Source organism: Lonchura striata, chromosome 1A, assembly GCF_050655825.1.
Source record: "Lonchura striata isolate lonStrDom1 chromosome 1A, ASM5065582v1, whole genome shotgun sequence".
Lineage (NCBI taxonomy): Eukaryota > Metazoa > Chordata > Aves > Passeriformes > Estrildidae > Lonchura > Lonchura striata.
Genome location: NC_140741.1, coordinates 29,948,965 through 30,093,143, shown reverse-complemented (window position 1 = coordinate 30,093,143; position 144,179 = coordinate 29,948,965).

The following is a 144,179-nucleotide window of genomic DNA, read 5'->3' as shown; positions in this document are numbered from 1 at the left end:
GAAGCACTCAGCTTTTGAGCCAGATCCATATTATCTTTAGGACAATACCCACTTTTAACACATTGGTACTCCACTTTTCTCCCTATTTACTAGAAAACCTTTCTCACTTGTTATAATTGTCTTTGCAAGGTTTATTTCTGCTTGACTTTCAACAATTCTGAAGTTATGAATAAGAATTAAGTGAGGTTCACCCTTTCAATAGTCTTTTCCACCTACTGAGATATAGACCTGCCACTTATTTATCACCAGTAACTTTTCTGTCATAAATCTAGTTGACAATGATTCTTTTTATTCAGCACCCTTAATTTTCCACTGCATCTTATTTATTAGCCTCTCAATACCACATACTCCTGATTATATCACAAAGAACAGAAACTTACAGATCATATTTAACAGAGGCCAACTAGAAAATAGCACAGGAGTCACACATACCTGGCTGTTGTGAACTGTGAACTTCTCTGTAGAATCAACATTATTTTCTACATGCACATGTTCTTATTTTCTGTGTGCACATGTTCTGCTGCAGCCTTTCTCCATTATCTCATTTTGGTTATGTCTTGGATGTGCCCAATCACAGCTTAGTTTTGTTTTGTAGAATAAAATTTAAGTAGAATCATAGAATCATTAAGTTTGGAAAAGTTTAACTTAGAAGTTAAGAGTCCAACTTTAAACTAGCACGACTATGATCAGTGCTAAATCATGTCCTCAACTGCTGATGCACATATTTTTAAACACTCTGGGGACTGGCTCTCTACCACTTCCCTGGGCAATATGTTCCAATCTAATCTAAATGTCCCCTGGAAAAACTTGGGGCCATTTCCTCTTGTCCTGCCATATGTACATAAAATATAAATATAAATGTATGAAATAGACTGCACCATACTGGAAACAATTCGTACAGAATTTCTAACACTGATGCATCGAAGAAGTCGACAGGATGTACCTCTTGCTCCTAGATACTACAGGCTGCAGAAAAGAGCAGTCACTGGAGTTATACCTTACATAGATTTAGAAAAAGAAGGCAGGCAAAGAGGATTCTAATTCTTAGCAGAGCTTGGGCCTGAGAGTGATGGGGACAACCTGTGGTCTAAGTGCTTTCATTCCCAGATCAGATCAAGAACAGCGCCCAGTGGCTGAGGTCTAAAAGTATCTCTTATGCTGTTGTACAGCAGGAACAACTTCAATGCTGTCAGATCAGGCAGAGAAGCACAAAGCTTTGCAAAAGCTTCTGGCTGGCTGAAATCAAGGATGCAATAGTGAGGGGCAGACACGTGGTGCACCCTCCTTGAGGGAGGCTCTGAGCTGAAAATGGGAGCATGAAACTGGAGCTCTCTGAAGCATAGTTCTTCCTTTGGACTGCTCTCTTCAGAAGTGTAAAACTCTAAGGCGATACCCCATAGCTGGACATACTTGATACTTAAAAACTTCCCAGTCCCAGCCAATGGGTAGAGCATACTCTTACACAGAGGCACACTTATTTTTTGTACAAAAACATAAATGCACATCTCAATGCTGTTAATATTCTTTTATTCCATATACATGGTAGGTTCTTTATAATAAAGTTATCATAAGTAGATCTCTTTTTTCCCATGCCCTATACATTGAAGGAAAGGTATAAAGTCTTTGATGTTTTGCAGCTAAAAGGAACAAAAATGTCCCAATATAACTGCTATTTCCCTAGTATAAATGTCAGACAAATCTCCCTCTGTTTTTTTCTCCTTGATTTTCTAATAATAAACTGAGGAACTTTTTAAAAGAGCTGCATATTCATCATCACAAATGAAACTTCACTTTTTTCTGTCTGTGGAAGCAGTAATTATAGGTTTGCACTTCTAATTGAAACATTGATGAACATGCCTCACACTGCAGAAAATATAAAATAATTGTTAGGCAGGCTATATGGTTTTCTAGGGGGAAAAACCCAACAAAAAAATGAAAGCATCAGTATGAATCCTGATAATGACTACTCCAATGGCTTATTTCCTTGTATCACTGTCAGGAGAAATTAAACTTGTGGGGGCAGGATATTTTCTTAGAAAATGCAAGACTTCTGTTCTTCCTTAATAACTATCACCTGATGCCCAGAGGTCAGATCTAACCACTCTATTTGTAGGGCAGTACAGCCACTCCTCAAGGAAAATCAAAGATGGCAGAAGCAAATGTTTTCCTTTCTGGACAAATGATCTCCAAAGAACCAACCAACCAACCAAAAAATGTTAAAAAGACTGGAAAGCCATAGAGAGCAGATTAATAACTTCCTACATCTGTTAGAAGGACAAATGCAAGTCTGTCACTCATGGTACAGAATGGAAAGGATGTACTTTTATTCATGGTTGGTTGCCCCTTATTTCCTCTTCTTGTTCACTAATATATAATTTCTTTGTACTTGTGCCTCAGTCTGAGACACTTGTTAGCAGCAAACTCAAAGGTGACAACAACAGAGAGATGGCAAAACAAATCAACTCTCCTGTGGTTCTTTTGAAAGCAGCAGTAGATGCACAATTCAATCAAACAACTGCTTTGTACAGCTTGAATATGGCAATAGAGTCTACTGGTCTCTGAAGTTATTAATACTGGGGGTCTGTCCACCCATACAACATTATGAGATCATTCATATCTGATGAAACTATGCCAGATTACATCACAGGAAATAAAACCTGTAGATTTGAATTTTGTTTAATATAAATAAAAAGGTAGAAAATTAGGAACAGTATATTGCTTGTTAGGTTTTTGTTTGCATTTCATCCAAATAGTTTGGGTTATGAATTTCCATCTGTGTTGTCACAATGACATTTCAGCCACTTAAAAATTGATTAAATTCAGGTGAGGAATAGAAAATCTTTATTATTCTGACTGTTGCTCAGTTTCAAACTTTGCTGAAAAGAAATGCAATACTGAAAGACTAACAGCCAGAGGGAGTTCTGCTGTAAACTAATAAGACTTAGATCAGAGAAAGTTCCTATTTGAGATATTCAGCTTATGATTATTGTTAGGGAAAAACAAGAAAGAAATAGTTTAAAGCTAATTACAGAGGGAGAAAACTGAACAAACCACAACAAAATTTTTATGGTAAGCCAAATTGAACGCATATGGAATTATAAGGGGAAAAGGTAGGTACTCTCTTCCTAATTTCTCCTTTGTTCAAAAAGAGAATCTTATTTTAAAATATTCTTAATATAAAATTAAAAACAAAAAGAGCATGGTTGTCACACTTCACGAATTTGACAGTCAATTCAGTGAAAAACAAACCAGCCAACCAAAATAACATGGAGCAGGAAAATCCTCTCTTAATGAAGATACGGGACTGAGAGATCTAACATTAAGTAGGTTTAGAGTGTTCCTATTAAAGCCTCCTGTCTTAATGAAGGAAAAACATTATAAAACTCCAGGTAGCACTTTACACTACTGAGACTGAACCTCCTGTGCTCAGCTTCTTGGCATTTTGGAATTAGTAAATTAGTGCAAATATTTAGCACAGGAACAGGTGGGAAAACTGACAGCTAATTTCTTCTCTCTTCCAACTCAACTATCACCACTGTGTTTTAAAAATACAATTCTTATCACTGCCTGCTGTTTCCATTTCTTGTCAATCTCATTGCTCTGACATGGGGCTGCAATAAACAAACAGCTGGACCCATTATTCTACTGTGAGTGCTACAACTTCATTCCTGCAGCAAGAGCCTTGTCTTAATGTGCTCACCTTGCCTCTCCTTGGAAGGGTCAAAAAATCTGAACTTTTCTAAAGGGGATCAGCAGTATGTGTGCTGCAAGTGGCACTGTTTCAGTATGTCTGCCAAACTAAATAAGCTTTTTTAAATTTTTTTTCCACTATTTTTCAGGCATGTGTGATAAAAACAAAGGGAGATGGGACAGATCCAAAAATTTCTATTCAGCAACTCAGAAATAAGGGTATTCATTCAAGTTTTTGGTGAGTGGATACGAATGTCTGCTCTGAATCAGCTGAAACAGGAGTTGATTTAACTATGCCTGCATCAAAAAAAAACATTTTCAACTTTTCTCACCTCAGCTACTTCAATCTGTCTCTATTAAGTACATTGATAGCACTTGCACTTTTTCCTGGATGAATGACCTTGTCAGTGACCAGAGAAGTCTTTTGCCAGGCAGATCTAGGCCTATACCAACTTTTTTGTCTTTAGTTCTGACAAACCCCAAGGTTTTCATAAGCAGTTGAGCTAAGAAAAATTATTAACATTCTTAGAGGAAACATATGATGCTACATCTTCTTCCAATGGTGCATGTAAGAAACACTGATGAATGTGCTGGCTAAGAGAAGGAGTAAGGAGACTTGCTTTCACCATAGTTTAGGGGAGCACAGTTCATGGTGGGCAATTGTCTAGGGACTACTCTGCTTCAGCCTTTGGCTGAATGACTGGGAATGGCTGGGAACCATTCATTTCTCTGAATGACTGGGAATGACTGGGACAAGTTCCCAATGACTGGGAACTTTTACTGCAATGTTTTTTGCTCTTGGGATAAAAATACCTATTTTTTGAAAATTATTTTTAGACATAAAGGAAGCCATTGGAAAAAGAATTCAAAAATATTTTAACTGCAGCATAAAAATTTCATCAAAATTCTCACACATGTGCAAACATTTTTACCTCCTACAAAACAGTCTCTCTGGTAACCTAACACCATCACAGTAAACCCTGTGTATTAAGCATTTGAACTGCATACATGACAAAGTTTGATAGAATATAAATGTGCACTTAAGTGCTAGCTAAAGTTACAGTGAATAGAAATGCTGAAATGATAAGTGAAATATAACAAAAAGTAACAGTTGATTGATAATGAAAAGGTTTTTTGCATCCGTACATGAGTTCAGCTGTGTGTTCAGTTTATACTATCTTTGAAAGGGGTGAAGTTTTCACTTTCTTAGGTCCTGTTGGAATGCTGAGCTTTTTAACTTCACAGCAACAAGCAGTAAGAATCCAGAGGGAACTAATAAGCAATAATTAGAAAAAAGTTACAAAGATTTCACTTCAGATATGAAAAATTTGTGTATATTCCATTACTTTTACTTTTAAATATCATGGAAATCAGATGAATTTTAAATGTTGGTTGAGCTGAGGAATTGACTGGGAGGGGGAAATAAATTGAAGAGATGGGTCTGAAATAAGCATTTGTTTAAAAGTACCAGTTTAAGAAAAGGAATCTCTTTAAAAGAGAAAAAAATAAGCATGAATTTGAAGGAGCACAACTTTCTGAGGAACATTTAGGCAAGAGAATTTAAATCTGCACAAGACAATGTAAAATTCATTCTCTCCCTTCAGTGACCACTGTGTCCACATGCATAGATAATTTTCAGGTATAAAAGGTAGGTGTGTATGAATTGGTGAATTGTTCTAACATACATTAGTGAAGTGACAGAATTCTTCACTAAAATCAAGTGGAGTTTTGGTCTTTTGAAGCTTAATACAAGGCACAATATTGCTAATGCATAAGGTCCTAGTCCTGAAAGCTTATTATTTATTGCCATTATATTTTGTCAAAAACCATTGAAAAATGTCAAGGTACAATGGATTCCTCAGTTGACATTAACCAATGAAATGAGATGTCTCACAGAGCAGAAAGATAACTTTGGCTTGCATACTTAGGATAGAAAAGATTTTGGATTTTTTTACCAGTTGTTTAAAAATAAGATTTTTGGGGAAAAAGAAAACAACTCTGCAGGATTCTATGTATATGAAACCTATCCATTAAATTATATATCTCCATAATACAGAATAAGAAGGGAAATATTGAGCCCATTAAGAGTAAGTATGCTGGACTTTTCCATTGTCTGTCAAAATAGTATCAGCTTTTCTCTGACTGTAAAGCTATCTTTCTAGAGATAGATAACTCAGTCCATTGCATTATAATTTAGTGTGAGTTATAATACTCCAGTATCAAAACCTGAAATTATCCACTGAAAATGGATAATTGATTTTAATTCTTTAGCTACTGAACTTTCAAATTATGACTCACTCAAACCCTTCTAATTAATTTGTGCCTGTAGGTAAATATTGAACATATTGTTATGTGAGTCCCTTTACAGAATTTTTGTCATATTATTTTTGATTTTTTTTAGTATAACTTCTGTTTCTTGCTCTGTTCTGCTCCACTGTCATAATTAAATAATTTTAAAAGGAACAGCAACTTTTTAGTAGAAAAGTTTATGTATATTAAAAAAAAAAAAAAAAGGAAAAAATGAAGGCTAAGCCACTAAAAATTCACAGTGCTATCTAATGATTTGGTCTCAGTAGGATTTTTAAACACACAGCCATGAATGACAGCTTCCAGAATTCTCTTTTGCAGGTAGCTCAAGTTAGTCACCCAAGAATAGTTAAAACAATTTAAGAGAACAATCACAAACTACTTCAAAAATATAATGGTGATGTAAATTATGACACCTTATATATATAATGATTTTAGTAACTGTTCAAGATGTGAACATAATAAATGATTACAAGGAAGGAGAATGATGATTCCTTCCTTTCTCTTTCTTAGATACACTGGCATTAATCCACAATAAAGGACAGCCTCATGTAGAAAATGGGAATGTGAATCTGGGCTTCAGCATGCAAGCAAAAGACAGAAATACTTATGATGGAATTGACTCTTCAGGCAGAGTCTTTAAATTAGATTAATCAGAACATAAACAAAAACATTTAGAATTTTAAAATAACAGGAAATTCAAGGAGATCAAATAGAAATAAACCATTTATAAATCAGTACATCTCTATCTCTGACATATCCTTTCAGAACAATTTTCTCCAGTGTTGCACTCAGGTGATGAACAACTCCCCTGTTTCCTCTAAGACTTCCAGAGGGTGTTTCTTTGCAACACTTTGAAAGTCTGAAGCCTTATTCCTTTCAAGATTCAACTCCAAGAAAATGTTTATGATGCATTTACCCTGAGCACTAATACTATATCTCATTTGTTTATTTAACATTTATCCCATTTTTCAGTATATGAAATACATGTTTTCCTGTTTCTATATTATATCTTGTTTATTTTATAAATAAGATTCAATTGGGACATTAAACCCAAGCAATTAAATACTACAGTTGAATGGATTATAACTGTAATACTTTGTCAACTTGTTTAAGCCTTCTCACATTCAGTCGAATGCAGTGAGAAACTGTGTTAAGTTCCAACATGTCACTGTACCTATCAGCCAAGAGAGTCATAAAAGATGTTGCCAAATACAAAGCTAAACATGTTTATACTTTTATCAATATGCTTAGCTGTAAAAGATAGCATTTATTTTTCTGGTTAAGTCACATTCTCTATAATAAGCATATGTATAATTTTATATTATGAATGTTTTGTAAATTCTGTACTGTCACGTCTCAGGAGACTGATACACAGTTAAGGGTTTAAACATGGCTTATTATTGGGAAATATCTGCGGATAAAGATATTGGTTCCTAAATAATTCTGTAATTATTACTGCCAACCTATCCATCCTCTGCACATAATTTAAACGCAATATGACAGATTAGAGCTTTGCAGAAGCTGCCAGTTCTGTCTTGTAGTAACATTCAAGACTGACATTTTTTTAAATTACAGACTGGAATAAAAGCAAGATTTAAAAAACTTTTAAGTGAAAATTAAAACTCAGCACATAGATTTTCCCATGAGATTTTCCACTCAGTAAAAAACAAACAAAATCTCCAAACAACTTATACTTAGAGCACGGGATTCAGAGTCATGACAGATGCAATATTCCACATTTGAATTTATGCTGACAAGAGTGGTAATGTAAGTCAAAATCTCCCATGTTACACATACAAACCTTCCCATGAAGATGCAGAGCACTTAAGAATTTTTTATTCTTTTGGCAAAGTCATAATTTCCAGCAAGTGAAAAATCACTGAAACTAGATCCCTTAGACACTGATGTCACTGTATATTTAGATGACATCTTAACCAGAAGTGTCTATCAGTTCTCTCATACTGTTTTAGAGGGAAGGAGAAGCTCTCACTAGTCACTAAAAAATTAGCTCAAACCCTTGCAATTTCACTAAAACTTTATAAATAATATAAACTCTTTCTGTTTTTTCTTTTTAACTATTTTAGGAAGAATAACAGCATTGCTCTTCAGTTGATGACACCTGGTGTATATAGCATTGTTTCAGAGGCATTGATTAGAGCACCATTCCATTCATTCAGCTTGCAGTGGAAATTTGAGATGATGGCAAATGAACCCCACAATTCTTCAAGTAACGTTACAGCTAATTTCTTGTAAAGGTCAAGTAATAAGTCAAAAGCATTGTGAATGAAGATGACTACATGCTGAGCTGTAAACATAGCTTAAATTTACCTTTATCAGTAATTTTTCCACATTTTCTTTTATAAAACTTACAGTAGCTAAAGCAACTATTAGGAAGGAATGAGGTTAGAGGTTATAGAGCAACGATACACACTTTCATAGCGGTTATGGAGCAACAATACACACTTTCATAAAACCATTTTTTAAGAGACAGCTTCTTTTATATTAATCAAATGCTTCAATAAGACAGCCCCTAGCTGGAAGAGAAAGAAAGATAAAACGTTTCATCATTCAACCACAGTAGAGAGAAAAGCTTTGATTATGATAATAGTAAAAGCAAATTCTGGAGCAAGATCTAACAATAGTAGCTCCTAAAAGCTTTGAAAATTAAAAGAAAGTACAAGATTTTATGGTGAATATTCTATTGCCAGTAATTCTTTTAAAATTCCTAAATAATTTGTCTTTTTTTTTTTATAAGCCACAAATAAATCATAGATTTATGAAGTTAGCAGGAAAATTTCTTTTTGTTAGGTTACTTCAGAACTGAGTATTATGAAGTTCCTTGGAATTTCTCCTACTGTAAAACAGCCACTGACACAACAACCAACAACTGACCCTACAACTATATATCTTATAAAAATTACTGTATTTTTGACTTTTAATATGATTTTCTTGGAAGGTGAAGAATGTAAAAGGTAGTATTTGCTGTCTCATATGAGATAGCAGAGATGTTAAAGCAGTTATTTTGCCTCTCAATTTACATGATTTAATAAGCTTTACAGGAAAACCCCTTAATATGCACAGAGAGAATTATGTGCTAGTATTTATATTGGTAAGTGAAGAAGTTCTGACCCATGCAATAATCAGATGAGAATTTAGAGCAGAGATAATTCTGTCATTGGATAGTCTTGCTATTGATTAAAAGATCATCTGTTCTAAAAAGTACAAGAAAGAGGTAAAACCATTGTAAATATACATCAGTGTGAAATGCATTCCAAGAATTTTCTAGATGTGTTGTTTATTAGCTCTCCAGGCATTCTTTCTTTATTGTTCACAGTATTCTATCAGACTTAACACATGATTTACAAACTGAAATTGTCTTTAAATGCAAGAAAATAATGTTTCCAAGACTATTTGTGCTTAAAGGTTTTGCAGTGCTGAGCCAGACTGAAATCTGCAGTGCCAGTGTTGCGAACTACCTCAAAAACTCTTAAGTAGAATGCAAGCTGACTGCTGCCCTGGAGCATTGGATGGACTCAGCATGGGATGATTTTACAGTGTGAATTATAAGAAAATAGACACAAAAGGACAAAAATATTTACTTTGAATATGATTTTTCTTTAGTCTGAGGGTCCTTCTGCTATATGGTGACAGTCTAAAACATGTGACAAATTCTCAGTTCAAGGAACTTCTCAGCATAAGTATGTATAGATATATATATATGCACTCATATACACAAACATGCATATATATATATATATATTTGTTTACATGTGGCCAGATAAGGCCTGCAAGAGACCCCTTTTTCTTGAAGTCTCACTTCAATAGTAATTGGGCTGACCAGAATTTCCTTTACCTACTACATTTCCCATTAACCTAAAATTACAACTAAAGAAATGTTATGGTTGCTACTAAAATACTGCTTTACAGTTGTGCAAATTCTACTTGACACAAATAAGAGCTAGGGAGAAGGAAGTGTGACTGGGATACAGGACAAGAGAAGTACTAATGAAAATGCAGGCTTCCATCCTGTTTGCCATAAACAAATGTTTTAAAGTAACTGTGCTGTATTTTTCAGCATGTGGAGTTTTCATAAGAGTAGAAGATACTCATTTCACATCCCAGTGACCTAGTTTTCCACGAGGAAGGGCCTCATATCATTATGCATAACCCAGCAGTTTTGAAACCAGCTGTAGAAGAGAAACACAGAGTAATGAGGGGAAGAAGGACTACAGGGATTCAAGAGTCAGTACACTGGTGAAAATGAAGCTAAATATGCCTGCAGGCAGCAGCAGATCTAATGCTTCTGCAAGAGTGAATTAAAACTCAGAGGCAAAGGATATAAATTTCTGGTGGGGGCTAAGCCCATTACTCCTGAATAAAATCTAACCCTGCATGCAATACATGAGGAGATAGAAAGAAGACAAAGCATTGTGAAAAGTACATTTTCACCTCTTAGGTAATTTAATAACAGAAGGAAGACAGCAAGCTAACTAAACAGCAGTATCAAAGGGCACAAGAGCCAGGCCTCAGATTCATCAATATTATTTCCCAAATACCTTTTGACTTCTGAATGCTCCAGCTTCCCTTAAAATGTTTACACTTATGTCTCTTTAACAAAACAATCTATAATAGTGTCCCGGCTGTTTTGAAGGAAATTTTATTTACCATTCCCTTGTAATTATAAGATGCAAGTCTTTTCCCTGATTTGTTTTCTTTCTGCTGTCTCACTTTGATCCCCATATAATGTTCCTGAGCAAGGATTAGGCATATGACTGGGCAATACAAAGTGGTTTTTCTTGGTAGGAACCTACTTTTCCAAAAAGAGCTAAGTCACCAAAGAAAATGCAAGGCAAGAATGTTTTTAAACTTGAGTGAAGTTAATAACTGCTGGAAAAAAGCCTTAGGCAAAGCTGAGGTTTCTGTAATATGGTAATTAGCTAATGTTTTGAATCTAAATTCTTGTTTTGAAATGATCAGTTTTGTACTTTAAGAGAAAGGAGGAAGGGAAAGTGGCGATCCAGGGTGAATCCAGGGAGTATTCTTAAAACAGTCAGGAGATGTTTTAAATTGGATTAATACTCTGTTCCATATTTCTACTCAAAAAAAAAAAAAAAAAAAAAAAAAAAAAAAATTGCCTTAGCTTCTACTTCCAACCAGGCAGCTTACTGCAAAAAAAGCAATTGATAAACTCTGCCCAATGGCTGAGCACAAATGAACTCCAGTCTTGACTTTTTATGTCCTTACCCAGCTCGTGCCGTTACCCAGCTCGACTTTTTATTACCTCATTTTATCACTGATAACAGGTCAGAGAGAGAAAGGCTAAATGCAGTAGTTTCAGGTCATTTCTTCTTAATAGTTGCAAGGCCTGTATACTTAACCAGGAGAAATTTAAATTATTTTTGTGTTAGTTGTACTCTGGGAAGTTGCAGTGTCAAAATTATTCAATGGTTTTGGATTAGCCACACCCTATTCTCTCTGAGCCTTACTGCTTATCTCTAATGTCAAGGGCTGTGTGTGAAAACTATGAGAGGACCAATAGTAGACCCATTTTCATATGATAAATACTGGCTTTGCAGCCTTTTGCTATGAGATTGCTAAGAGTGGGACAAGAACAAGCCTTACATATTCAGTAAACTGCATTCGGATTCTGTCCTAGGTTTGCTCAGCAGGGGCAGAGCTTAGAGCCATGTGGGCATGGCCAGATTGCTGTCCTATACTACTTACCTCATAGCTGGGGCAATGATTTTGGAGGGAAGAACTAAGGAACCTATCCCCAGAGGTGCAGCAACTTATTCACCCTCTTGATCAGGAAAGATAACTGTGGAAGCATTGTGGACTCTCAGGACCAGCACTGCAGACTCTGTCCCTCCAGTGCTGCCACCCAGCCCTCCCCCATTCCTCTGAAACTCTGAGGTTCAGAAACTCTATCCAAGATGCAGCTCCAGTACACATCTCTAGAAAAAGCACAGTGGCAAACCAAGGTGAGAAGAGCCAAGCCTGAGCTGAGCCTAAGCCCAGGCAAGCAAAGCACTCCAAAGCAGTGGTGCTGTGCAGCATGGATGATCCTGCTCTATGGGACTTCATCCATCATTGTTTGTCATTGTCTGGAGCTTGGGGACAGGAAACACTACCCATAGGAGCACCTGTGATCCTGTGTTTGTCTCAGCAGACATGCAGAACTGAAAGTGGTGAACACCATTTGTGTGAAAAGCACCTTCTCTTTTCTGTTCTTTTGTTGTTAATTTTTTTGCTGTTGCTGTGAGTTTCTTATTCCATTGCGGTTGGCTTTCAGAAAATTGTTGTCTCAGCCCATAGTCTCTTCCTTTGCACTCTCTCGCCAGAGTGGGGTGGGGGAAATGAAAGTAGCTTATTTGGAGTTTAAATCCTAGGTGGTGGTAAACCACTACAGATGCTGTAAACACGTACTATAAATTTAAATATATTATAGTGTTGTAAGCTCTCTCAGCAGCCTTAAAATTCCAATTTTTCACTCATTTTCTTTTTTCAATTTGGTTCAATATCCAGGGGAACTCTTACCTTCTGAGCAGATTGCCATGGCTTGCCAGGTTTGTATGTAACATCTCAGACAATTCCAGAAAAATAAGCACAGGTGGGGTTATAAAATGTCTTTACCTGCCTCTTCCCAAAACAGAAGTATGTTCTATTGTCCCAGGTTGTAAGTACGCACCTTAGGACCAAGCGATGGGTTCAGTGCAAAAATAGACAGAAAAGCAAAAGATCAAGAGAAGATCAATTCAAATGAGTAGTACCTGTTCTTCTGTTAAGATCACTGTTACTGATATGAAAATCAAAAACCACCAACACATTGTCAGTGATAGACAAGAGATGGAAAAAATTCATGCAATCTGTTACTTGTGGCATAATGTCCACTTTTTCTCCCACTTGATCTTAAATAAATATCAGCAGACATAAAATCTAGATATAATTAAAGATAGTTTTAAGGTCCTGAGGAGATTTGTAGAAAACTTCAATTTTAAGGAAGTGTTTATGTTTTTTCCTTAAAAAGTTTAATTATCCATCAGAACAGTCACAGTTCCTATTTTATATTCAGTTTTGCTTCTGGAGGTATCTATGATTATGGTTGTACAGTACTCATTATTTGGTGCTCAGATGTATGAACCATCTTTGTGACATGTATCAGTGAAAGATGTTAGAGGAGAGATAGCAAATTAACTCCCTACTAGGGATGAGAGGGGGACAGGGATACGTTGTCAAATATTTGGATTGTGGCAATATGGAATCTATTAGTACGGAAGTTTTGCTTATGATTCTTATTCTTTCTGTTTTCTCAGTAATTATGGGTGTTCTGACCATCTGTAGAAACATTGTTTATGAATTATTTTAAGGGGTTTTTTTTGACATTTATGTGAAATTGTGTTTTTCTACCTAATTCTGAGCTGAATGAAAACAGATGTCCTATTATAAGTTTCTGTAAGATCGCTTTTATCAGCCATTCCCTGCTTGTCATGCTTTGCACACAGATCAAAGGAAGTGCTCCAGGCCAGGTTAGCTAAATTTGCGTATCACTTATCCAAGGGAATGTGTTCATGGCTAGTTTTGACTGCTAACACAGCTCCTCTACCCACAAAGTCTTTATTGAACCTTAGTTATCAATCTGCTTTGTGGGTGCAATAAGTAATTTCTGATTCCCTCTTGGAGGTGCTGGGATGACTTTCCTGCAGAGGCTTGGATGTAGCCTGCTGCAAGGTCAGGTGGGAAGTAGAGGCAGACTCAGATGAAGGCTGAATTGACTCTGTGAAATCTGAATGTGGGTGTCATGTGCTGAGCAGATGTTGGCAGCCTGGGCTCTAGAAGAGCCCTGAAGCCAACCAAGCCAAGCTAAACCACCTCCTCTCCCCTGTCTACATCCTGCAGTAGATCAATGGAGGGGACATTGTTATCAATTTCCATCTTCTTCAGATTGCACATTGCCAGTCTAAAAAAAAAAAAAATGGTAATGGTAACCTCTTCCTTTTTTGTGTGTTCATAGAGAAAAAAAAAATGAAATTTTGTCATTTTCTGTACCAATAGTATTAGTTATTTTCATAAAATCTTTATCTCATTACTCCATTAGTCCACATCAAAAGTTGCTGAGATTTATGGTCAGGGAGAATATTAAAAAATAGTTTTTGGAACAATCACTTATACACTTATACAAGTTCAAGCTTTGAAAAATGAAGATTTTTAAATTGTAATCTCTACTTTCTTTGAAACCAATATGAATATCTCCTTTTTAATAATAAAACATATAAAATATTTTTTCACAAGTTGTGCTAGGAAAAGAGCCATGCTAGAAAAGTATAGTTAGTCATGACAGAAAAAAGACTTTAAAAAGCTCATTCAATCCAAACACTATTTTCTGCTTTTCAAAGCTAGTTATTTATTTTCAAGTTTACTGAGCCAGAAATAAAAAGAACAAAATATTATGACTCCATTTGGACAGAAAGTCTCATTATAGTGCTTGCTGAAACTGGACTTGGATTCTACACAGGGTGTGCTACATATGCTAAAAAATTAAATTAAGTAGGAAAGGGTGATTTTTTTTCCTTTTCCATTTCCTTCCAAGTTTAAATAATTTTAATTTAAAGCTGACTCAGAACTTAAATTACAGCAATAACAATACACAAAAAATTTTATAGATATGCCAAATACCCTAGAACGATGCCAGCCAACAGGAACAAGCACAAGGTGCTTGCACTGGCTTATAAACTGTAAGGGAGGGGTATCCAACGACCAATGGGGATAGGGATAGGGGGTGGCTCCGGGATGGGGGGATATGGTGGGGTCCAATGGGGGAAGGATATGGGGGGAGCTCCAGGTCCTCGCCCAATCACCCGGTGCCCTGAGTAGAAGCTTCTGGATGGATGGGAAGGGGCACCGAGTGATAGACAAAGCACCCGGGGGGGGTAAAATGCCTCTTTCAGGGTGATGGATAGATACTGGGAAGGCGGGAAGGGAGGACAAGGCGGGAAAACTGGGGATAAACCAAGTTGCACACGGGGGTACAAAGGAATAAACCAATACATAATACAGGGATAATAAAACATACAAATAACGCAACTCCACAACCCTGCTTCATTTAAATGATTGATGGCAGCACATCATGATACAATATCTAATTTCCAGACTGGTAAAAACAAATCAGTGAATAAGTTTTAGATACTATTCTTCAGCAGAAGGAAATATTTAAGGTTTGATCTTAGTCAGGAAGTTCAGGCAAGATTCCTACTGATTTTACATATAGTTTCTGTGAAAGTCTTATAGCATTAGCCCTAACAAGAAAGAAGTTATTGGAGAAATTCATATCAAAAGGAATGCCACCCTCAGTGCTCATGTTTTTCTAGATAATTGATAGAGTTTCTGTAAATTACAAAGTATATGCTTAATTCAAGGACTCCCCAGGAACTTGAGTGATATTTAAGAAAGAAATGATGCTTTTCCTCTTTTTGAAAATAGAAAATTTCTGCAAGAACTTATCTGTCCTTGAGTGCATTTGCCTGTAAGGGCAAAATAAATGTGCTTTGCTTCTGGTATTAACTCTTCTTCAGATGGTGTATGTTTGAATTCCTTCTCAAATACCTAAGAAATTGCCAGTTTTGCAGACTGATCTTACCTCCTCAGTCATGAAATTCATTTATGGAGCAAGAGGCTGGGTGGTACAATTTACTTGGGATGGGTAAGGCAAGGTTGGCACAGGAATGGGATTAGAACTGACTTCAGGATTGTGGTTTAATGCCTTAGTACATGCTGAAGTCTCTAAGTCTTGGCTAGAAGACCAATCTGAAAAGACTAATTTTTTGTTGTCCTTTTATACATGGCTTCATTGGAGTATTTTTAAGATTTATGGACTTATTTTTTAATATTAATGATTTAGGGTAATTAATAACATGCCTCTAGACAAAAGAAACACTTGATTCCAGACTCTGAGAGAATTAAGACCATTTTATTTCTCTGCTAGACCAAGCTACTAGTAAGTCATTCTTTCAGCTGAGTAAGTGGAATTTAGCCTCACTTTCCATCAGAAGGTATCTTTGATGTAGAGCTGTTTGTGTTTCAGCCTTGAGAAATGAATCATAAAACATCTTAATTAGGTTGTGGGATAAATCTCCAAGAAAATTGCTACTAGAAAAATTTTGAAGCAAACAACTTGAATTAACTAAAATTGAAAGTACTGTCTGTGGCTTAAAAACTAATACCAAATGACTGTCTGATTAACTGGCAAAGCAGGTGTCTCAGGTGAGTAATGGAATAAACCATCAACCAGCTGACAAACAAAATGACTGTACTGTGTGGATAAATTGACATAGAAACAGAGTTCTAATCCATGTCTCCTGGTTTAATTGACTAATGATAAAGTGTAACTCTAAATGTAAACTGAGCACAGTTAAATCTAATCTGAGATACCACACTCAGGACACCAGTGCTTCAGCTGCTCTAAAAGTTTGTGCCAGGAAGAATACAACTCATGCAGTGAATATGCAGATTAGGAAAGGCTTGAAAGGCAATCAGATCACTGGTGGTAACAAGTTAAATATCATCACCCCTACTAAATTTCAGCACAGATTGCCTCTGGCAAAAGGAAGGGAGAAATGTGGCCAAGAGTAAAAAGCAACAGGATCTTTAACTAGGCTTCAATAGAGTGCTATTTCCATAGCTTAGTGTTTACCTTGACAATGCAGTCACACTTCTTCAAAATAAATATTTTTGCAGGTATATAAGACATCTTTACGAGTAACAATTGGAAATTTCATATACAACTTCAGTACAGAATCTTTGTTTTAATGGGAAGTCAGTCTTTCCATTCATTTATAAATATCTGCCTGTCATTTACATAAACAGGTGGAGTTGATGAATATGCAATGAGAGACTGAAGCTGCCCATTTCTCCTCAATATGGCTTCCTGCTGCCCCATCCACCTGCTTTGTATTTATTTCCAGAATGCAGCATTTTTCACCATTTGCTCAAGTGCTTTCTAAGGAGAGACTCCATCCTGTCCACAATTTGTTTACCAGAGAATGCATAATATGGATCCCCAAGCACACTGTACCATTCTGTATTATTATAATTGTTATTAGCATAAAGTATTCACCAACTGCACAGAGTAGCATAAAGTAGAAGCCCATTAATAAATGCCATCAGTTAAAGTGTAACAAAAAAATTATTTTTTCATTACAGAAAAATCTAAACTGAAACAGCTTTGCCAAAAGGACTGAAGAGTGTAACCCTTTTGCTGCCAGATTCCTTATTAGTTGAGTACATCCTTTCAAACCAAGGAAGTTTCATGGATGAGTAAAATGAGACTATGCTGCTGAATTACTGTTGAATCAACCTGATTGAAGGATGTACAATGTAACTCAAAAATTGCATGACAGAAAAAGAGTTAAATAAGATATCTCCATAATGCTTGGCTAATTTTAATTTATGTCATCAAACAAAATAGTATTTCGATTCCTGCAGTTATCTATTTCCTAAAAATAGTACAATTTATTTATAGTCTTGCAAATCATCAGGATTTAGTATGGTGAATGCTATATTTGATCTTTGAAAATCTCCAGCAGTAGGCATCCTTGAACATCCGAAGGATGAATGTCCTAAAACAACCTTAACATTTTAAGAGCAATCCAGACTACAACAGAAAGGTTGGACTGAGGAAGCAGAAATTAATATATGAGGAAAAAAAGATATCAAATAAAATTTTTCTACATAAGAGAGTGAGTGGGATTGAGTTCACCCATAAGTTTGTGTATGACATCAAGCTGGGTGGTGCAGTTGATCCTGTATATGGAAAAAAAAAATATGCACAATGCAATTGCTCATTGATGCTGGACCCTCCTTCTTGAACCAGGTCAGCCCCCTCTTCTGGGTGACTGCCCCCAGTTTATATACTGGGCATGACATTCTATGGTGAAGAATATTCCTTTGATCACTTTAGGTTCTGTCCCAGCTCTGCTCCCACCCAGTTTCTTTTTGTAAACCTCCTGACTGTGGCAGAGCATGAGACAAGGAAAATAAGTCTTTGACTTAGGATAAACACGATTTAGCAAAAACCCAAAATATCACTGTGTTATCTCATTCTGAATCCAAACCACAGCACTGTTACAGCTACTGAGAAGAAAGTTACTCTACCCTAGCTGAAACCAGGACTTGCTGGAACAGGCTGCCCAGAGAAGTTGTAGCTGCCCTACCCTGGAACTGTTCAAGGCCAAGATGTATAGGGCTTTGAGCAACATGCTCCAGTGGAAATGTCCCTACCCCCATGGCAGGAGTTTGTAACTATATGATCTTTAAGGTCCCTTCCAACCCAAACCATGGTTCTGTGGTAAACAGTGGCAAATTTTCAGGGTATTTCAGTCTTTAGTTGAGTACTCCATAACAGCTCGCTACAGCTGACACTATATTATCACTGCAATACATGACTGCATTGACATCACTTGATCTTGGTGTGCTTTCTACAGACTGTAAGAGGATAGAAATGCTACATATATACAAGTAATATGTTGTAAAAGAATCAAAATTGCAAAAGCTGCTTAGGCTTATGTAGTTAAAATTTGTTCCTAGTTGTACAAACATACTTGATATTGGATTAAAATCTTGGAACAACAATTGAGAAGCATGGAGTCCCACAACCAAATTCTGTAATATTCTGATCACTATTACTTCTCTTACCTTCTCCTGTCTCTGTGGCTTTTGAAGTCCTGGCTGCTGAACATCCTAACTTTACCAGCACAAAGGACCACGTTTTCAGCTAAAAAATCTGTGTGGTGGTTTAGGAACTATAATTATGTCTACTGGCTCCAAGAGGTTATAAGTTGTTTAAAACTAATTTCCTACCTTACAATAATAAACAAAGCTTGGAATGCTAGCCAGTGACTGTTGAAGTCAGTACTTTGATAGCTAATGGATAATTATATTTTGAAGTATTCTTTGTATTTTGTAGTTTGATGTTTAGGTCCTGAATAGAGCTAGATTTGTTTCCATTAAATTAAGGAAGAAAATTCTGGGGGAAAGAATTCACTTTTGCAAAATGTAGACAAGAAGTCAAATCTGAAGATCAATAATCTACAAATACAACTATATTCTATTTCTATTTAGTGTTCCAAAAATGTTAGCATACTGATGTGCTGCACATTGATGTCAGAAATTTTCCTTGTTTAGTTGTTTGAAGTTGGTGCAGAAAGAGATAGTTTTCCTTGTTGGAGAGGACAGGAAGATCAGGAGTGGCAATGATGTATGGAAATGAGAATGAGAAAGAATGGAAAGAATGCAAAACTTGAGGAAAAGGGGAAAAAAAGGGAAAACCACAGCTTGTTGGTCTGTGTTGACAGACAGAAGTGTTAGTTTATAAAATGGAACAAGAAACTTGTTGGACTTGAAAGTAAGAAAAGCAGGTTTGTGGTATTATCATTACTGAAATAATTGTAGTGAACCATGGGAAATGAGATTAATCACTCTATGAGATAAATTTTTGTAACTCTGGAAACATGGGAGGATGTCCAACTTGTAGTGGTTTGCTAAATTAATTCAAAAAATATAAACAACATACTCCAAAGTTTATTAATTTTCCTGAGTACACCATTCCCTTAGAGGAGTCAGTATCTTTAGTATTTATCTCAAGTAAGGATGATACTGAATTTGAAAAGTAAGATACTTCCACAGGTAGTGGAAGTACTTCAAATCCAGATCTTTAGTTATGGCCCTTATTATAGATATGGAAAAGTTAGAAGGCTGATTATAAGCAAATGAGAATAATGTATAGAGGACTTATTAATCACCTTTATGGCACATGTTACTGGTAAGGGGAAAGTAGAAGGTTACTTTGAATTCATAATTAGTTGCAAAGGTTCAGTAGCATGAAAACAAATCTTACTTAGCTACTGAAAATAGCAATAAAGTATAGCTGGATTTTGGGCGATATGTGAGCACACTGTGTCTAGGAACTGGAAGAGGGATTTCATATCTGCACAAGTATGGGGAGTGTTTAGGTTTATGCTCAAACTTTGCCACTGCTACCAGTCTCTATTTAGAGCTGATGTAGTTTTGGCACCCATAGCTATGACATTCCAACTTGCATTGTAATCTTCAGAGCTAAAACTCCACAAGGGAATAAAAAATATCTGATGGAGTCATGTGATTTACACTGAACACTGCAGGAAAGGCAGCCAGGTCACAGCACATTGGGGTAAAAAATCCATTTTTGTTACTAAGTAGAAGAAAAAATAAATCAAAATAGAAAGGGATTAATTTCTAAGGGACCAGCTATTAAACGTAGCATGGAAATTGGGCTCTCAGAAGTTTGCAGAATTTAACTTCACAAAATATATGCAATGGTGAATTATTACTTTAAACTCATAACCCAAGGCTGCAATGCAGGGATATAGAAGGTAGAAATTAATTAATCGGCAATCTAAGTTGAGAGCAATATTCACTTTTAGATGCCTGGTGAATAGAAGGAAGGACACCAAAAGGACTTACATAAATTATAGGTCACTGGAGATAACAGCACTCAAATCTGTGAAGGTCTCAATGTTAAATGCAGAAGTGGTGTTACAAGATAAATAACAAGTGTTTAATGATGGCAGGAAAACAATAATAACCTACAATCAGATGGATAATAAATTATGGACAGATGGTAGTTGGAATCTTCAAATATTTCACTGTCCCATCTGCCTTCATCCATTGTTATAAATTTAAATTGGAATAAAAAAAATTAAGCTTTTATTACTCTTTTTTTGGATTTTTTTTCCACAAATACATTATTAGAATCATGTTGTGTAAATCTGTTTTGTGGTTGGCTGTAATACATCACCAACAGCTCTTCATATTGTGAATTTTCAGTACTGGAAGGAAGACAGGGTAATTTTGGTTTTGTACATTTTTGTCATATAACATTTCATAAAACAAAACTTTCTCTCTAAATAGCATTTTTATTTCAGAAAACGTATTTGAAATTTCTCCTCAGTCAAGCAGTAGCATGACTTTGAAAGTAAAACAGATTTTTCTGTCCAAATAAGCATATTGTACAAACACAGTCAGTACCTTGACAGACAAATAGCATTCAAGGACAAACTTTATATACATACACATTCATTTGGAGATGCTGGAGATGCTGTGAAAATTACTGAAAAATATTTAACTTCATACGTCCAGAATATAGAATATTAATTTTTCTTACTTGTCATTAAAGTAAAATTTCTCGCTGAAATACACAATGTGAATTTTGTTTTTTGACATAATATCTTCTATGTTTTCATATGTATCATTCTCAGTTTGAGGATGCTGATGCTTTGACTTAATCTGATCCTACATAAAAATGAAAGGAAAAAAATAAAAATGGCTACTTTCTAGGAGTTTGTACAAGGGGAAAAAATAATAGGAGAGGGCACTGCATAACACCATTCTCCCTAGCAGGCAGGAGGGTGAGGGAAGAAAGAGAGAACTTCAACTCATTTGAAGCAGGCTGTCTATCAAAGGCACTTGCAGTTCCTCAGAACAACCATTTATCACTACTATCCTACTAGAGGAGAAAAGGGTTTTTACAAGCAACTTAATGAGCTTGATTCTGAAATCTGACAGAGCTTAGCCCCAGGTAGCTGAGCTCTGAATGGTCTTAAATTTAACTGCTTTACAAAATTCTATCTTTTTGTAAAGTGTATGTGGGAATTGGGAAAGGGAATTGCAAGGGCATTTGTTTTGTTTCTGTAGCACTCGAGGATAATAGACAAAGTTAAGGGTCAGTTTGATTTATATATTTATGCCAAACTAATATGCTAATATCTTATTTAAATCAAGGCATATGGATTTGCATACTGTAGTGTTCTATATCCCATTGAGACCTTCACTACCTCAGTGTTCTGTGTTCTCCTTGTGCTTCAGTTTCAAGGGTTTTTTAACCTCTGGAAGAATTTATTATGTGCTTTCCAGATGGAAAGGGAAAAAAAAAGCCAGTTTATTATAAAACATCTAAAAGAATTATTAACCTTTCACATGTAGAACACAAGACAAAATCTATGGTATTGATATGCCAAAGAAACTTGGGAGAGTGAATTAAATTTTGGAATTGAAAGTTTTAATTATATGTTAATGATTTTCTTATAAATTTTCAGAAAGCCGTTAAACAGTACAAAATAATCAGGAAGCAAGGTACATCTGTGGTGGCTTTTTCCCCAACTGTCTTGCTTTTTTGGGGAAAGAAAATGTGTTTCAGACTTCAAAAAATGAATGATAGGTAGGATCGAATGGTAGTGAATAATATTCTGAAGTGGTTCCATTTGTAAGGTTTTTGCAGAAATGTGCCTGTCTGGTAAAATTTGGGTTGTCTCTGTGTCCCAGATCATACAGATCAATGACATTTTTATTTGTGAGCTATGAGAATCAATAACCTTACAAAATAAGAAAACAAATGATTAAGGAAAGTAATTGAGAGTCTAAAAAAAACCACCCAAACTAAAACAAAAACAAAAACAAAAAACAAAAAACAACAAACCAAACAAATGAACAAACAAACAAAAAAACCCCAAAAAATACCCCACAAAAAACACCTATGTATTCATTTAGGAGCAGTCTGAAAGAAATACAGTTATCTTTCAATTTATTTTTATCCATAGTTCAAAAGATGTAACTCTAAAAAATCAAAACCTCTGGAAAAAAATTGTGCTTGCAAGGAAAGGGTTGCCAGGGACCTAAAAGGAACTCGATTCCAGAAGCTAAGAAGACATGGGGAGAATTACAGACCATTCAAAACTCAAAGCACTAAGGATGTTGAAACTGGTAAATTAAAAAGGTTTATAATACCTGGTAAAGAAGTGGTAGGGAGACTTGATTTGGAGGACTTCCAATGAGCCTGACAATGATACAGGTGAGCTTATTTTGAAGGCAATAGCTGAATTTGTATGCTGTTCTGAACAATGAAAGATAGAAAATTAGTTTGGGATTGAATCAGAAATGGAGTAAAAGAGGCTATTAGAATAAGTTTGGTATAAGATGGAGAATAAGCATTTTACCTGAAATGAATTAAATTAAACAATTTCCAAATTATTCCACAGGTATTTGGAAAATCTGAAAAAAAGATTCTCTCCATATTTATCCTTACAACTTAAAAATAATCACAAAATAACTAAATACTCAACAAAATTAAATCAGTTAAACAGATTCTGCAATTTGTGATCTGCAGAAGAAATTCCTTTAAAACTATAATACATGCTTCTTCCCCTTACAAATATGCATACACAAAATTGTTTTCTAAATACTTCAGTTATCCTTTGTGTATTACTTATACAGAATTAGATATAACAGTGAAAAGAGGTGGCAATTATATGCTGCAGTTTCTATTCTGTCCTCATGCCAGCACTTTATTCAATCAAAACTACAATGACATTCTAAGATCCAGCCCATATTTTCTCAGAGCTCATCCTCCTAGGAACAAATATGGTAATATCCTGAAAACTGTGCAGCAGGTCACAGAGTTTGACACATGCCATAGATAAGATTGTGCAGCTTGAGTAACTTTCAGCCTTGAGTGTTTGAAATGTAAGGGCTGACTTCATGCTCTGGGTATTTTGATTCACATCTCCACACTTTAATCTTGTTTTCCTGTTTCCTTACTGTATATGGAAGCTGACTTGTGTGCATGTTAAGTTAATCATATTCACTTAATAACCCTAATTCAGTTTATTTCATCATAAGCTTTGTAATTTGGTATAGTGCTCCTTTTCACACCCTTCTTTCTCAGTGATACAAGTCAGCTCTCTGTCTCATCTTTCAGAATATGAATTAGGATTTAATAGGAGTCAGTCTCTCTCTTTGTTTCTTTATTTAATGTACTGCTCCTAAATTTTAATAATGCAATTCTTATTTATATGAAGCACATTTCATTGAATTATTTTCCCATTTTTACCATAGTTTGAATTTTTTTAATTATGTCAAAAATCTGTTTGTTACTTCATCAACAACATTTCTATTTTGTCACTTACTCTTCTGCCCTTTATGGAAGACCATTGTCAATCATTTTCAACTCAAAGAAATATTATAAATTATATTTTGAAATATATTCTTATTTAACTTGTAAACTAGACTCCTGTGTATGGATGGACTTCAAGTAAGTCCTGTTGAAAGTCAATGTTTTATGTCAGGAAGGCAAAATGAAAACTTCTTTGACATTTATTTCTCTGGTTTTTATTTTTTTAAAGCAAAATTTACATAGAGCAGCCTTTGTCTTATTTTGGGATTGGGATTATTTTTAATATACTGACCCCAATTTTTTTAGGTTAACCTCTATTCTTTTGATATAAGGCTGTCAGACAGTAATAACAATTGCACATCATATATTCTGATATTTTTGTAGCATTCCTCCTCATATAAACTGATGAACCAGTTGCTTGAAGTCTGTGGAATGTTATGCTGTAACTACAATTCATCTTTTCTCATTTCACTTCCTGCAATATTTCAACAAATAGATTTGATCCTTTTGAGGCTGTGGGAACAGGCAGACATAATGGTATTCTTACTGCATTTATTCACTTTTTTCTCCCATTATTCCAGAAGCTGAACATGTGTGAGAAATCAGTTTATTGACTAAAACCATGTATTTTAAGTCCCTTTTATGTTAAAAAAAAAGAGTCTGATGCATAACATTTTTGTTCTAGTCTTAAAATTTTTTTTTTTTTTCAAATTAGTCTTCTGGGCTTTAAATTATGTCTAAAATAGTAATTGATCCTCATTCTTGATGAAAGAGTAGATAGATTTAATTTCCTCTTTTAACATACTAAACAGTTTTAAATTATATTTTACTGATTTTTTAAAGAGCAGTTTCCTTATTCTTTACAGATTTTGATGGATAATAATTGGGCTAGATTTTTAGGAGCCAAATGTTGGCTTCAGTTCATTGCTCCATGCACAACACATCTAAACTAACCTATAACATATCTTTCAAATACAATAAAAATGTGAATAAGAGTAAATATGTCCATATAATGTGATCCCCATAATTTAAAGTAAATTTTCCCTTCTAATTTATTAAAGAACAGATAAGATAATCAAGTTGTGCAAGTCAAGATGGTTTTTCTGCAATGCACAGCTAAGCATCCAGATTCTTGGTCATACAATATGATGGGCAGTTAATACACAAATGGGGTTATTAACAGCTGAAATGCAGATAATCTTCAGGTAAGGTGTAGTATATATATATTATATAAGGTAAGGTATAATTAGGTAAGGTAAGGTATAATATATATATATGCATATATATATATATGCAGATAATCTTCAGGTAAGGTATAAATGGAGAAGTAGGCCTACTGTAGGAAGTAGCACTTTTTCCTGACTTATTCTTAAACTTTCTCTTTATTTGATGTCAGTGGTCACAGTCAGATAGGAGACTGCTAAATGCATACCTGGGCAGATGACTGTTCTCACCATTAATTTTTTCTTTGTAATGCAGACAAGATAATAGTCTAAGCACGGAGTAGTCACGGATGCCATGAGACAATGCCACGGAATGGGAATCAGCATGATGGTAGCTGGATGTTCCAATGTCTCTCACAAAGCTTTTTCTCTAGTCAGGGAAACCCTTCACTCTACTCTCAACCCCATCCTGTGGATAGCAGGAACATTTTTTACTATTGTTATGTGTACAGAACAAGAGGTTTGGTTTCTTGTCTTGCTCCAAGTGCGGTGATCAAGCTCAAGGTGTAATGCCTGCTCAGCTTGGTGTGTTTAGGGGAAGGGAGTTGGATTTATTCTGGACTACCACAGGAGAAGCAACAAAAGTCTCAGGGGGTTCAACTAGAACTTCATTTGCAAACTTTAGAACATTCTGATAGAATAATGCACTTGGCAAAACTTAACTTGCGCTTATATTTTACACAGAGACAGAATGTTTCTGGCAGGTCCACAAGGTCTATCCCCAGCTACAGTGCAGACCAGTGTCTGACTTCTCAAATGTGCAAGAGCTACACAGCACAGTATGAGAGGGTTCAAGGGGGAAAGGAGGGGGCCCAGCACCATCCAACCTATGCAGAGCTCACCCTGTTCCCCTACCACTTCCTACGTGGTTGTTCAGAGCCAGCAAACCATTCCTCCAGTCTCGTACACAAAGCTGCTCCACAGGTACTCTCAGAAAGAACCAGTCATGTGGATACATACTTTGTTGTCCTTTTCTCACATCTCTTGTCCTGCTTTTCACTGTTGTTTTTACTCTCTTTCTATGCTTTTGTGTCCTCCCAGTTAAAATCTAGCCATGCTTACTTTTTTTGTTATTTTTACAGCTGTGCTACAACAGTGCCTACATTTGTTATTTCTGACATCACCTAGGCAATCCCTCTTTTATATGGCCTTGTTGGTACACTTACTTAGCCAGTTGGTCTTGCAACACTTCCTCCCCAACAGGTCCACAATTCTTCTGTTCAAGTACCTGTGCAGTATGACTGTCTCTCCCTTTGACCTATGAAATCCAGCCAACCCTTGTAGTACTAACTATATCTCATGTCAGCACATCCCTGGGTTATTTGTTATGGCAAACAGCTTCATATCCAGTAGTTTTCCATGCCCAAGCCACTTAGTTCGGCTTCCAGCCAGGGACAAGGATGTGCCATAATCATTTGCCTGCAATCCTAACACAGCCCATTGCCATTTTTTACCTAAATAAGTTTATCAAAATGCTTTTCAAGTATTTTCAAAAAGTTTATGAGATTAAGTAGTTGATATTGTCCTAAGTATAATTTAATTTAATTGATCCCCTACCTTTCCAATTTGATAATTATTAAAGTGGTAAGCACAGTAAACGGAGCATTTTATTCTATGAATGGTGTCTTATTGAAAGCCAGACTTCTCTCATGGAAGGACCATGTTAAATTCCAGCCAGTGAAATTATATACTCACCCATGAAAGAGCTCAATATCTAATACAAATACTTGCTTTCTGTATTAGTTTATGGTGATGACTTATCAGATGGCAGTGGAGAAAAACTTAATGGCAAACAAAAGTGAAAATCACACAAATTATTATTCATGTAAGCTTTATTTTATATTTTTGTATGTGAATCTTCATTCTGTAAACATTTTGTCATAGTTTGCCCCTCAAACTAAGATGAACTGATATATAAAAATGGGATAGGAGATAAATTATTAAAATATTCTACTATATACTTCATTCCAGCTCTTTTGTCAGAAACTCTCAAGTATGCTAAAGGATTAAACAGATTCAAATGGGAGCAGTAAAAGGAGGTTACTAATTCTGTAGGAAAAAAGTTCTGGCTCAAGAGCAGCAAAGGATTGAAGACCAGAACATCTAAGAGTGAAGGTAATTTTCACATACATCTGCTCTGTTCCCGTCTCCCAAGGATCTCCTGCTACTCATGGTTAAAAGCTGGGTATTACTGGCCCAGGCTGATCTTTGGACTAAAAGAGTAGACTAATAGTAATATTCTTATGGTTTAGAGAACATTCCTCCATCAATACAAGCTTCTTTTGCCATTGTTTAAACAGTCTTTGAAATTCCCATTATAGGATGGTGTCCAGAGAAAGGATGTTCAGCCAGATAAGCTTTCAAGTGGTTGGATTTATATCAAATATTTTTATTCATCAGTGTAACTTCTCTTTCTCAGGTTTCTAGTATTTTTTTACTAATACTGTATTTGAAACACAAAAGCTACTGCAGTTTATCTTATTTCTGATCAAGAGTACAACTTATATCAAAATTTAGTTCTACCATATTCCCATTTCCTTTCAAAATAATGTCATTAATATTCTCAATGTGCTTTTGCTCACAGAATAAACTCTTACTTTGTCCAGGCCTTCTGCCAATGCAATTCAATGGGTCAACTTCAGAAGAACTTTGGCATCAAAATAAGCACACTGAGATCTGTCCATGTAAGTAACTCTGCAGATGGCATCTGCATGATAAGGATAATTTTGTGAGCGAATGCATAGTTAGCCCTATTTAAACCTTGCTCTCATGGCAGTGTTTCAAGACTAGCTTTGTAATGTTCAGCTATGTCCTCAGAGAATAAGCTACTAAGTGAGAGCTGAATTCCATGTAGAAGGTCTGCTGAATTGGCTTATCATTTTTTCAGGAAGCATTCAGCTCTTGGAACCTTTTGTCTATATTGGATGATTTTAGATGCTCCATTTTAATTAAAGTGTGGGATAAACACTATGTGTGTAGACCTGTTTGGCAATAATTAAGGTTACATTCTTTCAGTACTCTATCAATGTCTTAAAACCTAATATGGATCTTCCATCCCTGTTAACATTTCACATCCTCTATCACATCCTCTATGGGACATAGAGCAAACCAAGACAGAGTCATTTAGACTTCCAGTAAATAAATATTTTTGCTCTCACAGACAGCAGTCAAAATTAATGTCTAGAAAGACATGGATCTTTTTTAATAATGAGGGTGTTTATACGCTGGAACAGGTAGCCCATAAGGAGGTAAGTGCACTACCCCTGAAAACATTGAAAGCCAAAGTGGACAGGGACCTGAGAATGAATGAAAAATTGAAAATGGCTCTGCTTATTGCAGGGTGGTTGGACTAGATGATCGTTAAAGGTCCCTTTCAACCTAAACCATTTTATCATTCTATGAATACAGTAATATAAGTATTTATGAATGTTTTCATAAATATAAATTTTTGTGATTCAAAGTTACACGTATTGAATATAACATCTTTGGGTTAAATAATTTTGAATTATCATTCTTCTAAAAACGTTTATGAAGCCATGTGGCCTTTTGGTAATCAAGCATCATGTGAAAAAAAATTCCATTACTTAATCATCATCATAATGTGAAGAAGTGAGTGACTCCTCTTGCTTATTTTTTTGAAACTACCACTTAGTTTAGTTTGTTTGCTTTATCAGGTAGGAATTTTGTACTCTGTTCATCTATTGAGTGCTGCTGTTTATGACTGTCTAGATTTCTATCACACCTGTTTTTCATGCTAAGGAGTTTAACTAGCTTTATCCCATTTTATCTAGCTTTTCCTTCTGTGAAGGCTATGTCTGGAATTATTCGTACCAGATCAGTGAAATGCTAATTCCCAGATGGTAGCTTCTGGAAAAGACATTTTCAGGCAGTTCTAGTCCTTCTTGTGAATCATGTCTTTTCTTCCCTCTCCCTATACAATGACATTTTTATGTACTTGTCCTGGACTACTGCTTCTGCCTTGTATGCACACTCTTGAATTCTCAGCTTTGACAACTATGTAGACTGATTTTTCTTTCTGGCTGTCTACAGTCAACAGATTATGACTCCCACTGGCAGTCTCAGAACTAATAAATGTCTTAGATTTGTGTGTCAAACAGCTGTTTTAAGGATCCTTAAACAGTTTCAACCTCTCTATTTAAAGAAAGCAGTCATTGGAAGGAACAAGTCCAAAGGAACAATATGATGATACTTGGAGTATACAATTCTTAATCCTTTCAGACATATTTTCAATGTGCAGAAAAAAACAGTCTCTCACTCTATTTTGTAGCACAGATCACTTGAAAAAATTCCATTGATTATTCTGTCATGGCTTGACTTACAAAGTTGCCTCTGTACTTGATTATCTGGAAACTGGCTCTCTGCTTCATCCTGAAAGAAGACTCACCTCTCACCATCTCAGACTTCTTTTAAAACTGTGTGGGTCTGTGAAACAGGAGAGAAAAAAGAAGACTAAGTACCTGCTGGGGAGTCCATCTGTTAGGTGGTGATACTAAGTTAACTTTCTATGTAAAAGTACAGCTCTTTTTCAGTAATGAATGAGTTCTTCTAGATTTTCAGATAAAATATCAAATTTATTTTCCTTCCTGTGTAATGTTGGGACTCTTGTTTTTTGTTTTCATTTTTTTATTTAGTTTAGATTCAGGTTGCTTTACCATTTTCAAGGTGCCCCTGTGGTTTTCAAAACTTGTGGGATGATGATTCATAAATCAGGCACTCACTTCTGGGAGAGCAATTCCTAGCATGCTAAACTAGGCATCAATGCTCTAGATACACGTATGCAGGACAGGAAAGCTCTGACATGCAGATTGTGTGAGTTGGCAAGGAGCAGCTAATACTCTCTTCCAGCAGTGCTTAGATGACCCCCTGGAACAGAGGTTACCTTGCACTAGGGTCAAGGTCCAGTCCAGAGCAGGCCTGGCCTCACTTCCAACCCTGACCTACCCAGCAAATCCCTGGGAATAGTTTTCTGGCAATCCTTACTCTTGCTCTCATAGTTATTTGCTCTTTAAATCCAATTTAAAATTGATGGATGGTCATGAGAGTTGATATTGACAAATAACTACCTCAAATATTAAACATTTCAGAATAGTAAGGATGTGAACCTCATTTTTCTTGGTTTTTTTTTTTTTTTTTTTTCCTAGAGCTTGTTTCCTAAACCTAGATTTCTGAGATTCATTTGTATACCACTAGTTGTCCAAAGGTTTTTCTACATGCCTCGCCAGCTGTTCTGATATTCATCTGAAACATGAATGGTAGGCAATCTTTACCTATACTTTAGGTATTCACATAATTATAAAATTACTTTCAGCATCTCACTGATGTATAATAGGCAATCTATTTCAAAGTATTTCTTCTCCTCGCTTTTACAGCCATTGGTCTTTTTATTATGAGAATTGTTATGCTATAGAGGTATTAAAATTTTTGCTACATCTGAAGAAAAACAGAAAAAAATGACATATGAGTTGTATTTATTCCCATTGACATAGCTGCTTTCTTTTTCTAGAGGGAAAAATTGAACTTCCAGAGATCTTGCTAGTCATAAAACTGCTGAAGCAAGGTCAGGCATTTCAATGTGGATATAAAATGTTAATATATGGCGGCCATTGTCCCACACTCAAAAAATTTATGCACTACATCAATATGGGATCATTCTTTTCTTGGTTAAATTCACCTAGTAATTTCTGATTGTATTCATGGCCCAAGGATATATTTCTTTACAGTTAAATATCACTAGCTTAGTATTTTGATAGAAGAAATGCAGAATACCATTTATAACCTACACAATAATAAGTGAATAGAAAGTTGCCTCTTGGAAGAAATGCTACAGAGTATATAAAAATACAATATTCACTTTCAATTACTTATGCTGAAAAGCATTGGAAGATATCCCAGTTGGAATTCTAATGCCATTTCAGAGCATCTTGATTTTTGCTTCTCTGAGAATGTAAAAGCAAAGATGTATTGACAGTCAAGGCAATGTAAGATAAATGCAGTCTTAGAAAAACCTTGAGATGATCAAAGTAAATTTTAAGAGTGCACACTTCTCTATATTTTGTACAGTTCCAGGCATATTGTTGTAATAAATATCTTTCCCATGGCATCAGTAATTACAGGAGCATGCAAGTAAAATTATCATTGCCCTCTCCCCCCCCAGTTTTACTCTTTAAATAGATCTTTTAGAGATCAATGTACTTATTGAAAAGAGGATTGAGGGGCTATTTGATCAAATTTTCTAGCTTCCTTCACAGGGTAGAAGTACAGGATATTAAAGAAGTGTTTAGCAGCAAACAATGCTATGGGTACAAAAGATACAAGAATTCAGACAGAAAATACCTTTTTTTTTTTTTTTTTTTTTACATATGGAGTGACTATCTGGTAAAGCAAAACATGAAGTAAAGAGCAGAGGCCTCATATCTCAATGTCATCAAAACCAGACTGAATGCTTCTGTGGAAAATCCCAGGCATTGGGTCAAAGTTGTGGCCCTGATATCAAAATTAACCTACATGACTGGCCCTAATCACCTGTGCCCTTAAAACCAACTTTCCCCTCTAATTTGCTTTTCTACCTTGCCTTGTATAATGCTGACAGTTTTCAATAAAATTAACCTATTTAAATACTTCTTCAATTCAAAGCAATGTATTGACAGTGACAAATGCACAAACAAGGCTGGGAAATATTTTTATATGTATCCTCTAATTTGGATAAGTAGATACATAGATAAAACCTGAGATAGTCCAAATAAATTTAGCAGAAGCATAGGAGGACATAATCAGCAGTCTGTTGGTTATGCAGAGTTGTAGATGTTAACAGTCAAAAGAAAAGAAATAAAGAAAAAGAAAAGTCCACCTTATCGCTTGCTTTCCTGTAGACAATATTCAACTCCAGGGGACAACTTGTAGCTGTAGCAGTTGATTTTTCCTAGGTCAAGGCATATATGTAACCTCATGTCGTTTGATAAAGGGACAGATATTTCATGTCCCAGTCTCACTACACTGCAGAAATATAAAGTTGAATGAAAAGTCAAGAAAAAGTCATTCCTCACAAAAAGTATACCATCATCTTTTCTTTTCTTGGAAAGGGATCAGTGGTTCATAGGCAAGGAGATATTTAAGCTTTCCAGCTGATTTTCCTGACATCTAATGATCAAACCAGAAATATCTAGTGTAGAGCAATGAGTGTACAGGTACCTGTACATGTAGAAAGCACCTTTATTGGTCCTTTTTTGTACTGTATTTAAGTAATGGAGAATTTGTTTAAAAATGCTTTGTCTGGGGAACATTGTCTCTGGACATTGAGATGGAATTGCCATCAGGGTAGTGTGGCAGAGTGGTTTAAGGTCCTGGATTGAAGGCTCCATTTTTGGGGACGTGGATTTTAATCTCACTGCTGCCAATAATACTTTCTAGGATGAAGTTGAACTGAGTAAATCTGGACACAAGTAAAAGTTTGGACAAAAGTGGTGGGAGAGCAGCCCTACAGAGGGGGATCTAGGGCTCTTGGCTCACAGCAGGGTCAATAGGAGTCAGCAATGTGACCCCAGCAAACCCCATGCTGGGGCACATGAAACACAGCATAATTAATTGGTCAAAAGGGATAATTTCCTGGCAGTGCTGGGCAGCTGGAGGAAATGAGGCAGAGCAGCAAACTCTTTGCTCTCTACAGACACCTGAGGAACTAAAGTGGGTAGCAAGGTGCTGATTTCTTCTCCCCAGTATCCAGCGACAGATGATGTGGGAATGGTTAAAAACTGAGCCAGATGAGGTTTAGAAAGCACATTTTTTCTGAGAGAGAGTGGTCAAACACTGGAACAGGCTTCCCAAAGAGTTGATTGATGGTCTCAAGCCTGACAGTGTTTGAGAAGTACTTGGACAATGAACTGAATATCATTCTTTACATTTTGGTCAGCTCTGAATTGACTCAAAGAGTTGAACTATTTAAGGAGGACATGGGACTGCTGGAGGCCATGGATATGATCAGAGGGCTGGAATACCTCTCCTATGATGACAGGCTGAGAGAGTTTGGGTTGTTCACCCTGGAGAAGAGAAGGCTCTGGGGAAACCTTACAGCATCTTTCAGTACTTAAAGAGGCTGCAAGGAAGATGGAAAGACTTTTTAAAAGGACTTGTAGTGATAGGGGAAATGGCTTTAAACCAAAAGAGAGGATGTTTAGATGAAATGTAAGAAATTCTTTAGTGTGAGGCTAGTGAGGTGCTGGAACAGGGAAGTTGTGGATGCTCCATGTCTGGAAGTGTTCAAGGGTGATTGGAACAAGATGATCTTTAAAGTTCCAACCCAAACCATTCTATGATTCCATGACTCTATGACTGTTTTAGGACTTTTCCAACTGGAACAGTTTGTGCCACTCTCTTTTGTTGTGTGACCTTTGTGACTCAGTGCTCAACTCACTGGGGCAACCTGCCTTCCCAACAGGAATAGACAAGAGAAGTCCTATTAAGCACTCATCTAAGATGATTTCACACAGCTCAGTCTCCTAGAAAAATATGGGTAAGCAGCTTCACAAGTCCATGCACTAGTTATTTATTGACATCACATGTGAATTTTGAAGCAAGGCCATTATCTCAGTGTTACTGTAAACTTCCAGATATAGGTGTCATGAGAAACATCATACTCATGTTTGTATTCCAAGTCCATCAGTCTATGAAAACAGATCTTGAAGAACTACTCTATATCAAATATTGAGCTGCCTGTCTTTGTAGGAATAGCTTGAATTCTTCTTGTGTGAAATAATGTCCTCATACAGGCTTAAATACCTACTCTTACAGGAACTTGATCTCAAAGTATGGCTGAGTGGAGCACTTGGTGCTTAAAATAGCAGCAAACTTGTGTTGGTGAAATTCACAGATAGATCCATCCTGAGCAATTCTTTTTGTCCTTAACTCTTTCACACTCCCTTCCTTGACCTCTCCTTACCTAACTGCCTACAGATAGTCTATCTTAAAATTCAAGTGATTATGTTACTGGAGATACCTTTAATTCTCTGACACCTCTACTTCTCTGACACCTCTAAATATTTTTCTTTACTGTTTGCAACAGACCGTGGAGCACCATCCCATTTCTGCCCTCCCTCTTCTCCTCTCCCCCATCCCAGACGATATCTATTTTTTTCTTATCTTCTATCCTCTTGTCTTTTTCCACCTCCATATATGCATCTAGAGACATACACACACTACTTTTTTTTTTTTTTTGGCTGTGGAAAGTTTGTATTTTCAGTTCCTTACAAAGTATCTGAAAATGTAGCAGTTTTTGCATTAATTAGAGGCCATAAAATATCCCAAATTATGCCTTAGAGAAAAAGGCTGCAAACACTTTTGAAAGTACTGGTTTGTTGTCACTGATGGAAACCCATTCCCCTAGCACAAATGAAAGAGGCATAGAGCATGCATCTGAAATCACAGTTCTGTGTTCTGTTGGTTAGATTGTGGTCCTGTTGTTAAATAAACTAATAAAGTCCTTCAAAAAGGATGAATCTGTGGTTGGTTGGTTTGGTTTTTTTAAATTATCATATCTGCACATTGTGGCATCTCCCTATGGCCCAGACTTGATAGCAGTTACACAGAAAAAAGGAATAGAGACTGTCTGCTTTCAAATGTGATACCTTCACTGTGTGAAGAACTCATGGTGCCATTGAGGCTATTTAATTTTGGACCACAGATTCCTATTATATGGCAGAGAATGATAACTTTTAATGGGACCACAGTGCAGAAGACTCAGAACGTAAATCATGAGTTTTCTGCTAATAGTAGTATTCTGGTGATTCCTCATAGCTATTTCTAAAGAAAATACAGGACAATGTACTGAATTTATTTTCTGTGTTCCTATAAAACAGTCTGTTAAGCAGTTTGCTAGTGTCTTCACTATCTAGCCTGAGACATGGGTGGCATATCATATTAATTTAAGGCTGCATTATGATTAACAGCACTTTGTGTCAGTCAAAAGTAGATAACACAGCCAAAATAGCTCCAGATGTCCAGCACCTCTCCACACTAGCCTGGCAAGCACATGTAACTCTTGATTTTCCTCAGATGCTCCTAATGTTCCTTTGCAAGTCTCACCTAATCTTCTCATTTCTCAGACTCAAGCACTTCTGGTGTGCTTCTTACTCTTCTATTTTGTCCCAGTCTCAGCTGCCAGTTTGTAGATGTGTACCTTTCACATTCCAGCTGTAAAGTTCAACTGTGTATTTAGTTTCCCCACTCATTTAATCCTCAGGACAAAAGTAACTGTTGCTGTGCTGTCTGGCCTTATTATCATTTCTGTCTTTATTATAAGGGCATTTACCCATCAACAGCTCTCTGGAGTCAATGGTTCACAGGAATAACAATGACAAAAAACCATCTTCTATCACCTAGTGACCATGCAGGATAGTATTTTCTACCCAGCTTTTTTAATTTCTCGGGTTTAAACAAGTCAGCATATTTCTACTCTCTGATGCAGCTATATAGCAAATCATAGGTTGTACCATCTGAATAGTCTGCCAGTCATTTCATTAGGCTGGATGTTCTTGTTCTAAAATAATAAGCCAAGCATTTCTCTGCTTGCACGAGGAGATCACTCAATACCTATTTTGGGATGCCATGTGTTGAAGACAGAATGCTCTGTTTAGCAGTGGCAGAATGGACTGACATGTCAGGAGGATACTAAAATTTTGAACGTGGAAAAAAAATATTTAAAGGAGATATGTCAAAACCAAACCAAAACAAAACAAACAGTAACCAATCGAACAAAAAAGGAAGAAGAAACCTTCAGCTATTTTGTCCAATTGAACAAAAGAGACCATGAAGATTTTATGCAGAAATTGTTCTGTATGCTGAGTCACATTAGATCAGCAAATCCATTTATCTCAAGATTTGTTTTTCTACTTATTTCTATAAAAAGTATTTATTATTGGCAACAAGTGACCAGACTTGAACAACAGGGACATGGCAGAGTGTTGTCTTTATTTTCTGCAAATTTTGTTTCTTTCATGACTGATACCACTGTTGCTGTGGTATCACAAACCAATTATTTTAGATGAGCACATAAACCTGTTTTTCTTGCACAGTACTGTACAACAAATTCTCAGGGATCTACACATTTCTATGTGGGCTTTCCTGTCAGCTACAGCTTCAATATGTTCCTTAAGTGGCTTGATTAATATAGGTGTCCTATGCTTTTTCAATGGGAGGCATTTTTTTCAGAACGAATTGAGTATATCATTGTTGTGTCCTTCTCATCTTTTTCCTTAGTGTCTCCGTTTATCTGGGGCTGGTACAGCCATCATCACCTCATCATGTTGTTGTTCAAAATATCTGCAAGTGTTTCTTTTCTCTTTTATTAAAACATCCCCTATTTCAGTTTATTGCAAGAGGTAAAAGCATATTCTTGCAGCCACTGTATAGGGTTTGAAATTGCTCAATTCAGCAGATTGATTCTGTAATCTGGCTTGCCAGGACTTGTCCTTGTTCTCAATGAAAATGTTTATATCAACTTGTTGGTGCTGCATATCAGCTATTGTGCAGATAGGATGATGCTATCTCAAGATAAACCTGATATTCTCTTGGAATGCTTGTTAATACAGATTTTCTTATCTGCCATTTTCTCTTCCTAATTTTGATGAAACTGTTAACCCATATGTTTGACTTAGTGATATTTTTATGACACTTCATTTTTGGTTTTGAATTATAATTGAAATTCCTTCCTTATTTTCTAGTTAGGCTGTTTTCAGCAGGAGCTCTAAACACGAACACTCTATTCTTGGTATTTCTGAAGCTGGCACTTATTTCCCCCCTTCAGCTTTTTACATGTCTTATCTGCTCTTTCCCTAGGTGTAGATAAGAAAAGGACCTGATTTTGATCAAACCAAATTTTTTTCTTGGACTACAGCAGTTCCTAAGTATTAGGATTTCATTCTAAGTGGAATATTTTCAATTGGTTTCTGATAATGAAATAATTCTTTCAGGACTTTCTTGCACACTGTGTAATTAAGAGAGATACTTGTAGGTCCTCTTCACATTATCTTTCACCAAGGCATTCAAATGGATTCGGAAAACTTTTTTTCTTGTATTTCCAATCCTCAGAATTTCTCTGAGATAAAGATAAGAATATTTACTAGGTACTATTCAATTATCTCTTGACTTTCACACACTGACAGCTTTTCAAATAAAACAACAAATCTTTGCTTTGTGTGGGCTATGGCTGCTTTTGGCAACATGTTGTGCTGTCCTCTTTATATATCAGAAAGCCAGATTGTGACCAAGGATTTAACATTTAAAGTAGAGCTCACTCTATTAAACTCAAAGCACAATAGCTTCATCAGGTACACTTAGTCCAAGATCCCCCCAGTAATTACATATAACAGAATTGAAAGAGGTGTTACTTTTATAATTCTGAGTTGTTCCTTAATTTCAAATATAGAGGGCCTATGTCTAAAATTGCCTTTAGTGAATTTGAGGTTTGTGATTTTTTTCTTTGGAATATAGTCTTGTTCAGTACCAGGATAATATTTTAAAGATCCCTGTGTATGTCTTTAGTGACAAACTCTAGTGTATGTGACCTTTGTGACTTTGATAAATACAGCATGTTGTTAATGAACATTGTCAATTTTGTCATTGGGAAGTTATTTTGCAAATAATTTCACAAGTAAAATCTATGAACATACTCTTTAGGTTTAGTTATTTTTGCTCATATTTATGTAGGAAAGGAAAACCATGAAGCAAATGAAAGCCAAGACACCATTTCTGAAATCTGGAAAATGAAACAGCTTTTGAATTTGCTTTTAAGGATGGTATATACTATAGTCCATTCTTTTTTTTTTTTTTTTTTTTTTTCATTTACACCAGTCTCAAAAAAAAAGGAGAGATGTTAAGAGAAAATAATTTTTAAAAAGCAATACCTCTTTTGTTGTCTTGATATTGATCTATATCATCTGACATTTTCTCTGACATAAGCCTTTGGTCCCCAATATATTTTAGAGAATAAAATGCTGACTATATATTTTGCAATAAACATCAGAGAAAAGTATGAACTACATTAGGCTTTACTTAGTCTTCTGCACAGTGATCTCTGAGAATCTTACTGTTTAGTTCCTATAAATCAATGTTCTTGTTGACACAATGAAATTTTTAGTGGAAGGGCTGTTTTGTCAGGGAATTTCTTTAAGACACACTCTTTAAAGAATCCGTGATCATTTAAAACAAGACTTCATCGGAAACAAATAATGGATCATTTACTCAAGACTTTTTTTTTGTCTGTTGCAGTCTGTTTGAGCATGTTTTATTTCTCATTTGAATTTTCTGTTAGCTGTGTTTTTAAGAGAAGAGATATTATCAGCACTTGAGCCTCTTTAAAAAATCTTATCCATCCTTTAAGTTCTCAGATCTGCTGTTGCATATATTCTTAACAAAATTTAATGTGTCAGAGACCTCAAAAATTATTTATTTTGCATGCTGCACCTAAAACAGAAGCAGGTCTTCAAAGCATAGGCAGTCACTAGTAGAGAAAACCTGAGGGATTTTTTTCCATAAATATGTTATATAGAGTGCCACATGATTTTGTTTTACAGGGTTGCTATTATATTTTTTCTTAATGGGTTATAAAACAAAGTAATTCTGAGTCATACCAAAGATCTAGTGAGGTAAATAAGTGTCCAGAAAGAGGACACTGAGGAGGAGTAAGAGGAAAATAACCATATACAGTAATGGTCCCTTACACACTTTCACCCTCAGCTGTGGAGGATTCCTGAGACTCTTGCAGTTTCTCATGGTGACCTCCTATGTATGTCACTTGCAAGAAGCTCTCTGGTCAACCTTTTAACTCAGAGAAATCATTTACATTCATCACATAATCCTTTGCCAAGAGGACAGTTTTACCTGCTGAATTAGGAACCACTCCCTTTTCTAACAGAATATTTGAGATAACAAGTACATTGCATATATTATTTATTTACCTATTTATGTATGTAATATTATGCAGCACTTAATTTGATAGCTTTTATAGAATGGCTTACAATATCCTAAAATTACTTCTGAGTCCTTCTGCTTCATTTGTCAGCTAAGAGCCTCTCATTTGTATATGAATCCAATATTGCTTTTCCCTGTGTGTATCAATTTTCACCTACCTGCACTGTATTTTATCTATTAGAATATCCAGTTACTCTGTAGACCTTTCACAATCTGGCATCATCATTGGTATCTTGAATTACTGTGCATCAGCAAAAGCACAGATACTTCTTCAACGTCATTACTGGGATATTTATGAAGATGTTGAATTGCACTGAACTCCACTACTGATCTCCCCATACCACAGGAATTAACATTTCACTGTTTCACTGTTTCCATTTCTGTTCTCAACCATTCACTCATTACCTTCATCCATGAAAGAATCCCACTGCACTGATGCAATGGCTCATTGTTTTCTATAAGATTTTGCAATAAAGATAATTGTGAAGACTTTTGGAAATCCAGACAGACTATATGTACTTAATCATTTCTACCTCTGTGATTATTGACTTTGGGTGCAGAAATTCTCTTCACAGAAGTCTCTGGATTTCATTTTCACCAAAGCATTAAGAAAAAGATTCAGTAAATTTATCCTTTCCAATTCTCTTTACTGATTTGCTTCATATGAAAGGATTTTTAAATTAGTTTTTAAAGTTTAAGATTATTAAATAAAAATGCTAGCAGCCAAAATTCATATATTGAGCTTCAAGTAAGAGGTTAACTTCTAGATTTAGTAGTTTATGTATTTCATCACTGAATTAATTTGAACTCTTAGGTGAATACCAACTTTTTCTGGTGAGTGGCTGACATTCATTCTGTCTCTGTGCATAACCACAGTAGTTATAGTTCAAGTATAGCCACCCCATAGATCCCTCAGTCCCCAAGGGATTTCAGATGAAAACATTCACCATAAAATGGTGAATATAAGTTAAAATAATACATCAACTTTCGAAAAATATTTTTTTCTTGAGTGATCCTTTATATCTCCATGTACTGTGTACATCAGAACAGGGTCCTTATTTCACCCCCTGCAAGAATGTTATGAAAGGAATTTGATTTGTTTTGTTAGCTGACTTCAGAACTTTTTTTCCTCTGGCTCGCAGCTTCTAATACAAGTGCCATTACTACGCTTCAAAGTTCCTTCCTAGCTGTCTCAAGTACAAAGCAGAGCATCTCTTTATCAGTCACCTGGTAAGACTTTTTCCCCTGTGTTGCAGAATAAGCAGATAGGATGCAGTTTTTTCATGAAGGAAACGCCAATTCTTTATTCACATAACTAATTTTTATACAGTTTTTACAGACCTTGTGTTCAACTCCAACTGGCTCCTAGTTTGCTTGCCACTCAGTTCATTGGTTAGAAAGTGTTTTTGTGTGTACACGTCAAGACTTTTCCTATTCACAGGTGTTGACATATTTTCTTTGTGGATTCTCATGGGACAGGCCTTTCGTTATTACAGGTGAAGACTGATTTTCCTCACAAGAATAACTTGTGTCAACTGACTTTCATTCTCAAGAGTCTTTCACATGGGAACGTAGCTAGCTGCTCAGCTTTACTTAGAAAAATAACAGGCCTAAGCTATGATTCTATAAAGCTTTTCTTTTATAAGAGTCCTACCTGCATACAACACCCCTCTCCATTAAATCACACATCAAATATTCGTGTCTAATTTCTTTTTCCTGAACAAATTCTGATTATTTTCCTGGCATTTATTTTGTGATTGAAAGATTGAGGGTTCAGTTGGTGAGAGAGGCAATCACAAGTCAACTGACATTGCTCCATGTGATTCATGATCCTCCCTCTCAAGTCAGCAGAGTAATTTTCTCACAATAATGACTTCTGGATAACTAGGCCAATATGAATTAGCTGAAAGAAAACTGTTCTAAAACATGATTCAGAGAGCACTTTCAACTGGCTAGTCTGAAATCATTATTAAGGAATAAAGTAAACAAAATGGAGGTTTTAAAGCAAATAGAAATCAGTAAGTCAATTCCTATATAGACACTTAAATGTTGTCAAGTTGACCCTCAGGTGGTACATGAGGGTGTAATTGTTAAAAATGCAGTGATTTCTACATAGCCCAGATTGAGTTCTGGCTACTGAATTTTACTTCCCAAAACTTTCAAAGAGCAAAAGGAAGGAAATACAGCACAAATATTTTGAGAATAATCATACCTAAAGCAGTAAAATATCTCATAGATTTTTTTCTAAATTAGTTTACATTGTGCCATGTTACTATGTTAAGGTAGAATGTAGATATTTTTCTTAGTGGAAGCAATTCATCAGGTTTCCATGAAGATTATATATAACAGAAATTAAAAAATTGTTTTAGAAACACATATATTTATTTTTGAGCATTTCTTTTTTGCATTGAGTCATGGTTCAGAAACAAAATCTCAGATCTAGCCAAGAACCCAGCTCCTAACATTTCTTCATGTTTACTGGAATGGTGTATGAATAGAGAGTCCATCTTTTGAAATTATTCAGATATTGTCAGAGACCTTTGCTTTCTACCTCTTAGAGTGTATGCAGAATTATCTTCAGACTGACAGCAGCCCAGTTACCTAAATGCAATTTGTGCACATGCATACATCAGAGAAAATTAAATCCCATATGGTGCTGAGCCAGTCACAATTTGAGCTGTTTGAAAATAGCACACTTTTGAAGCCTGATGACAAATTTTATGGGTTTTCTCTCAGTAATTTATGGAAAAATAGCTCTTAACCATTTATCAACAGAAGCACTGCTTAAGCTGTGGCTGTAAAACTTCACTGCAGGAAATATTTCTAAGCAAATCACTCCCTATAAAACACAGAGGACCTATGAAAAAAGATTTTTACTCTCAAAATACCTACAAGTTTTTTAAATTTCCTGCTTTCTCTAGGTGATGATATGTTTTTACTAATCACAAATGAAAACATCCCAAGCAAAGGAGATAAACCTAGCTGTTTCTGCTAGCCCTCAGACACAGTCCTATTAGTGTAAGATGGATTCACAGTGTAAGAGTAATTTTGGCACAGTCTGAGGATGTGTTGGTGCCTTCTATTGGTCAGCCGATGTAGCTGGGTGGTGTTGACCAAAAGTTATCTTTAAATTGTTGATGAAATATCAGGATATAACGAAACAGAAAAGTTATTAATTTCTGTGCTGAAAAAAAATGTTCTTAGTCATTTGTATAAACTTTTAGAATAACCTCTATTGCTTAGCATGATATTTTGTTTGCTGTGAGTCGTAAACTACTGAAGCAGCAAATAGAGCATTTAATCTTCGTATTTTCATAGCAAATTCATGCCCTATCTGAGACTGTAGCTCCTCAAATGAGATCCTGGGACCAGTGATAAGAAAATCTGGAGAGATATTCTGTATCTCCTGAGAGATGCACAAAGCTATCACAGCCTAGTGACAGTTCTGCCTGAGTCAGCTGTTCCAGGTAGGGAGGAAGAAAGCAAGCGTTCTGATCCTTAATTAATACACTGGGAAAAGAGTTCACTGATTAGTTGTTGTCTTGCCAATGAGTGCACAGGGGCCCTGTCAAGGGTGGTGACTGAATCTCAGCTTTCTGAGCCACATCTCTTTACTAGAAGGACCATCCATCTGCTTCAGAAAGTCGGGAAAATAGATTTGAATACCCTTTTAAAAATGGTTTGCCTTTTCCCCCTCTTCTTTTCTCTACAGTAGATTGGAACATCTCTCTCAGTCTTACATCACTGTCCATCAATGGCAGGCTGTGCTTTGTGATTTGTTTCCCTTCTTATCTCTATGTAAGGAGAATATGGACTGTACTGAAAAGCCTGCTATAAAAAAAGAATTGAAAACATTTTGTTATTTTTCAGCTGTAGAAGTATATATATATATATATATATATATATATATATATATATATATATATGTATATGTATATGTATATGTATAGATATATATGAGTCTGTCTAACTAGAAACTTTTCTATTGTTCTTTCATGGAGTCTGGTTTTGCCTCACATTCATAGAAAGAAAGAGGTAATTTGGTACTGGCAAAAATATTGTCTTCTGGATCATAAATAAGAAGTAAGTCTATATTTCCTTTTTGGATCATTCTAATTAAAATCATTGCATAAATAAATGAAAAATAAAATGTGTGGTCAAAAATATAAATATTTCTGCGGTGGCCAAAACATCTATATATTTTACTGAGAATTTTTATTTAAGTAAAAATAAATTTTGCTTACAAAATTTTTGTCCATCACTTAGATGGAATAACCTACATAGACCAATATTTATGAGAAACTCAGGGAGGATCCATTAAATCAAATCCATGTTTTCTAAGTAAAAACTAAATATTACAATACATTCCTTGAACCTACTTAGCTGTGCAGCATATCCTGTGCCAGTATTACTTTAACACATCTGCTCCACTCTGGTGAAACCCCAGCTTAAGTTCTCTCTTCAGCTCTGGAGCCCTCAACACATGAAAGACAGGGAGCTGTAGGAGCAGGCCTGGAAGAGGGCCCAGGAAATATCAGAGGGCTGGAACACTATTCCTATGAGAACAGACTGGGAGAGCCGGGGTTGCTCAGCCTGGAAAAGACTCCAGGAAAACCTGATTTCAGCCTTTCAGTACTTAAACACAGCTTACAAGAAAGATAGGGACAGACTTTTTATCAAGGTCTGTAGCAATAGAACAAGAAGTGATGGTTTTAAACTAAAAAAGGGTTGATTCAGGCTAGCTATATGAAATATAATGATTTAAGTTAATAATTTATAATTAATTCTTAATTTTGTAAGACATGCTGACAAAAGTCTTTCATACATGTTTAGGATATTCTACAGCTTAACTAAGATGTTCAGTTTAGTATTTAGCTCATAAGTGACATTCTTAAGCTTTTCTGGTCAGGAATGAGATATTTTTCCACTTAACTCATCTGTGGAGCTTAGTATAGAGTCTGAGTCCACGTTCATTCTCCCCTGACTTGCCCAAAGTGTAAATAAACCAAGGAGAAAATGAGGATGCACATTCATAAACTCAAAATGGGGTATAAATTGCAGGAAGACTGGGGACCAAGCCTTCTTTCTTGTCCTTCGTTTTCCTCTTTGCTAGTGAGTTTTGTTTAATCATCACATCATTCTCAAAGACTTTCTTTCTTTACTGTTTTGGTTTCTAAATGTTGGGCTGGGAGCTGTACCTGGTAGAAAATCTTTTCTTCAATGGACATTGCCCCCAGAGGTGGGAGATAGGGAATTTCAAAACAGTAATTAAGTTCTCTGTAGCTTCCCGAGATTGCTACTCTAAGAACTATTACGAAAATGAGCTTGACTGTTAATAGGAGGTTTACTTGAGTGTCCAATGCATCAAGTTAAATCTAAAAAAATCAGGTTCCAGTGAGTCAGCCACAGATATGCTTTTTGACTGCTAGTTACTTCTCATATGGCATTGATCTGGAAAGAACAATCCAGGAAGATCTCTCTAGAGAATTTTCAAAGACAAATTTCCCATATCAATTTTCCCTACCCAAAGCAGAGAGACTAACAATCAAAACATTAAGACAAGAAGATAAATTATTTATGTTTGTCTATCATATAAACAAAATATTAAACCAATGCAGACTCAATCTGAAACCATAAATCTGCTGGTCTTGGCTAATAATTCTGTCATTTTCATGACATCTACAGACATATCTACACATAGCTCTGAATTTTTGTCCCACTGCAATTGTACTATGTGTGTATGCCATGATATGGTAAACCATAATCACAATATTTCATCTTTTATTTAATATTCCAGCCATTTGTTTGCCAAGAAGTGGCATTGTTTTCTGGCAGTGGCAATAACTATTGTATGGCCATTTTTCTGATAATTTGTCTATTTATATATATATATTAAAAATAAAAATTCAACAGTCTAGGGCTAGAACTTTATTCTCCATTTGATGTATATAGTAATAAGCTAGTACTTATAGCTTGTTAGTACCTATTATATATAAATTTCTCTTTGTGAGTTTTTAACAGCCTGCTGTTATTGCACTTGCAGTTTTCCTGAGTCTTGTATACTATATTATCTGCTATAAAAAAATGTGTGTGCACCACACAAAAATATTTGTTATTAGCTGTCACTCCAAGAATTTCTCCCACTCTAGAAGTGGAAAACTATTTATTTGTAGAGACAAGTATATGTTTTTTTTGGTGAGTCAATAAGCAAAGTTATCCATGTTTTTTCTTTACAGTTGCCAACAAAGTTATTTATTTCAGTCATTCTATAACTTCCTACGAACAACAAGATTATCCTGTTTCTCTTTCATCTTAGAGTGAGAAGAACTTATTAACGGATATAAAATTTAAGACATTTTTTTCTCTTTCATCTCTACCCTGTGCACTTTTGTTACACTCCCAGTCCTGGTACCAGGCAAGGAAGAATTCACTGTATCTATGGAGCTAAAGATTAATTGTTAATCCAATGAATGTTTTAACAGACTAATAGTCAAAATTCTCTAAACACAGAGAAGAATTTACCAGTGTAAATTGTTATAATAAAAAATCCCCACTCCAACGCCCCAAAATCTCCTTGTACTTACCTTTTCCCCTGATCCTGTATATGTCCCTTCAATGTTCTTTTAGGTCTTAAGGTGATGACTTCCAGTTTTCTCAAGAAAAAAGGCAGGGAATGGTGTATTTTTAATGAGCTCTCATTGTCTGGAGTCTTTACTAGGAGAAGAGTGACATTAATGGTGGAGGCATCTTCCCCTTTAGTCCCAGGACCTGTGTATGCTGTCATACCTTGCCTTGCCTCAGGCTGCTGCCTTCTGGCTGCTCCCAGGCAAGTGTGAGATTGGCCTTGCAGCCTGCTGAGCTCCCAGAGGTTTTTGTTTGCTGGGCAGACACCCCCTGGGTTTGTCAGATCCTTCTTGCAGACACTGGCACAGATCTGGCTCAGGCAGGGCAGGAGACAGGTTTGTGGCCCCAAGGCAGAAGCTGAAACCAGCCCAGCCCAGCTCTGGCAAGGCAAGTCCAGGCCACTGCCGACCCTGTGTCACTTTGCTTGGACTGAAAAAAGCCTTATTTATACAGCAACAAAGAGCTTCAACTCCAGGAACTATTTTTAGGGTTTATTTTCCTCTGTTGTGTTCTTTTCTGCTATAACATGTCCTCATTCTCTTGAAGTGATCAAGGGCTTGACAAAACTGGATAATGTGTGTAATAGGATGAGGAAATATTTTATTCAATTTTCAATTCAATACATCTTGTTAGTCTACATATCAATTTCCTGTAAAGGAGAAAACATTACTGGAGTGAGCTATTAGCTTTGCCTATTTATGCTGTATTGTCAGTAACTCCCTGAATGCTAATGTTTTAGAAATTCTGTCTGGATTCTTCAAATCATTTTGAGTCCTAAATATTTTTATGTTGATATTTCATTCAGTTCTGTTGGAGCTCTCTACCCTGATGCTGTGAAGAGCTGTTCTTACAGTGCTTGTGGACCTGATTTGTCTCTGCTGCAATCTCTACCAGTTCTGAAAAAGCCTTGCAAGGTGAAGTAGTCCACTCTGTTTTTTTCATGGCTTCTGCCAAATTACTTTTTCCTATGTATTTTGCCTTAATTTTTACTTGGCTGAGTTAATGATTTGACAGACTTTGGTTTTTGAGTAGTATCTTGACCTTTTGGTCTCAAAATAAAACTATATGTTAGTATTTTATTGCATTTATTACAAAAATTCCTACATATAAACATTTTCTTCATGCAATAAACTTGAATGACAGGCCCTTTTTTTATTTTTGGTCACTGATGGTTTTTTGCTTTAACTATTTTGTACATTCTGGTTAAAACAAGCAAACAAAACTCAGAGCTTACCTAGCCTTACTGGTATAACTGCATCTATGGATGTTTAGTCCCAAATAATATATAATTACTTTTGTCCACCCTCCTTTGGCTTGTGTATTTAATTCCAGAGTGAGCAATATCCTTTTCCCTGGGGTCCTGTGTCTGTCTGGAAATGTTGGTAAAATGGTAACTATAGGTAGAATTGCAGAGTTACTCCTGGGAGTGAAAGACAGACCAGTTCTTAGTCTCAAAGGCTTTATACTGGTGTAACTTTGTGTACCACACATAGCTGTAGTTGCAATAGCGAGCTGCAGAGCTCTGCAGTGTATGGCAGACAAAAGTCTTACTGTCAGGAGGGGAAGTGGAAGATGACAAGGAGGGTATGGGAAGAAGCTACAGCCAAGCTGAAAGCAGTTACCAAAATGCCAATTAAAAACTGTGCCACAATTATCAAACTAAGAAATCAACCCCTTATTCAGCATATGTGTCAGCGGCTGTGAACATTTTTGGCAGAGTGCATTGACAGAAGTCAAAGCTATCCATTGAAGTGAGGAGATAGAGAAAACAAAATGATTTCTAATCCCCATACAGCTTTTACCATTTGAATGAACTTGATTTTTTTCCCCTCCACTAAGCTTTTTATTTTCTGAATAAGAATGTGAGGTTGCTTACTCAGCCTTCATTTCAAGTAGTCTGGTGCCTGGGTCTCCTGTGGTGCATTGCCACAGAGGTGTACTTGAAGCAGATTAAGCCACACACATCTGAATTTCATGATCTTTTACTGTTTGTCATCTCTAACATTCTTCATTCAGAAACTGTTATGTTCCCCATGCATTCATTCCCTGGTCTAAACATTGTCCCCTTGGTAGCACTGGTGCAGGCAGTAGACTGAGTTGTCAGCACAGTTTACATCTCCATTAAGAAACACAGTTTTCTATTGCTGCTCAAGGTCAGCATACTCCTTATGAAAGATTTTACAAAGGGAACAAATGTCACATGACAGGGAATATGAAGGCAGGTCATTTGCTACACATTTTTAGAAGCTCGGGTAGGAAAGTCTTAACCTTGTTCCATAAATTACAATGCAGAATGTCCTCTGTGTTCAAAAATTACACCTTTTTATCTGAGGTCAATATTTCTACAAGGTTTTATAGCAAAACAAGCTTTTGAAGCACAACCTTTTTTTTTTAAAATTTTAAATAATGACATTTGTTGGTTAAGCTGATTTTGGTAAATACTTGAGGACTGAAGATTTTGGGCAGTGGAAATAGTAGATATTTTAAAATTCTTGAAAAATATCAGTGTGCATTGCACTTGAAGTTCTAAAAATCACAGAAAGTAGGAATTACAATAATGCCTATGGAAAGGCAATCTTCTCAACCTTAAACAAAAACGAATCACTTCACTGTCATTATGAAGTCATTCACTGTAGTGATAGAGACTGAAGTGTTTCAAAAACGAATTATAGAAATTCTGTTAGTAGCAGTCATAGTAGATTCATGTCTGAAATCACTTCTGAAAATTATGGTTAAGAAGCGATAAAAGTAGATTTACTGTAAAAGCAATAATTTATTGAAGCTCTACTGCCTTTTGGGAAAGAATATATTTTCTTCTTATGAAAATGAAAGTTGTAGATATTGTTACAGTTAGAGAAAAGTTGAGACAGTATAATTTTAGAGATCTACTATTTTTCTGCCCTGATTACTCTTTGACATGTTATCTTGTGAACAAACTGTTTTAAATAACTCTTCCAGCTCTTAATGGGTTTGAATATGGAAGACTAGAGGTGCTGGATTTGAGACGAATGAATACCAAATATTTTAAGACTGTATTTAGTAAAATAATATAGGAAACTGCAGAAGGCACAGAATGAGTTTCTTCCTTAAGAAATCTCTTCCATCCTTTTGTGACGCTATTTTCAATCTTGTCATGAGCAGTCTAAAAGAAGGGACTAATTTTGCTTCTTTGCACACTAGTCTGAAATCATGACAACTGGCAGCTATAGCAGAAACTCTTACAAAATTAATCAAGCTCAGTGATGAATTAACAAAGCTTTAGACTATCTAACCTGTAGGCAGACAAAACTCAGGACAAACAGCTCCTTTGACATTTCTAGCTGGGAATCCTGCCCTCCACAAACATATTTCATGCTCAGACATGGTCTCTTGGCTGCTTGCACTCATCCCCATCTGTCAAGATGGCACTGTGCCCATGCACAAGGTGGTATGTCAACTTTGGTAGGGCATAGGTGCCAAGTAAATTCTGCTGTTTGCAAAGCTTTGCATGCACTGGTTCTTCAGTAGGAAGCCTCTGCTCTGACACAGCAAGGCTCCCTCTCAACATGACTCCCTACACTTGATTACACCTGTTGACACTTCTGTATCTAAGGAAGAATACTTAAATAGTACACTCAGGAAAAACTGGTATGCAGGAATGAATTTAGGAATCTGTATTGCACATACACCTCCAGGTTTATCATTCTAGACTGGGGAGAAGAATAGTGCCATAATTTATGCCATCATCATTAACACCTTCAGTTCATTATTCCCCTGTCCCTCACTCCAAAAAGAAGGAATTCTAGCTATCAGCATGAACTCAGTCAAAAAATAAAGTGGAGAAAGGTTGTTGAGGTAATGAAAGAGAAACATGACTTTTCTGTCTTTGTGTTGGTGAAACTGTATTTATTGCAATGGAATAATCCTTGCTTTTACCCAGTGCATGAGCTATGAGGACAGAGAAAAACCAGCCTGGGTATTGTGTTTCAGAACTCTGTGAGCAGTTAATGCATCTGAGAAAGTGTGGAGTTTCCTTAGCAATAAAGGACACAATCACCTAAAAATATGAGAATATTCTGAGACTGAAGAGACTTTACTTTCTTCCTATTACAGAAGTAATAGCTAGTCTAGGGAAGCAGGCTGCACTGCTCTGGGGAAACCAAGATGTTCTGGGTTCAAATTACTCTTGAAATTATTTCCTCTGTTGCAAATTTAAAAAAAAAAAAATGAAAAAAAAAAACCCAAACTGGAATGAACTGAACTGTCCTTTTAAAGGATAACTGTTTTTCAAAAACACTTCCTCTCATTCACACATAAGTGGTTATTCATAACAGTCAGCAACAGAAGTCTTCATCATTCCTTTTATATAGTGTATATTTCAAATTCACAAGAATGTTTCCTATAACAATGATGAGAATTTTACCAGCTGCTCAAAATTCCTACTTGTCTTTTCTTTTCCTGTCTTGTTGCCATATAACTACTCTTTTATGTGTGACTCATCCCCCTGAATTTCATTCTTTTCAATTTCCACAAGTTGTTTTAAAAAACTGACCTGAGTTTTCAGGTGTATTAATTCTTGTCTTTCTAATACAATAATCTATTTTGCAAATACCTCTTCTATTTTAAAAACCTCTTGATGTCCTGATTAGTCAAATATCTTTAAAGAGGTTTTTAAAAGCCAGAGATATTCAGAAATAGCTTGAAACTTTCCAGAAACATGCCCTTCTGTTCTTATCTATCTTTACTTTTTCTACCCTCTTACTGTAGTGAGACATGTAAATTGAGTAACTCAGAAAAGTTTAATCCAGAAGAATGAGACATAAAATGATTTTATATATTTTCCCCCTCCCTTGATATTAGGAGTATCCCTTTTTCTGCTTTTCTCAAATGTATCTATCTTTCTAATTGGTGTATCTTATTTTCTCTGTTTATTTGCATAATTCAGATTGTATTTATTCTTAGGCTTTTTGCTGTATGAGAAGAATCCCAAGCACTCATATTTTCCTAAATATTTCTCCGTCCTTTGGTACAAAACACTCTGTGCCCATTTATTTTTTCATTTTTTTCCTTTCCTACTAAGTTATTCTCCAACCCTCCAGCACTATATCATATTATTCTAACTACATAGTGTATCATTCTACCTCACCTGCCCTACCACTCTATCTCTCTGCGTCTTTGACAAATTATCACTATTATTTCCCTTCTAACTCTTCTTGTGCCATTCATCACCCATGACATTAAATAACTGCTCTTCTATCAAAATAATATACCTACATCATCTAACCAAGTGAATATTCAACCATTTTCTATTAGAAATGGCCTGAGACTGACATATCTGTCCCACCTGGCTATTCACAGATAAATGGATGAACTGAACTGCACCAAAAAAAAAAAAAAAAAAAAAAAAGGTGTGAAGGTTTTGGGTTCCAGTTAAACATTCCTAAAATGATTTTATTTTCCAGGAAATTACAATCCTTAGGTGTTTTAAGCAAAAAAAACTTCCTTCATAATGGAAAATGCTGTCACTGACAAAAAGTATTAAGGACACTTTGATTCGCTGCTTTGCAATGTGCAAGAATTAATTTTAACTCTTTTTTTTTTTTTTTTTTTTTGTTTATATGTATTGCAGTAATTTAATATTAGAAATGTTTGATCTATTGCAATACCACCAGTTTACACAAACTGATTTAAGGCAAATCCATGCCCTATATGTAAAAGAGAATTAGCTAAAATGGAGTATTTCACTGCCACTTATTATTCACGTTACATTTTGACTGCAATTGAAAAAAAATTTGAAAAATCTCTCCAAATTTTCTGAGCTAAAACATGAAGCCATGTAGGCCTTTTTAGCTGTGAAATATTATAACAGTTTATGCTTTTTTATTATTTTGTGAGTTTAAAGTTTTGACATTACATCCATATGTTTAATATATATATATATATATAACATTTTTTCTTCAATAAAGAAACAAGTTAATAAAATCTGAAGCTAATATAAATTAAAATATCTGGCTATTGCATTTAAATGTTAGTATTAGATATGTAGTACTTTTAATAAGATATTAAGTTGGGTCATGAATACTCAAATAAGAATTATATTTCTGTACTAAGAAAAAGCATTTTAGGCTAACATTTTTTAAAGTGATGTTATACCAAGTGTAGTGTAAAAAGCTTTGTGATTCTCAGCACAGATAATCATGAAAATTAAGCACTCTTTATATTCTTTGTTACTGACATGGCATTTACGAGGCTTGCAGAAAGGAGGAAAATGGCGGTAGAACCACACTCGTCCCAGGTTCTCAGACCCAATCCTTAGCCATTAGTATAAAACTATGAATCTTGACTTCTATTGGTTGAGAAGCACAGCTTTGACAGAAATTTCCTTTTCTCAAGATTAATGCACATGATGGGATCTGAACATTCTTGAGAATTCAGCTCCATTCAGGCTGAGCTGAGTATATTACTTTTATGTTATTAAATGGTAGAAAAGCTTTCTCAGCTCATGATAGAAAGCTCTCTCCAGAAGCATGTTACAGATGTGGAATTTAAATTCCTGTCTCTTCTTCTGCATCCCTGATTATGGACTTACTCTATCAACATTGCGCTTTTATGGCCTTGTCAAGGAATGGTTGTCTAGTTAGTGAAGGCAGAAAATTAAATATGTTATTTACATGATATTTACAGCAGTTGTCTTATTTAGGCTTTCCATTTCAGCATAGGGTGTCACTGAAATGAGGTATCATAATACTGACTTTGGGTTAGCTTAAATTCTTTGCTGATTTTTACTTTAACTTCAACCTCTCCACTTTTAAAAATAAATATTTAATCTATGCTGAGACCTAATGATTATTGACAAGAATCAAGAATACCTTTCCTTTTTGCTATTCTGATATTAGTTGGGCCAGTTTTTTAATTTTACAGCATTTAAATGAAACTCATGAAATTCAAATGCAAATATTAAGCACTCTTTTTGTGTGTTATTTTCATGTACCATCTCATAAATAGTCATTCATTATTAATGACTTTATTCATATGAATTAATAAAAAAGACCAAATTTCTCAGTTGTTCACAATATTAAAAAATATGTTTTGTCACTCTTATTTTCCTTTTTGTTATTTTTCCCCTTGGCAATAAAGGAGTGGTCCCCTAGAAAAGAAAATCTGAGCAATATCTTTTTTCAGTCATTGCTATTAAAGGCAATCATGATACCACACTGAGTTTTCATGTTCCTCTGTACATTGTGACATGGAGTTATGCAGCTATTATCAGAGCATGTGCCCTCTCCTTTGCCACTGTTAATAGGGATATGCCAGTCTCTGGAAGCAGCATGGGTTATCTATGATTATGCTAATTTTTCTTCTAACAGATGTAAATTAAATAGCATTACTCAAAAAGCAGATCTGATTGCCTCTTGCTGTTTGCCATGATTGATCTAGAAGCAAAAGATGAGTTTTCTTTCCCATCCTCATGCGTGTGAAATGAGATCCCAATTAGTGGCACATCCCTGGGTGTGCCATGAGGAAGCTGTTTCCAGGTGCACATTGCTGAGCGTGAGAGAGGAGGGAAAGGCAGAGGTGGAGCTCTAGGCCATAGCCAGCTAACCCACTGCATTATCCAGCAGAAGAGAACCTGCAGTCCTTTGCTTTACTTCACAGCCAGGCAGACCCCACCAAACTAAATGGGCAATCATCTGTCACCCATGCTACTTAACCAAGCAACTCTCCTACAAGAGACAGCTTTAGATACAAAGGAGAAACACCTGGTCTCCTTATGGTGTTTGACATCTTGCTTCGCCTTCTCTGTTGAGGATTCCATTTAGTGCAGGGAGCTCAGTTTGTGAGGTGCAATGAGAACTCCTCTGTCAGGAGCCTCAGGCAAGAAGTCATGAATTGACAGCATTTTGCATAACAAAAGGCATGGGGACTTGTGGCTGGGCCAGATGAATGGACAAACAGGAGCAGGACTTTCACCCTTAGACTGCGAGGGTATGAAATCCATGGGGTTTGTTTGTTCAAGGTGCTTCCTCAGGGGCACCAGCTGGAGCTGCTATTTTGTTATCGGACAGGATTGAGACCACTGAGATACTCCTACTGGAATCCTGAGTTTGAGGTGGTCAAGAAGACTTAGAGTGCCTGTGTGAACGTGGGGGGTGAGCTGTGAAGGGACCTTGGCCCAGCTCAGGGAGTGTGTGTGTGACTGCCAGAGTGGCTCCTGGATGGTCAGACAGGGAGACCTGGATGGTCACACAGGGAGATTTCCTCAGCATTTCTTGTGCTATCAGTTCTGTCAGAGCTGTTGCTTGCACCAGAGCTGTTCTATTTCTTCTTTCTTTCTCAGAGAGTATTTTGTTGCTCTTGGCAAATGTATTCTGCATCATTCAATATCTATCACATTTTTAAAAAGTCAATTTTCTGTTATTGGAAGAATTTTGAAAAATACCTCAACTATTAGACACCAAATTAAGAAGAGGAGAGGGTTTACAGTCACATATTTTATGGGTTCTTTTGTTTTTAAGGGAGGTATCCTGTGTTGCACCTCAACTAAGAAACTAGATTCAGGTAAAAGACAACAAGCAAACCAAAAAAGCAACAAAATGAAACCCAAACCAAAAACAAACAACCCATGCTTTCCTCATGTAGTTCCTGTTCCAACATGCAAAACCCACCCTTTTCAAAGCATCTGGCCCATCTATATAGACAGATGCAGCCAGCCCAAGTTCATTGTGACCACCCTGCAAGCTGTCTGGCCTTAATCCAGCTCCTATCCAAAAACCATGTGGCTGTGGTGGAGCATCATTGAGCCTGGAATAATAAACCCGACCTTTCAGGAGCCAAACACAACACTATGGGGATCTGTGGCGTCTGGCCAGTATGAGGCTGTCTGCTTGCTCAGAGCATGAACAGAATAGAATCAGGTCTGTCTGTGCTTATGATTGGATACGCCTTTTGTGTTTTTCTGTTAGGTTCCTTTTCACAAAACCCCCATCCTAGTGACAAAATTCCACTCTTTAATCCTTAGCATTCCTTTATTCACATAATCTGCTAAATATTTGTACTCATACATTGTTGTTTACAGTCCAAGCAAGAAAGCAAGTGAAGCTAATTCTTATTTCAATCAAGTCAGTAAGTCATAAATTCAGAAATAACATCCATGAGAAAAAGTCTGCCTAACCATTCAAATAAAGCAGTAAAATAAGGAATAACAAAGGAGAAAATTGGTGATTCTGTTCTTTACTTCTAATCTTCTTAAGAATTTAATTGTTGTATCCCCATCTGTTAGTCTTACACACCTTCCCAAAATTCCTACATGCTCCCTATTCTCATACAGCATGGCTAGAAAAACATCAGAATTGTTGGGATTCATTCCTGTACAGGCTACTAGTTGTTGGCATCAGTGCTTGGCACTAATTGACAGTGGATGGAAACTGATTGTCATCACCAGTTTGTTATCCTACTTAAAACTTTCACACCTTTTCTCTGTGAGTGCTCACAGGCAGCTCCTCGCAACACTGACTCCTTTGCTGTTTCTTCGGCACCACTGGCTGACTTCTTCCTGACCCTACCACAGCTGGCCTTAGTCCACACAGCAGCACAGACAACTGACTCTAAGACTCCTCTCAGCTAGCTAATCCACTCTTTTATAACACCCATCCTTACTGGACATAGCTGTGACCTATTAAGGGCAGGGTTGTTCCTACGCTTTGGTAATTAGCACAACTGCAGCACCTCAGGGGTGAGATTGCCTTCAGTGCTATCTCTGTTTTCCTACAATTCATTCTCCTACACAGAATAATGGAGAGGGCCAGGAATTATAGGAGATTTTAATGAGTGATGGATATTCTCTGTAGGTAAATAGCTCTGAGAGCCCATAGGGAAGAACATGAGAAGTTCTTAGAGTTACTATTCTGCTTCAGTTTGGGACAGGTGAGTTTTCATAGATGTTACGACTCATAATAAATATGAGTTCAGGTTCTCATAATAGATAAGGATTCATTTCCAGACAGACTCCTTGCAGTTGTATTCCCTGCATATTTTAACATCTTTACCAATCTGGGGAATCACATCAGTAGTGTCAGTAAATTTTCTTGTTCACTCCAAGCATGACAGATTTTTCTAATGGATTAAAGAGCTCTGTGTACTCGTAAGACACAGCTGTTGACTGATAGCATGCCTTCCAAAATAATTCTTTTTTATATGAATGGTGCTTAAAATACTATCTGAAGTTCAGCACTTAAACTTAACCAAAGTTTATTTCCACAGAATTTCAGGATTTATGTTCTCTTTAATCTATAATCTTATTCTGGAATGCTATGAGAAAAAAATAAGGTGAGACCTTACTTATTAGTTTTCTCCCTGAAAAGAATAAATATAAAATCTTAATGTCAGAGAAGTAAAACAAAATAGAAAAGGGGATGGAGATAGACACATTTGTTGGTAGAAATAAAACAAAATAGAAAAGGGGATGGAGATAGACACATTTGTTGGTTGGAATCTCAGCATATCTAGTAAGTAAACAGAAGCTATTTGGTTTGCTGTTTTGCATAGTTTGTGCAACTCTGAGTAATAAAGTTCAATATGCAAAAGACCTTTCACTTTTACAAAGGCCCTGTATCAAAACTCTTTAAGCTGAAAGAAGTAAAAAAGCCCTTTAATGTGCTGCTGAAAAGTCATAGAATTAGAACCAAATACCTCTGTCTTCCCAGCATGTGCTCAACAGAGGTCAGTGCCCTGTCTGGTACCAGGTCAGCATTGGTGTACTTCAGACAGACTGAAAGCATCTCTAACTTCATCCTGCATGCTGAGACACAGTTGGACTGTGGAAGTGTGCTGGACTTTCTGTCCTTCCACTGTAAAATTATTGAAGAAGGTGAGCATGTTTTACAGCAGCCTCACTTCCTATGTAGCTATTTGATTTGGGTCTCTGAAAGAATACATCCAGGAAAGACAGAAAGATTTGGTGTGGTACAAAACTCTCTCCAAGCCTTGTAATCTATTTTATATAGTTAGTATAGAAAATATTTTTAAATTTTACATTTTTCAACCCAGTGCCGTGGAAACCCAGTGATTTCTTAGAACTGTCTTTCACAGAAATCTCTTTTTGATTCCCTTGCTTTTGTTCATAATCCTGTATCTGTAACCAGAGCTATCATGTGTCTCCACACCTGAAGGGCACCTGTAGACAACATTGTCATTCTGTATGACTTTTATTACAGGGTTAGAGAAACAAGAAAACAAGAAATAAATCAACAAAGACTCCCTGAAGGAGGGAGTGTATGTTTCTTCTCCCATATAGCACAGCAGGCCTGTGAATGCAGCTGATTTATAGAAATACAGTATGTGGAAAACAATTTTTCTCATGTTTACCTAAAGCTGTTTTCATCAAAGATTTTTGAATTATCTATTTGATACATGAGACAGGCTGTACAATTCACAAAACTTGTAATTTGTTTCAATTAAGGCAACCCCATGCTTAGCAGTAATGACAGAGTGACAGAAGGAACTCTGTGACCTCAGTTGTATTTTATAGTTCTAAAGAGTTGTTCTACACATGAAGAAATAAAATGAACTCAGATTATAACATCATTGGGTTGGATATAAATACCTTAATAAATATTTAGAAAGCTATAAATAAAAGTTAAGTGCTTGTGACTGATACATAATCACTGTAAGACTTGGAAAATATTCATATATGAATAACAAAGCTAAAGAAACACACTGGAAGCTTAGAATAATGAAGTTGAGGGTTTATCTCTGAGGAAAAAAAAAGTTTAATTTTTTTTACAAGTTCTAATGTCTATAAGTAAAAGGCATCCTAAGGCCTGCAGGTTCATATTTCTATAACTTCATCATTAAACAAGTTCTTTAGTGCTAAATGAAGATTTGTTTAGTGCAAATAAGTTTGAAAATGTTTCATTGCATGAAATAAGATAAACCTTTAGAAGGAGCCATTCAAGAGGAATCTATGTGGTTTTTAGACAGTTCTATATGATATGCAGGGGAAAAAAAATCAATATTAAAGTACATAACTAAACAAAATATTAAATATTTAATATATAGAAGATGAAAAATTGTAGAAGTACTAACTATAAACATATATACTGCAATGGAATAAATGAAATTTTAAAAGCTTTCCTTGCTTTCTCTTTCTGTTTTATAAATTGAAACATAGAAGAACATGGGAGTTAGAAAAAATATGAGAATATGTGCAAGGGTACTTTTGATAGACAACTATTTCAATTACCTTCGGAGCATCTTTCTTTTGTCAGCTTTAACTTTAGAGCACTGATGCTCAAATCTAATAAAAGGAAGAAATAAAAAACCCCACAACTTTTCAGCGAACAAGAAAAAAGAAAATACCCAAGAACTGTAAAACATGTTCTCAGTTAAAAGAAATAATCCTTTCAATTACATGAAGGATTATAAATCTTTACTGAATTTCCTCAGACCCTTGACACAGACCCAGGCATGACTGTTCAGCACCCAGCAAGGCCAATGATAGACCCTGAAAAGATGCCAAGAGTTCACTGAAGGAATTGGTTGAAGGAATGAACTCAAGCTTTATTTTCAATAGTTCTAAAACTAATAAAGAATGTTGTTTTTTGGGAGTTGGAAAGAATCATGGTTGGCAGATTTGTAATGAGGATCCTTGAGGAGGAGAATCAGCCAATTCTATGAAGAGGTGAAGAAAATGCTCCCACAGGCATAAACAATGTAGTCTTGATGGAACAGAGCAGTTTTCTTCTGCCAGAAAATTCCTTCCAATGCTGAGTGAGATGCATTCAGCAATCATTCCTCTACACACTGACCATTCCCCATGACTTAGGTTGGTGGTGTAGAGTGATGGAACCTGGACCGTAAAATCCAAAAAGTATAAAATCCTGGGCAACACAAAACATGAAAAACAGAAAAACAGCACATATACATTATGAGGAAAATCTGATTGGAAACAGCCAAACTGCATAAATGCAATCAAGAAGAAGGAGTGCTCAAGGAATCCTCTTGGTTTGCAAAAATAAGGAATTGTGATGAAGAAGCAGCTGGAAACCAGGCACACTATTAGGGCAGCAAAAATAAATTCAGACACTTATTTAGAGACACTGAAATTACTGTCCCTTAGGTCTTAAAATCCCAGAGTATATCAGACATTATTCACTACTCTAAATAGAATGTAAGATTCCAAATTGAATATTTTGGCAGACTCTGAGTAAAATGAAGAGACCTGAATAAATGTTAGGATTAGTTTTAAGAAAATTCTCAGCCTACTCACAAGTTGGAACATAGAAATTGGACCCATTTTTAATGTCTGAGATGTATTAATTATTAAAACTTCATATATCCCTCTTTTACCCTCCATTATAATAATTAAAGTGTACTAAATGAGATGGCATTGTGTGAAGTTACATAAAAGAAAATTCTCAACAAAAGAGAGCCTTTTAAAGGCTGTTACCACTCAATGTGATTAAAGTCTGATTTCTTCCATCAGGACAGATGATGAGCAGCAAATTGCCTGCAGTACTTGCAAATTGAACAGAAAAACCTGCTTATTGACCACTTAAATTGTTTTAGACCAGATTGATACATCTCAGTTATTTATGTGAAAAAATATCAAGAGAATAAGCCTCTCATTTACAAGAACTCCCAAGTGGTAACTGCCTGGAACACAGAAAATAATCACAATATCAATCCTCTACCCAACAGCACATAGATTAGATACAAGCATCTCTCGATAACATGCAGATTGAAAAGTGTAGCATAAAAGCAATTTTGAAAGTTAGGGTCAGAGTATTCCACAAGAGGGTGGCTGAACATGAAAAACAAGCAACACTTTGGGGAGGCATGTTAGGTAAAACTGCAAATGTATTTTAAAAACTAAGGCAGCATTTTGAGCAGTAATTTTCTGAAACCACAGGAAAGAAAGTACAATCTTGAACTTATTTTAAAATAAGAAAAAGATTAAGCTCGACACATTTCTGATTAGCACATTGGGAACTAATCCTGCCTGTGTCATATCATAACGCTCAGCATTCCTAGCACATGAAAAAACTCCCTCATTCTACCATCTGCTACAAAGCTTATCAAGTTCAGAACAGTATTGCATTATTAGCCAGTCTGCTAAAGGAATCATTGTTTTCCAGCAGAGAGAGAGTTTATTAGTTCTTAAACCTGTATTTTGTCATTTAAACAAGAGTAGCAGCTGGAGTTTGTCTGAAATTGCAACTCAGATGATTTTTGTCCTAGTTAAAATACCTGCACAATGTACATAAGGAATGATCATCTGGAACACATTCTAAATATGTTCTTATTTTACTGCTGAAAGATTTAGATTGATTTAGCTTCAAATACTAGCCTTCAATTAGTATGTAAGTGGATAGATAGATGATTGGATAGATAGATGATTAGATAGATAGATAGATAGATACATACATACCTAGATACATAGATAGATAGATCTAGTTGAACATGTTCCTTCTTATTGCAGTGAAGGTAGGACTAGACAGACTAGGTCCCTTCCAACTGTTCTGATTGGATGGAAGGACAGATGGATGGATGGATGGATGGATGGATGGATGGATGGATGGATGGATGGATGGATGGATAAAACCTGTAGTCCTTCTCCATGGCCTGATTGAAGTCACTGCATCCATCTTCATGTCACTGGTAACATTTGGAGAGCCATCCCAGGGTACCAGAATTGTGTAAGATACCTTCCATTCAAATACTAATGTAAGGGGTACCTTATGCAAGGTTACAGCTGCCTGGGGCCAGACAAAATTGTTCTTTGGTATGGACCTATAGCTTAAAGAATTTTAAGGAAGCAAAATAATGCATCAAAGAGTCCAACAACACTATCATGAACTGTGAAGATCAGTAGAAGACATTGATTTATACCAAGACCTCCTTTCAGCACCAAAATTTTAAAGAATTTAAGACAGAACAATATCTCAAATCTCAGATTGTTCAGCTCTGCCAAAGCATTACAGAACTTCACTCCTGTACCATAAGGACTTAGCATAATGTCTTCCTATCTGGAAAAATATCAATGCTCTTAGAATATTATATATTATATAGAACAAATGCAGATAATAAACAGCAATAAGTGCTGAATAAGCCAGTATTTTTCCAAGAGTTTGTATTAAATTTATGTGGAAAAGCAAGGGAGCTACTGGGGTGACTTCTCTGAGAAGCTGCTAGATGCTTTCCTTATGTCTGAGCTAAGGCTGTGACAATCAGTGACAGTTTTAGCACCTCTAGAATAATGTATTTAAATAGGGGAAAAACTTCTGTGCAACAGCAGCTGGAAGAGAGGTGTGAGAGTATGTCAGAGAAACAGTCTGGCAGACACACAGGACAGTGAAGAAGGAAGGGAAGTGTTCTAAATGCTGGAGCTGAAATACCCCTGCAGTCTGTGGTAAGGAACATGGTAAGACAGGCTGTGCCTGTGCAGCCCATGGTACATGGTGGAATGGAGATCCACCTGCAGCCTGTGGAGGACCCCACACTGGAGCAGGTGGGTATCCAAAAGAGGCTGTGACCCTGTGGGAACCCCTGCTGGAGTGGGCTCTTTACAGGAGCTGTGTATCCATATAGGAGGAGCCCACACTGGGTTAGGTTTGCTGGCAGGACTTGTGACCCCATGGGGGATGCCCATGCTAGAACATGTCAGTTCCTGCAGGTCTGTATCCCATGGAAGGCACCCAGGCTGGAGCAGTCAGTGAAGAACTGCAGCCCATGAGGAATACTCCTGTTGGAGAAGTTGATGAAAGACTGTATCTTATGGGAGTTACTCCATGGTGGAGCAGGGGGAGAGTTTTTGGAGGAAGGACCATCAGAGGCAAACTGATAACAACCCCCATTTCCTGTCCTCCTGTGCTGCTCTGGATGGAAGAGTTAGAGATACAGGGAACAAATATGAGCCCAGGAAAAAAGGAGGGGTGGAGGAAAGTGTTTTAGGATTTAATTTTTATTTCTGACTCCCCTATATTGATTAATGTGGCAATAAGTTAAATTAATTTCCCCCAAGCTGAATCTGGTTTTGACTGTGATGATGACTGGTTCTTGACCTCTCTCTATTCTTAACTCATAAGCCTTTCTCTATATTTTCTATCCCTGTCTAGATGAGGAAGTGACCAACCAGTTTTGGTGGTCCAACACACCACATAGATATTAGGATTTCTAGTGTGTGCACTGTTTGTATTATCACAGTCAGTCAAACAGTCGTCTAAAAGGCCTGTACAACAACCTTTACTCAGGAGTGGGTAACTTGCAGTATGCAGCTATTTAAACTCTGGTGGTTTTTTTTATATTGTTGTTGTTTGGGTTTTTTTTTGTTGTTGTTGATTTTGTTTTGTTTTGTATTGTTTTGTTTTGTTTTGTTTTTTTCTGCTGAGCCTGAGAAAGTTTCTTTGACAGTTACAAATTATAGGAAAGATAGGTTTATGTGAAATAGACATTTTAGGTGCATGGCGATATATGTACATGGTTACAAAAGCATTTCAGATAGAAATTATCTTTGATCTTAATAACAAAATAATTGCTTTCTCTTCCCTCCCCCCAAGTGTTAGAGAAGAAACTTTATAAAAACTTCTCAGAAATGTTTCTGTTGAAAATGTTTGCTATTGTACCTTTGCTACAGAAAGAAACTTCTAGTTTGTCATGTTCCTCCCTAGACATACCCATGTTTGAGAGCAATCATTTTGACAGATGATCAGGAATAGGATCCATTTTTCATAATTTCAGTCATCCAAATCTAGGGCAACTTGTCTAAACTAACTGCCTAATCTCCCTGTGCAAAACAGAAATAGGAAGAAAAAGGAGCACATTGTTCCTCATCCTATCTCTCAGATGCTACTTTTAGATGGGGTAAACCATCCACCAACATTGCACAATTTCTTCAAGCACACAGCTGAGGGAGCATTGATTATCAGTTTAAACAACATCAGTTAGCTCTCAAAACTGTCCAAATGAGACAAGAGCTCAAACATGTTTCATAGTCCTCACCTGAACACTAACAGTTATCAGTTGTTTAGTAGAACAGCTGACTAACTCAGTAGATTTCAATGACTATGGCACTTGGTGCTTGTTTCTCTTCTGACTCCAGAAGAAATTACCACATATACTATGTTATAATGGATTATCATAGATGTCATTACTGCTGTATTCTATTTTGCAACCATTCCCAAATTTTTTTTTAGAAAACTGAAATGTACTTCAAAGGAAAAAGGTGCTCTGAAGACACATCTGACTGTGTCAGGTGAGGCAACCATATTTTATCATACGCATACCCCAAGCTATATGTAGCTGTAACTGAAGATAAAACTAAGAAGGAGGAAAGGAAGTTGAAAAAAATCCTATTTACTTTCATCTCCGTAATTCTAGCCCAGCCATTAGCTTTTATATGGGAACATATGGTCAGTATTTATTAAGAGAAGTCATTATTTCAGATGTCAGAGGACAGTGTAGAGTCCCTTCTGTAGTATTCTTTTCTCAATGTAACTATTTTCTACAAATCTCATTCAGAAGAGTAGAGGAGAGGCAAGCATCTCTATTAGTGAATATCAACAAAAAAGTATTGATGGAAAAAATTGTTTCATCACCTTAAACTGGTTCAAACTGCCCTTGATATCTCTATTTTGATTTTTGGAGAACATAAGATATATATTACCACACATTACCTCTTTAGGTTGCAGATACTTTTTAAGTTTAGCTTATCACAGGTTACCATTGGGAAGCAGAATGTGTAATAATTACACCTGCTGACAACGACATTGTGTCCTTTCCTGCAGAGCTGAAATAGTTGGGAAGGCAAAGAATAATTGCATGTATCTTTATGTTCGATTGCTTAGGAACAATTCTTTGACAAGGCCTTTATTATTATTATTTTGAGAAATGAGTCCACAATTAGTAGATGAAAGTCAGGCAAAGATCACAAGAAACAGTTTATTCAACAGTACAGTAATGTTTCTGCTGAGTACTTTTGATAGAAATCCATATTACAATGTTTAGTTGAAAACTGTAATGGATATTAAAATGTGTCTGCAGAATTCTTCATATTAAAATATTGCAAATTTTTTTTCTATATCTTTGTTACAATAAACATTTTTGTAATATTTAGTACAGCACTGCTGTATTCCAATTTTTGACTTTAAAAGGGCAAATTTATGTATGGCTTTGAAATGAAAATAAATTAACATCCGTATTTATTCTCACTCCTTATGTTTTCAGCTGTAGCAATGTTACAGATCATAAGTTCTTTCTGCCACTAATGCCTAATCATCCAGGTAATAATTTATCCTGGAATATTGAGCTGAACACACCCTACCCAATACATCATTTCTGCAGACCTGTCACATATTTCATACACTTGTTGTAGGTTCAGTTCCCTGCCCTGTGTTTTCAAGCTCACTGAGGCATTAGGATACTCTTTTCTCCTTTTCTGTCCTCTAGAATTCTAACTCTTGAATACAAGAGATACAGAGCATGCTGTCTTTGAGAATTTTCTTCAGTAGCTGCCTTTTGTTTCAGAGAAGGCAGACATTTGTCTGAGGAGACAAAAGTATGCTTTTGTGAACATTGAATAAAAATTATCTTTAATTTCTGTATAGTATTTTTTGTTACTTTCATTAAGAATTATTGGACTTAAATCTTGCTCCTTTGCATATGGGAGAAGTGTTTTATTTATATGTAAAATCCTAATGTTACAGAACTCTGTTGCATGCAGACACAACTACCAATAGGGTGGGAAAAGACAGATTTTGGGTTAAGATGGCTGTAGGAATTTTTAAATACTAATCTACTAGCAAGTAAGTTCTGTGGTAAAATTCAGCAGAACTTTGACAATATATTTCCAGGATGTAAATGCATAAGAGAGTTCTTTAGGCATCAAATTGCTATCTATATATGGCTCTGAATATGTGATTGTCACATGAGTGTGAAAATATATTTTCTTAATCTGATTGATTCCGAGTATGACAATGCCTAAAGGCTGTATCATACCAAAAATACCAGAACTTATTTTCACAAATATGGTTCTTTTGTTCTTAACTGAGATCTCTGAAAATACTTAGAGTATATATGGAAAATGAATAGAACATTGCTGGAATTTTTCACCAATTCCAAATTAAAAGTGTATCTACTAGCTCCAAAACCAAGCATTGTTGCTCAGATCTCAAAGGTCCAATGCAGAAGCCATTTTTGGGCACCTTTTGACATCAGCATTAACCAGTTGACTCAATTGTATGTTCAGAAAAACACACCCAAAAAACCAAAAAAAGAACCCAAAACCCAGTCCAACCTAGCTTTTTTGACGTGAACTGATAACTATATAATTTTAATTTTTTTCACCTGAATACTTTGAAATCAAGAGTTCAGAAATTAGTCGTGTGGTTTTATAGAGAGATATATCTGAGTGTTTTCATGTAAAGTTTCACCAATGGTAGAACTGCCAGGATGATTCTCCAAATTTTTTAGTACTATAGATTTCTGCTCAATTTGTGTGTGTGGTAATGCCTCTTCAGAAGATTTTTGTTATATGTCTGTAATGACATCACAACACAATTAATTTATTAATCAGAACATGGTGGCATTCCCAGACGACAGTCAGGTATTTTGTTTCTTCTCTTTTAAACAGATTTGTGTTGAGTAGCTGAAGAATGTGAATTTGCCATCAGTGTAATTGGAATGAAAAGCTTGTAACAGCAGGTGCTTTAATCTTGTTACAGACAAATAACAAATTTTAGAAGAAATTATATAATTACACTGATCAAATATATGAGAGGGATCCAACAGCTTCACAATTTTAATCTATCAAAATTACTGTATTAAAGTGATCAAGAAAAACAGCTTTTCTTGAGCAAATGAAGTCAGATAATAAAGAACTGTGGTTTTAATGTGAGGTGTTATTCTTGCGCTTTTCCACATATTTTACTTAAAGTGTATTTTAGAGTTTTATTAGCTTTGACTTTTAAATTAAATAGGTATCTTTCACAGTGCAGTCTTGAAAACTGCAAGTCTGTCACAGAAACCTCTTTTTATTTCACAGTGTTTCTTAGTTCAGAAATATTCATACATATTTAGTGTTATTAGCAGAATTTTTTCCACCTACACTAAGAATTTTTTTGCCTCTTTCAGATAATTGGATAGGCTGAATTTATTCTCCATGTAAAATTCTGTATCACAGTGAGCAGTTCTGAACTTTTTTTTGAGTAATTCATGACCATAATTAAGACCAAAATGTTTTATCACAAAACCTGAATATCTTCAATCTGGCTCCATATTTTGGGAAGAATATGCGTTTTATGGAAGTTTTAGTTTCTCTATCTCATTTCCTGTACCCTTTGAGGTGTAAGAGAATTATAGTGACTATCTAAATTCAATAGAAAAGTATGCAACATAGAACTTATTGCTTTGTTTTCTGGTGGTGGCTGCAGGTTCTTGATCTCAAACCCCAAGTTTTCTTTTGTTTGTTGTTTTGTTTTTTTTTTTCTTTTTCCTTCCCAATATAACAGTGATTATAGTTGATCAATGTAATTCAGAGGATATACTCTTGCAACTTTATTCCAACACAGGAAATTCATCTTTATATCATATAAAAGGGCATCAATTATATGACACAGACAGAGGGAATATGAACCTTCTAAACCGTCATAGATGTGGCATGCAAATATATTTTCTCAGAAACATCAGTACACCAATTTTGAATAAGTCTTTCCTGTCACTAGATGGTTGTGAATTAAAATTACAAGATTTCCTATCTGGAAAATAGTCTTATTAAAATAAACACTGAACTGAGAAGGTAGTCTAGAACAATTGTCTGGTACTCTGAAGCAGCTGAATCAAGATAGTCTATACTATATCACTTTTGGTTCCCAACACTTTCTGTCAATAAGAATACTTAAAATTACATTTTCCAGTGGAAAGGGCAGAAAATTTCAACAGATTTTTAAAGAATCCAATAACTGCTAGGAAATCTATCTTCCACCCAAAGAGGGTAACATCATTGGATATAACTCTTCTTGGTTCCTTAATTTCTTTACTGTTAGGAGACTTTAAAAGATATGTCAGCTATAGATTTTTTATTGATTAATTTTAATGAAACATTCAACAGTTTCAAACAGATATATTTTAGAGTTGTGTGAACATGGAGAGTGGATAAAATGTCTTTACATTTTTATTAGTGTAATTGGGTCAAAAACTTTATTTCCATCCCACAGGAAATTCTGTCATTGTAATTTTTTTTTATTTGGATTGAAAAATGGAAGTCTAAATATTTCTTAATATGGAGACATTTGACCAAAAAAAATAGGCACTTGGACATTACTGCATTTCATTTTCATGTTTTTGCATTTCCATGTGATATAGTCCCTACAACACAAAATAAGTTCTACTATCAAAGTGAAATTAAATATAAAGTTCAAGCAGAATATCTCTTTTTTAGTGAAGTACATGTGCATTGCAAGCCTAAAACTAAGAAGGCAATGCTGGTTTATTTATTTTTAACAACTTTAATACAGTGAATTCATCTAGGGGTGATTTATTTCCCCTCATTTTGGAGTAAAACTTTGTTGAAATAGGCTGAATGTTGATACAAGATATCTTGTTTTCTCAAGATTTTTTTCTCCTGATTTTTTCTGTACATTTTGATAAATGTTTAAGTAATTTAATATGATTATAGGATCACAAAGAGCATATTTTTAGTTTGTTAATTTTTCCAGTCAATCAGTGAGACCTGTTAATATCAATTAAAGTTTGCTGTGTGAATCTAACTCTTCTGCAGACATAGAAATATTTTTTACATTTTCTGCCAGTCCTAAAAAAAAAAAAAGCATTCAGTAGATTAAATAATTTTTACACAGTTTTAATGGATAATAATTTCCAAAAAATATTCATTTTAGGAAAAGTAATAATTTTCTGTATGTAAAGTTGGCGGGAGTTCCAGCAAGAAAATTGAAGAGGTTTCTATTTTATAAAGGAAAACTTCACTGCTGACTCCTTATGTCAAAAGTGACCTTAATCAATTTCAGAAAATGCTCAACTTTGTTCAGGTTGCATTTTCAGCTTGGTGTATATTTTAGCTGAAAATATTTGTCCTGTTCTACTTCTCAGTTATCCCCAAGCAGTCTTAAAATAAAGAAGCTTGGTTTTCCTCCTTCTCATCTCACTTCCCCCCACACCTTGCTCAAACTGTTGATCGAACAATTTGGCTGAGGCTTTGCATGGCAACTGTTCCTCCAGTGCCTGGGGCTCAGGTGCCAACGCGACGCTCCCGCTCCGCAGGCTGAGGAGCTGGTGGTACCCACAGACACGAACCCACCCAACAAGCACGTCGCACTTAGGTGGGAACTGATTGCAAAGTCCCTCGAGGCTAATTTTCTTCCTTCTTCACTCTATGTGGTTATCACTCTGACAAAGAAATTGGGGGCTGCGGAAGTGTAAACTGAGACTGATTCATCCCACAATTCTGTTGCAGACCCTGCTTGTTTTTCCTGACGGTGGTTTTGAATATAGTAGATATTGGTTCAATTCCTTTTAGGATTAACAGAACTGGAATGTAAGTATTCAACTTTGAGATGCTTTGACAGTGAATCAGCTCACAGGTAATGATATATAAATGGAAGACTCTATATGTCTACAGTTTAAAAGTTTAATCTCCTATTATCCTCATGGGTATCCTAGTCTGTGTAGCCTAGAGCTGACCATGGCTATCTGCTTTCCATAGGATGAAACGAATTATTCTCCATGATACCTTGGCTGTGCTGACTGCCTTGTCTCTGCCTTGTCTCTGAGCTTAGAGCCCTGATTCATTTGCAGAACCTTTCCATCATGACTGCCTAGAAGTAGATGCTTGAATTGGAGTTGAATCCTACCCCACGTTTCTCTTTCTCCTCTTCCATTACACCTTTTAAAGATCCCAGAAACAACCCCATCAGTTTTTTGGTCTGTAAACATACAAGGTGAACAAACTATTTTAAATTTTGCAGATTTTCAGGTCTGCAACTCTTCCAGATGAGATTATTTTCTCTACATTTTGGAGTGTGAAGTCAGACATGGATATAGATTGTGCTTTTTCTTGACTAGTTTGTGAGACAATGCATAAATTGAGGATTCTAATCGCACTACATTCACATTAGAACTGTCTATAATTTTGTGCATCTTTAGCTCTGCCAGAATAGCTCCAAAATGATTCTAGTAGTTTTAAAGCCAGTTCTGCTGATGCTTTTTTTTTTTCTTCATGTGTGTGTGCATGTGCTGATTATTGTTGTTCTTTCTTCCTTAGGAATATATATTTAAATTTCCCTGCTGCCTCACAGTTCCCACACAATGTTTGCTTGATTGCATATTCTTTGTAGCTTCATTTGGTTTGTCTCTCTAGTGGGAGGTCCTGCAAGCAATGTTAATAGACCATCCTCCCCAGAGGAATTTATGGGTAATTTTCTTTGTCATCTGAAAGATTTATCATCAAAATAATAAACATGAATAGGAAACTGAACTAAATAAATCACAGCTTAATTCTACAGATGTATGCTGATTTATTTATATGTGGATACAGTACTCAGAGACCCCAGTTTTATTTCAGACTTCTGCTGAGAGTTACATGAAGGCAGCAATTTCAGCTAGGTGTAAGAGACTCTTTCATTCAGCTTACTATCAATACTAAGATTCTTCCACAGTTTTTGATGAGGCTTTTGGGTCCAGATCCAGAAAAGTTTGTGAGCTGTGCCTGTCTGCATTATTCAGACTATGTTAGGAACTTCGTTTCACCAAAGCAACACTTAAAGTGTTGTTAGTGGGCCTCAGCAGGATAATCCAAACCACCTAAATCAGCAGTCTAGACTCAGAAAGTAGACAACGGAGAGAAGTAAAACCCATCTCTTACAAACCTACTCCAGTGTTACAATGTCCTGAGCAAGGGGCAACTTAGAGCCAGCAAAAAATAGGAGTCAGTCTCAGCTGAATGCTGGGAGGGTAAGTCTTGCCTGGAACAGTTTGTAACCTGAAGGTCTGTGCATGGGTTTGTTGTTTGTTTTTTTTTTTTTTTTTTTTCCCATGAAAAATTACAGTAATTTGTAGTAAACCCAGGTCTGGTTTTCACTTTTTTTTTTTTTTTTTTAAGTTGTAAATTTTTTCAGTACACTGAATTATGAAAGTAAGAGAGGCTTATTATTTAGTAAGGCAATATAAATGTTATTTTTCACTTCGGAAAAAACAGCAAATGCTACTGTTTCTTGGAGTTTATTCTAATGTATATATCAAAGATTTTCTTATATCTGTCAGTCCTCTCTGTCAGATTTTGGACTCTCCTGCTCTGCATACATGAGATTTTGAAGTCTCATTCAGTATTCAACAGTCTTTTTATATTGCTTATTTTTTACTCACACAGGATAATGTACACAATGATTCTGACAAACTATTGACAGACATTTATTTAAAAGCTGCTAACCTTGCTTGCTGCTCCTCCTTGCACATTTCCTCTGTTTTAGTTGACTCTTTTCCTGATATGTGTAAACTATACTTCAAACTCTTTCTCACAGCTAGTCTCATTGTTGAGATCTCAAATGTCAGACAACTCAATTTTGTTTAGAAATTTCAAGTCCTGACTCTGTTCATTTCCAAGCATGATCTTGTAAATGATAACAAACTAGAATGATGCTCCTAAAAGCTCACTGCTTGTCAATTTGTTTTTAAAAAATATGTTCTAAATGTACTCTGAGATTTATTTTAGCTCTGTACAAATAAATCCAACAACCATTACTATGATTTTAAAGAAATGAAAATTTGATAATATTATCTTAAGAATTAATTTAAAGAAATACTGTTTTGAATTAGGTATTTCTTCTGAAAAGAAAGCAAACACGATTGTGTATAGTTCACAGCATGAGTACTAAAATATTTTGCAAACAATGAATGAAGCTCCCAAAATTTTATCCTTGTTTTTTTTTTTTTTTTTAACACCAACATTATATCCAAAATAGAATTCAGGTTTCTGCTTTCTCTATTTAGATACTTCCCTGTTATCATGGATTTAGTTAATCTTAAAATGATGATCATGAGTCTCAGAGTTGTTTGAGAGCTTGCAGTGGTGATTAACAAAAGCTCATTTCTATTCTGAAGTGCACTGAAGTATGTAATTAAACGTTATTCTTTTTCTCCAGATTGGAGCTGAGTTTTGAAATAAGAATGGTTTGATTGAAAACTCGGTTTTGTGAAATGGTTGAGTTCTCTCCCAGCTAAAGCCAGGTTCAAAAAGCTGATGATATAATTAAAAGAGCCTGAGCTTAAACTGTTAAGAGGAAGATCTTTGTGCTTACACTGTCTTTAAAATCATCTGAAGTCCTACAATTCATGATGGCTGCACATTTAGTTCAACTGAATATAAAAATATATAAATACCTTTGTTATGTTCATGTCCTTGAGAGGCACCAAGCTGAACATGGGCCAGGGATGCACCCTTGCAGCAAAGCAGGCAACAGCCTCCTGAGGTGCAGGAGGCAAAGCACTGCTGGCAGGTTGAAGTGGGCAATCCTCTACTCAGCACTGGTGAGACACGTGTGGAGTCCTGAGCTGACAGCAGAAGAAAGGATGAACATGCTAGATTGATTCCGGCCAAGGACCACACAGATGATTAAAAATCTAAAGCATCTGTCATGAGAGGTTTGGAGAGCTGGGACTGTTCAGCCTGGAGAAAAGCCTCATGGAGGTTATATGATTAAAAATCACTTTGGGGACATTAAAAAATTTGGAACCAGTCTCTCCTTTGTGGTATCCAATGATCCAAGGATAAGAGCCAGTGGGCACAGTTTTAATTCCACCTAAACATGAAACCAAAACATCAGGGTTTTTTTGTGAATAGGGTCAAAACCTTGTAGAGTTTGCCCAGAGTGGTTGTGGAATCTACATCCTTGGAGACACTTAAAACCTTGACTGGACACCATCCATACCAACCCACTCAAGCTAATCCTTCTCTGAATAGGGGTGTGGGCCTAGTCCAGAGGTCACTGCTGACCTCAATGCCTCAGCAATTCCATCTGTTCCCGGGTGATTCACAGACTAACAGGATTAAAATAAGTTCCATTGATTACAGTAATTCTAATGGCATCAGCTGTCCTGCTGTGCCAGATGTGAGCCCCAAGATGACATTACATCTTAAAAATACTTTCAAATCTCAACTATTTTTTTTTTTGTCTTATATGTTAGTATCCTTTCAAATTCATTTATTCTAAGTTTTTAAGTGTTTTTTATCATAGAAAGCTTTGCTGGCAAATATAGTGTTTCAGTCTTAAAAGGCGAAAAGGTATATTTTTCTACCTCAAAAACATCTTTGCAAAGAAGGTCTTTCCTGAGAAACACTAGGTTACAGCAAGTCATCCATGATGATAAGATAATCTTTTTAACTGTAAGAGAACAATAGGTTGTTTAGTCCATAGTTTCTTTCATGCATGAGGTGAGCATTTTTGTTAGATTTCATACACTCCTTGGGTCAACTTAATAACATATATATAGTTTAAATTATTCACCTCAGAGGACCACATGGATTCAGCAAGCAGATTTACAAAAGCATTCTTCAGAACGAGAAAAAATTTTGCAGAAGACATAAATGCTGTTCTATTATGGAAGGAAAGAAGGAAGGGAGGGAGGGAGGGAGGGAGGGAGGAAGGAAGGAAGGAAGGAAGGAAGGAAGGAAGGAAGGAAGGAAGGAAGGAAGGAAGGAAGGAAGGAAGAAAGAAAGGAAGATCAAATATTTTATTTTCACTGCATGCATTGCCTTGGTGAAGAAGTTTGTATTATGTCTCAGAGTGTGGTAATCTCCCTTCAAAATATTGAATATTCAGAAGCAATAAATCAGGTTACATTTTTATTAGTTTAAGTTCTTCTTAGTGCATATAGAATCTGCCTCCATCTATTGACATAAGAAAAAAGATTGTGTCAACAACATTCCTTAGAGGTGCCTATCTATCCATTTTCTGCTTTGTTCCTTGCATTCAGGATTGGCAATTCAGTTGTTCTGGTTTGTAACAAGAGTCAGCCCCCTGAGCTCTAATTTCCATTAGTGGTTACTTCCAAAATTTATAAACTCCCTTTAGCCTTAAGAAAATAGGAAAATAAACTGCAAATAGTAAGAGTGATGCACATCCATGGCTGGATGCTTGGATGGAAGGATAAAATATGCAGAAGCAGAACTTTCACATGATACCATAATATGATTCAGAACATACACCATAGTAAATAATATTGGTTGAAGTGAAAGTATAAATTTCAGAAATATTGTACAGTTGCCCTCATATTTATAAGGAGCTACCAATGAATAGGGAATGAATATAATGCAACAATTTCAATAAGGTGATTTTTGTGATTCTGTAGTGTTGGAATTCATTCCAAAACTGATTCCTTGCCTAAGATTTGGTTTCCAAAAGATCATATCTAATTTTTAGTGAGTGATAACTCTGTCTTTTTTTACACAACTCTCAGAAATGTAAATTAAGTGTTATCTGACACAATTTCATTAAATACCAGTAACAGTGTCAAATAGGATACCTAGAAGTCATCAAATCTTATTTTAGTTGAACATGATATCTAGAATATTTCAGCCTTTTCAGTTCAATCGCTTCTGTATTTTTGCCTTTATATTACTTTCTTTGATTGCTAATCCTGAAGAGTCTGAGTTTTGCACAAATGCTTATGGCTTCACTTTCTACCCTTCTCTGTTTTTCTTTTTCACTGGCTTATAAAACAAAGAAATATGACTGTAGTTGTCTGAAGAAAAAAAAAAAATCAGAAATCAATTATTTAACTTTACTAAGAGGAAAACAGTGATCAGTTCTCTAAAATTCTTCTAAACAATTTAAAATAATGTCATCCATATTTTTTCAAGATGTTATTATGGATCTTCACATCACTCAACTTAGCTTTCCACCTGTCAATGAAAGATGAGGGGAAAGGACTGAAGGCTCTGCCCACACTGATATTGTGGCAAGTGTATTCCCTGGCCATCCCTGCAGGTGATGGAGCTGCACAAGACAAGGAGATTCTCCTGCCCATTGCTCCAGGGCTGCTCTCAGAAAACAATTCACTTCAAAAGGGATCCATAGGTGTCAGTCACACCATCTGCAGTAAAGACAATTACAGCCAGAGGAGGATCAAAGCAAGGAATAATGCAGGGCAGGATTATAAACCTGCATAACTCTGTGCAATGCTTCTGTTCTGGACTGTCTTTGGGGAACACCCTGTCTCTTCTCACATACCCCATGGTAATCTAGAAAAAAAGAGGTAAGTTTTATATCTAAATATGTCATAGTCTGAGTCTGCTTGAATAAAATTACATGAGGGATGAAAAACATTAAGCTTGTAACTCCACAGTTATTTGACTAGTTTGCTTTTACTTCTTTTCCTAATAAACTCTGGTCTGCCCTAAAATGCACTTTTTTGTCTTGTCATAATATTTGAATCAGTCATTTCAGTGATGAATTCTGTCTATTATTTTTCTTCTCAGAATTATCTTCAATCTGTTCTCTTTCTCAGGCTCTCAGAATCTCTTCCCATATCAAGGTTTTGTGGCTCTGATATTTACACTTGGGAAAATACACAGACTGTGGATATTTAGGAATATAACTTTGTTTATTTACTTATGTAAATTTCAAAGAAAAATAGCTTTTAAAAATAAATGAATTTTTAATTTAATCTCTTTGATTAATTTATCTGGGAGAAACTGTTTAAAAATACAGTGAACTGCTTTCTTTGTCTGCCTTAGCAAGAACAAACAGCACAGTCACCCCATTGCCATACTCTCTGCACTTGTCAGCTGTTGTAACTTGTATCCTGGATTGTCCTGACCTTCTCATGACAGATAGTTAACAGATTTCATTCCCATTTCGCCAGTACAGGCAGACACCAGGCACAGTACAATCTGATGGGATCTGCTCTGTTTAATCAGGACACACTCTTACCTTTTTCAGATTCTTGGAGGCCACTCAAAATAGTAAGTCCTTTTCTTAAACCCACAGAAGAAAGCTGTAATATTGGATAAATGGTAAACTTGTCGGGTGGAAACTGAGAGGCCAGAACACTGTTTGTCTTCCCTGTGCCATATAAGTAATACCTACACGAACAGAGTTCAGTGATGATTTCCCTGGGGTACCATGGCTCTACACAGATCCTAAACAAGTCTGTGACAGCTACTTAGCAGTCTAGTCCCACCTCCCCACTTCCCATATGTTGCATCTGTCCTTGAAAAGGACTTCCTCCAAACAAAGAACAATTTCAACTTCTTTGTGTGTATAGAAAACTCTATTTATTGTCAGTGTGCTTATTACCAGAATATTAGGCCCACATGTTTTAAAACAGATGAAGCCCAGAAAAAAAACAAATATCCCAAACATTATCTATCCCCTGTGGCATGCATTTATGCACCAGGGGAGAAGAATTAATGGACAATCAGAAAAGCCTCTAAGGCAGAGGAAGTACACTGAATGATCTCTCTTCTTAGAAGGACTGCTGTGAGAGTGGTCTTTGAAAACCAGAATCAGAGGTTTCAGAGGAAAGGCATACTCTGCCTCAGTACTTGGAGAAGTTCCAGGAATTCTTCCCTCTCTTGTTGTCAGCTGCTTAAACCCACACTTCAAGGAAGCTGCTGGACTTTGTTGTGTTCTTCTTGTCTACAAAGGTTTTTCTAGTTGGATTCTCAGAGCAGTGAAAACAGTTGGGGTTTGCTAGTTCTAAACAAAGATCTTGGTACCTGGTTGAACTATAAGATCTGGCACCTCTCCTCATAAAAGCTTCCTTGTATCATGCAGCTACTGAATTGCAGAAAGAAATTTCTCACATTAGAGCTGGCAGGCAGCAAGGACCATCCCACTCTGAGGCTTGTACTCCTGAACAGGAAGAAGGAAGCAAGTTCACCCAAGGTTTCTCTTACCTTTTACTTGGAAGAATCACAGTGTTTCTGAAAGGTGTTGTTCTTCTAGTATAAAATTTCTAGTGAAATTTTAATTGTACCAAAAGGTTATATATCTGTTGTTATTGTCTGGTTTTTTTTGGTTGGTTAGGTTTTTTTTCTTTGTTTTGTTTTGGTTTGTGTTTTTTGTTTGTTTGTTTTGGTTTGGTTTGGTTTGGTTTGGTTTTTTTAATATTCTCATGTTAATCTGCTGCTGGTAAGAATAGAACATATTAAGTCTTCCAGAAGTGTTCTAATTTCATTTCAATTATCACACAGCTCCACCCCTCCTTACATTTCATCCTACTGCTAAAATAATTGTATACCTCCTCATGTCTTTACTTGTCTTCTTTCCATTTTCTTAACTAATCCTAGTGGTTTTCCTTTCTGCTCTTGACTTTACATTTTCTCCCTCCAGTCAACCCCATCTTAATAGAACTCCTTCTAGCTCATGTGCAAGAACCCATCTTCTTTTTCCTTCTTCACAATCTAACCACCCTGGGCTAAATTTTCAGAAAAGTCAGGATATAGAGAAGACAATGTACACTGAAAGATAACTTCTGTTTCAATTTTTGTTTTAAAAATATTTCTGTTTTGTATTTTTATCTTTTCCTGCAGCAAAGGGGTAATTCTCTAAGCAGATTAAAATGATTGGGAAAACATGCCCTGGGACAGAAATATTCATATTTTTCATTTCTGTTGCTCCTTACTGTGATTTTGTGCTCTGATTTTGTATTCATGATTTTATGACAAAACTGCATTATTATGAAACCTGAGATGCTAAAAAATGAACAGGTAAAGCTTTTAGAGCAGTAGTTCAGAAATGTTGCTTTGCCCAGGTACATGTCCACTCTCTGGATCACAGTTTGCTGTGCATGGATTCAGGCACTCAGTTCCTCCCCCTCCTGAGCTCTTGAGTTAAGAGTAGAGACAGTTGCTCAGTTAACAACACTATGAATTTCAGGAATATAATTTCAGGACAGCTGTCACAGTTCTTCCAAGGATTTTGTGTTAACATATGCTCTGCATGGAGACCACTGGTCTGTGGGAGCTCTGCTTTCCCAGTTAGAGGTAAATATGGGTACATGGTGAGAGAATGAGAAATACATAAGTTTTTTAAGCCTGTGTAGACTGTGAAAAAAAATCCATCTCTGAATAAATTTCTGCCTGTATCCTGCCACTCTTGCATATGATTCTCATTTACAAGTTGTGTAATGTCTCATAGCGTCTCTTCTTTTCCACCTGATCTGATTATTCATAAATCACTTCTGGCTGGAAAAAGTCTCCTTTTACACCTCTGTGAAATGCTCCTCTGAGTTTTGAGAGGTTGTTCCACCAGTAACTTCAGGCTAGCCTGTCTCCTTCTGTAAAGATTATAGTACAATTGAAAGGGAGAGAAAGGATAGGAGTGAACAGTGGAAAAGAAGGAGAAGGTCAGAACTATATGAGCCATTCTATCACTGAGAAAAATTTTTGTGGATTCATGACCTTAAACATCTTAATCATGATGGAGCTTAAAATGCAAGTGAAGGTTGCAATGAAAACATTTTTTACCAAGTAAATTGGAATTCATGAATTCATATTTAATGTCTCACATCTGCTATTTGTTCTTTAAAATGTAATAGTGCCCACAAGGTCACTTGAAAGAACACTGTTCCCTTGCACTATAAAAAAAAATGTATGCTCTCAACACCAAATGCTAGCATATAGAAAAGAACAGCAGAAACTTGAAACAATTATAAAATTCAGACAAATGTAATGGGTGGCTGTCAAAAGACAGTGTTTATAAATATTTTCAAGAATATTATTCCTATCAGCACAAGGGAATTTCTTTATCCTTTGGTCAGATAATAAAAATTGTATCCTCAGTTTTTATTCATTTATGACCAGCAGATCTTAGTTTTCAGCCTAAAAACCTGTTATTCACTACAGTGGAGGGATTAATATTAGTAAGATATACTACTCACAGTAATTATATATTTCAAAGACTATCTTAATCTTGATAGTGAGCCCTATAATTAAGATTTCCTGGCCCTTTTTAGGTATTCTAATAGCCTTTGTTCACTTGTACTCCACAAAAAAAAAAAAAACCAAAAACAAAAAACAAACAAAAAACCCCCCCTCGAAAAACCAAAAAAACAACCCAAACAAAAACAAACACCAAACAAATCACAGAAAGTTACTAAATCAATAATATTAAAAATAAGTTAGTCCTAAAGATTTGAATTCCTGTTTTTTCTCCCATAGCTCAAAACCAGGAACTTGCAAACATAGAATGAATATGCTATAAGTAAAAAAAAAAATCTGACATGAAAGAGAAAGATGAAGATATATTAGAAAGCTGAAGGTACATCACAGAGCAATGTTTCATTAAGAAAAATAGTGAGTGATTATGTCTCCAGTATGAGGATTTATAAATAATTAAACTTCAGCTGGCCTGCAGGTCATCCAGGACAAGCAAGGACATGGCTGAATTACAAAGACTGCATAGGTGACTATGTTCTAAGAATTGTACATTTATTCAGAATAATTTCTTCACTCCCTGAGCTATGTTTTTAGGTGCTTAAACACAATTTTACTTATGGTAACAGGAGTTGCATGTGTGCTATAATGTGGATGTAAAAATCTGATTTGTCACTTTCTAAAATATCTATAATTTTGCACCCACCCTATCTCTTTGAAGAAAACAATGCCACATATTTGAGACATTTAAAAAAATGGGATATTTTTGTCTAAATTCCCACTTGTTTTTATATTTAATTTTCTTTCAATTCCACCAAATGCATGGAGGACTAACTGCCCTAGAAATGATAGAGTATGTTCATTTCTGGGAAGTTAGCACCTTATCAAGGGCAATATAAACAAAACTGGCACAAGTTAGTGTTTCATAAACCCTCTTTGTGTATGTGTATATGTCTCAAATCCCAAGAAAATTTTGAATCCTCACAGAGCATTGTGGTGCACTTGTTGCAAAATAAAACCAATTTGCTTAGCATGAATGTCTGCATTACAGATTCCAGAAATAGCTGAACACACTTATCTGTTCATTTACTGAGAGCTCCTGTTGCATTACTGAAGCTGTTGGCCTCAGATAACAGTGGGAGTCAGATTGGTGAAATCAGTATGTGATTTTAGTTCTAATAAAACATGCAGAAAACTTTCAGATACAACATTTTGTAATATTTTTGTTAATTTGACAAGGAGTAATGTCTTTAACTTGAAGGAGGGTAGTATTGTAAATGCAGGTGAACCCAATGGGAAGAAATTACAATGCCTGACTCAATTCAGAAGGCTGAATGATTTCCTTATTATAACTATGCTAAAATACATAAATATACTACATGAAAATAAGATACTACAACTACATACTACTTTCTCTGACTCTAACACAACTTGTGACCCTCTCTCGAGTCCACACACAGGTAGATTGAATTGGCCATCAGGTTCAAACAATCCTCACCAGAATCCAATCATGCACTCACTCCAGGTAAACAATTCTCCAAACACATTCCACATAGGAAAAACAAGGAGGAGAAATAGAAATTGTTTTTTCTTTCATTTCTCTCTGTGCACCCTATGAAAAATCCTGAGAGGGAGAGAAATGTGCTTGCCACAGGTAGGTTTAGATTAGATACTAGGAAGCAATTATTTAGTGTAAGAGTGGTGAAACACTGGCGTAGGCTGCCCAGAAAACTTGCAGACATCCCATCCATGGAAGTGTTCAAGGCATAATTGGATGGGGCTTTGAGCAACCTGGTCTAGTGGAAGGTGTTCCTGCCCACAGCAGGGGCTTTGGAACTAGGTATCTTTAACCCAAACCATTCTATGATTCTGATTCTATGATCCTGTACAATTCACATTCACGAAAGTATGTTTCAATCCTGATACTTTTTTTTTCCATAATGCCTTAAATTCTTCCTGTGATGCAATACATAATATGGTCAAAAGTGAGAAGTGCTGAAGCCATCTTCAAAAAACCTTTTTCTGATCACATTGCAGAGGCTCAATCTGCACTGCTCTGTATGCATAACCCAAGTTTCCTTATGAGGAATATACAAAGTTTCTGCCTGTCTCTCTAGACCTATAAAAGCAACCAAAAATAGAAAGACAAAGCTTAGCTGTTTTTTGATAACTTGCTTAATTTTTTTTTTTTCCTTTAGACCATGAGGTGATGGCTTGAAAAATAAAAAAAATCCTGATCTGCTACTTCCACCATCACACAATTTATTTTACTGCTGGTATTAAATTATAATGAGAAAGGTTTTAAATGGTTAATTACTAAGTTTCCAACATTAAAGTAGAAGATTCAAAATTGTGGTGTTTCTGAAGCACTTTGAACACTGGAGAATACTTGGCTCCTATACAGCTTTGTTTAGAGCTTTGTCAAATGGCTCTGGAAAACAAATTAACATTCAAAAATTTTCTTGTAATACCATTAAAATAATAGTTTCTAGGTAAAATAATTTCCCAGGTCTCTTAGAAATATAACTGAAATACAATCATGGTAAATGATTTTAGGTGAGGTGAAAAGTTGACCAAGCCTCCTCAGGATCAACTTGTAAGTTAATATTGCAAACATAGTATTATTCTCACTTCTGAAATAGCCATTTGGGTTGTATTACTCAAACTGTGTTTACCTCTTCCTTAGAGAAAAAATATCTTTGGATTAAATCTTTGGATTAAACATAACATTAGCAAGGCAATATATACACATTAATGAGATAGGCAGATAAATCATCTAAATAATGCTAACTGTGCTGTTGCTTTACAATTATCTTTCTCTCTCACACAAATAGTAGAAACCAGAACAATAAAAGAATTTAAAAGAAAGCAAAGGTTTCTCAGGATAGCAAAATTCTGAATGTGATCAATCTGTTTCAACATGCTGGAGACTCTGCAAATTTTGAAGGATGAGTGTAGCTGATAAATGACAAAAAAGATTAGTCTGAAATATTTACTATCTGTAGTGCTAACAGTCATTCCATCTATATTAATTGGCACAGTGTCTTCTGTGCCAGATGGTCTATTGCAGAGAGTGAACATTACCCTCGTGGATTTATCCAAATTATGTATTTGACGTTTGGATGAAAGCATTTTGGATTTTTTACTAGTTGAGCACAGAGAATTATGTTTTTCATCTTAATGCTATTATTCCATACAGGTCATCAATAAGTTTACATACAAAATTCTAACTGAATTCTGAGCAAAGACAGATATGATGGATTTGTTTAAAAAAACTCTAAAAACTTCAATCTTATTATTGTCAGTGTTTACCTCAGCTTTCAAAAATAAATTCTGATGGCCTGTTGCTAAGGCAGTAAACAAATACTGGAGATGAAAGTCACTGGGAAGTGTAGTACTTTACCATCTTCCCCAGATCTAGGTATTTTGGGGAAGACCCTGACTGGAATATTGCCATAAACCTGCTGTGTTTTGGCCCAATGCCAGAACAGGTGCTATACTCCCTGCCCACTGTATGTTGACGGCCTGAAGGTGATTGCTGTAGGGCTGTTCCATCCACCACGTGCAGTGACACAGCAACTCAGCTCAGCTCAGCTCCTCATCACACTGGATCACTCATACCAAGAACATATGCCTGGAGGAAGGTGGAAAGGAAAGGACTCTAATTCATCAAGAACATGTGTTGGGCAAGTTGCCACAAGGAATGGCTGCTACTCAAAGGGCCAAGATACCCTCAGAAAGCCTGGGGTTTCAGTCAGTTATTGAATAGAAGCCATATGGGGGCTGATAGTTTTTTAAGTTTTTAATAGTCCATCAACAAACCCCACCAAACCAAAGTGTCGGTTTATTTGATATTATATAACTAAAAGCTTCCAACACAGACTTTTTGTTAATCACAGCATTAAAACATGGCATAGAACATGTGAGATAAGAAGATCAAGAGCTGGAAGCTCCATGCAGCTTAAAAGGTGTGATAAAAGATGGGATCGTTTGTTCTACATGCATACATACACTCAAAGGATCCCCTGGGGAGTATACAAAGAGAGATTCACATTAAAAGTAAAGGGATGAGAAATTTAAAAAGCGGGAAGGAGGTCAATAGGAAGCATTGACCAGAGAGCAGGATGCCTTCTGTCAAAGGAATACAGTGAACACAAGAAGTTAGTTAAGTGCAAAATGAAAACAAAAATAAATGCTGTTTGTACAAATGGAAGTGGAAGAATTACAACAGCAAGAAAGGAAGAGAGTGGGAAGACATGATTCAGGCATACATAATGGGAAAGGAATAAAAGACTCAGAGATGAAGGGGAAATAAACAAATAAATAGCAATGATATTTGCACTTGGGGCTTCTTTTTGCTCAAAATAATCTTTGCCTAGTTTAGAAAAAAGTAATGCCGGAAGGCCAAAATCAGTAGACAATTTGTCTAGCAAGAATTGTCCTTTGGAAAAAATATCAAATATTGGCAATTAGATTTTGACCAGAGCACTCTCTTCACCAGGGAAATGAACTAGGGAGACATTTGGTCTTTCACAGTCCATTTTTATCTAAAATGAATCAATTAAATTTTGGAGACACTATTGAAGTTTGCAGGAAAAAATTCTCCCTGTTTCTCCTACAGGTAGGTCTGTGATTACAATTTGAGTGTGTGTGTGGAGTTTAAGCTCACTGTGAATATTTAAATAAAATAGTCACTGAATAGCTATAACTTGCAGCTTTGTATCCTGGGTTATGCTTACCTCAGAATATTCACCTGCTTCAATAAGGGACATAGGCTGGAAGGAGGTCAGCAAAGGCCAGAAATGTGAATGAACATTAACTACCTGCTAAACAAAATGATGATTCATGAGTGAAAAGCAGGCATGATTTTAAAGGTCACTAGAGCCAGTTAAACTGCATGTCTATGACTCGTGTATGTGCAAATACAATATGCAGATCTGCCATAGAGAAATTCCTTATGTATTTCAGCATGAATAATTCTGATCTCGCCTAGCACATAGCCATACTAAATGACATAAAGAAAATGAGGTACAGTCTCAGATCCATAGTCAGTGGTTTTATCATGCAACTTCCATGTCTTGCAAAAATTCTGGCACTCTCTATGCCTCTTAACCCTCTTAGAAGATATGAACTACTTCAAGAGCCAAGCTCTGAGAAAATTCACCTTTGCAGCCTAAGGCTTAAGGAAGGCTTTCTTCTGGCAAAAGCATAGGTTTGTAATTTTATAGGATGCTCTCATAGGTCATTTTTGGATGGCTTTCAGCCTGATGCATTAAGATGATTTTAGCCTTTATTCAGTAATGCTTTGTTATTTTGAGATATTAATTTCTTTTTTTTTTATTGCTGCTTTTATCTGTGGCACTTAGAATACTAAGACAGATGACCTCAAGAAAAATAAAAGGCATTATTATATTCTGTCTCTATCCAACATTTGTGCTTTCAACACATAATAAATATTCAGATGTGTTTGCTATCATTAGTTAGAATGGGAAGTCTGTCACTGAGAAAAAGAAGACCTATTTAATAACAGCAGGGCCAAGCTTCCTTTAATATTATGGAACTAAAAAACTCGGTATTTCATCAAGGTCTTTAACAAAAGCCTGACAAACTACTGTAGGACTGCTTTTCTCTGTGTGCTACTGGGGTGCAATCTTTAGATATTTCCCTGAACTCTTCAGCACAATAATACACATGACATTCATCATTTTATGGGCTGCAGAATACTACCAATGGATAGGCCACATACACTTTCTGGAAATCCTCCTCTAGTTTTGACTATCTTAAATGGAAGGGGCAGCCAAGTTCACATCCAAGATGGAATGGTTATTTGCACTCCACTTCTCATCGGCTGGTAAGATCACAATCCTCATTCTTCTCCAAATAAAGAAGGAGAAGCCACTTTTATAGTGAAATCTGAAAAAAAAGGTAACGGAGGGTTTTCAAATATGATGGTCTATTGTTAATTACTTTAGGTTTGTTATTTTGTTTGGGGAAGCAGTATGGTCCACAGGCAACCAAGAATGTAGCACTAGTTCAATTTTTTACTACATGAGTCATTGCCTCTTTCACTAACTACACCTGTAAAATGCAGATTTGGTCATAGTAATTACTCCTTTAAAAAATATCTCTAAGTGGTTTGCAAAGAAAATTACATATCAATCTGTGTTAGGAATTTGTATTGTTCAAAAATTATGCAGATATATTCCTAGTCAATGATTGAATGGTACTGTTTTGTTAGACTTCACTGCAAATTCTCATTAATTAATCCATGTATATGAAATATTTTATTTTAAAAATCAGTTGCAATTTAAAGTAATTAAATATTTTAAAATGTTATCATAGTTTCTTAGTAGCTAGATAGCACTCAATTATCATCCTTGAAAAATCATCAGTACTTCATGATTGGTGACATTTTGTCTTTTCTTCTGCATTACAATGATTCATAGTTTTCTTTTGTCTTCTGATTACCACTATTAGTTCAGAAAAGAAAGTGAGTCAAATTAATGGATATAACACTATTTTACTTGAAGTTTAATTCAAAATCAAGGTCATACTGAAAAGTAAGGCTACAAATTCAAATAGCAAGGTCTAAATGCAGTACTTATTTTTTCCAATTATTTCGCTCATACAAAAATAAAGTAAATTGTACATTAATAGAAAAAAACAAACTATTTTCCCCACTGTTTTTTCTTTTTTCCACTTTTCTTCCTCTCTTCAACTGGCAAAATTCCTATTGGAAACAAGAAACTCAACTGCATATATTTATCTCCCTGGAGAGAGACTGAAGAAAAAAAACATGTGACAGATGTTAGTCACATTGCTTAATGTACTACTGGAACACATTCAGAAACTATGGTGATGAGCATGATATAAATAATCTATATAGAAGAGAATCCTGAAACCATTCCTCTGAAAAATGTTAATGAATTTCAATTAGACTTTTACCTCAGCGATGATTAAAGTGGGCAGATTACCAGATTATAGATGTTATTATTCTACTTTTTAATAAGAGTAATACCATCATTATGTTATTCCTAAACTTTGTCCTAAAATGCTTTCTACTTACTTTCTTCATGAAAGGTGAATTCACTAATCAAAATGTTCATGATAAATGACATCATCACAGGTAATAAAAGCTCTGGAAGTGATACTAACCAACAGCTAAATTAATAGCCAAAGTGCTTCTTATCAATCCATACTACCTGTAGGCCAGAATGTGCTCAGCACTGTGGAGTGGCTGTGCTAGGTCAGTCAGAAAGGGCCATTCAGCTGGGGATCATCTCTCTGCTCAGTCTTTTTCTGAGCTTATGGACCTGTTTTCTCTTCTTTCTAGTATGTTTCTTCTCTAGATAGAAGAATTTTAGTTCGCTCTATATGCCTCAGTTTTGTCCCTCTTGGAAATAAATAACTAACCTTTAATAATTATTGTTACAGCAATTATTTTGTTAATAATTTCAAGTTCTGCTATTCCTTTTGAATATGGGAGGACAATGGGAGAGAAGTCAGAACTTTCTTTTAAAGGTGATTAATGGTTTTTTCAATTGAGAATTATCTTGTTTTCTGTTTATTTATTTTTCCCCCCTTACACTTACTAACACTTGATTTGGGTTTTTTGTCTGTTATTCAACATAGGACTGACATATTTGTGGAGCTAACTCTCATTATCTCAAGATTTTATCTCTGAGAAGTAGCACTTAGCTTGGAGCTCATAATTTTATATGCGAATTTGTGGGTTTTTTTGGTCTTCTGCATCACTTTACATTTTTCTGCACCGCATTTCATTTGCCATTTTATTACCCAATCAGCCTCATAAGTTTCTGCAGCAATTCTTCACAGCCCGTCTGCATTTTTCCTATTCTGAATAATTTAGTATTAACAGCAAACTTTCCAAGTTCCCCACAAAATACCTTTTCAAGGACTTGCATGAGGTCATTGTAAAGCAAAAGTCTCACCTCAGCGCCCTGCAAAAAGTCCATAGTGACATGGTGTGATCCTTGGAGCGTTCTGCACAGGGCCAGGACTAGATGATCCTGATGGGTTCCTTCTAGTTCAGCATATTCTATTATTCTAAGAGTCCAGGATTTTCTTTAAAAGGCTTGAGAGATGGCATTGCCAAATATTTTGAAAAAATATAGATAGACAGTATCAACTAAATAATTCTTATTTTCATGCTTGATTACTTTGTCAAAAAAAATACTAAAACATCCACATCACAAAACTCTCCTCTACAGAAGGCATGCTGGTCTTTCCAAGGAACTTGTATTATGCAGATGCCAAATAATTTTATTGTACATTTTGACTACTAATTTACCTAATATGGAAATCAGGCTCAGAGAATCTAGCTACCCTTGTCTCCCCAGAAAGTCTCTCATATACCATCTGCTGTGGATACATTGATGTGCTGAAAAAATTCAAATAACATAGAGTGAATTCTGACTATATTTTACAGGAAGATTCTGGGCATTTTCCTGCCCAAGGTGAAATTTGAATATTTGTAGATAGGAACACAGTAATAATAACAACTCGCTGAGTATTTTGGTCTGTATGCAAATTGCAAAAGACACTGATACCATGATACCTTAAGTCTGAACTATTTTTGAAAGAAAGTGGACATGATTAATTTATTTTGTGCTATGCTCAGATCCCATATGGTCTCCACTTATGGTACTTAGCACACCAACCAGAACCCACCTGTACAATTTGTATTTAAGGATTTATAGATATTGTGATTATGAAGGCCATGAAATAGGTATCTGGACAGATTGCTGAGTTGAAATAATTTCTGGAGAGGTACTGAAGCAGGATTTCAAAGCTGAGTGTTCAGTCTAAACTGTCTAAGCAGCTAGCCAGAGATTACATTCTGTTATTGAATATTATTTATGTGCTTATGAGCTATTTTAGATCCTTGCCCAACATCCGTTAGTTTCAGAATGGGAAGAGAAAACATTGCTCTCCATTCTGTTTCAGCATTTTACTCTCATTAAGGTACCTTGGTCAGACCATGATGCAGCAGGTATTTCCTCTTTGAAGGCACAGCCTGAATGTGAGATTTCATGTAACTCATCAGAAACATCTTTTCCTTTCCATTAAATGCAGGAGGAGTTATGTGTGACAGAAATACCCCATTTATACAGATTTTGGTTTTTGTAGGAATTCCCGTTGAGTGTGCTGACATCTTGTGGTTGGATGGATATTTAGACACATCATGTGTGCTGAGAGGAGGCAATTCCTGCACAGCATCTTGGGATCTCCAGGTCTTGAAGTTTTCAACCAAAGGCTCCATGCTGAGAAACATTTTGAATTTGACGACATAGCACTGGCTGTTTATCTTCTTTCCCAGTTGAAATTCTTCGTTTCACCTCAAGCCCCATTATTTTCAGGGAAAAAAAAGTATTTTCACATACATTTATTTTCTTGAAGTCACATAGTCATTAAATCTCTGTACCTGAGACATGGACCAGAGCTGTATGGTAGTGATAGCAAGAATGCTGGCATGTGTTTGCCAGTGAAATGGTCTTCTTTGACTGGTTCTTGGCTTCTTTTTGTGACCAGATGTTAGCAGAAAGAGGGAATTTGGTGCTGTTTTTTTCCAACAATGTACAGGATGGACTGATGTGCTCCAGTTCTTTGGGATTTTGTTTGTTTGCTCTTTCTAAAAAATATATCCCCCTCAAGCCTTTCTTGTCGCATCTTTTTATAGTCTAAAGATTACTTCTGTCACTGGTGTCTTCTGGCTATTATGCTTCTGCACATTGCTCCTCCTTTGTCTCTGTAATCTCCTATCCACTCTCTCCATCTTTAAAAATATATCTTCTTTTACAAACTATAGTTTTTAGCCCCCTGTTCAAAATCTTTAGCAGAGAATTTGTTGTGCCTCTCTGCAATACAGCAGCTGATTACCAACCAAAATTTACCTGCTTTGATACTGTCATCCTGCTGTGAGTGGCAAGGTGGGGAGCAGAGCCTGTGAGAGTAACTCAAGGGAAGCTGAAAAGCTGCTCAGGCTTGCTGCAAATATTATTCCCAGCAGACAGGGCAACTGCAGGTGTTTGCAGAGCAGAACCTTCCAGCAGGTAATACAGATTCTGTGGATTTTCTGGGGTTAATAAGATGCTTCTGAGGACCAGGGTAGAGGTTCTGTGGGTAGTTGCTGCCTCAGGCGTAAGGACTGGCATCCACTGTGCTCTGTGTGACAGCTAGGCACAGAGGCTCAATGTATACAATCTGTCTCCCCTTGTTTATGTTCATGATTCATCTGTGCCTACATACTTTTGTGAACAGTATGCTGCACTATGTTATTAAACACAAAACTGTGTACATAGCTTCTGGGATTTGTATGTATGTCTCATAAGAAGGAAAAAGAGTTTCAGTGAAATCCTGCCCATATGGCAGGTCAGCATGCATTAGTCTCCACTTTTCTGATGTGCCTGTTCTGAAGAACCATTCAGAGAATTTATCTAGCCAGCACTACAGGAAATTTCCAAGCAGAAGAGGATATATACACATATGTTTCATTAAGATTTGATGACATTTCCAAAAAGGTGGTGTATCAAAAACCAGAAGAAAGGCAATATGATCAAAGTATGCTCTATGTCCAGCATATTCTCAGTAAAACTGGAAAGTTTACACATATCATTTTATAAAGTGTATTTATTACAGATAAAGGAAGAAAATTTAATGACCTGATAATCTTAATCTTTTTAGGCAAAAATGAATTAATATGGCTAAAAATGAGAAAAATCTTAATACCTTCAGGAGACTTTTGCAACATGTATACCTAGTAGTTACACTGTCAGAAGTTATTTGGCTAAATTAGGAGATTGACTTATTTGTGAGGTCAACACAAGAGTGAATAAATGGATCTTGGAAAAAAATGTACACATCCTAGCAAAATTTTTATAGCCTTTAATACACTGAATTTGGGCACTTTCACTGCCAATGGTTCATATGATTAAGGAATGCCAGTCTTACAGAAAGATACAGTTACATGAGAGGCAGATAGAAAATCAAAACCAGATCAGATCTCTTGAATTGTTCTCTGCAGTAAATATTACTCTTCTATTTTTTCTTGGATTTATTGAGGAGGAATACATTTGAAAAGAATCTTTTTTTCTTTTTTTTTTTTTTTTTTTTTTAAATAGCTGTGTAGCTGTCAGGAGATTTAAACTGCTCAGTAAAAGACAAGGAACTGCCAGAGACAGTGTCCAGCAGAGGCCACAAAGATGATGAAAGGTCTGGAGCATCTCTGTCATGGGGAGAGTGGGGCTGTTTAGTCTGTAGAAGGTGAGACTGAGAGGAGATCTCATCAATACATAGAAATATCTCAAAGCTGAGTGCCAAGAAGATGTGCCAGACTCTTTTTCATGGTGCCAGCGACAGGAAGGGGAGCAATGGCAATAAACTGAAACACAAGAAACTTCAAGATGAGGGAGAGCTTTCCATTGAGTGTGGCAGAGCCCTGGAACAGCTGCCCAGGGAGGTTGTGGAGTCTCCCTGTTTGGAGACATTCAAGACCCTCCTGGATACATTCCTGGATCTCCAGAGGGCCCTTCCAACCCTACCTATTCTGTCATTTTCTAAACTCTTTAAGCATTGTGCATTTGATCTAAAAAAGATCGCACACTCTATCAATATTTTTTTCAATGATTTTATACTAATTTTTGGAAAACATCAATCTAAAAAAATAGTGATTAAAAATTTCAGTTCAACCTTCAGAAATTTCTGTTGCTGTGAACAATTATCTCAAAGTCATATAGGCTAAGTTAAACCAGCCACAATCTAAGTTGTGTCACACTTGGTGAGCTCTTCCTTATGGCAATCCTGTAGCATTGGTGAAAGAATTTTGCGAATATTTTTCTGCTGTTTTACAACCAACATCATTTAATGAAATGCTGACTCTTCCTACACTTAAAACAGTGATAAATATAGACGTTACCATTGTTCAAAGAGAGAACTTTGGCCACATTATTCATTGTATTCCTTTTTATTCTGGGAATGAAATCCTAAAATGTTTTGGCTTCCACAAAATGCCAGAAATTTTTGTTCTGCTCTAACTGTGATGTGGTGTCATCAAAACCAAAGTTTCAAGGTGGATGTCACTATGTCTTTCACATCTAATGAGTCTGCTGTAAAACCAAAAATATTTTAGAACCCTCAAAGAGCACAATTTCTTTAAATAAAAAGTAAATATTTAATTATTTAAGTAAAGAATATTCAAATAAGGGAAATTTGCTTGATATCCTTTGTCTATTATCCTTGCTTTTCCTTATTCAATCTGCATATCACCAGTCTTAGACCCTTCTAGACCCCTCTGAAATTTTTTGCTACTTTTTCTCTACTGTAAAATATCATTTCATGAGTGTCAGGCTCTTATTTGTGACTGTAGCTGACTCTCCCATCTCCTCTGCCTTGAGTGTGTTAAGTATGTCTCTCAGGGAAGGAAATGTCTCCCTTTGTCCTCCCAGTAGGTGCTTTTTTAGCTGTTTTATTAAATTAACATAAACATAATTATAAATTCATAATAAAGTAAATCAAATGGCACTAGCACAAAACCAAAACTGTAGAAGACACAGCTCTTTGTTCATTAGCAGCCATAAAAGAAAGCAGGATGTAGTCAATGTCTGGGAAGCCTTTCAGCACATGCTGCATGTTCTTGTCAGCCTGTGTGCCAATACAGATTGAATAAGGAGGGATCTTTGTAACCATCTTGTCTTTCAGAAGTACCCTGAGCTTCTCTTGCACTCTGGGCTGTCTGCTGGGTGTCACTGCAACCTGATTTACTCAGAACACTAGTGAGACATGCTAAAAGAACTCAGTTTCCATGCACGGGGCATATTTTAGAGGCATTATTTTCAAACCTCCACAGCTCAGCCAAATCAAAACCAATTTTTCCTGGAACACTCAAATGCATTCCTCTGAATAAGGAATAAGTATCTGCCAATTTCTAATTTTCTAAGTTCAGCTGATTCATCAGTACACTTTTTCAGCAAGAAGTCATAAGGCAATTTATAACACAAGTCAATTTCAGTGTACTTATATTCCAGAGAACTAAATTGTATTAATCCAAACACTGCAGAAAAATAAACAAACTGCTGGTTTAGGCTAGGTTTGAAAAATTTTAATCTCCAAAGCAAAAATTTTAGGAAAGTATTAATGAAGGGGGGGAACGGATTTTAGAAAGCAGTATTTAGAAACCTACTGTAATAATATCATCTGTAAGAAACATTAATTAGTTTGAAACCAATTATTTCAATTTCAAACTATTTTTATGACACTCTAAAATGTATTGAGGTGTTGATAATCACAAAATTTGAAGTGGTTTTCTAACTAAAGAGTTTACAAAGGATTCATTGTACAAATACAAAACAATTGCTTAAGCATCTCAATTCATAAACCCAAACTTGTTCATCATAAACATTACTACGTGTTGGTACATCAGTGATATGTTTGCCTGCCTACCACTATATATGATAATTATGACTGACTGACAAAGTGGAAAAAAAATCTTATTTCTTGGCAACAATTCCTACACATATTAAAGTAGAGAAAAATTGTCTTTGGATTTGCTTCTGGATATGTCCTATCTCAACCTCCTTTCCTCTAGAAGTAAATGTTCATGGGTTGGTCTTGTCTAACTGCCAGACTAAGCCCAGACAATCTCTTGACCTTCTCTACCAGGATGGGATAGAAAATAGGATGGCAACGCTGAGTTGACACAGGAAGATCACTTACTACTTCTCATCACACATTTGACTTGGGTAAAATTAATTTGCCTTATTGACAAATAAAATAAATGTGGATAATGAAACTCAAAGGCAAATATATATTTATGTTTGGAACATGGGAAAGTTATTTTCTGAAAACACACATGAAATTACATTCTATTTGTTCTCCTGAATTAATATCTTAGCTACATATTTGATAGCATCAGTAATCTCCCAGCTTGAAAAGTTTTTTTTTTGCTTCACAGGGTTCTGGAGAGGCTTGTATGCTCCTAATTTAGAAGCTGTCTTTGGAAAGAGACATTCATTGGTCACCTTGTAAAACTTCTGAAAGTTTAAGGAAGGCATCCTTTCTTAAGAATATTTTTAACAGGGAAATTGCAATCAATTTGTGAACATGTGTGAATGTATTTTAGAGAGAACTACAGCCATCCCATAAATCCCTCTGAGATGAGGAGAAAAGGAAGCAGGTCTGTCTCCACATACAGAAAACACAAACTACTATCTCATTCTTCTTGAGGCAGAAAGTAGAAGTAGAAGCAACCTTGCAGAATGACAATTGAATCACATCCATTGGATGCAAATGCCTCATTGTTGTCAGGAAGCTCTAAGAATGTTTCAAGGAAGCAAAGGATGTGCATGTACAGGATGAACCTTTCTCCTCTTGCTGTGCATGCCATCCCTGGCCTCATGTATGTTCTGTGTGGGAATAAAAATTTCTCCCTGCTGGCTGCTGTGAAAACAATGGTGGAGCTCTGCTTTCCCTCAAGATGCAGGAAATATTAATGAACCCTTTCTACTTGCTCTGAGGGACTCATATTTGAAACAAGAGACAAGAGAGCTTTGAAAGCTGTTCCCAACTCGCTGCTATTGGTCTCTGGCCCGGTACCAATGAAGGGCGTCTTTCTGTGACTGGATCAACTATCTTGGCATGGATTGTTCCCTTAGTGCCAGCTGGGAGTCACATTTCGCTGTGCCTTGCGATTCATCTACACACTGGCAGAAGCCAGATTTCCCTGCAGGCTGCTTAACCACCTTGGCATGGCTTTTGTCCAAATGCTGGCTGGGAGCTGGTTCCCCTGCGGCCTCCTCAATTCTCTTGGCATGAGACAATTGCTCAGACACCAGCTGAGAGCTCAGTTCCCGCAGCCTGCTGTTCCCATCTGCTGACTCTGAGTGGCAACAAAAAGAGAAGGACTATCCTTCAAAGCACCTCAGATTTTTTTCTTTAGAATTGTCTGAGGGGAAATAAAACCAGTCCTCAGAGATAAAGAAACATTAGGTTAAACATTCTGTGAAACCTCTGTTCCAGAAAGAAATTGGAAGTTCAGCCTCTGTGTGTCTCAGTCAGTTCCACCTGGGCAATGAAGCTACATCTGTAATTAATAAAAAAAAGAAAAAAAAAAAGGACTTCCCTGTGGGGTTCATCCACTTAGAAAATCCACAGTGATTTCTGTATGATGTGCCTCTTACTTACAGATGTGTTCTAGGCTCTTGATCTTCAGTCCTGATCTCCGAATCTTTTTCCTTTAATGCTTTTTGCAATTGCTGGTTTGCCTGACTTTATGATTGTCTACTGTTTTCCCTAATCTTCAGATTCTTGACTATGTTGCAGATTTATTTTCCAGACTACTAGAAAAATATTTCCTATTGTGATTTGCTATAAATAGGTCTGTCTGGTTTTTATTCAACCTTAAGTGCTGAGTACAAATGTCCCTGTCTTAATCTACATTTCCATGAAAGTATATTTATTGTCTGGATACACAGAAATCTGGACATCTCTTCCTGACAAATGATGTTTAGTTTAGATTCTGTGTGAAGATCTATTAGTATGGAGATGGAAAATATTTATCTCCTACAAACCAAAACAAGGCTGAGAGAATTCACTGTTTCTGCAGCTTAATGCATCAATCTATCTGCAGTTTTACTAAACTCAAATGATGAAGAGTCCTGAATCAGACATGAGAAATCGTGACACTTCTTCTAAAAACTTATGACTACTAAGCATTTATAAAAGCTGCATATCTCAAATGTCCTTGGCATTTGGGAGGTGGGGACGTGGTGGGGGAGGAAGAAAGGAAAAGGGAATGCTTATTACTGGGCAATATTTAGCAGAGAAAATAGCTTTACAACCTCCTTACTGGAGATCTTAGTAGGCAGATTGGAACATTACAACCACTTATATCCACCACATAATACTACCACATAAATGTGTTCAAATTTTTCTTAAATTCTGTAATATATTTTGATTTTGAGTGAGTACTTTGAAAATGTCCAAAGAGTAGAAGAAAGACACTAGACAATTTAAAAAATATTATTTTCCCTTGATCAACTTGTTAGGTCACATAATCTTTGCCCATTGCTTGACTTGTATGATAGAAAGACACTGATCTGCCTATTAAACATTTTATAATTAAATAATAACTTTTTGCTAGCAACTTTAAATGCATAAGAACTATTTATGGGCAGATATCACTTCCAAATGTACTTACAATCTCTAGGCCCACAAGCTCAAAAGGTGAGCTTCTAACTTAATTTGAAGTCTTTTAATTTTTCTAGATTTCTTACATCGAGCAGCCTATTTAAGTACGAGAGCAGTGGCCACTCTAGTTTCCATCTGTGCACAGTTGGAAACCCTGATAAAGCTGAAATAATTTGACAGCAAGTCTTCCCCAAAAGAAACTGAGACTCCAAAGTAGAACAGAAAACAAAACCAAAATCCAATTATAATAAAAGTCCTTTCCCAGGCTGTATTATTTTTACTGAACACCTCTTTCATGGCTATTTGAACAAAATACATAATTTTATTTTGCTCTTGAAGTGATGCTTTCCTTCCAGTTCCCTACATGTCAGCCTCTACAGAGTGAAGGTTTATTAAGATGGCTACAGAGACAGGACAAAACAGCTTGCTTTTGTGTTAATGGGTTCCTTCCAGACATATTTTTAAAAGTTTTCCAAAATGCTACATTGTATCATAATTCTGATGAATTCTGAAAGACATTCTATTTTGAAGTGTAAAGATCTGTGTAAATGCATTCAATATGCACTGTAAAAACTGGCAAAACCAGTGCTTTGAAGGAAAATAGAACATATTTTTCTAAAATCACATTTTTAAAAGCGTAAAAGGTTCTGACTTCTGGGATAGTTATATTCTGAAATATATATTCATAGTTTAAGTAAATTATACAGTGCATACTGAAAAGAAAACAGTACACCGAAAATACAACAGAAGAGACATGGTTTGGCTGTCATTAGTCATCATTCATTTTGAAGGCACCTGACTGTCATGCTAGCACTAGTATGCTTTGCCATGTATAAATAAGGAAATATTTGTATTTTTTTAAAAAAAATTCATAACAAATCAGAAAAAACTAGCAGATATATTTTGTTTACATACAGAGGCTTCCTCCATGTGTTTTGAAAGAGTGTTTTCCTGAGTTGCTGTGATCTAGAGATCATGGCCACCAAGAAGGAGCAGGCTGGACCCTCTCCCCACAGCAGAGGGCTGTAACCTGTGGCCCTGGAGAAGCCCAGAAAGAGGAAGAGGAGACCAGAACAGGAACGCTGCCAAAACTTGCTGAGTCTTGGACATTGCCAAAGACAAATACATCCAGCTTCCTGCAAAGGCTGCACTAGAGACAACTGAACAATTACTGAAACAGCCCTCGAAGTTCCAGCCACTGCCAAATTACCTGTGGCAGGCAGCCCTCCTCCACCTTGTTTTAGAGTGAGTATTTTTTTACTTCTCAGTGGAAATAACAGCAGGATTAGTCCCTCAATATTTTAACTAGATAAAACTAATTACTTTCATTCTCTCATGCCTTGTTAAAATATTAACTTTATGGGATTTAGGGAACTTCTCACGGATCATTTCCATAATACCTAGTGTTGGGAGAGACCACATTAAAACTAATTTCTCTTTATGCTGCTATAAATCAAATAGCAAATGCAATTTAATGTTACATTTTTAACATTTAAAAAACATATATGAGGCAATCATTTAAGATTAGCCAGCAACACTTAAACAGTCATTCATTCTTCTTTCATTTATTACATTTTCTAATACAACATTACCTCAAAAGAAAGGAAGCACTATACTTATAGGTATACAAAAAGAGGGGTAATAGCGACCATTGAAATGTCTCATTCCAGCATCAGTGTTTTACAAAGTATTATAAATTATTGTTACTTTTATTGCAAATAAATACTAAATTATTGAAATCTTAAAAATAGTGTTTATAAAAGAACATGGATCACACATGGGTTTTATTTCCTTTGGTTTTTTTTTCATACCTTTCTACAAAACTGTGAAAATAACTACGCATATACTATAGGAAAACAAAATATAATTGTTTTTTAGGGAAGCATCTGTCCCCTTTAATATATCTACTGTGTTTTAGCAATCCAATCTTATGTTTATAGTGTTTTAATTAATAGAGAGCAATGACTTTTTTTAGAACTTTTTACATTTTATTGATTTTTAAAGTATTTATTCACTACTTTTCTGACTGAATATAAAATTATAGTAAAAATTAATCTTCCTTGAATCTCTACTTTACTTGGTAGTAGAAGAAAGAAGTAATTGGAATTAAAAAAAAAAAACTTGGGTGTGAATAGAAAAGCCCCCCACTCATGGAATAGCTGTGCCAAAGCAATTTTCTGTGTGAGTAAAATGTTTAAAATCCCATTAGACCTCAAGCTCTTAAATGAAATTTAAGTTTCACAAAGACCTTTGCGTGTTCTCAGGAGGGGGTGATTTCCAAATATATATATATATATAGCTAGTGTCAGATTAAGTTCTTAATGACCGATTTTTTTCAGAAAGACTGCTAGGAATATCTTCCGTGACATTCAGCAAGTGCTTGTTAAGGAGATCCTTCAGATTCAGATCTAGCTATAAACCTTTTATACATGATCCTCAGTGCCCTAAGGGGATTCTTTGTGAGGTCAGAGTCTTAGCCAAAGTTATTTGAATACTTTCAAATTATATGCATTAAGTAGCAACTTGAAAACCTGACTATTCAAAGTAAGTGCCATCAATTTTTATCTTAAATAATGGCCTATGATGTTCATGTAGTTATTTTGCAACCAGTATTACATTAAAACTGTGAAGTGTTCTTCACAAAGTCATATTTCATTCTTACATGAGGTTCCTGCTGTGAGCAGAATTGTTTGTTCACACTCTATTTATTTACACAGTAATTGTAATAAACTAATTTCACTGTCACAACAGTTCAAGATATCCAGAGATATGTGTTTTGGAATAAAATTTTCCTGATTTTTTAAAAAAATAAATTAAATCTAGATCAAGTTTATCCCAAGTTAGGAATAGCATTTTAAATTTGATTAACAAATTTTCAAAAGTTATCTACCTATCTGCTAATTTATTTATTATGTTTGCATGTACATTTTTATACTGAAAGGAGGTGCATATTTCAGTATATTTTCACTGAGATGTCCAGTTTACTGAGGATGATCACAGAGGATATTTTAGTGATGTACAGTTGACTATGTAATTAAAAAGGACCTACAAGAAAGATGGAGAGGGACTTTTGATAAGGGCATGTAGTGATAGGACAGTGGGTAATGGCTATAAACTGAAAGAGGGTAGGATTAGATTTTATATATTGGGTAGAAATTCATTATGGTGAGGGTGGCAAACACTGAAACAGGTTGCCCAGAGAAATTGTGGATGCCTCTTCTAGTAAGATGTGTCTCTGCCCATGGCAGGAGGGTCAGAACCAGAAGATTTGGAGGGTGTTTTCCTACACAAACCATTCCATAATTCTATTCTATGATTCTGTGATTAATCATGCTTATCCAATTGAGAAAAAAAGAATTAAGCTACTTGTTTTGTTTTGTATATGCAATGAAGCCTACTAAAAGAAATGACACTTCTAATTCTTTTGCACTTCTCATTTAATTTTCTGACTTTCTGATTTTTTTTTTTTCTGACTTTTATCATTATTCTCAGATTATTAGTCAAAAGACTTGACTAACCGATCTTACTTTATTTCAGTCCCATAAATTGACTCAATACAGTGCTTGTTTTATTCAGTCATCCAGGTCAGGTTCTGGGTTAAGAAAGTTCCTCTTAGTCTCAATTTCTGTTTTTGCATACCCATTAAAATTTGGGTTTATTTTATGCAGGCCCATATACTATAATAAAACAGACAGCCAAGCTCCACTCCCAGATCTGGAATGGTCTCCTCCCTCCTCTATGCCTGTACATCAGGGTTAAGCATAAACCCTAAATATTTCTTCTAGCAAATCTTACTAAAAATAATAATAAAAAAAAACCCCAGTTGAGCTTCTGCATTATAAGGATAGTATTTCTAAATAATAAAGTGGAAAGAGATCTAAATAATGCAGTAGAAAGCTATCTAATTCTTGTAGTGATGTGTTGCATCAACTTTTAAACTCGAATTCACAGAATATATTTTGAGGTCTGAAATGCATGTTTGCCTTAATTCTGTCTTTTGAACAATTCTCAAGAAAATGTACAGAAGATGTATCATGGCACAGAGACCTTGAATTTCAACAGAAGTAAAGAGCACTTTTAACATAGTTGATGGTGATGCCTATGAACTAAAAAAAATGAGTTATATAACTGACATGAAATTTAGGAAACAAGAACAAGGAAAGTACTGTGAATGTTCTTTAGGAAAATGAAACGGAAGTGTCATACATTTTCATTTAGTAAAGTTTTATTCTATTAAATATAATTATTTTTCCTTCAAGTTTGAATGAAGATGAGGTTGCTAGGAAACCCCTTCTGACTTCAGGTGTGCCTGAGCAAATATGGAGTAACTAATTTACACTGACAGCTCCTGCACTGAAATAAAAACAGTTATGGAGTAATTTTAAGGTTTTTTCATGATTAAAATAAGGAAACATGTTGTTACAAAAGAGACAAAACTCAGCTGTTTTCTCCTAGTCTCAAGTCAATACCTGCAATAAATTATGGAAATTAGATTTATGCCAACCTTGTAAATCCCTGATCCTTCCCAGTAGACCTGTACTCAAGATTGCTTCAGAACCATGAATCCATGATATAGCTCTTACTGATTGAATTAATCTGACATTAATATTAAGAGATAAGTGATTATTCTCTGTGTTGTAGGTCCTAAAGGGATGATGGCAATGAAACTCTGCTTACACTGATATAGCCTTTGATAGCAGTCCCTGAGTACATGTTTACTTTAATGGGTCAGGGGGCATTTACTGCTTGTGTAAACACTACTGTGATTGTACTTCTCACTACCTATATCTATGCAGCATTTTGGTATTATCTCACTGGGTGATAACTAGGTTACACCCTTCACATGTTAATGCGAGTGGCCATACCAAATGTGTGGCCAGTATCCCTTCACACACACCCAAGGACCTATCCAGCATATGGCTATCAAAAAAAAGTCTCTCATCTCTCTACTAAAATTCCTGTACAGCAATGCTGCCCATTGCTGCACCAGGGACTTCAAATTAGGTCTGTTAGCAGAATTCATTCATCTGTATCTATCACAAGAAGTAAATAGAAGATACATAGAATAGGTTTTTTATTATATCCTTGACAATGATGAAAATACAGACTATCCTAATAGCAAAGCTGTTTCTCTCTTCCTCTCAGTAGATGGCCTAGATTATTACTTTTCTCTAGACCAGTCTCCCCATAGTTGAGAAAACAAGCATTGAGGGATCATTATAGCCTCAGATGATGCTTAGAGAAATGCACATGAAAAATCAGCTTCAACAGAGGATCTGCTTTACAGTTTGCAAGGCTGTGTAACTTCCCCTCACTTGTTCACTTTAGTTTGCCTAATTTTAGCAAGAGCAAAGATATTCTAACACAGAATATAAATAACTGAAACCTTTTTTTTTTTAGGATTTTATTGACTAGTAAACAGAATATTATATTTGTTTAGATCTAAATTTTTCTATATGGTCATAGTGTGGCAAGAGATATGGAACTAAAATTCCAAGTTGTATGTGTGAAAATAAATTTTTTAAGTAGCTGGAATTCTGAAGAAGGTGATGATGAAGGTTGTGTCTTTATGCACACCCAGCATTCTGAAAATATGAACCCTGTCACTGGTCCAAGCATTAGACCACAAGTTATTGGCATATATGTAATGCAAATGTCTGATTTGAGAAAATGGACGTGACTTGGAGATTGACCAGCTCCTAGCCACCTTCACAAATAAGTATTTGACTGATGCTTACAGGAACTCTTCACATGGGATTTTGGACAGTTCTCAAGATTCCCCCAGATAGCTCCTGCTATGACTAATCTAATTTATGTGTTGATTAACACCCTGCATAGGAACAACCAGAGATTCACAGGTAGCTGCTGCTGCACAGATTGTACATAGATAAAATAATTGTAAATAGAAACCATACCCAAAGATGAAGAAATTGTAATTTCTAAGTTGTAAAGATGTTTGAGACATGTTTTTTTCTGCAGTGAAAACATCTGATCACATGTACTGGAGTAGCTGCATAGAAGAATTTATAAAAATTGGGTAGAACAGTGGTTGGGAGAGTCTCAATCAATCCAGCTGAATATGTCACAAGAGTCCTTGCAATGGAGACTCCCATGACTGTCCCAACAGTGACTGACCATCTGGTTTGGGAGACCTGATCACCCTTCCAATAATTACTCTCTGCCAGCACCTTAATTCCTTTGGGGGAAGCACTTTGTTGTTGTGTGTGCAAGAGTAGAAAGGGGTTTGTGTTTTCTTCAGAAGGGTTCCCCAGACAGGTGCCACACACTGCTCAGCAGCTCTGCCAGCAGGGAAATGACTCTCTGACTCTCCAGACCCTCCTGAGTCATGCATGATGTATCATGAACAGTGCCCACCTACCACAGGTGTAAAACATATGCTGCCTACATGTTACAAAACTTCCCAGGCTTAAACTGCAGACAGTGCAGCAATTTTGCCTGTGGACAGAACATGAATCACCTCTGCATAGGTAATGATGCATGCCTTGCTGCCATTAGTCACACAATTCTCCACCCAGAATTTCAGGCCACTAAGGGTGCTTAATCAAAAATTAATGTTTTCTATGTGAGAATGGCATTTTCAAATGCCTAAAGGGAAGAGATTTTTTTCACCCTTTTTAAAGGAAAAATATAATTGAAGCTTAATTCCTGTCATGTGGCAATCAAGTGTGCTTTCAATTAGCTATGAGCTACTGCATTGCCAGGTACAGCCTGAACAACAGTATCCCAAATGCCCTTTGAATCATCATGTCATGGTGTAGCCTGCAGCAGGGTGTTGTGCAGGACTTACATGCAGGACTTAGCAATCTGAACTGCAGATCACTTTCACTTTGCCTAATATTATCACAGGCACAGTCTGTCTTCTGGGATGAGATAATAAAGCGTTGGCTAGAAAATATCTTTATTCTCATGTTCCTGGCCACAGTTAGAAACACTGCTCCCTTTTGCTGTTCCATATATTATTTCCATCCTTTAAGCACCCACTAAAGAAGATTGAAGGCCTCACTGCAAAAGCACATGGCCTGCCAAGGTCTAGTGTCAGGCATGCCTAACAGGATAACTCTTATGCAAAGAAGCACTCCTCTTATTTAAACAAACAACAAAACAACAACAAAAAAATACTCTGTGGCAGATTGCCCAGACTGTATCTTTCATAAGGCCTATCTGTACCAGAGATATATCTTGTGTTACCAGTACTGTCATTCTAACATGTCCTCTAGGCACTCCTCTAAAAGTGGCTCTAATGGTGCACCAAGGAGCTGGGAATCCTTAAGGATTCTGAATATTTCAAACCTATTTATCCAAATGGAGACAAAATGGACACTGCTTGCATAAGCAAAGGCATCATGCTCATGTTTATGTGTCACTTGGGTCTAAAGTCACATTACAGGCAGAAATGTGCCCCTGGACCTTTGTGTCTCATAGGTGATATGCAACTGGCCACTTTTCTGTCAGACAAGTTTTAATCTGAAGGGAAAACGTTTTTCCACAGCAAGCTTGTCTAAGATTGGCTTCTTTCTAACAAAAATCTTTGGAGAGCTTAAAAAAAAAAACTGTCTTATCTTCCAGAAATTATCAGATTCAGATGGGGTTAACAGCACAGAACAGGCACAATAATATAAACCCAGGGGAGATTTACAGTCCAGAAGTGAATGGATATATTGGCAAATCAATGTATGAAGGCAAGATCATCTAATCCTTCACTAAAGACTTATATCAGTCTCCTTCCCTGCCCCACACCAGATGGTACCAGCAGTGCTCTTGAGATCTCTGCCCAGAAAAAAAAGGAGCTGGTCTGCCTTCACTGTGTGAAAAACAGCATGCCTGCAGTGGTTCTATATTTTGTCTCCATGTTCTGTTTTATATGATGAGTACCTCAAGCATAACAAATTAGTAATGAATTTAATTCTCCTGAAAGTGGACTGGATATTTCAGTATTGGCTTGTTGGCTATTCCAGCTGTGCCATCATGCTCTTCCTGATTGAATTTAAATGTAAACTGAAGGGACCACTGAAATCATGAGAAGCTGCTTATGGAAGTCCAGAGTGTCTGGTGCTGCTGCTACATGTCCCTGTGACAAACTGTTCTGCATCTGATGGTTTGCAAATAGACTGCAACACTGATCTGTATGATAGCTATTGCCATCTCTGCCACCATTTTTCCCCCAAATAGGGTTAATGTTGGAGGCACAGAAGAGAGAACTGCTTCTGAAAATTTAATCTCACTGCAAAGTGTTAAGCCTTACTGATCATGCCTCTTGATTGCCAGAGACTGCTTTACTGCACCAAGGAGCATTTCAGTGCAACCATGAGACATGTCCCTTGTCACCAGGGAATTCCCAATTAACCTGCTTCAGCAACACTTACAAGAAAGCTATATGCAGTAGATGGATTTTATCCTCATTAGAGGAGTCTTGACTGTTCCTGCTATTAGCGTTATACCTGCTGAACATGAACTGGGGCTTGGATGTTATAACTGCACCAATAAATTTACATCTGTAAAGTGTGTATTAGCTGTTGGTGGAAGGGAGGCACCTTTCAGAACACATCTTACTGGTTTGGACAAAGTGATTCTGTATGAAATAACAATACAGACTAGAGGGTGACCTGTCTGTCACATTCCTATGGTCTGCTTTTCTATCTACTAACATTCAATCAGCACTTCAGCAGGAAGGGCACAGACACACAGGTAATTCAAGCAGGCCTCTCAGAAGGAGTGAGAGCTTTTATAAATGAAGTTCCTTTCAGATACAGAAATGCCACAGACCTGAAGTAAGTTTTTTTTTGTTTTTTTGTTTTTTTTTTTTCTGATTGTTTTTAATTGACATTCAAAGGCACATATATGTTCAGTTCTGATATTTTTTGGTACAAAATTTTACAAGAAAAAGAAGAAAAAAAAAAGCTGATGTTCCAAAAATACTCTGAGCTGAAGATCTCCATGAACATAGTCTCTTTAAATGTGCCCTTGCTATGGGAAACATTTTCCCAGAACAAAAAGGCACCATTCAATATTTGAAGGCTGCCATCTCTATAAATAAGATATGAGAATCAATGTCCAGAGTTTAGTGAATTACAGTAAATGTCTATGAGCAAGTAAGCAGATGCAATGTTAATAAATGCTGCAAAAAATATTTTTGGTGAATATAGGGCTCTTTATGCTGATGATAACCAGGTTGCCACATTCTTCACTTCTTAGCTATCTTCTCATGTTGTATAAAAGCAACATCTTTTTTTTTAACCTTCACTAGTTATAATCCTGTTGGTTTAAAGACATCAAAAGTCTTTTAAAACAATCTTTTTTCCCCCTATATAAAATAATCATTGAATGACTCAGAATTCCTACAGCTCTTTTAAGAATAAGAACATTATATGTTTTAGAGTAATTAACATCTTTTCCTGTATAGTGAAAATAATAGTTGGGTTTTTTTCCTTGCCAGTCTGTATTCTGACAGCAGACCCTCAATCTACCATCACCTCCTCACAAAGTCCTTATTCTTAGGCCGTTCTCTGCTCAGTTCAAACTTTCATCTGCTCTCTGCCAATTATCTTAGGCCTAGATGCACAACAGTACTCAAGACCGAAAATATCTTCAGTGGTGAGTGGAACTGGACATCAAAGAAGGTAAAAAATACTGTAAAGTTAATTAGCAGTTGTTCATATAAATTTGAACATTTTAACAAAAACTTCTCCATCTCTATTTGTGCTTCACTACATTCATGCTCCTCTGTTTTTATACAGTGGTTCCAGAAAACTTCACATATTCCAATGGTTAAAATGCTGAAAAGTTAAAATGTTGATCAGTTAATGACTAGTCATTATTTCTAGAAAGCCTTATAGATAACCATCAGTAGAAAGAACTAGAATGGAAACTAGGGTGGAAAAGTCTGTGTAGAAAATTTATTATCAGTATTTTAATTATTTAAAAAACATTCTACGTACAAAATCTGATTATTATTTATGAACCTGTTATTCATCCAATGCTTGTTTACAATTTAAACAAGATAATTTTAATATATAGCTTTCTTAGCCATTGATTATAGGAAAGTTTATCAGCTCAAACCATAGTAAATTTTCAAAAGGCAAACTGACTAAATTTCCATATATAAATCTCTGTGCTGTAAACAAGTATCTTTCTTCACTGTGGCCTAAAATATTTTCTATTGTTTCTAGATGCTCCATACTCACTGATTAAAAATATCTTAAAGAAGAAGCTGGAACATTGTTCATGTAATGTTTTTTTTTTTTTGCTTCATTACTTAAGTTGCCTGTAAAAGTGGATAAATTAGTCCTAAAACTTACTTTGTGAAGTTTTTATCTTTTTTTGGGGATGTGATAGTGAATTTTGCTGCAGTGCATGACCTTACAAAAACTCATAGTTACTTAGTTACTACTGACATCCTGGAAATAATTTCAATAGTCTTTCTTGCTCTGTATTCCTGTCCCCTCTTTGGCCAAATGCAGTTTGGGACAAATTCCATTTGAGATTACTTCTAATTTGATTTTTCCTTTCCAAAGATTTGAAACACCCTATGGATATATGTTGTTTCTGTGAATATGCATGCCAGTGAAATCCTTTTCTAAATTATTTCTGTGAAGTGAATAAATGAGGGCAAAAGGTCAATAGAACTAAAGCTGTTTTGCAACTGGGATGTATGTTTATCAGAAAATGTTGCAGCATTTTTACCGATTCAGTAACTAGGAACATTTAGTAAGACTAATAATTTCTGTATTTACTCTGTTGACTGAAACAAGCTCAAAGGTATTATTATATAGATTATTGTACTTCTTGCAGAACATCTGCTGGAATACCAGAAAAAAATCTGCAAACCAGGGACAGAATTTGTGACTAATGAGACAGAGTCAGAAGCATGGTCAGCTCTGACTCACTGTCCCTTACTCCACAGTGGCGGATAACACTCCTCATTATAAGCCATCTCCTGGAAATATGCTTCTGTACAAATTCCATCACTTTTCCACCTATTTACTGTGGTCTGTGGAGGAATATGAGTTTGTTTTTGTTTGTCAGCAGACCTTGAAAGAGGAAGACCTTTAAAAAATTAGAGCAATAAGGATTTATGAAGTAATCAGTTTATTAAACCATGAATGAACAACGATCCTGTCAATACAGATCTTCTGATTTTATACTTTTGATTGCAGTTCCAACCTGGCTTTATGTCTGAATAAAGGTAATTATTGAGAATATAAAAGAGTTTGAATCATTCAATTCTTCTGGAAAATCAAACCATGAGGATCATTCTTGTCAAATCAATAATGAGCTGAACTTCTGTGCCATTGTCTACACAATAGCCTTTTATTTTCTTACAAGATATCTGTAATTCTCAAAAGCTGGTGGTATGCATTACTTTTTCTTGCTGATCAAAAGTACACACTGTACAGCATTTACAGCTTTCAAAGACCAGGTCCCATCATAAAGGAATTTTTTCCACTTTGATGTATACAAGATAGCATTTATTAAACCACAAAATAGCATTGTTAAAATAATATTAAGGGTGTAAATACAATCAGTGAAGCCAAATGAATCAGTGATTGCTTTTTCTTTCTACATTATTCCTAACACACTAGGGTTTAAAGGTAATGCAATCTTTAGGCACACAGTGAGTTATTTCCTGTGCTAGACAGTAGCTGTTATTACTTCTGGGATGTAGTAAGGGACTGAAATTATTTCATAGCATAACAAGAGTGTCAGTTGGAGTCCTTGAACTGGGCTATGGCCAGCAGTGCACAGCTCTATCTGTGTCTGGCAGAATCTTCAAGATGCCCAGGAGAGAGATTTCACAGCCTCTCTGTGCAATTTATACTATACAGAGAAGTACTACCTACCTTGTGACCTTTCCCCTCTCAATATCCAATCTTAGTTTTTCAAGCTGCAGATTGATACCATTGTAACAATTATGTTGTTGGACATTGCTGCAAAGAGTTTGGCACGGCAAACAATTAAAAATAAACAAACCAAACAAATCCCAACCAACTGAAATGCACCCTTGATGCATCTGCTCTGACAGCAGAATGAACATGACCATAAATAGGGGCACAAAAGTAGGTGCTAGTGCTTGATATGTTGACATGTCCTCTTTTTCTTTTTGGTGGGCAGAACAGAAAACAATCTCTGAAAATACAATCTTGTTTGATTTTTATTTCCCAGAAAAATGTGAATTATTATTCAAAAGCAACCATATTTATGACAGTTTAGTTAGGGAACTCATGACACTTAAAGTTTTCAAAAGATAAATAGTAATCACTAAATAATAACAGTACTGTTGCAATGCAGGGCATTAGTAATGAGAGATGTTAGAAAATGGTTCTGGAGTAAGGAGGCCTCCAAGCAAACATAAGACTTGGTCTCTACTTAAGAATATATATTTATGTATTAAAAATAATAATACCATACTTGAATATTAAAAAATGCCTGAAATTCCTTTTGAACGTGGAGGAGAATAAAATGTATTATAAGCTAAGATCTAGGATTACTAAATATTCCTTATGTTACAAGTGAGTATTTAACATCCTTGCATTTCTTCTCTTGTCCTTCTGTTAAACAGTTCAGAAATCTAATTTAATACACAAGTCCCAAGTCGTAAAGAGCAAAAATATGCACTTGCCTATTTTTAGTTATGAAACATGAGTTCACTTGTGAATAAACTGTAGCACACTATAGCAAGTATCAATTCCTCAAGAACTTGATGATTTAAAGGAAACTAACTGCAGAATATAAGACCTACGCATATGTCTTAGCTGGAATACGATACCTGTAGCACAGTGCTGAAATTTGTAGAGATCATAATAGAAAACATGAAGTGTGAAAGGAAACCTTTGGGATTTGTAAAACAGTATGTTAAAATATTCTGAAGTTATAAATAGCTCCATAGTTTATTGAAAGGGGACTCCAGAGATTGTAATGGAAGATAAATCAATATTGTTGACTTTTCCAAAATCTGTTTTTCTCTGTTGGAAAGCACAATATTCCTTCATGAATAATTTTTTTACAGCTATACTCTTTATACATATAGAGGGAAATGAAAGGTGTAGCAACTTGAACACGTAATTATTTATACAAAGTAAGGTCAGATGGAAAACCGAGTTATTATAGTTGAACTTCACATATTTGTTAGTTTATAAATACATTTATCATATATAGATGTGGATCTGGAGAACTAACCTGGATGATGGATGTAAAAGTAAATTCTCATCTACCTCTGCAAGAATTGTCAGAATTCTTTTTTGAGATTCCCTAGAAAACCACAGAATGGAGGTCCCCTTTTGGTGCTTCCATAACTAGGACATGCTATGAAGTAATTGAAAGTTTACAAAGAAGACTTTTAATGAAAGCTAGATGCCTTGTGATGTGAAATTTTGCAAAATTTTACTCTCTGAATTGGATTATGTGTCATGTGTTGTGGTTTTTCATTTGCTTTCTTTTTTGATTGCCTCCAGCTTGGTTTTGGTGGTTCAATTTGCTACAAATGTAAGCAAAAAAAGTTAGTGTGATGGAAAGATTTTGTACATAAACTTCATAATATGAAGCTCTACATGAACCTTGTGTTATTTATGTACAACTGTGCATAAGCATCACATAACAGTTTATGTTCAGCTCTTGTTGCACAGAAAATTGTATGCAATCCCTGGTACAGAAATATTTGTCTGTTATAGCTTCTAGCATTTAAAACTTTTACTGCCCAAAGGGTTTAACTCTTCTCTTGCATAGATAAATGTAATTGGTAATTGCCTGAAAGAAAAAGTCTGGGAGCCATTATTCATTTCATGGGTAATTCAGAAGTCCAGTGATTTTTAGTTCCAGTGGGGTTTTTTTTTTAGTGTGTTTGTATTGTTATCCCCAAGGTGTTCCAGTTGGTAGGCAGAATATTTCATTCCCCAGTATGCATTTCTGATTACCACTGACTTGTTCAATTAAGAATTTAGGAGAGAAACCTTGCTGAGGGCTGGTTTGGCAGATTACATAAATTATTATAGGTAAAGCCTCCATACCAGCTGTTTGGTTCTTTTCTGTCATGTCTTGCTCCCCACTGCAGGTGTTTGTCTCTGAAGGACTTTGCCTCTCTGCCTTTCCTCCACCTCTGACCAGACAAGGACTGCTCTGCCTCCTCATGGACTCAACCCTGCACCCTTCCTGCCTCATCTGTAGAAAAATTTGATGTTTTTGTCATCTTAAGCACCTTTGAGGGATTTTCAAGGATATGGAGATGCTGTAGCTTCACATACTACCTTAAGACAGCTGGGTCCAGATCAACCACTTTTCAAATCTGGCCATAGCAGATCTTGCTAAAGAACCATGCTCTGAGCTTGAGCATCAGGCTGGTATTCCTTCATCTTAAAACCCTGGAATTTTCTGTGACACCACTGTGTACATCAATACAATAGCATTCTTACAATGGTACCGCAGCCAGACATATTCCCTTTTTACCCCAATACAAAGCTGCTCTAATACCTTCAAAATGTTGCTGAAGACAATAAAATTGTTTAGCAGCTGTGCAAGATAGCTAAAACATAAGCATATCAGAAAAACTAAAGTGTAATTATAAAACATGTCATGCTGTTAATTTTGAAGAAAAAACAATCACATCTAAACAATGTAAACTGGCTTTCCTTATACTGAATTGCAATATTTGTTTTGTTCCTTTCAATTGCTACACAAAGCTTTGGTTAGACATAGTGATGTAATACATTCATGCTAATTTTTCAGAGTCCTTTCCACAGCCTAATTTCTTCGGTGAATTGCTTATTTTTTTAGAGGTAGCAATAAGCATAGATTAAAAAGTAGAGAGGGCTATATATATGCAGAAACAATACAAAGTTTGTGGGAAAGCTTACAGACAGAAAATGCATGCCATTTTGTGATAAGAAAATCCTGCAAAGTTGTTTTGATGAGCCAAAGAAGGCAAGTTAAGTGGTGCTGGTCTTAATTTGTTTCTACGGTCTGTTCCAATTTCTGGTGTAAAATTGGACCTTGTTGATAGTTTCTCTATTTACAGTCACATTTTCTGGTAATATTTAATGAGCTGCTGTCTGTTTGGCAGGATGGATTGGAACACCTTCCTTAGGAATGGAGACAAACAGAGCCACAACCTCTGCAGTGTCTGAGGAGGATTTAATAAGGTGTTTGTCACTATCCACTGACTTTATAAGTCCCCTGCATACTCGAGATTGGCTGAAAATCAATAGAAATTGAATTAAGAGAAGAACAGAAAGAAAGAGAGAAGAAGGACAGAGAAGGGAAGACAAAAAAGTCCTATAAGAAAAGAAGGTTCTGGTATTTTAACTGACAGGGCTTGAACTGCCTCCTAGAAGAACTCAAACTCCTGGGTTCCACAGGCTGAGATTCACCAGTCCTTCTACTAGGAATCAACTTCTCCAGAGAAAATTGGTTCTGTCAGGTGTAGCCTGGATGCCTCAAGTGAATTGAACTTCACCCACTCCAACTGGATCCAGGTAGATCCCCCCATGGGCATGTGACTGCTTATTGCTGCTGCACTTTATAGCCTAGAAACCAGCCCCACCCTGCACAGGACCTATGTTTTTGCAGTTCCATATTAAGTGATGGCTAAATGCAGAGTCTTGCAAGATCTTCATTCTTGGGATAGTTTTGTACCCGAGCCACTGCCTGAGCTCCAGGCTTTGAGCCTATTTTATGTTCATGTACTGCTTGCTCATGTTCCTCCTAGGTTCTGCACAGCCCAGTACAAAGCTTTACTTGTGTTTTAGTCGTGCAGAAATTATAATAATTTTAGGATTGCATACTGTTTTGAGGATTAATCTGTAAATTGCTGGTAAGTGTAACCATGCTACAGTTAGAGGTCTACTTATATAAATTTTGAAGGCTTATTTCCAAAATTTTTGAGAGGGATGTAAAGTTTTATTTAATAGTAAAAAGGAATAAATAAATAAATTCTGTAATTAGTATTTATCAAAGCCAATGTCATATATTTTTTCTGCAACTCTGACAAAGTTTTAGAAGAAAAGTAAGTCCAGTAATAAGTAATCTTGCATTTTTCACTTATCCTGTATCTTGTGTACATAAGTCCACTTAAACCAATTGCTGACATAAATGCTTCAAAGTAGAATTAATAAAATATGCTAACATTTTGGTTAAAAATTAAATATGCATTATGTTAATTTAAATACATGAGATTCAGATAAGTACTATACATCACATGATAAATTTTCTGCCAAACCTTTCCAGAAAGGCAATTAAGCCTGTAGATCAATATGAATATAATAATATCAATACTGTATCTGCTGTTTCACAGATACACTGGTGTATGGAACAGTTGCTGAACAACACTAACTTCAGAGAACTGTGAAAGTACTGAATTTCAAAAGACTAAACAGAGGACCTGGGCAGTTTTAGCTTCTGTATCTAAAATATAAGATTTGAGGTGTATTTTTCCATGAACAAAAGGCAGGAAAACATGAGAAGTCATAAAATATATCAATATTCTACGATAAATTTGGTAAGTTTCCTCAAACTTGTGCATACTGCTATCAATATAACACCTACATTTGAAGTGCAGTTTAAACTTCTTAGTCTATCAGATGTCATTACTAATGTACCCATACAGTGTCTTCCATAGTAAAGGATGTATTCTCCAAATCTCCCTATGCTTTAGATCAAACATAAACTGAATATTTTTACTGCACATAGAAATGTTGTGTTGCAGTTTATTATTTGAAGTGACGGCTTCTGCAACTCTGCTGGAGCAGATAAATATAAAAGTCTAGAGGAAACATCTCTGCCATCAACAAAGTTAAAGTAAGGACATGTAAATAGTATAACTAGTGCTGATAAACAAAAAGAATGAAGAGTTTGTCCTGTATAAGTCATAACCTTGATACTAACAGGCAGTCACAACATTAATTCAATGACTAATGCAATGACATTTCTATTTTTTCCATATGTCCTTTTGCCACTGAATGCACAATGTGGATGTGGAACTGTTATGCATACTAAGTTTTTCATTCTCAGAATGTCACAGACACATATGAACTTTCTATTTTTCCATCTGGTAAGTAGTCTACTTAATTTTTGTGTCCTATAGTTCCAAGAAACAGAAGATACAAATACTATTTGTCTCTTTCAAATATGTATTCTGTTTATATGTTGATATCTATGTTGCAAAACACTAGAGTTTTTTTTTTTTTTAAATCTAATTTCCCATTTTTCCTATAGTGGTACTCTGATGTTTTAAAAGTAACTAGTACCCGCTACCTTGGGAACACGGGGTCCACCCCTATAAAAATTTTATAATCCATTGGAAAACCTTCCTGGGTCCCCTTACAGAAAGCACAGAACTTGCATCAAGTCTGGCACTACTATACATTCAAACAAGAAGTGCTGACCAAAATATATATGTGAACAGGAAATACATCACTCCTCTGCAGCAGAACTTGGTGGCAATTATCACAAGCTAAATATAATTTATTAAATATCATTTTTCAAGCAAAATAAACAATAGCTGAACATGTGTTCACAGAAGCTTAGAGAGAAACTCAAATAATAATATGAAATTTCAAAATTATTATTTTTGGTAAGTTTTAGAAGAGGAAGTACTTTGCCATCAATACATAGTTTTGTGATAAAGATAGGCATATTTATAAATGGATTAGAATGTATTACTCAAACAGCAGAGCCTGGACTATGGAAGAGTCCCCATTGCTCCTATGTCATTTTTCATGTATAATCCCAACTGTATCTAGATATATATAGGTTCTGCTCAGAGGAGTCCTGTGATCACTTTATAGAGCCAAATTACATATACAGAGCACATGTCTGTGTTGCCATATGTTGCAAAACTAGACATACTGGATCTCCTTTTTTCCACATTGTAGAATAATTTTGCTGTTTGGATATTTTTTCAGGTTTGTTTTGTTTTTTGTTTTTGTTTTATCATCTCTGTATGATAAAGAGTCTGGAAATTATCTTGAAGATAGATCATTCCAGGGAATTTATTTTTCAGCATTTTGAAAAGAGAACATATTGAGATGGTAATTGTACATTATGGCATGTATTGTGCTCTTGATTGAGCTAAATCTCAGCCATAAGGTTCTGAGACTGCACCAGTTGGTCTGGGTGTCAGTGATCTTTATTGGGACTGATCTATTCACTTGTATGGCCACTGTGACTTCATGTAGATGAAGTGCCTCAGGTTGTGACCCTCATGGCAATTAGCCCATCCTCTAGAGCTCAGAGGATCTGACATATCTGAGGAGGGCTCCCCCCTTATGTAAATAAACTATATCACTGGTGTTCTGAGCTGCCATCCAGCAAATATTAAGAAAAATTCAGTATTCACTTTGTGTGCTTCCAGCACCTGTCCAAGTGCTCATGTGTACTTCTGCAGAAGAGCACATCAAGGTGAGTTGGGAAGTTTTTAGGGTCTGCTATAAGAGGAGAGTTGGCATAGCTTTGTGGTGTCTCAGAAACTTCACACACATATTCTAGTTCTTAAACACAGGCTAATATTTTCAACTGTTTGGTTTTAATTTTTTTTATATATACTATCCAGGACAATAGTAGTTTCTGTAGCTGAAAATAATGAGCAGGTACACTGCCATTAATGTAAATTTTTACAGCAAAATTATTTGAATCAATATCTCTCTCCAGTTTCTAAACCCTTATAAATTTCTTCCAGGTTACATAGACAGTGATGAAAAAAGTTTGTTATCAGCCCAGTTTAATTAACTAATGAAGTCATAACCAAGAAGTATTGACTTCTTTCCTGGGCCATGTTAAACTGAAAACAGAAATTTGAAGAGATTACTGAGACAAGGACTAGTCAAAAAATCCCAATTTAAATATTGTTTCCTGATTTCAACTCTATTAAATTATTCATAGTGCATTTCTTTAAGTAATTTTAAGCTTCACCCATGTTCACAACTGCTCTTAGTTTTTTTCACATGTAATTGATACAATGCGTACGCCTTCTTCTTTATCATCACTTAAATACTTAGGAAAGTAAGCTCAAGTAACGCTTTTTCACTACCTCCTGAATTTTAAAACATGACTGCAATACTTGTCCAACAAAAATAAATTTTGATTGACATAGATTTTAGAAACCTATGTAGTAGCAATAGTCCTTAAAAACAGTAATGAAAGGAGCACAGTTATTATCTGGGCTTAATTTTCACAAAAGTGCACAGCCCTGTAAATGTCATAATTAGACTCCCAAGTGAGTATGAGCGACATAAAGAATTTAGTATGTTCTATAGCATCTGTAAAAACATTTCTCACTGTTTTTTTTCTCTTAGCCAAACTAACAGCAAAAGTCTTTTAAAGCCTTAGGCAAAATAATTGACAATATGCCGTAAGTGGGAGGTTATGCAATAGTCCTGGAACAGTCTTCAGTCTGTACTATGAGCCAAAAAGCACCAAAACCCAAAAAAAGTCTCCAGGTCTAATAGGAAAGGAAGCACTTACCTTCTAGCTTTAAAAAATTACAGGAAGATGATAAGGAAGAATTGAAAAGGATATTCATGGTATCAAGGGCACTCAGCACTTTTGTTTAATTCTTCTCGGGCCCCAGTCATCATCAGTTACAACTTTTGTGTATATTATGTTCAAGAATTGCAGCCTGAATTAGTTAAAGATGTGAATCTAAGCTTCATCGGCTAACCCATATTGAATCCATGTATTTGATTTAATCAAATTTAGTGAAAAGAATAAAGTTAATTCCCTAAATTAAAGCCACTTCACACACTATTTATTTTAAGTTTAGTACATTACTGTATTTTCCTCAAAGAAAGAATACAGAGTCAGTGTTACTACATCAAAAAATGCATTTATAACACCAAGTTAATCTTTCAAGGCAATGGTTTTCATACAACATAGAAAGGATCATGCTAGCAATATAATTCTGTAGTTTCTCTGCTTCTGTTGTGTTTAACATTTCAACCTGTGCAGAATAAAGAGCATCTGTTTTTAAGACTTTATAACATTTTTTTTCTAGTATATCCTTAATTTTCATTTCATTTACAGTAAATATGTCAGCTTACCATATGCCAACCAACCTACCATAAAACCTCATGGTTTTTTTAATGCATCCTCCATGTTTCACTTTTAGCTGTCTCTTTCAAAATAGACATTCTAAGCCATCATGAAAATTATTTTACTGAGGACCTAATGTGTGAATTCCCACTTTTTACTCATGATCCTATTCAGGTCCTTTATAGATAAGTACTTAGAGTAGTGCAGGGACACTCTGAAGGTTTGCTCGGCTCAATAAAAGCTGAATGCCACACAGAGCTGCTCATACTTCTCCATGGTTCAGACCTACTCTAAAACTGCAGCCATGATTCACAGCTGAGCTCAGAGGTGGTAAAATCAGACACAGTGAAACAACATGAGGTGAATTCCCTCAATTACTTCAATGAACTTGAATTTTCACTAGTCATTGGCTGAATTGACAGATGCCCTACAGTACAAAGCAATTCCTTGGACATTGAGCATAGCTCCATGTATTTACTTAGGCCCCCTGTCTAGGTATTTCACAGAGGAAAGGAAAGTCATGCAGGCTTTCCCCTTCCATTATTAAAATGTCTTCAGAGCATTTCAGCTTATCCTTAAATTTCACTTACATTATTTACTACTGGTGTTGGATTTTTTAGTGTAATCAAATTCATTTTAAAGAAGTCTTATTTTGGATTTGGAAATTATCTTTTAACATATATACTACATATTTAAAATAAATAAACATGAAAAGTCATTGTCAAGAAATGGTGAAACATCATTAAACATACATTCTCTGTTAGAGAAATTGCTGTATTGCTAAATCACCCTTTTAAAGTGCTGCTTCTTTGACACTTTCTGGGAAGGTTTGATAGGATGTTGGAAGCAACGCAGCTGTCCTGCAAATTAGTGATGATATATTTCTTACAATATCTGTGTAAACCTGAGGGTACAAAAGATATTCAATGTTTCCTCCATTAATGCTTCCAGCAGTGTTATTGTGCCTGTAGAAGTGGTTACAACACTATAATCAGTACTCACAGGAAGAGTATTATATTTTGAGATTTTGGCAAAGGTATTTTGAATAAGGCCATATATATATGTATATGTATGTATGTGTATAAAAGGGCTAATGGTAGCTTGCAAATGAGATTGGCCATAAAAAAGTTTATGAAGCCAGAAAGCATCAAAATTATCTAATAAAATAAATGCAGTGATTATACAAATAAGTCTTATGCTTGTTCAACTTGATCCTGCTCTCTCTAACCATGATGTTAGACTGTCTGAAAAAGGCTGTGTCCTACTTTGAGTTTACTTCCAATACCAGAGAACGTAAAGGCAATGAGATCACATATCCCTAAATTTAAAACTGCCTGGGTTTTCTGCCTCATTATATACTAAAAATATATCACCAATTAGATTATTTCAGAAAGTATTTTAGGAAACAAAGATTTATGTCTATTTTTCCTAACTGATGTATGTAGCATTTTGTGTTCTGGAACTTTTTATATTTTTTCTCTTGACGTTGCATTTATTTTAGGAAACAGAAAATAGATAATAGAATTTTTTCAGGTGTGTATTATAGAGTCATGATTCAGGACAACACTGTATGAAAATAGGCTGTTAGACTACTCAATGGTGCAAGGATGTTTTTTCTGGGCTTTCATGTAGCACAGTACTGTCTCTTAAGTTGTCTTCATTGCTTAAAATAGCTTGTCAGAAAACAGAAAACTCAAATAGCCATAGGTTGCTGTAGACAAGACCTTTAGATGATTCTAGCTTTGGGCATATGAGGTGAATATGATCAGTTATTTTGTAGGCAGCTGTTTCTGTCCCTGTGCCTTCAAGCTCTACCCAGTTGGCTGAGATGTGAACAGAGCCCCCAAGGGGTGCAATTTTTGAAATGGATCCAAAGCAACTTGGCTCATTCTGTACTTCATGTAAGTTTTATTTTTTATCATGATGACATGAGTTAAAAATAGCTGGGATTTTTGTAGTGTTCATGAAATAGCAAATACTCTGTGTTTCTCACTGTCAAAATTAGACAAAACAAATTAGTCTGACAGCTGTGTTCCTACTGTCATTCTTGTGTGAACTGGCACTGCTAGGGAAGAAAGTGATAGTGATACAGGAAAAAAAAAAAACCCTTGCATCTTGCTAGACAATGCCACAAAAAAGAGATGTGTTGACAAATTGATACACAGTAGTCTTAAGAAAGTGGTAACTCATGGATTAGACTGAATTTTGAATTTATAAAATTGGAAGTAACTTTGGAAACAGTTGTGAAAATTTTTGTGGGAGCTGTATTTCTTTCATTCTTTCCTTCATTCATTCTTTTTTTCTTTCTTTTTCTTTCTTTTTCTCCCTCTTTTTTTTTTTATCAGAATTAATTCCAGCTTGGTATTCACTGCACTCTATAATAAATACATCATAAGGAAAAAGCTAGTCAGCAAAAAAATTAGAAAAAATGGAATTGGAAAGAAAAGACACTTGAATTAAAATAAAAAATCTTTCAGCTGCCAAAAATGAGAAAATTTTAATTAGTCGTTTGATTTTTGCATTCTGCTTTTTCTCATTTCTTTTGATTCCCAACTAGTTTTGATTTGTGCATAAAACCCTAATCATTAGAAATTAGAAAATATAAAGGGTATTTTGAAATTTCTGTAGTATATTTTCTGTGGTTTCTTTACCACTCAGTTTTTGATTAACTCCCTGAGCATGTCCACAGAGTGAAGTGAGATGATAACCACTCCATGTCTCCCAGTCTGCTGAGTGATGGATCTGGGAGTGTGTATCCAGGTCTGGGGGTCACTGACAGAGGGGAATGTGCAGCAAATGAGTGGGAGAGCAGCTGACCCACCTACAGCCTTCCTAGTCACTGAAAAGAGAGAATCATTTTTTTAATCATCCCCAGCTCCATTTATACAATAAATTTCTGACTGGCATTTAACCATTATGGTATATTTTTTAGTTCCAGAATTTTTAATTCACTCAAGCATCCTTAAGTTTATGACCTATTCTCTCTAACTCATTGCTTGGTATCAGGCAGCTTACGAAATCTTATGGTGTCTTACTTTATGCATCTTTTAAACAGAAATAGCTAGGCAGTAGTTATTTCAAGACTAAAATAGGGCTTTAAAATGTTTTCACTTCTTAGAATAAACAGATTGCTGAAAAGAATAAGAGACATGATGTTATTTTTCCTTTGCTGGCCTCCTGCAATATTAGTAACATCAAATATATGCTTTTGCTTGTATTCAAAGATTCTAAATATTCAGTTTAGGAAGACTAGAAGAAATATCCCTGGTATTATTATTTGGTGGTTGAAAAATGCTAAACACTTGCTTCACTCTATCATTTGGTCAGAGAAAACCAAGAAATTAATCTGAGACACAAAGTAACTATAAACATCTGATCAGATAATGAAAACCTGCCAGAAATTTTGTAAAATCTCACTGTTCTTTGAGTTTAGATAGGATTATTCAATTTCCTTGACTTTGTTCTTCATCTGGAAGAAAAGAAAGGGAGTTCTGAAAGCTATGAGTTCTATGCTTCATTCTGAAAATGCTATCAGCAATTTAAGAGACTATTAGGTTTTTGCTGCAGCTCTATAATATTTCTTTGCTCTTCTCTTCACAAAACAAAAGAAATGTGTCTCAGTCCTCTACATTTTACTCTGTAGACCCCTTTAAAAATCCACAAAAAAACAAGCTTGTTGACAATGTATTCTTTTTGTGAAGTATTCTTACTCATTAATAACGCTGATGGATTTATAGGAAGCTAACCATAAAAGGTAATAGCTAATGTAAGATTTGAAAGATTTTGGATGCCAAAGTAATACTAGTTCATTGGACACATAAAAATAAATCAGGGTAGCTTATTAATTGGGAAGTTTAAATTTTAACAAAGTCTATTGATTTCTCGGTCATCCATATGCTGTTACTTTCTTTGTTACTTTCCCCCTTTTTCTGCAGAAATACTGGGACAATTAAGAAAGGAGAGAGATATGTTTTATCTGGATTTCTGCATCTACCTGAAGCCTATGAGATGTGGTGTTGCTGTCTTTATATACTAGAGCAAACCCCAGTCTTCTATGGGTTATATAAAAAGCATCTCTAAAAGTGTCTGGCTCTTTCAGAAGAGAAAGAAATTATCTTCTGGAAGAGAAGAGAAATCCTACAATTCCTGGAATACTCTCATTCAGCTGCTTGTTAGAATGTACTGGAAGAGTGACTAAATCAGAAATAGCTATGAGTCTTCAAAATTCTTCTTTTAAAAATTCATTGATCCAATATTAAACAATTTTTTGAATCCCATTTAAACAGAACCATATCATAGAAACTCAAAGAGTACAGATGGTTTGGAGGGTTGGGCTTTTTTGTTTGTTTTGGTGTGGGTTTCTTTGTTTTGTTTGTTTGTTTTGTGGTTTTGTTTTTTTAAAATAATTTAAAAATTTAATTAAATATTTCAGAAATCCCCAAAGGCTCCATATGAGTAACCATGGGGATGCAGCAACCAACAGGATGTTGGGTTGCATTAATGAGGACACCACCACCAGATATAAAGAATTATCCCACTCTACTCAGTGCTTTCCAGGCCAGACCTGGCATACTCTCCTCAGTTTTGGTCCCCACTATAAAAAAAAAGAAAAATAATGTGGACAGGCTTTAGAGGATCCAGAAAATTACCACAAAGATTATCAAAGGACTCTGAAGCCTGACAATGTGAGGAAAGAGGCTGAGAGATCTGGATTTATTCAGCCTTGAGAATAAAAGGCTTAGGGAAGAACTTATGACCATGTTCCTGTATGTAAACAGCAGCTAAAAAGTTGAAAACATTTTAGAAGGAAACAAGAACAAGGAGTCACATGGAAAACATGAGGGGTAGTGGGTACAGGTTACTCATGGGGAATTCTCATCAAACACAACAGGAAGTTTTTTCACAATGAGAATAAACAGACATTGGAATAATCTCCCCATGAAAGTAGTGGATTTCCTAGTGTTGGAAACTAAAGATTTAGCTGTACACGGTGCTGGGTCCTCTTCTCTAGAATGTGATTTTGCTGAGAAAGGTTAGACCAGATGACACTTGAGGTGCCTTTGAACCAAGTGTTCTATGATTCCATGAATGCAAGCCATCAGATCCAGCTCTGCCAGGACTCTGGTCTTGTGCTCTGTTTCTCTGAACTGCTCGCATTCCCAGGGCACTGCTAGTGCCTCACACATGCTGAAATGGCTGACAGACCTAGTTTCCAAGCCTGCATTTGTCAGGATTGCTGTCCCTGGTGTCTACTTGGAGAGTCTGCCTTTTTCACCACAGGACATCACTGAAGTTCAGCATCTGCTCTCTCAGCAGCAATTACAAGTTTTTTTTTGTGGTCAGATTTCTCTCATTCCATTTATTCAAATCAATAGTATTTTAGAAAGGACGTTAAAGGAGAATAATTCCTGGATGCTTCTGTGTTTCAGGCCCTGGCTCTTATGGAATATTTGATCTATCTTTTCCTTGCTGGAATGACACTGTTGTGGGATGCAAGCACTCAAGCAGATTTCTGAAGGAGGAGTACAGAGAGGACCAGCCCTGTGTGACAGACAGCTGGTACCTCTATTCACAAGCAAGGAACACCTGACTGGGGAGATGGTAATCAACTGCAGACTGGGTTGTAGAGATCTGGAAACAGTGGAGTTCAGAATACTAAGGAGAGTGACAAAAGAGAAGAGCAAGAATACTGACCTTGGACTTCAAGCAAGTATACTTAAATGTGTTAAGGAAACATTTTGGTGGGATCCTGTGCAAGGACATGGTCTCAATCCAAAAAAATGGAAAGCAGAAGTAGTACAGGCTACAGAGAATAATCATTACCTAGGTGTCTAGGAATAGAGTTAGGAAAGCTAGAATTCACAGAGTTGTGATGCCAGCAAGGAACATAAAAAGCAGCAAGAAAATATTCTGTGGTTACATCAGCAGCAAAACTTAAAAGAGAAATGTGGAAGGAGGAAGGTGATGTAGAGGCAAGGGATACAAACTAAACTGAGTTACTCTTTTTGTTTCTTACACTTTTGCCTCACTAGTCATCAACAGGGTCTCTCAAACTTTGAAGAAGGATAAGAAAAAATAGCAGTAGATGATAATGAAAACTGGTGTTATCTGGAAAACCCTCCATCTATAGACATCCTTAGGTCAGGCTGCACCCCAGGATGCTAAGGAAACAGTACAATATCCTTGCACAACTGCTTTGTGTTACTTTCCCAGAGAGTAACAGAGTGGGAAGATTCTGAATGGTGTGACTGAAGAAAAGCACTCATCTTCAAAAAGGATCAAAAGACAAAATCTGGTGAACTACAGACCACTGAATTTCATCTTGTCTTGGCGAAAATCACAAAGTCCTTATATACCACATTTCTAGGCATGTGAAGGAGGAGATCAAGGTGGCTGGGTTGTTAAGAGTAAATCCTGCCTGACCAACCTGGCTGCCTGTGTTGACACATGAAAGAAGAATAAGGGATGTAATTTATATAAACTTCAGCAAGACTTTCAACACTGCCTTCTCCCATGTTCTTGCACATGATTTAGGACACCAAAGGCTTGAGGAATGAGCAACCAATGGGTAAAAATCTAGTGGAGAATCAGGCTCAAAAGGTAGAGGTTAATGTATTGTGGTCATATTGGAGACTGATAACAAATAGAGTTCCAGAGAGGTCTAACCAGGGAACTGTTCTGCTTAAGATCCTTAACAATGGTCTGGAAAAGGCAGTGGAGTGTGCCCTCATCAACTTTGGAGATTCTATCAAATTGAGGAGACTAGTCCATGGGCTTGACAGCAGAGCTGTACAAATGAGTTGATGGGAATTTTATGAAATTGAACAGGGCCAAATGTACAGAGCTGCAGATGAAACAGGAGAAACCTTACAGCAGAGGCTGGGGGCAGATTAGCTGGTGAGAAGCTCTGTGAAATAAGGCCCTGGGGTCTTATCAGACAGCTGGTTGAAAATGAACCAGCAGTATGTCCTGGCAGAAAATAAATCCAACAGCCTTCTGGGCTGTATTAATACAAACAGAACTAGTAGTTCAAGGGGAGAGGTTTTCCTCCTCCATTAACTATTTATTTCACTGCACAGTGTCCAGTTTTGGCCCTGCAATGCAATATATAAATTTAACAGCTGTAGCAAGTTTATCAAGGGACCACCAAGGTAGATTGAAGTTGGGAGCCTTTATTGTTTAGCCTGGAGAAGAAAGGTCTTCTCCTAACTAAACTGGAAAAACAGAAAAGTGGATAAACTGAACAGATGCCCCTTCCAAGTCCTGTGAGGAGGTTATAGAGGAGACAGAACTAGGGTCTGCACAGTGGTGCATGGAATGTTGATAAGAGGCAAGGGATGTAAGTTAAAATAAGGTTGATATTGAGTATAACACATTTTCTGCAGAAACAAAGGGTGGAAGCTTGGTCACAAGCAGAGAAGTTGTGCAGTCTCAGTCCATCTCTAGATGTTTTCAAGACCCAGTGGCATAAAGTCCTGAGAAACCTGGTCTGAGAACAGAGGTTACCTTGTTTTGAGCAGGAAGTTGGATTAGGAATATCCACAGACACCTTCCACTTGAAATTATCACAAGGTCATATTCTATGATTCCATAGACTTAACACAAAACCTGATTGTATGAGTAGGTCTTCATAAGCCTCCTACATAATCACTCTTCCTCCCCTTGAATATCCTAGTGCATTTGAATTTCCCATACTCTTTTTCAGAGCCTTTGTGTTAAACTAGACTTTGTTCCTCTTCCACATCTAGCTTTTCATATAGAATTATCCACTTTGATTTTTTCTTTCTGGTGGCATATCAAGTCTGATGCACATAAGCCCCAAGAAGAAAACATTTTTTTCAGCAATGGGGATTAACTACTATCCCTACTGTCTAGTTCTTGCAGGAGGTCTACTTTACCTTACCATCTTAATTGACGCTGCTAGCAATAGGATGTCCATAAAGATATATAAAATATTTTAAACTTTAAAATATTACACTGGCCATTTATAACATAGTGCTATAGCTTCTCTATCTAAGCACTGACATTATCATTATGCACACCAACACTTGATAAAAGATAACCTGATAAAATGGATGACCTAATTAAGCACTTCCTGATTGAACACTGCTCCATATAAACAAGCCTTCCATTGTGCTGCTGCATGCTGGGGAAATGATCTAAAACAGGCAAAGAGAAAAGAACTAGAAAAATCTTAATGTAGATCTATAGAATATGAACTCTTTGTTTCTACCTAAAAGAAGAGGAGCAGAAATACAATTCCCCATGTAAGTAAGAAATTTGCTTCATTTGCATATTGCAAAGTTTTCTTCATGAATGGCTCCTTAAAGACCTTAATTATACAGCAGTTACTATTAAATACAAAATTCACTTATGAAAGTGGAAGCAGTTACTAATGCCTTTGAGAACAGGTAAAGAGATGGTATCAGTTGAATTTGTAAGTGGTCAGGGAAGTGGAACACTGAAAGGCCTGGCTTAGATCTAAGGGCATCTGAGCACCCTGGGTTTGTCTCATTTGGAGAAAAGGATGTTGAGCTTAGTGTTCTGTACAGTTTCCCGAAGAGAGGTGGTGGGGAGGGAGATGCTGTGCTTTTCTCACTGGAATCTAGTGACAGGAATGGTTCAAAACTGCATCAAAGTTTTGGACTGAAAAATATGTAGCACTACTTTACTGAGAGGGTGGTCAAACACAGGATACCTAGAAAGGTGGTTTATTCCTCAGCCCTGCCAGCACTTAGGAGACATTTGGAAAATGGCCTTAACACCATGCATTAATGTTTGGTCAGCCCTGACCTGGTCAGGCAGTTGAACAAGATGATGGCTGTAGATCCCTTCCAGCTGAAATATTGTAGTGTAATGTAGTCTAATTTTGGTTTTGTCTGTCTTCACAATCAACTGGATTAAGCTTTCTGACCAGATTGCATTTTTTATGATGCACTATGGTTCTGTGACACCAGTGAATCACTGAACAGGCAGCTTGTTTGGGAACTGAGACCACAGAAGCAAATGGAGATACAAACCCAATCAGACATGCCTCCCATAAATCATTACAATGAAAAGAGTTTGTTTCTTTCAGCTAATACTAGATATATTTAGGCCATCCACTGCAATGAAAATTAGTGCCCCTCAAACATCACCTCCTGTCCCTGCAGTGATTTTGTTTTTATTTGCTTTAATAATTTGATTTGAGCTGTGCATGCAGTTAACAAATAAAATTATGTTCTGAGTAATATGCAGGTAAAGACAGTTTTGGTTCACCCTACCTTCTTTTTCCAAGAAAATTATTTTCTAGCCTTTTCTGATTAATTTTTACTGTTGTGGTTTGCTTCCTTTTAAAGAGGCAGTATGAGTACATTAACAGTGCTCACTCACCATTTAAAATGTGACAGTGACTTGTGCTATTTTTGGTGTTCTACTCAACTGTGCACAGTAATAGATACTTCACAGTATTTCACACAGATTTTGAGGTAATTATGTCTTTTGAAGCAACAGCAACCATACCAAATATGCTGAGGTTTGGCCTGCATGTGGGTCATGTTCTCTCTGTGTCATGAAAATGTAGGAACATGTTGTTCCATTCCTTTGGCATGGGTGAGCAATGACACAATTTTCACATCTTGAAACTCAAGCCCACACAGGTCACTATTCTTAATTTTTAGGCACTTATGACTTTACTGCATGATAAAGGAAGAACAAGAGGAGAAAATTCTCAGCTGGTAAACAATTAACTTCTAAAGTCTAAATCTATTTAAGGTTTACTGATGAAAGCAACAATAACAGGCCAGCAATAGTTTCATGTACTTCAATCCACAAAGGATGAAATCTGTTTTTTATGAATATTAGCATTTAACATTATGGATAGTTCACAGCATGCCCATCTGGGCCTAACATTCTCTATATTTAAATATCATTCAGCAGTTACAAAACTGTCTGAAAATGTTCTTCTTCTGCTGATTCTTTCAATGCATTTATTTTTTGGTTCTTTTATTTATTTTTTAAAATACCAGTACTATTGCTTTATATTATGTCTTATTAGATCTGGAAGCATTTGGAAAGAAGCTTCTTTCTAACTACCTTTTGTCTAACTTTTTGAGATTCCTAAAACTAACTAATTGTTGTTTAAGTCTGAATTTTTTTAAATGGTAAGCATCTAGAACCCAGATTTTTTCCATCTCAGGATATGGGATAGTGTCCTAGTCATTTCTTGAACAGACTGAAAGGAACTTACATCATTTAATGATTTCACTTTAAGTGACATTAAATCTCCTAAGGAAAAAATTAGTCTTGATGTTTGTATTTTAAGAAATATACTGCCAAGTGATCTTTTGCAAACTTTTCCAATAGTTAATTTCTCAACTTTAAAATATGCAAAATTTTTGTCACTTCAATTTCCAGACACTGGGTTCTTTTCTAACTTGTTTTACTAGATGGAAAAATCTTCTTTTATCTCATAGCTTTTCCTGTGGCAATACCAGGAGAGAAATTCAGAGAAGCTAACTTAGTCCATATGAAAACCTAGATGTAAATCCTCTCTAGATTTCTCCTTTTTGAAGTTTTTCTCTGTGTCCCCTCTCTACTCTTTGTGCATCCCCATTGTACATGCTGGCAGGGTAGTGTGAGAAAGAGAAATAGCTTTATCACTGTTCAAGCACTGCTCAGCCACAGTTCAAACACCCTATGTTATCAGCAGTGCCTCTGTCACAGATCCAAAACATAGCTTAGCAGTATGAGCTCCTATAGAGAAAATTAACTCTCCCAATCAAAACCAGTATATGTAGGCATTGCCTATGTTAATCAGATCATAGTCTAATATGTATGTGTGTGTGTGTGTGTGTGTGTATCTATATATATACACACACATATATACCTTTTAGAAAGAGTATTCCATTTTATTCCATAAAATATGATGAATGACTAGGAATAAAAGGGTAGGTAGTGTAGCAACTGGGCAGAGCACCAAATAAAGTCCAACAAGTGAAGTGTATAAAGGTGTATGGGAAGAAATATGTCTATATTTAAACTATATGTGACAGTGAAAACAAGGAGAGGCTGTTCCAATATATATCAAGTTAGAAGGGTCAATAAGAGATGATGTGAAGTTGACTGGGGTGCTCCATTTTTAATTAAAAAGGTCAGCTATGATCAGATGTATAACATGATTACCATCTGTAGTGTACAAGAACTGGGAGGTAATGACTGAATATTAGGTTTGATATTATTTAAGTTAGATGTCATCAATTTATTTGGGTGTGACAATAGTGAGGCCAAGGAAAATGACCTTGTTCTTATATTGTTTGACTGCATGTGGCAGTGGCTGTGAGTACGAACCAATTTGGGGCTCATGGCTGTATATAGTAGCAGATTTAAGAATGTACTGATTAGCACTGCCCATGAATTAGGAGCAATTGCAAGTTCTGCCACATTTTTTTAGCCTTTAAAAAAACCACACTCAATTGAGTAGCTACCTTGGTCACAGTAGTAGCAACTTTCAGGCAGGTGTTCATGGTGAGCCCAGTTGAAGATGGTAGGCAGTCTTATAAAAAGTAAAGAATATTTTGTATTCTGTTTCTAAAACTTTAGAAGTGCAAGTTTTCAAATTCCAAAATCCAAAATAGATCAGGAATAGTTTCTCTGCTGAGGTTGGTATTGTCCATTCAAACCTATATAAGTGGCATTATTGTAAGTAACATCTATATAAAGCAGCGTTCCGATTCACAGATGAAAAGGGAGAAACAGGAGGAGATTTTATTTTTAGGGACTATATTATTGATCCAATTGATTTTAGAACAGCTTTCATAGCTTGACAGACGTGAGACCATACTTAACAGAATACTGTCACTAGCATTCATAGAATGATACAATGCTTTTTTGATAAATTCCTGTTTTAAACTTTTAGACAAAGGTCCCTGAACTAATGTACCATGGTTTCTTTGAGATATTGTTCATGCAACATTTTCTTCTATCCATAGCGTTTTCTTCTTCCCCTTTTTTCCTCCATGAGTATTTCACTGCAGTACCACTCTGTTCTTTTCTGTGCCCTTCTCTTCACCTAGTTCTTCCAGTGTTCCAGAATACATCCTTCTTCTTTGCCCACACACTTTGCCAGATTTATGTTGATAGCCATTTTTAAAGGTCAGCTACCTTTCCATATGTAGTGTTAAGCTCAAAATCTTGTAAATTGCACAGAGGAAGCAAATATATATATATATATATATCCATTAATTTATTGTTTGTATTGTGGAAATATTAAGAATTTAGCCATTATTAGTCTATCTAATTGTTGAAGAAAGAATAAAATTGAACTTAAAATCATTTTACACAGTTTTTGCTCCTGTTCCTAGTGTTATGCTCATCCTTCTTTCCTCCTCTCAGTCCTAATATTTGTGGGTTGAGTCTACTTGGGTTGAGGGTTGGGAGGTGTTATGGAAAACCAGTATCATCTTGGCTTCTTTGCCAGGAGGAAGGAAATGTTAATGGTTTCTCTCTCCTTCAGTGGTCACTATTAGTCAGTTTGATATATTTGCTTAAATGTTTTTATGTTTTTATCTTTATTCATTGGTTTCCATACCACATTACCCCCAAACTTACTACATATCTTGCCTTTTCTGTATGTTTGATACCACTTCTTTGATCTCCTTCTTGTCCCTAAAATCAATTTTGTCCAGCTCCATGTTTGCATCTCCATAATTCAGTGTTGGTCAGTTGCTTTAGCTCCATGCACTCAGGTCTAAAAAATAATGAGCCTGAAATGTATTCCCGCTAGGCATATGAACACTGAGCACAGGTACACACCATGAATGTTTTTATCAGGCCACTCAAATGACAGAGACACTTGGAGCACTGACACAAACACAGAGGCAATGGTTTTAAACTGCTCCTGTCTCTGGCTGAGCAGGATGAAGACATGACAGTAGGAGTATATATAATATCTCTCCATATATGTACAGTGTGTGTCCCTCAAGCAGCTGGCATGTTACACCCAGCATGACCAGTTGTTGTCCCTAGATCCCAGTCTTAACAACTGCTAACACAAAGGCCACAGTACCATAATCCTATTGCATTTGCTGGTGCAGACCATCACACACACACACACACAGAGAAATGTCCAGGATTCACTGGTCCCCTAGACAGTCTCTCTGTACTCTCACCCTTAGAGAGCCACAGATGCTCTCTCAAACACACAGCTGGCCCTCAGACACCCATCCCTCACCACTCTTAATCCCAAGCCACTCTCTGCTGGCTCATTCAGCTTGATCTTCACTAGTGATCCCACACTTACACACCTGCATTCGCTCCAGCTGACACCACAGACCCATACACTCACTTGCACATGAGCTGCTTACTGGAAAATAATTGGAGGAATTTAACAATGAGACAGAGCAGACTGCAGTGATTAAGCCCAAGACAGAGTTAGAAACTATACTGACCAGCCAGCCCTTGTTTACATGCAAATAATCCCCATCCCCGTATTTCCCATACTTGTTTCTCCCCAAATCACCTAAATACTTTTCTCACCTTTGTTTCCTCTCCCAAACATGCCTTCATAAATATTGAGCAATCCCAACATTCTCTTTCTCTGCTTCCCATATGGTTTCCCACACCCCTTGGCAGCAGATCCCTTAATTAAAAGGGTGAGATGGAGATCTGGTTCCAATGGCTCCTCATGATGAGTTTCACAGTGGGTCAATGGGGCTGAGGCTTTGCTGGGAGGGGCCCTTTTGTCTGAGTCCTTAATTTGGGCTCTTTGGCCCTCTGCCATTGTGCTGTTGTTCTCTGGGTTTGTAGAGATGAGATTCTGGGCTAAAGGATCCCTGGTGATGGACCTGAGAGCAAACTGGAAACAGCCAGGATAGACTCCCCCACCTGCCATTGTTCCTCAGGTCTTTTGTGGGTGCGTGGATGAGTTTTATCACATAACCTAACAAGTACAACTGTCACCTGATTGACAAGTTGACATCATAACTAACAAAGTGAAACAAAGATGCAAGTAGGTCAAGAAAGGTTCAGGCACAGCAAACTTTCCAGGCCTCAGTCTTTTGGGTGTACAAAGTTTACAGCCAGTTGCTCGTAATGTCTCTGCTGTATCACAGGACTGTATGACTACTGTCAGCTCTCCGGCCATCAGTTAGCTGATGTAGCAGGTGACACTTCAGAGTCACTGGCTTTAGGCCACATAAATCAGAGTGGCACATCTGGAAGCCACACTGCCGTATTTTCAAGAGTACTTAAATTAGGCTGGTTAAAGGTGGCTCAAACGTGAAAAAAACTGGATTAAAATTATACATCTCAATTGCTGATTGGATGCCAATTTATAGGAAAAAATTATATACACTGTTAGACAGATTCTATGAAATCTTGAGACATCACCTTGAAAATATAGGGTAATTTGCCTATATAGTATAATATATAGTACAATGCATAGCTTAATGATATTCAGTCATAACCACTTCTTAATCATAGACAGGGGCAGTTTATTTTATTCATACTTGGCTCTTCATTTCCAGGCAGGGAGAAGTATCTGGCCACAGCATGAATTTGGTTACTGGTATCAAAAGGAGCAACATTTCTACAGGGTGTAGGGAACAGAAATGGCTCAGTCTAGGCTTCTGATTAGTAAGAAGCATGAGAGGCAAGAAATGAGAGGCAAAAAATTGCTTATAAAGAGGGAAGATTTGCTTTAATTTTGTGTTCTGTATGTGGAAAAATATACTTCATTCTACCTTGTGGTAAAAGGTGAGCATGGAGAGAACTTAGAGGGAGGAGTTTTTTCTTTATTGCTTCTGGGAAAGTTCAATTATTCATTGCCCTTTGGAATACAAAATTGTTACTAAGCAAAAGGGACTTGAACAGGAAAATCTAATAGTAATTTACACTTCTTTTTTTTTAACTGAAAAGCCCCAGTGCTCATTTATGATGATATTATGAGTTGCAGTGAGGTTCTTAAACATCATTAATCACTACAGATGGCTACAAACCCATTAAATCTTTTAAGCACCTGTTTGCTTATCAAATGTTCACATGGTAAGCTACCCTCTAGTTCACATAAGTACATCAGTTTTAGAACATATAATTACCTTACAATAACTGTACTTGTGCTAATTACCAGTCCCCTGAAAGAAAAAAGTGGAACCTATTGAGTATAGGAACTTAAAAACAGAGCTTCTAGACTTAGCAGCAGGGCTCGATGACTACTTGTAAAATGTTTTTCTTATTTCTGATAAGCTTAGTTCTATTCCACAGTGAGCACCTAAGTGAAATTGCTAGATTTTTTTTTTTTGCCATCAGTCACACTACCACACATAATTTATCACAATTTTTCTCTTTTGAAGAGAGCTTCAGGATAGAAATAGCATAAAGACCAAATTATTTCTCACTCAAACGTGTTGCACCATCTTTGAGAATGTGGTGTTAGACAGAAATTGCAATCTCTTGTCATACTTCAAGTCTTATCAGTATGAAGCTCTGTGTTTCACACAAGAGTGCTCACATTCCCAGAAGAATTTAGAGGCAATACCATTTATTCCCAAAGTAATAGCCTCAATTTTTGGGATGGTAGGGTTTATTTTATCCTGCAGAACTGTTAAATTAATTAAATAAATGGACAAACAAACAAAGATATGATCTGGTAAGTGTGGTGAGAGGGTTATTTCAGTAAGAGATTTCTGTGCCATATATGCTGGCTTCCTGATCGAGGCACAGAAATATTTTTAAACTGTGTGAATATATATAAATTTTGCTAGAGCTAAATATATTTATATAATCTCTGAGTGTAGCCCACAATTTTCTGTTAAACTTCCCTAAATCCAGATCCAGTCTGAAGGATTGTATTCTGATGACATACTACAGAAAGAATTAATGTGAGCAATCAGATGTCATCCTGACAATATTGAATACTGATCAACTTTTTTTTCTTAAGTGATTTCCCAAATATCTGTATACATACAAATGTCTGTATACAGATTATATTTGCATATAATCATATCAGAGAAAATGCACTAGAACTATGACTAGTACATCATCACAATACCATACAGTGAACTAGAAAAGTAGTAACTTCAAAACATATCCAACACGGCCATACCATAACAGTAACCCAAGCCAAATTATATTTATAAGCTTTGAATTTAATTTGATTAACTAAAAGAAATAGAAAGCTTTTGCAACAAGTTTCTGCTTTGTTTCCTGAAACAGCTTTTCATGCCACAAGATTCAGAAGCTGGAAGACTGAGATGTGGTCACAATGATGTACAATCATTTTGCTGAAATTAAACAACAGAAATTTTAGCAGTGGCTGCAAACCCCATAATAGTTTTACAGGCAGTATTTATCTATCCATCCTTGTCCTTATTTATGTGGATACCCTTTAATTTGGAATACACTCTGAACTGATTGTCAAGATGCCAGTTTGTTCTAAAGGACCTGATAGACACGATCATCATCAAAAAGGTGAATTGTAAAAATCTCAAATGTCTGCTACAGGTTTATTGGCTGAAATGTGATTCTTCTCAATCTGGTATATCCTGAAAGATGTTACCAAAGATTGAAAAAAATTTTCCAGAGTTCTGGGAAAGTAGCTGGCCAAAATACCTGCTGTGGAAGAGAGTGTTTATAAGGATAGATTCAGGTAAAATATAGCGAATTAGGTGAATTAAAATTACTTTCAAACACATCTCAAAAAAGACTAAATTGCGCACAAATACAAAAACTATTGACAATGTAATTGCAAGACATTCCTAATTTATTCCTGCAAATATTAGGTCCTAGAGAATCTTTGTTAAGAAGATTTTAACCTCAAAGTGTAGAATAATTATTTATAAAGTCAAAGGGAAGCTGGGTGGAAGCTTGATCCTGCACAGTCTGCTCTAGGCATTCAACATTAAAAAGTACATTACTTTATGTCCTTCACTGTTTTACTCTCAGACAGAATAAAATTAAGGGGTTTGATTAGCAACTTATGCATTGACCCTAGTAAATCAAAGGCTCTGCCTTAGAGGTAAAGCTAATTTCCAAAAACCCATGGTGAAAATTGTTGTTTAGTTATAGGTATACCATAATCTGTCTTTGAAAAATACTTGCAAGTGAAAAGAAATCTGTCTTTTCAACCCCTTAAATTGGTGCCAGTCCAACTAATGGCCCAGTTAATTAACTAATGGGTGTGAAACACAGGCCTTCTCCAGAGGTAAAACAGATTAAATATACCATTTAATTTCCCAGTATAAATTGACACAATTAATTGGTGGGACTTGCCCAAAGTTTCCACAAAAATTTCCTTTGGAGAAATATGAGCAAGTACAAAAAAGACCAAAAAAAAGGGATGTATAGTTATTCTTCTAAAACATTAATATGTTTCTTCTCAATAAAATATGCTGTAAGAATAACAATTACTGTCAAGTGTGATGATAATTAATCTAAGTTTATTTAAAGAAGTGATTTTTTAAGAAGAAAAGACTGGGTTTTAAAACCTTTTAACCTGGTTGGAGATTTTTATACAATAAAAAGTATATTATCTAGAACAAATGAGATATCAGAATTATCATCCATAGTCTATAAAATTTCTCATGATTTTTCACCTCAATCTGCTTTGAACTGCTTTATTTTTGCATTGGTATGCAAGATTCTGAGTGCTGCCTCCTCACCCTAACTCCAAAATGCATTATTACATTTTAAAAACAAGTTGGTTTTTTTTGTGAACTGGCAAGAGTTTACCAAGATTCAATGAATACCCTCAAATTTTTCATTGAGAAGAATACACCTGGTGAAGGTAGCTCAATTTGCAAGCTGCAGTGCAAAACGCAGATGGAGATGTAGTCTGAGCTCTGGGTGGGAGCCCAAGACAAAAGGCTGTGAACTGATTCTGTTTCTTCCACTCTAACATTCTTGTTCCACCTGCATTTTTCTTCAGCTCATTCATATTACTTTCCTTCTGTTTTCAAGTGATATTGCAATCATGTTACATAAGACTTACTTTTCACCAACTTGAAATTTAACACACAAACCTTTTTACATTGTCCAGACTGATTTTTGCAGCCACCTGTGCTGGCCACTTTAAAATTTTTATTGGCTTCTTAAATTCTAGAGGATATGATAAAATCTGCATGAAGATTAATAAAAAATGTTTTTGCCATAATATAAAACTCAATCAGCAACCACAAAGCCATTGTCTTGCAATGGTGATAGACATGTCTTTTTAGGGGATAGGCCTGGATATTTTAGTTTGAACTGGGTCCATTCTTCAGAAAGCAAACTTTTGTTAATAACAAAACCATATTTCAAGTTTCAGGTCATCTGTGGTTTGGTAGAGTAGAATTAAGTGTTTTTATTTTAGAGGAGTGCATATGCTAAGGCCTGTTGTGAATTCACTGTTCCCTCCTGTTTTGTCTTGTATGCAGAAAGTCCAGATTAATGCCTTTGATAGCAAGTTTCAACCAAATATCTCCTTAGCCCTTCTTACTTAAAAAAAGAAAAAAAGACTGTTGAGATATTCATGCTGGATTCAACAAAAATGTGTTAAAACCTTTGTGGAGAGATTACCAAACATAATTCAGAATTTAAGAAGTTTTTAAAAAGTTTCTCATCTGGTTTCAAGATAACCTTAAATATAAATCAGTCTGTAAGACCTTTTTGGGATTTATAACAAGGCAGCCTAAAATAATGTTGTCAAGACAAGTTAAATAATATTTTTTTAAATTTACTTCAAAACATCTCATGTATTTGCTATCAGAAATAAACAATTTCCTTCAAGATTGTTAAAGACTTAAATTTTACATCACCTTTACCCTACAAAACTATCCAGCTTACTTCAGCAAGAGTTTTCCTATGAACTGATTGTCTCCTTGACCATGGTAAAGGACCTTTTAAATTCAGGCCTATATAACATCTTTGGCGGAATTTCGACTTCATCACACATTTTAATTATGGCTGACAACACTAACAGGACTGCATGGCAGACTTTAACAAAAATTTAAATATATAGCACATCACTTCAAGCGGTTGGAACATTTTCACCTTTATTGCACATTTTGTACACCTTGACATTTTTGTAAAATACACTGGTGAATGCCCTAGTGTTCCATAAAGATAAAACTGTTCCCATGCAATTTTCATTTAAAAAGATTTTCATTCAAAAAGAACACCTAGTTGAGAAGAGTAGCTTACTGTCTGAATTACTGTCTTGGATGTTAAGAGTGTAGATTTACATCTCTGCATTAGGATGGAAAATCTCTGCTGTGCCATAAATACAGCAATGAGCTACAGTTAGGATCAATGCACTTCCACCTGAGAATTCAGGTTGCAAATCCTGATGAATGTAAACAGTAGCAAAAGGATATATATAAAAATATATCTCTAATTTAGATAGATTTTATTTTTAAAATGCTGTATATTATAATAATTTTGTTTGTTTGGGTTTGGATTTTTTTAATCAAGTATTGTCAAACAAAGACACCAGATCTACAAATCAGACACCAGATCTGATAGATCTCAGATCTACAAATATTGTAGTGTTTCTACAACAAGAGTTATTACAAGTAATAAGTGTAAAAACACACAAAAAATTCAGCTTGCTTTGTCATCCTTTTCCAACTCAGCTTCACCAAATCTAATAAACCAAAATTACAACTATTCCACAGCTTATTGAAGAAAATGTTCAAATAATGAAGAAGTGTCCAGTCTTGTTCTGACTAGAGTCATTGAAGGGCTTTAAGTCAAGACTATAAACTAAATGGAGAATATGTTTCTCAAAGTACAGACTTATTGAAAAGTTCAAATGAAAATGTGTCTCTGAAGGATGTAACACATACAGCCCAAAAATGCTTTAAAAAAATGTAATATCTTTTTAAAACATTTTCCCAGGCTATTTGATATGAAAGAAGATACAGTCCCTTCTGCAGAGAATTTTTGATTAAGTAGAGAAAATAGATAAAGTGTCATAACAGTGAAAGAAAAGGCTCAGGGGTCCTGATTCATTCCACCTATCTCTAGGCATTCCACTTAAAAGCATAGGTAATGGATGCTTTCTGTGTACTCAGCAAAGAGACAGAGGCATTTCCAGGGGGAGATTCAGATCATAGACAAGGTATTTTCCTCCAGAGATGCCTCTCTTTCTCATCAATATCATAAGTAAAGAACCCATGGCAACCAAGACCCTAATTTAAGAATGTCTGCAGTTGCCTAAAGTCAGAGAAGATGACATTGGTTCAGTGTAGGAGATAATGGATTCTCACTCATACAAAAGTGCTGTACAGAAGGAAATTAAGATATTTATTTATAATAAAATCTTCATTCATGTTGCAAGGTAGCACATCATGTGTTTTACAAATACAAATTGTCATATATTACAAGTCCAACCAATTTTAAAGAGAGCATGGCCAGTACGACAATACATGCAAACATAGGTCCTACTTGACAACTTGCAATCTTACTGCTGGATGTACAATGTATTCACGTCTCATAGGATGGAAAGATTTTTGACTTGGTATTAAGTTATTCCTCATTAAGCACTACTGTCTTTTATTGTGGTGTGACTGCAACAGCTGATAAAGGAAGACTGTCTGATGCCCTCTACCTAGAATTCTGTAAGGTTCTGTAAGGTTCAACACAGTCTCACATGACATCCTTATCTCCAAATTGGAGAAACATGAATCTGAAGGGTGAACTGTTGTGTGGATAATGAATTGACTGGATGGACACAGCCAGACCATTATGATCAATAGCTCTATGTCCAGGTGGAGGCTGTGATGAATGGTGAAGCTCTGTCTTTGGTGGTGCTCTTTAGCATCTTTATCAATGACAGAGACAAGGGGATCAAGTGCACCCTCAACAAGTTTGCAGATTATATGAAGCTGCTACAAGGAAGACCTTATTGAGAGCAGGGACCTGTGGAGCAGGGCTTGGGGGTTCTGATGGATGAAAAGCTGAATATGAGGCAACAGTGTGCGCTCACACCCCAGAAAATCAACAGTGTCTTGGGCTGCCTCAAAAGCAGAGTGGACAGCAGGCTGAGAGAGGTGATTCTGGTCCTCTGCTCAACTCTCTTCCACCTGGAGAAAAGTATCCTTTTCTAGAGACTTTAACACAAAGAGGACTTAGAGTGGATCTACAAAAGGGTCATGAAGACAGAAGAGGGCTGGAGCACCTCTCCTAGGAAGACAAGAGAGCTGGGATTGTTCCGACTGGAGATGAGAAGACTCCAGAGAGACCACATTGCAGCCTTCCAGTACTTGAAGGAAGCTTATAAAAACAGTAAGAGCAATTTTGTACAAGGACATGTAGTGATAGGGCAAGGAGAATGAGAGCTTTAAACCAGATATTTGGAAGAAATCTGTTACTCAAAGGTTAGAGAAGCAGTAGAAAAAAGCTGTCCAGAGGAGCTGAGGATGTACCATCCTTGGAAGTTTTCAAGTTCAGGATTGGATGGGGCTTTGGGCAACATGGTCTAGTGGAAGGTGTTCCCTGCCCATAGCAGACATTACAACTAGATGACCTTTAAGGTCCCTTCCAACAAAAAAATTCTGCAATTTTATGATTTTATAATATTACTTTGGGACATGAAAAATTATAATCTTTGCATTAGAGAAGATTCTGTAATATTGTTTCATTAAAAATCTTTGTCGAGGTGCATAACAATATCACTAGAATCCATGTGAAGGAAGGGGAAGGACTATGACTGTTCCTGCTCTTTCTTTCCTCTCAAAGCTCAGGTTTATACCTTACAATGATTTATTGGATGTATGTGGTTGCTGTGCTTTTTTTCCAAATTATTATCTTTTCTCTTGCTTCTATCTCTCTATTCCATATGATTTATTGCGTCACTGGCTTCCCAGTATTGCTAATGCCGCCAGAAACATCCTAATTAAAGGACTGAGTCATGAACAGAAAAGCAAAGTGGAAAATGAAGGAGAATTTCTAGCCCCACATCCATAAACATTCTGGACAGGCAATTTCTCTACAAATATTTATACCATCACTCCCTGAACTTTCAAGAAGTAATTATTTCTTCTACTTTTGAATAATTGTCCCTTCTTAGGAACCAGATTATCCCCAGGTATTAATTAATGAGATAACACCAAAGATGGATTTCTTTTTCCTCTAGGTTTTTAAAATATATTTGAATAGAAAGAGATTTGGGATGCTTCTTCTTTTACAGCATGTATTAAGAAAGCCATAATGCACTACTGATTCATTATTTTCATTAGCCTTTAAATAAAATAAAAACTACATATGTTTCTCCTTTAACCTGTGTGAACACACACACACACATACACATGCATATACATGTATATTACAATAATAGGTAGATAACGGGTATCATATTCATACAATAAAATAATCCATAGATATATTGTTACCTTAGAAACAGCATTTTGTGGAAAACACTCTTTTGATGCTTTTTAATGGCTTAATTTTATTAACATCTCTTGCCTTCACCTGTGTGTTACAGTGTGTTTTACTAAGAAATGCAGTTGGACCGATATATAACTTAAACAAGAATATGTAGATAATTGATTATATGTTGCCATTCTAGCTGGAGAAAAACATTCATTTTAACACCACTGATGTCAAAATACATTCAGCTACAACTTGCAGCTGCCTCTTATTCTTAAGTAGCACAGAAAGATAATGGCAGACTATAGTTTTCTGCTTTCAAGTAGCATAACCATTAATGCTTAATACAAATAACTAATCAAAGAGATTAATAAAATAATAAAAGAATAAATCTGCATTGGATTATGAAATATATTTTAATTTTCTATATTGCTATCCCATTTTATATTGTCAGCCAATTGCACATAATCATGTTTTGTGTGCGGGTGACACTCTTGGGAAAAAAGAGTTATAATCGACCCATATATAAAAGTTTTTGATGACTTCCAGGTGTCACCTCTTTAGAATTTCTCTTTCCACACAAAATGGAAGAAAATTGACAACTCTGCAGAGAAAGTTATCACGAAAAGTAGGAACTAGATGGGGAAAAAAAAAACAAGAAAGAAAGAAAGAGGAGAATTACTGCAAAACACAAGACTATAGAAGGTTCTGAAAAAGAGGTGAAGCTTGAGAAATATAAATCAGTCAATGACACGATAGTAGTCTTGTCTGTGTTTGGGAAGATTTTTCAAAATCAAATGATAAAAATGAGAAAAACACTTTCAAAAATGTTATCTCCACAATAAAATTCTTCTAATTAAGGGATAGAAGTTTCTGTTTACAATAATCTCCTGCATAAAATGAGAGCACTGAGACCATTTCTTTTTTTCATCTTTAAGAAAGAAGACTCTCAGCATCCTGTAAGAATTTTTGCTGGTTTTGCACTATTTTGGTTCTATACATTTACCAATTGCCAGAAGGAAGGATAATGATGTGCTGAGATGATATTAAAGCTTCTCCTTATCCTGCTGCATTGCACTGAAAAACCAAAATAATCACATTTAAGGAAATACTTGATAGAAATTTAGTAGAATAAAATTGAGTCTATTTGTCTGACCTGGCTTAAAACTCAACAGGAAATATAACATTTATCCTTTAAAATGGTGTTTTACTTGTCAGCTTTTGAGTACAATCCATAGCTGAAGATTTGTTGTCTGCCTGTCTTCATTTAACAGACTACGCTCTCTGCTTATTGCTTTACAGAATGTAACAGCTTGTTGAGTGAATTTATATGTGAGATAAATTTTGAAAAATTGATCCAGAATACTTAGCTGATTTGGTTTTAGTTGCTAAAAATGCTACAATAATTTAATACTTTGTCACTGTAATTATTTTTAGCTCAAAGAACAGTTTTCTTGTGGAGGATTAGGATTTCCATGGCATCTGTGCACCTTACTGGAGTAATCTTGCAGAACATTATGAAGATGGGAATTGACTGGTTCTCTGCTTCCATAGGTGTGCAGAATTTGGCTGCAAGCAACTCTGCCTGTGAGACATGATAGATAGATAGATAGATAGATAGATAGATAGATAGATAGATACATAGATAGTCCTGGTCAACAAAATTCCTTAGGAAGTAGTCCTGAAGGACTGGAAGCTCAGCAGAACTGCTAATTTGGAATTCTGAGACAGGAGACTTTGGCCTGTTTAGGTTGAGAGAGTGCCTTGGGAGAATGTGCTGAAGGCAAAGGAATCCAGGAAACCTTGAAAATGTTCAAGAAGAACATCTAAAAGGTACAGGAGCAGGCTGTACCTGTGTGCAAAAAGATGATCTGGCAGGTAAGAGGAGAGGTCTGGGTGAACAAAGAGATTTGGCTCAAACTCAGGAAGAAAAAAAAGAGTGTATCACCTTTAGAAGAAGAGGCAGGTAACTCAGAAGTACTAGCAGGATGGTATGAGATTATGCAGGGAGAAAATTAAAAGCACAACTAGAACTTACTTTGGTTACTGCCATAAAAGACAATGATAAAGGAATATTAATATTTTAGCAAAGAAATGAGGGCAAAGAAGGATTTCCATAGTTTATTGTATATGAGGGTAAACATAGTACCAAAGAGTGAGGAAAAGGCTAAGGTACATAATGCCTTCTTTGTCTCATTCTTTAACAGCAAGAACAGTTGCTCTATATATACCCAGCTAATCGAGCTGGATGATGGGGACCAGAATTAAAACCTCCACAAGGTCAGAGACACAATATGCTACTTAGACATGCACAGGTCTGTGGGGCCAGAGAGGATCCACCCAAGGTTTGGAGAAGAGTGGTTGAAAAGCTGGTGGAAAAACATGTGGGGGTGCTGGTCAACAGCCAGCTGAACATGTGCCAGAATGTGCCCGGGTGGCCAAGAGGGCCAATGGCATCCTGGACCAGATCAGCAACGGTGTGGCCAGTGACTGCATGCCTGTATTCAGCACTTGTGAAATCACACCCCAAATCCTGTGCTGTTTTGAGCCCTTCATGACAAGAAAGACATTGAGGTGCTGGAGCACATGCAGAGAAAGGCATGGAGCTGGTGAAGAGTTTGGAGCACAAGTCCTGTGAGCAGCAGCTGAGGGACCTGGGGGTGTTTAGCCTGAAGAAAAGAAGGCTTGGGGGGGAACTGATTGTTCTCTAAAATTGCCTGAAAAGAGACTGTATCCAGGTGAAGGTTGGTCTCTTCTACCAATTAGCAGGAGATGGGACAAGAGGAAATGGCCTCAAGTTCTGACATGGGAAAATTAGGCTGGATATTAGGAAAAATGTCTTCACTGAATGGATTGTAAAGCATTGGAAGAGGCTGCCCAGGGAAGTGGTTAAATTGTGATTCTTGAAGAAAATGAAAATATGTGTGATGTGGTACTTAAGGATATAGTTCAGTGGTGGACTTGGACAGTGGTCACAGTGGTTAATGGCAGATCTTGACAATCTCAAAGGTCTTTTCTAATCTGAATGACTCTATTGTTCAATAGATAAAGGCACACTGACATTTCAGCAAAAACTTGTCTTAAAGCATATAATGTAATCTGTGACTGAAAGAATTAGCATGACTGAAGTGAAAAACTTTTCAAACCATTTTTTGTCTTTTCGTGCACACAGATATTGAGTGAAATGTGCATAGCTGCTTGTTCTGAAAGCATAGGAGAAACACCTCCTCCCGGTGAAACTGTGGCATAAACTTTTACCACTAACAGAGTAAGAAATTAATATGAAATCAACTGAGCACTCCACATTCATGAATGCATGTCCTTTTTTTGGTGCCTCAGGGTCTGCTGTCACATTCTTTCTGTCAGCTGTTCACCTGCAAAGTGCTATGTTCAGAGTCCAAACTTTTTCAGATATTAATATTTTTAGAAACTGAACAAACAACACTGGGTGTAAGACTGATTATCCACAGTAAAACCACATGATTAAAAGAAGTCATAACTTGCAACGTTGTAACTAATGATTATCCAGCAATAAAATATTTGCTATATAGACAGAATTCCTACTGACCCTGCTATGTGAACATAGTATGTCTTACCCTGCCTTGACATTCCAGGAATGTGTTAGCATTTTAACAGCATTGAGAAATGCCACTGTAACATGAAAAGTATGAAATTGTTCTGCAGCAAAATGATTTAATAGAATAGCAAAAAAAAAAAAAAAAAAAAAAAAAAAAAAAAAAAAAGAGGATCAGCACAATGCTGGGCAAACCTGCAATCTCCAAAAACCAGCCTCCAGCAGTTCTGTGGTGCTCTAAACAATAGCATAAATAAAGGTAATTATCAAAATGATATTATAAAGCTAAGTCAAAGATGATTTTGTGGAGAAGTTGAATGCAACTAAATTGAGGAAAAACCTGTAGAATCATGTAGGAAGGAAATAACAATTTTCCCTCCAATTTTTAGGTTATTATTCTTTATTAAAATTTCTACTACAGTGTAAGAATTATGTTCAAAACTGCTTTCAAAAACCAAATCTTTCTTTAAGAGCATGAGATTTTTATGTAGCTGGAGTCTATGTTGCTATCTAATCATAAAACACACAGCAGTATTTTTGAATGACAGCTAACTGATTCAAGGTAAAACCATAGCAAAGACAAAGCCATTAACAAAAGCTCACAGGTTAAGTATAGTTTCTTATTTCTGTGAAAATAGCAGACTGCTGTTATTTGACTGGTATTTTATGCTAAATAAGAGGAGCTGAGTCATATACCATGTCTTCTCATGGTGACAGCATCTTCGGTATGGCTTCTAATTCAGCTCTGCCCTTCATCTATTGCTTGAGAAGTGTCAGGAGGGTGAAAAATAACAAGAAATAATTCCTTTGCTTGTGGGATTTCTTGATGGTGTAATTTTTTGGTTAACACTAATCTCCTTTCCCTTTCAGGTTCCTACTGGTGATGGGGTGGAAGGGTCATGTAAAAGGGACTTTGGGTGTCTGCAATTGCTACTGTATAATTTCTCTAAAGACCTCAAGTTAATACTCAAGCAAGATGTGTGACTTCTAAGAGTAATTAAATTTGCTGATCTGCAATTGCTCATTCCCACTTTGGTAAGGGATAATTTTTAGTTATATACTTCTATGCATAAAACTAAAGTTAGTCAAAATCCACTTGTAAATACTTCTGTATGTCTCCAGTGTCTTGGAATTGTCTTCAAATAACATACTTGGAGACTGAAATACCAATAATTCTTCCTGCTTTACTGTCTTCATTCTTAGAACAGTTTTTAAGGATTACATAGATTTCTTTGCTAGAACATTTTTCATCGCTTATCCTTAAAACCAAATTGTATTCATCTTGGTTTAGGTTGATAATCTTTGTCCTTTATTCATTTTTAACTCCAGAAAACACTGAAAAACAGAAAACTTTTAACTCCAGAAAACCCCAGTGTACTTAATTACCCCTTGTCTTTGTAGCTCTTTAGACCTTGAATTGAACTGAATGGAATGGACAAATTATACATGAAATGGACTATTGTAAATACAGGTGAACCTAATGGGAAGAAATGACGACGTCTGACTCAATTCGGAAGGCTGAATGATCTATGCTAAAATACATTAATATACTATATAAAAAGGAAGATACTAAAACTCTAACACAACTTGTGACCCTCTCGTGAGAGTCTAGACACAGGTGGATTGGCTTGGCAATCAGGGTCAAACAATCCTCACCAGAATCCAATCAAGCACTCACTCCAGGTAAACAATTCTCCAAACACATTCCACATAGGAAAAATGAACAGAAATAGAGATTGTTTTCTCTTTCATTTCTCTTGTGCACCTCTATGAAAAATCCTGAGAGGGAGAGAAATGTGCTTGCCACAATGGAAAAAGTGCACATGTGAGCATTGTTTTCCTAAGCACCTGCAATGCTGTGGTAGTTAGAGAACAGCATAACTTCTCAGATTTATGTGAGCACAGATAAGAAGGGGATACCAGCAGCATAACTGCTTCATTTCTGCCTCCAACTGCATTGGCAACAGTCTGCTGTTCATGTAGGATGACTGGTTGGATGACCCATGAAACAAATCCTCATCACCCCACATTTCAGCCAGCCTGAAATGAAGCATCTCAAATAATTTTACCCTTCACATATTGAACATCATGAAGTTTCAGGAGATGATTCCTAAAATGTTTCGCAAACCTTGATATGGAAGATGACTCCATTAGAAAAGTAGGATGAATGGCTGCCATATTTAAATATACTGTTACATAGGTATACAAACTTTAAGGATTCTCTGTGATTTCAAATACTCCTTTATAGTTTACTTTTCTGCCAGATGCAGACCTATAGTATTTGTTAAGAAGAGCATTCTGCGTGGTACAAGACACTGTTTAGACAGATTTTGATAATTGGATACCATGTTTCCTATGATGATTTTTCTATCTTGTTTATCTTGAAACCAATGAAATTGGTTGACTTTATATGGGATTACTTTGGAATGCATTATTACTTTGATTTTGGCTTCTTTTCCCTGCCAGCAGGGTTATCAATTGTGATAGCAGGCTAAGTAATAATTATTGGGATTTTTAAGAGCTATTAAACTGTTGGTGTCTGCCAAAAGTTACCACGCAGTGGTATCTTAGATACCAGACCCATTTGACTGCACTTAGCATAACATATCTCTCTGGGATTTTATGACGTGGTAACAGTTGGCAATTTATGACTTACTGATAGTGACAATTGGTTGTATGAAACTGTAAGTCCATTTAGCAACAGCATGCCTGTTACACATTATTCCAGCAATTTGAAATGAACACAGCTGTTCACTGGTAAACAATTCTTAAAAACAATTAAAAATGTGGAAGGTGACTTCTATGAAGAAAAATTTAGCTGTCAATTAAAAATAATGGCTGTTATATTTTGTGCAGCTTGAAAACTATTGTTTTCAAGAATATTTGAGATTATGTACCAGGTAAGATCATTATAAGCATGATTGTATGAGTGGGTTTTAATTAATAATTCACATTTCGAAAAATTCAATTTTGGTCATCAAGAAACTCATCAGAAATCTCAGAGAAATTCTGCAAATAATTTTGTCTGAGAAAAAACTGGATCATTTTAGAAATACTAGAGTAATCTGGACATTTTGAAAATTAAAGTACTTACAGATTATGTATATATTTCATAGGTGTATTTTGACCTTTATCATAAAGATGAATTGCATTCACACTTCCATTTTAGTACTGTTAATAAATCTATTGTTGTGGTAGTTACATAATGTACTTCAAGTACAGAAGAAATTCACCTTCAGAAGTAGTACAGAACAGGAAAGCAAAAACATAAAAGAACAGACTTGATAGAATAGAATTATTTCATTTGGAAGGTACCTACAGTGATTGTCTAGTCCAACTGCCTTACCACTTCAGGGATGACTATAGGTTATTAACAATAATTAATTAATTAGTTGTAGCAATTAATTATTAATTAATAATATTAAAGCATTTTATAGAGGGCATTGCTCAAATGTCTCAAACATTGAATTAATTTGCTAAATTCACTTTACCAATATAAAGAGGATTTTTTTTTCTTTCTATACACTTGTACTGGGTCTGACTGAGGTAGTTCATAGCCCTCACAGTGCAGTGCTTTGAACTAGTAGTTGGAAAAGTGTGTATAACACACCAGTGTTTTGGCTACTGCCACACAGTGCTGTCCCTCTGACGTTCCCCCGCCCATCAAGTGGGCAAGGTCCTGGGAGGGAACACCTCCAAGCCAGCTGACCCAAATTAACCAAAGGGATATTCCATACCATGTGATGTCACCTCAGGCACAAAAGCAAGAAGGGGGAACATTCATGATTTGTCAATATTTACCTTCTGGAGAATCCAGTACAGGTGCTGAGGCCCTGCTTCTCAGGAATTGTCAAAACATCACTTGCTGATGGGAAATAGATTGACTTTTCCCTTTGCTCATGCATGCACAAAGCTTTTTGTTTTTTCTTTCTCTCACTGTAATATACTGCCTTATCTCACCCTCTGGTTTTTCTCCATCTTGTTCTGTCCTCTGTTCCACTGGGAAAGGGAGTGATAGAGCAGCTTAGCTGGTAGCTTTCACCCAGCCAAGGTCAAACCATTACTGTAATTTTGGCACCCAAACAGGGACAGTCAGCAATATTTTGGAGAAGGAAAAAGAGACCTGCACCTGCCTGAAAAAAGCAATGATGTTAATTGAGACATCATTCTCCTATGAGACTGTGGGGCTCCTTTCCACGGGACACAGTCCTCCACAAAACTCTCCAGTGTGGTTCCAATCCCACAAACAGCAGTCCTCCCAAAACTGCTGCAATGTGAGTCCCTGCCACTGGCAAACCGTCCTCCCAAAACTGCGGCAGTGTGGTCTCTCCATGAGGTGCAGTCCTCCAAGGACAGGCTGCTCCAGCTTGGAAACAG